The sequence below is a fragment of the Megascapheus bottae genome, chromosome 15 (genome assembly GCF_031878675.1).
Source record: "Megascapheus bottae isolate mThoBot1 chromosome 15, mThoBot2.hap1, whole genome shotgun sequence".
Taxonomy (NCBI): Eukaryota; Metazoa; Chordata; class Mammalia; order Rodentia; family Geomyidae; genus Megascapheus; species Megascapheus bottae.
In genome coordinates, this window is record NC_143523.1 from 58,729,975 (window position 1) to 58,851,870 (window position 121,896).

General features: G+C 45.2%; 3 protein-coding genes and 1 non-coding gene across 8 annotated transcripts; 1 reads left to right on the forward strand and 3 right to left on the reverse strand.

Annotated features, from left to right (window-relative positions):
- Nucleotides 1-5,295: 5,295 nt before the first annotated feature.
- LOC150054455 (olfactory receptor 13A1-like) lies at nucleotides 5,296-10,101 on the reverse strand. 3 transcript variants are annotated; one of them, XM_090347033.1, is made up of 2 exons: nucleotides 10,088-10,101; nucleotides 5,296-6,217 (listed from the first exon to the last, which is right to left on the reverse strand). In XM_090347033.1, the coding sequence occupies exons 1-2, from the start codon at nucleotides 10,099-10,101 to the stop codon at nucleotides 5,296-5,298; spliced, it is 936 nt and encodes a 311-aa protein (XP_090203159.1). The 3 variants fall into 3 exon arrangements, with proteins under 3 accessions (XP_090203159.1, XP_090203161.1, XP_090203162.1); XM_090347035.1 differs by lacking the exon at nucleotides 10,088-10,101 and adding an exon at nucleotides 6,343-6,356; XM_090347036.1 differs by lacking the exon at nucleotides 10,088-10,101 and having other exon boundaries at nucleotides 5,296-6,222.
- Nucleotides 10,102-22,783: 12,682 nt separating this feature from the next.
- On the forward strand, nucleotides 22,784-56,319 carry Alox5 (arachidonate 5-lipoxygenase). Of its 2 annotated transcripts, XM_090347037.1 has the most exons (14): nucleotides 22,784-23,022; nucleotides 33,511-33,709; nucleotides 36,644-36,725; nucleotides 38,608-38,730; nucleotides 45,462-45,568; nucleotides 46,286-46,458; nucleotides 48,680-48,826; nucleotides 52,962-53,165; nucleotides 53,619-53,705; nucleotides 54,359-54,537; nucleotides 54,811-54,932; nucleotides 55,061-55,161; nucleotides 55,410-55,580; nucleotides 55,756-56,319. In XM_090347037.1, the coding sequence occupies exons 1-14, from the start codon at nucleotides 22,873-22,875 to the stop codon at nucleotides 55,933-55,935; spliced, it is 2,025 nt and encodes a 674-aa protein (XP_090203163.1). In that variant the 5' UTR covers nucleotides 22,784-22,872; the 3' UTR covers nucleotides 55,936-56,319. The 2 variants fall into 2 exon arrangements, with proteins under 2 accessions (XP_090203163.1, XP_090203164.1); XM_090347038.1 differs by lacking the exon at nucleotides 53,619-53,705.
- Nucleotides 56,320-63,703: 7,384 nt separating this feature from the next.
- Marchf8 (membrane associated ring-CH-type finger 8) lies at nucleotides 63,704-117,056 on the reverse strand. Of its 2 annotated transcripts, none has more exons than XM_090346795.1 (7): nucleotides 116,908-117,056; nucleotides 113,243-113,422; nucleotides 81,240-81,290; nucleotides 69,481-69,563; nucleotides 66,813-66,993; nucleotides 64,699-64,846; nucleotides 63,704-64,123 (listed from the first exon to the last, which is right to left on the reverse strand). In XM_090346795.1, the coding sequence occupies exons 2-7, from the start codon at nucleotides 113,342-113,344 to the stop codon at nucleotides 63,822-63,824; spliced, it is 867 nt and encodes a 288-aa protein (XP_090202921.1). In that variant the 5' UTR covers nucleotides 113,345-113,422; nucleotides 116,908-117,056; the 3' UTR covers nucleotides 63,704-63,821. The 2 variants fall into 2 exon arrangements, with proteins under 2 accessions (XP_090202921.1, XP_090202922.1); XM_090346796.1 differs by lacking the exon at nucleotides 116,908-117,056 and adding an exon at nucleotides 68,442-69,287 and having other exon boundaries at nucleotides 113,243-113,394.
- LOC150054458 (U6atac minor spliceosomal RNA) lies at nucleotides 76,882-77,004 on the reverse strand. The gene has a single exon (XR_016537956.1). It is a non-coding gene; the product is annotated as a U6atac minor spliceosomal RNA (small nuclear RNA).
- Nucleotides 117,057-121,896: the final 4,840 nt, after the last annotated feature.

A 121,896-nucleotide genomic window follows, 5' to 3' on the forward strand; every position in this document is an offset into this window, starting at 1 on the left:
CGAAGACATAGTAACAAGAGCCATATAAGGTCTGACTATTGTTCTCAATGTACTATGTTTTTTTTCTCATTTTTTTGTTGTCCCTCAGTTATCTCATATTGTTACTGTATCTTATCTTGTTATCTGATATATTGTATATATATTTATTTGTTTATTTGAAACAGGATTGGGAAGAGGTGAAAACAAAATGAAGAGAGGAATAAGGGAGGGAAATGAGGACAAAAACATGAGAAGGGGTAGCAATGATTGTTAAGTAATTCACCTTCTATCGGGTGAATATAATACACCCATTTTATTAATTACATTAATTTTTGTATTTAGGTATTGCTTATTTGAAATTGGATTTGAAATTACATTAAAATTTTTTTAAAAAAATCTTTGCTGTGATTTCCAGAGCCATCGGATAAGGTCTATCAAGATTCAGGACTACAAACAGATGTCATGACAATGACTATGAAACCCCTTTTAAACCTCAGCCCATCATTTGCTCTGCTGAGAGGAACAAAGACCTTTCTACACTGAGGCTTCTTAGGCATTGGCATGAATTCTCATCAAGCTCACAGGATAACTACCTGAGACATGAATGGAAAGAACAACATTGCAGATAGCAATGACCAAGCTTAAAATCATGGTACAGGCACACAACACAGAATACACTCCCCATACCCAGAGGCTAGCCACGGGGTTTTCAGACAAGGTTCTTTTCACTCTTATCAAACTTCCAGAGATCCGCTTGCATGACAGAAAGAGTGCATGGTGGGTGCTTCCCATCACTTTAGGAAAACAGCAATAGATGCCATCAAAATCCCTGACATTAGAAGGTTCTGATTTCATTTTGAGAGACCTGCAGGTGCGGGTGACATTGTCTAAAAAGAAATGTTCTCATTACCTGAGCTGTGTACATCAACCTTAGCAATAACATTAAATAATGAGGTTAGAAATTTTCCAGTTCTCATCACTGAGTTTTTACCAAAAAGATGGAGATTTCACATGGAATCCAATTTTACATTAGTTCAATTTCTTTTTCACATTCACAAATGGAATATTATTCCTGCTTAAAGATACTTAATTAGTGGCCGGGAGTTTGGCCTAGTGGTAGAGTGCTTGCCTAGCATTCATGAAGAGCAGGGTTTGACTCTTTGGTAACACAAACATAGAAAAAAGCCAGAAGTGGTGCTGAGGCTCAAGTGGAAGAGCTCAAGCATTGAGAAAACCCAACAACAGTGCTCAGGCCCTGAGCTCAAGCCCAGGACAGGCAAAAAAAAAAAGATAATTAATAATAAGGACCTTGAGCACTTAATTGTTTCATTGCTTTAATTAATACTTGCTTTTTGTTAAAGATTTTAACACATTTCACAGACTCCATATTCTTAATTTAATGCCTTTCCATTGTATATATTTCTTCTTCCTACTATAAAGGCATCTCAAGAATAGGAAGCTAAATAACAGGACATGTATAATGTTCACCTTTCAAGCTGAAACATATTGTGATAATGACTTTGTGCAACCTTTTTATTGAAAGATCACAATTAATTTATGACTTACCTTAACAAATAGTACATATGTGAGAACATTACAGTGTAGTCAGCTTTGGGATTCCATATTTCTCTGCTGTGTCGTTTCTGTTTCCTTTCTGAGTTATACTTCGTGTCCAAGAACAGCCAAGAAATTAAATATCAACAAAAATATTATGGTTATTTTTATGCTTGGAAGATGATACAAAACAGCTCTAAGCTCATTTATATACACTATTTGTTCTGGTTTTCTTTTACTTAACCTGCAGCAACAACCTAGAAGAAGAATTCTAATGTTACTGGCTCTATATTAACAAAATATAGAAGTTTTTTGACATAAATCTAGTAGATAGAGTTGTGAGCAGATTTTTCTCATTTCATGTATCACTTATTGAAATGTGTCATCCTCAGAATCTTCATATTAATCTTGCAAAAAAAATTTCTCCTGGGATGGGAGTTGTGCCTAGCAAGAGTTCTTACCTACCATGCACAAACACCATGGTTCGATTCCTTGGTACCAAAAACATAGAAAAAAGCCTGAAGTGGTGCTGAGGCTCAAGTGGTAGATCTCTTGCCTTGAGAAAGACCACAGACACTGCTCAGGCCCTGAGCCCAAGCCCAGAACTGGCACAAAAAAAATATCCCTTTGTGGGGATATCATAAGTACATATGGTTTGCTCTCTCTGTCAACCAAAGTTGAGATTGAAGATACCAGGAGAATGGAAAGAGAATTTGTGACACTAGACAACTGGAGATTTTGTCCCCTATATAAGTCAATGCCAAGAGGCTTTTTACTCCTCTTTAGACAAAGTTGTCCTTCTCTGTGGGAGACTCTTGGGAGTATTTCACAGCAACCCCTGTAAGTGGACCCTGAAGGAGCAATTAAATTACACCCTTCTCCAGGGGACTTGTCTATACTTGGTGATGGCCCCAAGGCCATTTCAGGCTGAAGTCCAAACAGATGACATGGGGTGTGAGCCCCTGGAGTAGTGGAAGACACATCCTTGGTGTACTAAAATGTTTATGTGAAACTTCTACACACAACATAGGACTAAAAGGTGAAAAGCTTAGATGCTTTCCTTAAACAAGAAAGGATGTACATTTCTTCATGCTTGCTCAATGTTGTGTTCTAGTTCTTAGAAGAAGAAGGTGAGAGAAAGGAGAAGATGCATGGCAATGATAGGCATCACATCTTGGCTACTGGCAGGTCATAGTGCCCTACACTGAAGAGATGCCAAATCTCTAGCACAAAAGGTATTGATGTGATTAGCAATTTTGGAAGATGTAGGATTGCAGATCAGTACTGTTCTTTTTATAAATACCAACCACAAGCATGCTCAGAATTAGACCAAGAGATTGATTTCATTCTAGTAAATCCAGGATCAAACTCCACAAGCCATTTAACAATATCTCTATAGTGAGAATTATAGTATACCAAAGGAACTAAGATCCTAATGGTGAAAAATCTTGGTGCTGTTTTTTAAGCTTGAGCAAAATACTTCAAAACCCTCTGTATATCTAGGATAATTACACATTTTTTCTGCCAAAGGAGCTTGAAAATGTGGACTTTCTATCACTACTACTTCATGCTAGCAATCGTTTGACATTGTTATTGTTAAAATCTTATTCGAGTATAACAGCATAATTTTCCTTTCAAATATTTTTAAGCTTTTTTATTCATTGCTATTGTAAAGGTAATATACACAGGGGATACAGGAGAGTACCACCTCTACTCTGAACACTAGCAATCTCTTTCACAGACTAGATTTTGTCATTTCAGACTTATATGTCCTTTATATTTACTACATACAGAACAAAAGGAAACAAAAGGCACAGTACTATGGTCAATCTGGCTTCACCACAAAGCCACTGGTAGAAAGCCCTCAGCACTTCTCCTGTTCCCTCTCTGAGCCACAACAAACACCACTTATACTGCTCAGAGACGTGGTTTCATCAGTCTACATCCAAAAGACAAAATTTCATTATGAATGTTAACAATTCCTATAAAACATTATTCAGTGCTTCTACTTTTCTTGCCCAGTTCGGGGGCTTGACCTCAAACCCTGGACACTATCCTGTGACACCTTTTGCTGTGCCCCTTGAGCCACATTGCCACTTCCAGCTTTTTCTCAATGTATGGTACCGAGAAATTGAACCCAGGGCTTTCTGCAGGTTAGCCAAGCACTCCCACCAATAGGCTATGCTCCCAGACCTCACTGACTCTACTTTTATTGCCAGTCTTGGGGCTTAAACTCGGGGCCTGAATACGGTGCTTGTTCTGTCTCAAGGTCAGAGCTCTACCACTTGAGCTACAGCACCACTTCCAGCTTTTTCTATCAAACCCAGGTCTTTGTGCATGCCAGGCAAGCACTCTGCCAGTAGACAAAACTGCTGGCCCACTGCCTCTAACTGAAGGTGTGAATTTCTAAACATCTAGACATGCAGGAATAAAAAACAGGATTCAATTGTCCACTCTCTACACTCTACACACAGTAGTGCTGAAGAGCACTGTAACAATGGCTCTGTTTGAAAATGTCTTCTAAGCAGGAGCCTCTGTGGAGCCCACAGGCTTTCATCTCTCCCAAGCCCTCTCCAGTATCACACTGGTACAGGTCCACAGTCACTTGCCGATGTGACACTCTTTCTTCTAAAGTCCTTTTCAGAAGATGGACTTCCTATGACTTTTAACACACAGGATACAGTATGTTAATCATTTACTGACTACTTTTTATCATAAAATTGCAAGGTTTTTACCACCAGGTCCATATAAAAAATACACAGTGCATAGCATAGCAGAGCTAAACAAAATATACATGAAATAAGTTGAAATTTTCACATACACAGTAGCATACCATCGCAACAGTCCCTTTTCTGACATCTTCCTCAACACAGTGAACAAGCACAGATAGTACACTGCTCACACACGTGGATTAGTACCTCCATTTCCCACAGTCTGCAATCTACTTCCAGAGTTACTGTGCTACCCTAGGACTGACCACTTCATGTTCTGACCTTGCTGGCATTGCCCATGCCATTGCTGAATAAAATTCCACACACAGCAGGGATTATGCTCTGAGGAATCATTAGACAATGACCATTTGGGCCCTGTGCTATATTCTCCTCCATTCCTTCTTCCTGCCTTTCAACCTGTGGAAAACTACACACACATAGAATGCTTATAGGGAGTTGACCAAATTCATCTGTAAAAGTCAATTACAAATTTTGATGAATTTCAGCACCATCTACCCAAAATGTGTTAATTTTATTTGTTTTGCTACCTACTGGCAGCCTCTATAACAGCTGGACACAAGGTGTTGAAACTTTTGGTTTTTATTTATCCATTATATATACACTGCATACACAACAAAACAAAATACACAAGACCAATCCCCATGAAAAATGGAGATTCCCAGGAAAAGACATTCTGGAAAGACATATTAGTTCATTGTTTAAAATAATTTATCATCACATAGTGGGAATACAAAACAATTTCCATTCTACAAAGAAGTGCATGAGTAAGGGGCCAGGAGTTTGGCCTACTGGTAGCGTGCCTGCTGAGCATGCAGGAAGACCCAGGTTTGATTTCTTGGTACCACATACTTAGAAAAATGCCAGAAATGGTGCTGAAGTGCTAGAGTTCTAGCCTTGAGAAAAATCCAAAGACAGTCCTCAGGCCCTGAGCTCAAGCCCAGGGCTGGCAAAAAAAAAAAAGATGTGTATGAGTAAAATTCATGCTGATCATTGTCTCCACTTCCACCATTCTCACCCATGCCAAGAACGGTTAATTTCTGAAACACAGGAAAACCTTCCTGAGGGCAGCTTTGACTTCCTTGTTCCTCAGAGTGTAGATGAGGGGGTTGAGGGTGGGGCTCACCATGGAGTACAGCACGCCAGCCACCTTGCTCTTCTCTGCACTGTAGCTGGACACAGGACTGATGTAGGCATAGAACACAGCCGTGTAATACATGCACACCACGATGAGGTGGGAGGAGCAGGTGGAGAAGGCTTTCTGCTTCCCCGCTGATGTCCTCATCTTCAGGATGCTGGAGATGATGAAGCCATAGGACACAATGGTCATCAGGAAGTCAAACCCTCCATAAAAAGCATCAGCCAGGGTGGTCATGACATTGTTCACATAGGTGGAGCTGCAGGAGAGGTGGAGCAGAGGAGGGATCTCACAGAAGAAATGGGCAATGACATTGGGCCCACAGAAGGTCAATCGCACCATCAGAGCAGTGTGGATGGCTGAGTTGAAGGCACAGAGAGTCCACACTCCAGCAGCAAGCACACTGCAGAATGCTTTGCTCATCATGGTGTTGTAATGCAGGGGATGGCAGATGGCCACATAGCGGTCATAGGCCATGACAGTGAGCAGCAGCAGCTCTGAAGATAAAGCCCATGTGAGAAAGTAGAGCTGGGCCATGCAGCCTCCAAAGGAGATGGAGCTCTTTTGTGAAAGGAGACCCTCCAGGGCCTTGGGCATGACAGATGAGGTGCACATGATGTCCATGGAGGCCAAATTGAAGAGGAAGAAATACATGGGAGTGTGGAGGCCAGGGTTGAAGCTGATGGCCGTGATGATGAGGACATTGCCTGTGAGGGCCACACAGTAGAGGGACAGAAAACAGCAGAACAGAAGCATCTGGTATCCGGGGTGCTCTGAGAAGCCCTGCAGAATGAACTCTGTGACTGTGGTCTGGTTGCTCATGGTTGTGGGGCTGAGAGGACTTCAAGAACTACTAGGAGAATCTCAACCAGAGGCTGTATGTTACTTCAGGGCTAAAATGAAAGATGGAAATGGCCTAAGAAAGACTGTCATGCTTTATACATACATAACAACATGGCATCAATGATACTATACACTTATATTCAACTTGATTCAGACAAGCACATGGAATAGATATCCGTGGTTTATGTCTGTAATCCTAGTTACTCAAGAGGCTGAGATATGAGGACTTAAATACAAAGCTAGTCCCTGCAGACATGTCTAGGATACTGTATCTTCTATAATGCCTTTAGCAACATGCCTGCCTGGAGATGTGACTCATTGGTAGAGTGCCACCTGTGAGTGAAAGAGTCACTGAGAACAAGGTCTACATTCAATATCTACTACTACCATTAAGCAGAGAGGGGGCAGTGGATAAGGGACATAGAGAGAAAGAGACAGAAGAGCCACATGAACGTGACACAAGCAAAAATAATACTAAGCAGTATAACCAAGGTGCCAGTTTAACTCATAAAGTATCATTCAGCAGACAAAAATAGAAGTTAAAGATACCGTCCAATCTTTACTCTCCATGATGTTACGACATGAAAAACATAAGATGTTGACTAGAATTTGCAGGGATATATAGAAGTAGGACCTATAAAAGTATGTTTGCCACTTGAGAAAACAATTTCTTTTTTAGAAACTTGTGCTAGAGAAATCATTTTATCAACTTCAAAGGGTCAGAGCACCATTAGTTAGAACTAAAAATTCAAAGAAACCTATACCTTAAAGGTAAATTTTTATGATACGTTAATGTAAAAGCACTTGAAATGTTTTTCAGACTTTTTTGTCAATCATTGGGTTCGAAAGCGGGACCTGGTTCTCGTTGATCTTTTTTCCCACAAGTGCGCCACTTAGAACCACAGCTACAGGTCCAGCTTTTTGGTGGATAATTGGAGAACTAGTCTCTAGACTTTCTTGCCTGGGCTGGCTTTAAACAAGAATCCTGGAATCTCAGATTCCCCAGTAGGCTGGATTCTAGGTGTGATCCCCCAATGCTCAGATTCCTGATCATTTTTAAAATAGAATGAAAAACTTAAATTAAAAAACTCACAACAGAACTTCATTTATACTTAAAGTTAAAGCAGAATGATAGATATATCTGCAAAAAAATAGACTGGCAATGGAGATGAACACAAGGACGGAGATAAAGACTGGTTTTCATTCCCTTTTGAGGTGTTGCTGAGCTTTCTCTCAAATGACCTTTCTGGAATACAGATGTACTACATAAGGCTCCTTCAAACAAACCCTCAAACACTCCCCAGAGATGAGCTGATAGAAGAAATTCGCTCTATTGCTCCTCCTGGAGCCACCTCCTCTCCTGCCTCTTTCATCCCATCACCTCAACTCTCCACATGAGAGTTCCAGCCTCACTGACCTCTCCCAGATATCTCCTCTATGGATGCCTCCTGGGCTTTCCTGGCAATGTTCTTTCCAGTCCCCAGGTAAGAGTGCCCTTCTCATGACCCAGATGACTCAGCTGCCCCTTCCCTTTAGGAGAGCTCCCTCCATTATGTCCCTCAGGTTCTGTTCAGATTTCTGTCCTAGCCCCTGTCACTCATCACTACCTGCTCAGGTGAAATCTACCTGACTCCAGGCTGATCTGTATGCTTCCTTAATCTCTGCACAGCCTTTTTGGCAAGAACCCAAAGAGGTTTGTTGAAATGATGCTGAAAAACAGTCCAGAATGGTGTCTTCAATGGTTTTTTTTTTATTGTCAAGGCACTGAACATCATATTACTGAAGGAAAAACCATTGTGAAACCTATCCCCTTTGCTTTTCCTTCATTCCAATAAAACTGAGGAGAAAAACTCCACTCTTGGTCAAACATCAAGAAATGAACTGACCAGTCAAAATTAAAGGCTTCCACAAGAACAAGCATCCATTCAGGTCATATAAGTGGGTACAGCTCTTCTTTCATAAAAGAGCACCATGTTGCCAGGACTCAGAGCAAAGGGGCTGTGAGTGTGTAATGCTTTCACACAGATGAAGGAGCCCACTTCCATTTGTCTTCCCAGAAGAAAGGGATCTGACAGCTCAGTCACTTTGGTGAACAAGTACACATCATATGCTTTGGCTCATAACATTTTTCCTAAAGACAAAAAGGCTAAACAATTGGATCTGTTCACTGCTGAATTTGGGATCTGGGGAAATAACAGCACCCTTATTTGTTCCTTAACAACCAACTCCAGAGTTAATCTCCAGGACAGACTGAAAAGCCAGGCTGGAAAGCTGACTCCGGCTGGAAAGGAACAGAAGTGGTTTTACCCCACTGACACCAAGTGAAAGGTTTCTGTGCTTGCCCTGGGAAATGCCACCAGAACTGTCCATTTCCCAGCAGGATCATGACAACGAAAGGCACACTGCAGCAGCCAGGCCTGCAGAAGACAAACCCCTCCTCTTCCACTCACAGAGGCGTTTCAGCACTTATGTGCAATCAGGAATAAATGACCTCAGATAAAAACACCCTTGCTGTGATTTCCAGCCAAGGTGGACAGGGTCCTTATCCCAGCAAGAGTAAGAATTATAAGCAGATTTCATGACAATGACCCTGAATTCTCAGTAACACCCCAGCCAGTTATTTGTTCTTCTGTGTGGAATAAAGACCTTTTTCTCCTTCAGGTTTCTTGGGCATTGGTTTCAATTCACGTCAGGCTCACAGGATTTCTGTGGTCCATTTCCAAAAATAGTGCATGGTGGATGTCTTCCATCACTTTAGAAAGACAGCAATAGGTGCCATCAATATCCCTGACGTTAGACTTTCTGGTTTTAGACACATATAGTATTTGTGACAAAGCTATAGTCCTGTCCCAAGGCTCTGAGATACCAATTACTTTCATAAGTAAAGTTGCAGAAAAAAATAGGTACCAAACAAAAAACTGCCATGTTTGTTTTCATAGTCACCAAAATGCGGTATGATCCAAAACCCTCAGCCCATTTGGAGCCACCAATTACTCTGTTATTTCATTTACTCACCAAACAGTTACAATACCTAGGGAAAAATACTAATATTACCAGCCCCACATAAACTAAGCAAAACCCAACAGTTCTTTTGGAGCTATATGTAGTAGACGGAGTTATGAGCAGGCTTTTCTCACTTCATATATCACCTAATGGAATGGACACTCCTCAGAACACTCATAATTACCTCATTTTTTTCCTCTTTGTAGAGCCATCATATTTTGTGTGTGATCTTGTTTTCTTTGTCAACCACAGTGGAGGCTGGAATCTGCAGGACAATCAGCATACAGCCTGTGACAGCATCCATCTGGATAGCTGAAGCTTGTTTTCTCCCTGTTTAAGCCAATGCTGTGAAAAAGTCTTGACTCAGGATTAGCCAGTTGTCCCTGTCTGTGGGAGGCCCTTGGGAGGGATTTCACAGCCGATGCTGCTTTAAGTGGAACCTGAAGGAACAATTAAATTAAATTAAGTCCCTCTTGTCAGAAACTTGGCCATCATTGCTGATAGCCTCCGAGGCCAGTTCAGGCCGAAGTCCAAACAGGTGACACAGAGTGCAAGCCTCAGGCACGGTGGAAGACACACCCTTAGTGTACTAAAGTGTTTGTATGAAACTTCTATACCTAATATGGGGTGAAAAGGCTTTTCCCGTAAACTGAGGAACAAGACAGGATGTTCATTTCTTCATGCTTGCTCAAAGTTGTGCTTTAGTTCTTAGAGCAAGAAGGTGAGAGGAAGAATATACATGGAACTGGGAGAAGTTACATCCTCCCTATTTGCAGAAGATACCATATTACCCTAAAAAGTCTCTAAAAGTTCAACCAGAAAAGTTTTAGATCTGATGAGCAGTTTTAACAACATAACCGGGTTCTTAATCAGAACTCAATTGTCAGTAGCTTTTCATATAAAAATCCCAAAACTTCTGAGAATGAAATCAAGAAAATGGTCCCGCTCATAAGAGCCTCAAAATAAATCTGAGTAAACCCAAGCAGTTAAAAGATCTTTAGAAAATAAAAACAAATAAAACACTGAAGAAAGAAATTGAGAAAGGCATTAAAGATGGAAAGGCAACTCTCTGTCACACACCAGCAGAATTAATACGAGAATGGGCATAGTACTGAAAGCAGTGGACAGATTCATTGCAACCCTCATTAAAGATCCAATAACATCACGTATAGAAATAGAAAAATAAATCCTAAAATTCCTATGGAAGCAAAAGCAACCCTGAAGAGCCAAAGCAATCCTAAACAAAATGAAAAGGAGTAATGTTGAGGAGCTATCACAATACCTGACTTCAGTTATACTATAGGGCCGTAGAAACAAAACCATCATAGTCCCATCCAATGCTTTTAGCTCATGACTGCAATCCTGGATACTCAGGAGGCTAAGAACTGAAGATCATAGTTCAAAGATAACTTGAGCAGGAAAGCTCCTGAGACACTCATCTCCAATTAACCACCAGAAATTAAGAAGTAGAGCTTTTGCTCAAGTGAGCAAATACAATATAGAATAAACATAAAGTGGAATATTGTTTAGTAATGAGTATTAAAGTACTAATACATGTTACAACAGAAAAGAACCATGGGAACATTGGACTAACTGAAAGAGGCTGGCGATAAAGATCACTGAGTATGTTTATTATGTGGGTCCAATTATATGAAATGCTCAGATTAGACAAATCTGGGAAATAAAAGGGACATTTGTGGGGGTTGAGGGCTTGATACTAGGGCTTGAATTCCAAGCCAGGGTGCTATCTCTTAGATTTTTCTCTCAATGCTGGTACTCTACCACATGAGCCACAGCTCTTCTACTAGCTTTTTGCTGATTGATGGGAAATAAGTGTCTTATTCTTGTCCCCAGCTGGCTTTAAACTGTAATTTCGGATGTGAGCCACTAGAACTTGAAAATGAAAAAAAAATTACTCATATTCTTAAAACTGTCACTACACATTAAACATATGGACTATATACTAATTACACCACAATAAAGGTGAAAGAAAGAAATCAATTTCATAAAACAGGGTTCTCCAGAAGAACAAAAGCAATAGAATAAAGTTATAAAAGGGGATTCAATAGACTGGCTTTAGACCAGGCTGCCCAACAATAGCCATGTGCACTTTAGAAAGCCAGAAAACCCCAGATCTCCTCAATGCAAGAAGCTTAAGGACAAGGGATGATGCCGCCCCAACCCCCGGGTGCAAGTCCAAAAGCTCCCTGGAGAGCATCTGGTGTGCATGCAAGCTCAAGAAACTGAGGTCTGGGCTGGGAGTTTGGGCTAGTGGTAGAGTGCTTGCCTAACATGCACGAAGACCCAGGTTCAATTCCTCGGTACCACATACATAGAAAAAAAAAGCCAGAAGTGGTGCTGAGGTTCAAGTGGTAGAGCCCTAGCCTTGACAGTGCTCTAGCCAATGACAGTGCTCAGCCAAGGACAGTGCTCAGCCAAGGACAGTGCTCAGGCCCTGAGCTCAAGCCCAGGACTGGCAAAAAAATAAAAAGTAAAAGAAACTGAGGTCTGTGATCATGGAAACGGAGAGAGATCCACTCTCTCGGGAAACATAGAGCCTGCAGTGCTGAAGAGTTTTCTCCATTTTTCTTTTTTCTTTTTTGTTTTGTGCTGGTTCTGGAGCTTGAACACCAGGACTGGTCACTGTCCTCATGCTTATTTTTTGCTCAAGACTAGTGCTCTACTGCTTCAGCCACATCTCCATTTCTGGCTTTTTTTTTTTGGTACTTGGGATTGAACCCAGGACATTGCACTTGCTAGGCAAGCACTTTGCCACTGCACACACAAACACACCACACACACACACACACACACACACACACACACACACACACACTAATTTCTGGCTTTTTGGTGATTAATTGACATTAACAGTGTCATTAAAAAGAAGTTAAATTTCCTTCCCAGGCAAGCTTCCAAACACACAACCATAAACCTCAGGTGTCATCTTTCTGAGTAGGTAGGATTACAGGCATGAAATATTAACACCCAGCCTACTTTTCAACTTGTAAAGCATATGACCCTTAGCTTATTGCATGCTGCCATCTCTCTTCAGGGAAACCTTGACCCAGCCTGCATCAGTTGTGAACCCACCTGTCAAATGTAGTTTCTTTATGCACCTATCCCAGAAGATCACAGGGATAGGTCTGCCCTGGAGAATAGCCCCTCACCACCACCACCACCACCCCTTCCTCTTCACCTGCCTGGAACCAGTCATCACCTGTCTGTTTAATCAGCTGATTGTGAGTCAGCAGCAAAGGATCCCAGGCTCTGAGGTCTCTTCTTCATCCACAGAGGTCTTTCTGAACCACCCTGGTCACCCCTCCCTCGGACAGTGAGAGGGCTCTGACATCATTTCCCCATCTGCTGCTTTTCCCTATATAATCCGGCTCAACAGGAGTCCCCAATCTCTCTCTTCCTCTTTTTCTCTTTCCTCTTCCCCTCTGTCTCTGCATGACTCCATCTTGTGCAGGCCTGCAGTGTGTTCACCTCCAATAAAGTCTTTTCTGCCTGAACCATGTCGTGGGTTTCCTTTCCTTTGCAGCAACCATTATACACCCAACCTAGACACATACAACAAAGGGGTTTATTGGCAGCCAGGGATGACAATGCCACCTCCTTACCAGGAGAGGGAGAAATAGCACCTCTCCTTATTTAGGGTCATTTTTATTTATTTTTTTAATTATTATTATTTTTTATTTTTTATTGTAATTAATAGAAGGGTTACATGATATTTGCCAGATAGAAGGTGCATTAATTCACATACATTGATACCCTTTCACATGTCTTGGTCCCCATTTCCCTCCCCCCCACCCTCCCCACCCGTCTTGGTTTTCCCGCCTTCCCTATCAAATTTCAAATAACCAAATACAAATAAATCCAATATATCAGATAACAAAATGAGATACTGTAACAATATGAGATACCCAAGGGACAGCAAAGGAGATGAGAGATAACATAGTACATTAAGGACAACAATCATTCGTTATATGGCTTTTGTTTCAATATCCTGGAGGGCCTTTCAATTAGCTTCATACTATATGGCCTTATGTATCAAGATTTTGCTCTATTGCAGATCTCTGCTAGTAGAGCCCAAGGTTTCTACTGATTATGACAAATGAGGGAAACCATTGAGCCTAAGTTTTAGGGTCATTTTTATACAGTCACTGGGCTTGAGGTGGGTTGCACTTTTCATGTGCAGCTGAACACTAAAGATATCGCATAGATCGAGTAGAGATCAAGAGTGTGGACTGATCTGCAAAAATTTGCAGGAGCCCTGGAGAGAGGCCTCTTTCCTTTGTGAAGGGCAGGGTATAGTTGAGGTCTGGGTGGAAGGTGTTCTACTGATGCAGCTGGAGGCTAGAGATACATGCTAAGGGCCTAAGATGGACACTGTAAGCCTCAAACAGAAGAAGACATACTAACATTCCCCTCTTTGTTGTTTAATAGGTTACAGGCACTGGGCCAGGAGTATAAGCAGAAGTACAGCTACTTCCTGCTGTAAAGGTATGAAGTAGTCAGAGGTCCCTGATTTGTCATTCAACTGGGTATCACTTCAGGACCATTTGGTTAGCAGTTTGATTGGTGTAGGTCCTCATCTTTCACATAAGAATGTCTAGCAGAGGCTGGGAGTTTAGACTAGTGGTAGAGTGCTTGCCTAGTATGCACTAAGACCCAGGTTCAATTCCTCAGTACCACATACATAGAAAAAGCCAGAAGTGATGCTGTGGCTCAAGTGGCAGAGTGCTAGCCTTGAGGAAAAAGCCCAAGGACAGTGCTCAGGCCCTGAGTTCAAGCCCAGGACTGGCAAAAAAAAGAGAGTGGAGAGAGACTCCATCTGTGGGGGGTGATGAAAAGCTGATGTGTTTCCTCCCTTCATGGTAATGTTGAAACCAATAAAGGCTGTTGATACCACACACACACACACACACACACGGAAAGTGAGAAAAATTCCCTGTGGAACAGGGAATTGAAAACAACAACAAAAATGGCTTCCTGTGGGCCGGGAGTTTGGCCTAGTGGTAAGAGTGCCTGCCTAGCATGTATGAAGACCCCGGATAGATTCCTCGGTACCACATACATAGAAAAAGCCAGAAATAGTGCAGTGGCTTAGGGTAGAATACTAGCCTTGAGGAAAGCCCAAGGACAGTGATCAGACCCTGAGCTCAAGCCCAGTACTGGCAAAAAAAATGGCTTCCTCTGGATATGAAAGTATTTGAAAAGTAAAAATTGTCTTGTAAACTTTAAGTATATAACAGATGGTGTGTATGAATATGTTTTCAAAGATAGAGCTTAGGAGTAAAGGTAGTATGTAATTAAGTAGCCCATGATTTAAGGTCAACATTAGTACACTGATGTAAAATCAGCATTTCATTTTTTATGTCCATCTATACTAAATTTGTGGTCATTTTACACCTGCACTTTCAAATTTAATCAGAGCCAGGAGATCAAGAGAACTAGTTAATAAGCTTGGCCATCTAATGCCCATACCTGTCTACCATCAAACTGGACAGGAATTGACTGACATTCTTGCCTTTGTTATCTGTTCTTTATATTTAACGTAAGTCTTGAACTCAGGAAAGTTGGCCTTGGCAGTTTCTTGGGTCTCTTATACAAACTCTATAATCCAGACATCTACCAAGGACTCCTGTTGGGCACTAAAAACTAAAATCCAGCCCTAGTCTCTGGCTGTTTATTCTCAACCAGTCCACCGTGCTCTCCTCCACCCACTTACCAGAAACCTGAGACACCTCTTCCTGCCCCCAGTGCAGTTGCATGGGAATTCCTCTTTCCCTGTAATAGGCCACAGCTGTGCTTGTGCTCCAAATCAAACATTTCTGGCTTGTGCCTAGGGTGTGCTTTCCTGTATCATTCATATCAACTGGTCCTGCCAACTTGTCAGTCTTTTGTTTGATCTCACCTTCATGAAGTTTCTCTTTAACAGGAAAATAAGTCTCTTTAACCTGGAAATATGTTAAATCAACCTATTACTAAAGGCAACCAGAGGCTTCATTTACAATGCCATGCCATGCCCTGCCCTGCCCTGCCCTGCTTAGCACAGAACTGAACCCTAAAGACTCCAACCCCAGTGACCCATTGATGTCCCCATGTCAGAAGGAAGTAGCCAGAAAAAACCATGATACCTGTTGGCTCTAGTTCCTTTAAATATTTCGGCTACCTCCTCCTCAGGCTCCTGTGATCCTGAGAAAAAGCTGGAAAGTCTTACTTTCCCCTCCAGTATATGGGGAGTCAGTTATCATGCTCTTGTCTCTAGGATGGAGAAGGCAATCTCAGGTCTTTGATAGCCCCTTCTAGGGGTCAATCTCTCCTGGCTTATGCCTCTTTGGGGTCCACTAGAAGTAAATTTTTCCCTATTACTAATTGTGCTTCACCCACTCAGGTGTCTGCTAAACATTCTTTTTTTATTCTTTTTTTTTCCCTCATCTTTCCCATAAGAATGTCTAGCAGAGGCGGGTAGTTTTGCCTAGTGGTAGAGTGCTTGCCTAGCATGCAGGAAGACCCAGGTTCAATTCCTCGGTACCACATACACGGAAAAAGCCAGAAGTGGTGCTGTGGCTCACATAGTAGGGCTCTAGCCTTTAGAAAGCCCAAGGACAGTGCTCAGACTCTGAGTCTGAGCCCCAGGACTGGCCAAAAAAAAAAAGCAGGGTGGAGTTCAGGTCTGGATGGAGGGCATTCCATTGATGCTCCTAGGAGCTGGAAATATAGGCTAGAGCCTAGGATGTATACTGTAAAGTCCCAAATGGAAGACGACTAACACTGAGTTGTCCGTATGTTCTACAGATACCTACATGTCTTCCTTAAGAAACTTAAGGAAGCATTATTAAGTTAACCTAAGCCATGGGGAGGGGCACTGAAATCTATCTCCCACTGCTCCCCTGGACTTCTTCCTCTGGCCCTTACTCCTCAGGGTGGCTTTTTACCCTATTTGTGTTGACCTTAACACAAGCAGGGCACCTGGAAGTTATTGCTTCAACTATCTGTTCTGATTTGGGTACAAAGTAGTGTTTGCTTAGAAGGCTCAGTCTTATTTGATCTCTGGTGAGTTGCTTGGTATACCTGGTCACTCAAGGTTTTGTCCAGAGGTTTGGGAAAAAAATATATATATATACACACACACACACACTGTCTGGCAAAATCTACCACCCTTCAGAGTTTTGTTCTCTGCCCAATGTCTTGACTAGATGTTGTTTTGCCTCTAAGTATGCTGGCTTAGATGGCAGGCTGGGGTCTGGAACCGTTAATAAAATGTTTAAGGGCCACTCGTTTTAAGGCAGCTTCTTTGGCAGTGACAGCAGCTGAACAATTTTCTTTTACTACTACAGAATCCCTTTTGTGATGCTTTGGACAATGTACCAGGGCCACAACTTTTTTGCGGGTTCTGGGCCTTGAACTCAGGGCCTGAGCATAGTCCTTGGGCTTTCTCAAGGCTAAAGCTCTACTACTTGAGCCATAGCACTATTTCTGGCTTTTTCTATGTATGTGGTACCAAGGAGTCGAACCTAGGTCTTCGTGCATGCTAGGCAAGCACTCTACCATTAGGCCAAACTCCTGGCCATGGGGCTACAACTTTTGATTACCAGATAGGCAAAGATTTCTTAGACGGACAAAGAAGACCTGGGCCTGTAACCATCTCTAATAAATGAGGTCTCCCACTCAAGGGCGTCTGTACTTGTTATCACTGTTTCCCTGTGCCTATTTCTTTTTAATCTACATCACCTCATTTTTTCAAAAAATGACTTTGGTCCTTCATTCTTAAGGGAAGTTGATCAGTGAAGGCCTATCTTCTGTAACTGTTTCAAGCTGAGTAGGTTCTCTGAACCTCCCTAGCCAGAGACCTGAAGACGTCCTATTCTACCAAGGGGTGACATAGAAAATTTAGTTGTCAGGGTCAAATGTCATTAGGTATATATATTCTTTTACTCCAAACTGGAAAGGAAGCCATATGAGAGCCATTTTTATATAGCAGGCCAGTGCAGCCTGTTTCGAATGCCCCTTTGCAGAAGCATTTTCCTGTCTGACTGGGAAACCTGATCTTTAGTGAGCCTCACAATGCATGATAGTTAACCAATGAACATTTCCAGATAGCTTTTAATAAGGACTCAAATCTCAGATTCATGCCCTATTGGGAAGCTGTCATTAGCTAGAGAATTTTCTTTTTTAAAATATCTGCATAGGTATACAATACCAAGAAAGTATATTTAGAATCTGTAGAGATAGTTATTAAGACCTCTTTACATGACTGCTTGAGGTCTTATTAGGCACAAATGGTCAGATGTCCAGAACTGTTTTGATTTACTAACAATCCAGTTTTACCCTCTTTTCCTGACCAAATGAATTCATATGGATTGTTCCAGCCAAAAATTTTACTGCCAATTAGGATCTTAAGCAGATATAGGGGGCTGGAATTTTTGTTAATTTTTAGCTATCCCCCTTTGGGCAGCCCTAGCATTTTACTACCCATTATAACAAGTGATTGATAGATAAGGGTATAAGTTCCAGCCTAGTTACAAAGTAATCAGGTATGGACATTAGACAGGCATGCTTATGAATTATTTTCTGATGATTTCCTGATTCTGATTACTGTGGTAGGGACAGGAAAAAGTGACTCCATTCAGGATCTGACACTGTCCCTTCTGAACTGAGCGATTTTTTCCAACTGCCTCTGGATGATCACTCATCTTCTTATTGCTAGTACAAGGGTGTCTTCTTGCTGGGATAATGTCCCAGTTGACAGTTTTGCTCATTGCTGGGATAAGGTGCCCCAGTTGCTTGAATCACATGTTGAATGTGGGTGACTGATCGGTCAAATGAGAGTCTTTACCAATAGCCCCTTTTATTTGCAATTGAAGCAACAAGGAGATCAATAGAAATAGTTTTGGGGGGTTTGTTTGTTTTGCCAGTCCTGGGGCTTGAACTCAGGGCCTGGGCACTGTCCTCCCTGCCATTAAAGGCTATAAAAGCCAGGTCTAGAAATTCATTCTGAGGGGGCCCTTTTTCCAAGTGTTGTAACTTTCTCCTTATGTTGGGCACGCCCTGGCTCATGAGGTGAACATTAAGGAGAAGGGCACCCTTTGTGGACTCAATGTTAACATTGGTCTACTGAGCAATGGCTTCTGAGAGCCAGTTAGGGAAGCGGGTGAGGTTTTCTTGGGGCCTTGAGTAATCATCTCAAGCTGTTCATAGTTGATTCTCAAGTGCATGTTTTGATGCATGCCCTCTGCCAACAGGCAGGTAACCATGAACTCAGGGCATTCAGAGACACTGGCATCATTCTGATAATTCCATTGGGGGTCAATTGTGGGGACAGCCTCTTTTGTGGGGGAGAAGGAGGCATTCTGTTCATTTAGCCTGTCAGCATATGCTCTGGCAGACTTAAAAATGCACTCTTAGCCTGGCGCCAATGGCTCATGCCTGTAATCCTAGCTACTTAGAAGGCTGAGATCTGAGGATCACAGTTCAAAGCCAGCCCAGGATGAAAGTCTGTGAGACTCAGAAGACCAGAGTGGTACTCAAGGGGTAGAGTGCTAGCACTGAGCTGAAGAATTCAGGGACCATGCCCAGGCCCAGAGTTCAAGCCCCACAACCAACCAAAAAAAAGCACTCTTTCTCCTCTGGCATTAGGGTGGAGTTAAGAATTTATTATCTTGGGGCCAGGTGTATGGCCTAGTGGTAGAGCACTTACCTAGCATGCATGAAGCCCTGGGTTGGATTCTTTGGTACCACATACACAGAAAAATTCAGAAGTGGTACTATGGCTCAAGTGGCCACTATCTAAAGGATAGTGAGGCCAGATTCCAAGCCCAAGGGTCTTAGGTTAGACTACAGGCAAGCCAATGGGATGACTCTGGGAACAGACAATTTAGCCCATTTGGGAAATTTTGGTAGGGCGACAGGGCCTGACCTGCTACTTTTAGGCATCCATAAAGCTTTGGGAAGGCTAATGAATAATACCAATAATTAGGAGAGGGCATCCCCAAAGTCTTAATTAAAGGGTATCAGGTGGGTCAGCAAAGCGTGAGACTCCTGGAGTCTCTGTTGACCCCACAGACAGGAAGGGTGGGAGAGACTCCTTGGAGTCCTCGGACCCATGTCAGGGCACCTCTACTGCAGACCGGGATGGTCATCTTGTCCTGAAGATTTCTGAGTAGTGGAGTTTTGTCAGACAGCCGAGGGCCCCTTGCCTGGAGATCTAGAATCTGGGGGACAAAGTGAGAGAGGATAGGGGGATATTTAAGGCTTTCTCTGGGTTTACACAGGAGGCCAATATTGCCTCAAGCCACATGGGGTGGCTGTCCACGAGGCATGCACCACTTACTTAGGCAAAGGCCACAAGGTGGTCTCAGGTGTCTGTTTAGCCCAAAGTAAGCTCAGAGAGCTCTGCAATGGCAATCAAGAGAGGCTTCAGAAAGAGAGGGAAGGTAGCAGGAAGGCTCAATGAGTAGCAGCCAGGAAGATGGGTGGTCCCTCAGTGGAGGGGACCCAGTTACTGTTGGTGCTTCTCCTCCCTTCAGGAGAAGAGGAACGGTGAAGGGTACAGTCCTTTTCGCAGGATTGGAGGTTGTGCAAGGGGCTGGATTTTGGGATGGCCTTATGTATGACTTAACAAGGAAGCAGAAAGTTTAAAAAAATGGGCTATGGTTTCGTTGAGGGTAAGGGTGGTATCCTTGGCCAGGCACAGAGTGGAATGCTCCACTTGGGGTGTGGGGACTATTGTCTCCTGGAGGACAAGGTCGGAATGATCTTTCTGCAAACAAGCAGGTGACCATGCAGCTGGTGCATTGCCTGACCCTGGGAAATAAGGCAGGACTCTGTCCTTCAGTGGCAGAAGGGCGTGGTCAACATCTGCTGTATTTGCCACCAGATGGCGCCTGGGCTCCACAAAATAGGGCATCTTCCTGTGACTCCAAGTATCCCATTCACTAGATCTAATGCACAAAGCATGACATATCACTTACACACCCACTGCCTCTGACAGAATGTGTCATTCTTTAAAAACAAGGAGCAAAGCTTTCCAGGTATGGCCCATGTCTATAATCCTAACTATTCAGGAAGCTGAAATCTTAGGATTGTGTCAAATTCAGTCCATGCAACTTTTATCTCCAATTAAATACCAAAAGGCAGTAAGTAGAGCTGGGGCTCAAGTGGTAGAAGGCCAGCCTGAAGCAAAAAAAAAGCTCAGGAACAGGGCCAGGAGTTAGGCCTAGTGGTAGAGTGCTTGCCTAGCATTCACGAAGACCCAGGTTTAATTCCTCTGTACCACATACATAGAAAAAAGCTGGAAGTGTTGCTGAGGCTCAAGTGGTAGAGCTCTGCCCTTGAGAAACACCAAGGACACAGCTCAGGCCCTGAGCTCAAGCCCAGGACTGGCAAAAAAAAAAAACCCTCAGGAACAGCAACTAGGCCCCAAGTTCAAGCCCCAGGACTGGCATGCATACACACAGAACATTACACTCATAAACTGGTTTGTTGTACAACTATTTAAAGATAATAATCACTGGACACCAGTGGCTCGAGCCTGTAGTCTTAGCTACTCAGGAGGCTGAGATCTGAGGATTGCAGTTCAAAGCCAGCCCGGGTGGTAAGACTCTTATCTCCAATAAACAACTCAAAGAAAAAAAAAAGGAAAGAAAGAAAGAAAGATGCTAGCAGTGGAGCATGGTTTAAGTGGTAAAGCACTAAACTTAAGAAAGGACTGGCCAAAAAAAACTAAAAATAGAAGACAGCCAGGTGCTGGTGGCTCACTCCTGCAATCCTAACTACTCAGGAGACTGATATCTGACAATCATGGCTCGAAGCCAGCCCAGGTAAAAAAAAAAGTCCATGAAAATGCTTAAACTAGTTCTGTGGCTCAAGTGGTAGAATGCTAGCCTCGAGCACAAAGAGGCTCAGGGACAACGCCCAGGCCCTGCCTGAGTTCAAGAAAAAGAAGGGCTCTAAATTCCAGACGACTCCTAACCATTTGTCCATTCCCGTGCACCTTCAAACAAGACTAGCCCCTTTCCTCTGCCCCCTTGAGGGGTCCCCAGACGAGATGCTGCCCCAACTCTTTTTCCACTGACCATAGTTCAGAAGGGGAAGCTGTCTTGCCTCCACCAGCAGCTGCCCCCAGAGAGAAGCTCAACCCAGCCACTGAAGGAGCCAAGATTGAAGTCTGTTCCAAATTCACCCTAAGCATCAGCATCAGCTCAGAGTGGCCTCCTCCAGGAAGCCTTCCAGCCTGTGGAGGCAGGTTCCTTCTCACCCTCCCCTCGCTCTGGGGACCCCCAGAGTGTCCCTGTTCCAAGTTACTCTGTAGGAGCAAATCTGGTGGAGAAGCCCTCCACTTACCCTGGGAACTTGGTGAGGGCAGGGACTACACAGTCTTCTAGAGGTCCTCAGAGCCCAGCCACTGTCCTGCTTTGCAGGATCCTGCACTGAGGGAAGCTGAAGCAGGCAGAGAGGGATGAAGGTGATGAATAAGATTGTCTAGGGCCAGGAGGGTGACCTAGTGGTAGAGTGCTTGTCTAGCATGCGTGAAGACCTGAGTTCGATTCCACATACACAGAAAAAGTCGAAAGTGGAGCTGTGGCTCAAGTGGTAGTGCCTTGAGAAAAAGCCCAAGAACAGTGCCCAGGCCCTGAGTTCAAGCCCCAGGACTGGAAAAAAAAATACCTAATGAGGGCAGGAATTAAGGGCATGAGAGCTAGGTTTCCAAGCCGGAGATGCTAGGACACCTACGCTGTCGTGGAGACTGGAATAGCACGACCCTGGCCACGACAAAAGCTTGGTTCAAACCTCGCAGACTGAAGCTGGGGATCTGGGACCTGGATCTAGGGCCACCACTCAAGAGCGGAGCCAAGGGGTGGGTGGTGAGTGTGCATGGTTTTTTAAGGGCTGGAGCCTGGAGAGGGGGCCATGGGTGGAGCCATGAGTGCGAGTAGTTGTGAAGTGGTGCCAGGGTGGAACTGTGAGTGGGCAGGGCTAGGGGGCCATGCCAGAGGTGTAGCCCTAAGAAGGAGGGCCCTAGTGGAGCCATGGGTGGGCGGGGCTGGGAGGGGCCAAGGGGTGGAGCCATGGGTGAGCAGGGTTAGGAGAGGACAGGGGTGGAGCCGTGGGAGGGGGTGGAGCCGTGGGAGGGGGTGGAGCCGTGGATGGGAGGTGGAGCGTGGGGTGGTGGAGCCATGGGGAGGTCGGGGTGGGCTGAGGTTGGGGTTTAGGGCAGGACCTGGGTGGAACTGTAAGTGATAGGGGGTGGTGCAAGAGGTGGAGCCGAGAGAGGGCGGGGCCTGGTGGAGCCGTAGGTGGGCGGGGCCAGGAGGGGTGGGAGGAGCCATGGGCGGGGCTAGGGCTAGGGCTGGGGGGCCGGGGTGGAGCCTGAGTGGAGCTGTGAGTGGACAGGGCGAGGGGCTCAGAGGGGCTGGGGCAGGGCCACAAGTGGGGGAGGGTCAAGGTTGGGGTTCAGGGCGGGGCCGCGGGCGGGGCCAGCGCGGCGCGGCCCTCCTGGAGGGAATCCGCGTCTGGGGTTGGAGGGGGCGCTCGCCCGCTCGGCTCGCTGGCAGCAGCCCGTGGACTCCCGGACTCCCCGCACCGGTGCGCGGGTCCCGGGCGCCCGCTGGGGCCACCATGCCCTCCTACACCGTGACTGTGGCCACCGGCACCCAGTGGTTCGCGGGCACCGACGACTACATCTACCTCAGCCTGGTGGGCTCTGCCGGCTGCAGCGAGAAGCACCTGCTGGACAAGGCCTTCTACAACGACTTCGAGCGCGGCGCGGTGAGGACGCGCGGCGGGGCGGGCGCGGGGTCGCCCGGGGCCGGCGGGGCGGCGGGGGCCGGCGCGGAGGACCCGGCGGGGCGGCGGGGGCCGGCGCGGAGGACCCGGCGGGGCGGCGGGGGCCGGTTCCGACGCCCCCAGGACCGGGGCTGTGGGTACCAGAGGCGCCGTCGGGGTCAGCGGGCCGGCTGGGCGTCGCGCCTCCTCCACGCGAGGAAAAGGGTCCAGGTTTCCTGTCCATTCCACAGAGGTCCCCACGGCCCCCAGAGGCCCCTTCTGTGGCAGTGCCATGGGCGCTTGCCCTGCGCCCTGCCCCGGCAGCCCCAGCCCAGGCCGCCCCTCCGCCGCCGCGGTTGGGGCGGGGGAAGGAGGGCGGAGCGGAGTTGGTCGCCCGGGAGAGCCAGGCCCCTGCCAGCCTGACCGCCCCACCGGTCATCTTCGGTGCCGTCCGCGCGTCTCGGGGAGCCCAGGCCCACTCCTGAGGGACCCCGCTCGGCACGCGGGCGGATCCCCGCGGAATCGGAGCGGAAGAACTGAAGAACCCACGCACAGAGGCCTTAGGAAAGTCGGTCCCAGGGGTCAGAGCTGGTGGACCTGGCCCCGGGGACTCCGGGGTTATCGGGCACTGGCTGAGGCAGTCCCGGGAGCCTCACTTAGAAGCTAGGGGAGTGGGGCTGGAAGCGTGGCTCCGTAGGTAGAGCGCTGGCCAATGAGCCACAGTGTCAGGTTCTGAGTCTGAGTCCTGGTCCCAGACCTGAGGAGAGGAGGGGAGAGGAGGGGAGGGAGCTGGTGAGTGCAAGAATGGATGGACTCGTGAAGAGGCTGCTAGCCTTAGACTGGCCGCTGGCCGGCTTTCTCTAAACCTGCTTCACAGTGCCTTTCTTACAACCTGGGGCCTCGAAAGTGTGGTTGATGCCGGCTGCTCATGCCTGTAATTCTAGCTAGCTATTTAGGAACCCGAGATCTGAGGTCTGAAGTCTGCCTGGGTAGGAAAGTCTGTGAGGCTCTTATCCCACTTGATCACAGAAAACAAAAGCTGGAAGTGGCACTGTGGCTCCAGTGATAGAGGGCTAACCTTGAACATAAGGGGCCTAGGGAGGGAAAAAAAGGGGAGGGGTGTAAGTATGGCTGGTAATAGGCCTAGACAAACTGCAAGTGCTCAGAGAATATCTGTTCTGCCGCCACCACCACCTGTAATTCCTGAACTAAACTGAAAAACACTATATCAAGCTGCCTTCCCACCATCATTTAGTTTATTATTAGGCCAACCCATATAAAGTCACTCAAAATTGGCTATTTGTGGTCAACACAACTGGAAAGTTTGTATCAACATAAAGTTCACAAATTCATCCTAGAGTGTTCAGAGCCTTAAGAGAGGAAATAATAGTCAAGTCCCTTTCTGGACTCCCAATCTGAGTAGATTTGATTGCTACCCTGCAGCCTCAGGACCTTGCTGTAATCTGACCTGAAATTTAGCTAATCTAAGCAGACTCTTAATCTGACTGGACTTCCTCTAAGAAGAGTTAGGTGTTGGGTTTTTATAAGGCTGACTTCTATTGCTTTGTTTCCCCAGTCAGAGAACTGGTCCTGAGCTCCCTTCCCAGTTCAATGGATGTGGCATGCTTTGGGATGTTTGTAGCCAGTGCTGTTTCTAGGCCCTTTCATTTATTTTCAGTGTGCCTTGGATTCCCCTGGTAGCTCATGGAGGAGGACAGATGACAGACTGCTTCCTCTTTATGAGGCAGCTGCAGTGGAGCTCACTCTTTTCCACACACAACAAGGATCTGGAAGCATGCACCACAAGTATGCTCAGAACTGTGGCACTGGGCACCCAGGGTGGTTATTCCCAGGAGTTGTCACCACATGGAGTCACTGGATGAAAAATAAAAGATCTAGTGGTGCTGTGGCTCAAGGGCTAGTGTGATAGCCTTGAGCTGAAGAGCTCAGGAACAACACCCAAGCCCAGAGTTCAAGTCCCACAGCTGACCCCCCCCCCAAAAAGAAGGAAAAATGAAAGATCTATTGTGTTTCTTACTTCCCTTTCTGTTCTATCTTCTCACCTGAGCACTCATTCAAATAACATTGCCAGTAAATATCTCTTCACGAATCCCAGAGGCAAATTTCAGGAGAGATTTGCAAGCACATTTCCATTGAGTTGAGAGAGCCGTGGGTAAAGAGAGGTTGCTGGACCACACCGGAATCAGCTGGGTGCAAAAGGTCCTTTGGAAAATAATCAGCTTTTGAGAAAGTTCCTGTTGATGCAGTTACTTCACACTGTCTTGCACAGCCCTCAGTTACTTCCTCCTCCTGTAGCCAGAGTCTCTTTAAAGACAAGCTGAAGTAGAGCTCTGGCTCAAGTGATAGAGGGCCAGCCTTGAGCTAAAAAACTAAGGGACCACCTAAGTCCTGAATCCAAGCCTCAACACACACACACACACACACACACACACACACACACACACACACACAATCAAGCACCCCTGCCTAACACCTATAATCCAAGCTACCCAGGAGGCTGAAATCTGAGGCTTGTGGTTCAAAGCCAATTTGGGCAGGAAAGTCCATGAGGCTTTTATCTCCAATAAACCAGCAAAAGCCAGACAAGTGGCAGAACATGAGACTTGAGGGAAAAACTCAAGTGAGGGCACAAGGCCCTTAATTCAAGATCCAGTAATAGCACAAAAAATGAAAAATAAATCAAGCTCCCTTTTTGAGTTAAGGTAGAGAAGAGAAACCTTAGAGGAAGTACTTGCATGGCAGATAAGTACCGTTAGAATACTGAAAAGTGTTACCATCAGAACAAAAACTAATAAGAATAACTACAATAAAGACTATTTCCACACAATGGTTTCCAGGTAATAGACGGTCAATATCTTCTCCCCCAATTGAGTAATAGACAAGACTATTTTTTTTCTGCACTAGTATTGGGCCTTGAACTTAAGGCCTGGATGCTGTCCTTAGTTTTTCACTCAAAGCTAGCACTCTGCCACTTGAGTCACAGCCTTAGTCCCAGTCTTCTGGAGGTAATTGGAAATGAGATGAGAGTCTCAAGGATCCTCCATAGTAGCATATATTATATATTCATAAATAATATATTAAGATGTATGTATTATATAAAGAATATATTAGAATAATATATCCTGTCTTAATAATACTGATTATACTAATCTATCGTGTATCTCTTTTTATCCTCAGTATCTCTTAAGAGCCAGCCCTCCTTCAGAACACCATCTGTCTCCTGCATTCTGCCTCTTTCATCTTCCTCATCTTCCTCTGTTCCTTGTTTCTTCGAGGGCCCTGTGTGTCATTTCTACAACTGTCCCTTCTTTCTGCTCCCATGTCTCCTTTTCTCTCTGTCCTCCAGCCTCCCCCTACTTCTCCATCTTTGGTTCCCCAATCCCCTACCTCCTATGCCATACTTGATCTCCTGTTTCAGATCTTCCTCACTACTGTCTCTCCTCAACTCTCTGCCCCAATCTATCTTTTGTCTGCCTCACACTCTTTTTATGTTCCAGAGCCTCCTTCTCCTTCTACTCAGCATCTCATCAGCTCCCATTCCCAAGATGTGCCCGCACTGGGCTTCCTCCTCCATCTTGCAGAAATCCTTCTCCCATCCCACCCAGTGACAGTGGAGTTGGGGGCTGGGACTCATGAATGCCTGGTCTTATTTAAATGCTGATAGAGTCAGATGCTGATGGCTCACACCTGTAATCCTAGCTACTCAGGAGACTGAGATCTCAGGATCCTGGTTCAAAGTCAACCTAAGTAGGAAAGTCCCTGAGCCTCTTATCTCCAATTCAGCACCAAAAAAGCTGATAGTAGAGTTGCAGCTCAAGTGGTAGCACTAGTCTTGAGCAAATCAGCTCAGGGACAGCACCCAGAACCTGAGTTTAAGCCCCAGGACCAGAACAATTAGAGAGGGGGTAGGGAAAGTTATTATATTGGAGCTGATACATCTTATCAGTATAAATCTCATAGTATTTTTACTATACATTTCCTGTTTAGATACACTTACATACATAAATATTCCTCATTGTGTGACAGTTGGCACTGTATTCAGTGCAGTGATGTGCTGTTTGGGTTTGTGACCTAGGAACAATTGTGCCATATAGCTGGTATATGCAGAAGGCTACAGTGTATCAGCTTATGTGACCTCACACTGTGATGCTTACACAATGACACTCTTGCCTCACAATACATTTCTGAGAACATATCTTGTCAATCATATGGCATGCATAACTCTAGTGAAAAACTTTCAAACCGTATATTCAATACAGAGTTGAAAACAGCCAACATAAGTAGCCAACCGGCCTCTCCTAACTTCCATCTAGCATCTTGATCTGCACATGGGCCTCTTCTGTCCCAGGATCTTTGTCTCCAGTCTTTCTTTCTTGTGTATGAAGTCCTGCCTTGGGGTTTTGTTTTGTGTGACAGTACTGGGGCTTGAACTCAGGGTCCTGTCCCTTAGCTTTTTCACTCAAAGCTAGTGTTCTACCACTTGAGTTACACCTCCATGTGTGGCTTTTGCTAGTTTATTGAAGATAAGAGTCTCACACTTTCCTGCGTAGGCTGGCTTTAAACCAGGATCCTGAGATCTCCATCTTCTGAGTATCTAGGATTACAGGTGTAAGCTGCCAGCACCTGGCTGTCTTGGGCTAATGCTCTCTACATCTGACATGCAGCCTACCCCATTCCTTCCACTAAGTCTGACCATCATCCTCACACTGCTTCAACTGCCATTTATTCATCTTAGGAAACCTTCCTGTGCCCTCCCATCCTTTACACTCCAGTGAGGCCCCCTGGCTCAACATGGTTTGAAGATTCCTCAAAAAAATAAACATAGCCAGGTGCTGGTAGCTCACACCTGTAATACTGGCTACTGGTGGTTCAAAGCCTGCCTGAGCAGGAAATTCTGTGGGACTCTTGTCATCTCCTTTTGCCACCAAAAAAGTCAGAAGTAGAGCTGTAGCCTAAGTGGTAGAGTGCTGGACTTGAGTGAAAAAGCTCAGGGGCAGTGCCCAGACCCTGAGTTCAAACTCCAGGATAGACACACACACACACACACACACACACACACACACACACACACACACAAAATTAAACATAGAACTCCCCTGCAATACCACTCTTTGGCATCTATCAAGATCATTACATGTCAGGATATGGTAAAATCACTGCCACACTTATCCACAGCAGCCAAGTCATGGAAACAGCCCAGATGCCCTACAGTGGATGAGTGGCTAAAGAAAATGAGATACCTATACACAATGGAATTTTACTCATGCATTAGGAAGAATAGCATGTCATTTGCAGGGAAATGAGCTAGAAAAAATCATATTGAGTGAAGTAAGCCAGGCTAGAGGAGACAAAGGGCTCGTGTTTCCTCTCATGTATGGAAGCTAGATCTAAAATACAATGGTTCATGAGAGCATATACAGGGCTGTATGTGTATACACACAAGCAAACTGATTAAAGGGGCCATAACTAGGAGATGAGTCCATAGGTGTCTCTTGACAAATCCACTCTTTATCAAAATGAATACCAAGTAGACTCACGTTTGGAGGGAAGGGGGAGGGGAAATGGATGGAGGAAGGGTGGGTAAATATAGTAGTTATTGCCAAGGTACATTATGTAACTTGGAGGTAGGGACAGGAAGGGGATGGGGGAGAATGAAGGAAGAGGTGTCACTGACCAAGAAGCATTGTACTCACAACCTGACTTATGGAACCACAACTTCATAGAACTACATAATAATGATATTATTAATAATAATAATAACCACAAGGAACAGTAGGAGAAATCATGGTGGGCTATTGCATAAGTGTGGCTCTGAGCCTGGGGCCATGGCTGTTCACTGACAGCACAGCTGCTGGATTTCCACACCTTACCTCTAGAACGGGTTGATCACCCCGTGGCCATTCATATGTGAGGGATGAACGAGCGCCTGATGTGGGTCACTTCCTGTGTCTACATGTAGAATTACTGCATCATACGAGAACCCAATGTCGTGGACACAGACAATAAATCCAACCTTGTCCCAACACACCTGACCCTCACCAGGAGGGAGGAACTCTGCAGGATCCTCCTATCTGGGCCTCTTGAGTAGCTGGGCTTACAATCATACACAACCACACCCAGCCTCTCAAGACTTGTTGATTAAAAACATCCCCAGTCAAGAGATAATAAAAGGCAAGAAAAGCCAGATGCTGGTGGCTCAGGCTTGTCAACCTAGCGATTCAGGAGGATGAGATCAGAGGACTGTGGTTCAAAGCCAGCTAGGGCAGAAAAGCCTAGGAGACTCCCTGGTGCTTAATTTTGCCGTTTGACACATGTTACCCTCCCTGGTATCTTCCTCCTGGGAAACTTTTCTCTGTCCTCCTGGCTCTTCCAGTAGCTGCCTCAGATGCTAGAGCCAGGGCCATGACTTCCTGACTTTGTACCTATGACTTCCTGAGTTGGGTCATGGTTGAGACCCTCACCCTTGTTCTTCTAGCTTGAAGTTGGACCAGCAAACCCCTTGGCATGACCAGGGACAAACCAGCCTGCAGGCCTGACCCACCCCTGCTGTAGAAGACCCGCTCCGATGGTAAAAAACTGTCTAGTGATCTCATCTCAGGTGCTACCGGGGAACCCTTTGCCCTGGGCCTACAAGCATGGGTGGAGATGAGCTGCTAGCCGGTCCCATTTTCCTCTAACTGTACCCCAGTGTGCTGAATGGTCACCCTCCATTAGAGAAGCTGCTAGTCTCTTCCTCATGGCCAGGAGTTGCTGGGTTTTCCTTCCCATTTAAGGTGGCTGCCACAGATTCTCCTGGTACCTGTTAGTCTAGCCTGGGCACTCTTTCTCCCCCTCACTCAGCGTTCCTGACATCAATCCGACCAGTCCCTCAGAGCCACGGGAAAGCCACTTCCCCTGGAGCCCTGACCACACACTCACTTCCCTCTGGTCTGCTTGTTCTGCCTGTTCTAGTACCCACAGAGTGCCCCTTCTCCATGTATCCTCATACCCCTCCCGGTCTCAAGGGAAGTCCCGCCAGGCTGTGAGCCCAGGATCCGAGCACACCGGTTTCAGCATTTTCCTCCCACCTGTCCAGTGACTATGGAGCTGAAATTTAAAGTCCTACACAGGTCATCTGACACTCCAGCTTCGTGCCCTTGCTCCCCTCCCTCAATGGCGTTAGGAATCTTCATCTCAGCCACAGGTGGGATGAGGCCTCTACAGACCCCTTCCCTTCCATGAGTTGGGCCTGCCATGGAGTCCATCTCTGCAGGCTCCAGTCCTGGGCCATCCTGTCTGACTCTGTTCCTTGGCCAGCCCTGTGGACACTGGGCCTCTTATCAGAGCCTGCCTGGACTGCTGAGTGCCACCATGGAGAGCTCTCGTTTCTCCCATCCCCTGCCGAGAAGCACCCTTCCTCTCCTCTTCCCCCTCCTCCTGATTATCCTCTCTCCCCAGTTCTGTGCCCTGGGGCCTGCTGGTTTCTCCCCACAAGACAGCATCCTACATTTCAGATGGAACCTGCCTCAGGTACTGCAGGCTCTGGGGTTAGTTCTGTCTATGAAATCTGGCCAGTGGCTCCAGCTCTCCTGCAGGACATGCTGAGGGGCAGGCCCCTCCCTGCAGAAGGACCCCAGTATGCCATTGGCTTGGCTTCTCTGTACTCTGAAACTGTTCCTAGCTAAGGGCCCAGACCCTGGAACATTGGGAGGAAACTTCCTGTTTCTGACCACAGCGTCTGGCCTCAGCCTCCTCACCATTTGCAAACTGCTCACTGTGCCCGGAGCCAAGAGCTGAAGTCACCCAGCCTCCCATGTCCCCTGAGAAAGCCCTCCTGTCCTCCACAGCATCTTCGGGTTTGGAGCTAAGGATGGAAATACAGACAGATGGGATCACACATAGGAAGGTGTCTTTCCCCTCATGCCAAGAGCACCGAGTTCTTTTGCACAGGAAAAGAAATCTGACTTTGAAAGCACCTCAGAATCCAGCCACCAGTGCTAACCCATCTCCCCAAGAGGCTGGGATCGTGGTTCCAAGCCAGCCGGGGCAGGAAAGCCCAACTAAGCACCAAAAAGCTGGAAATGGAACTATGTCTCTACTGGTAGAGTATCAGCCTTGAGTGAGAATGCTAAGGGACAGTATCCAGGACCTGAGTTCAAGTCTCAGTACTGGGGCCTGAAAAAGAAACTGCTGTAGAGGACATCAAGTCCACGCTTCCCAAGCCTGCCGGCCATCTGGACATCTAAGCAGTGACAGACCTCACCTTCTTTCTCATCTGTCGCTGACTGAAGTGCAGGGGGCTGCTGCCATGTCTACCTATGTCCTCAAAGCAGGGCTCCCAGCAGCACAGGCCCAGGCCTCCCGGGCCCTGTGCGGCCTACCTCTGTTGTAGAAGACTGCTGGCCTGAGTGCTCTCTGTATTGCTGTTGTTATGACCAACACCTGTCCCATGAAAACTTGAACTGAGCGGCCTCCCTCGTCCCCCCACCTCCCATTCTTACTCCCCTTCTGACCCTTAGGAGATGGAGTGGCTGTAGCCCAGTGGCTTGGAATGTCATCCCACTTCTGCCAGATAATGGCTGCATTGGGCTTTACTGGGCCTCTATATCATAGTCTCCCTGACTCACCTCCCGAGTCTTCTATGGGAGCCATAGTCATTGTGAGCAAGTCTGCTTGAGGTATAAAAGACAGCCCCCACTTGAGGTCTTCCAGTCCAGGGGACAACTGAATATGACCTTCTCGAAGTCTGAGCCTGGCAGATACCAGCCAGAACCTAGGTACCTCCTCTCCCTGGAGCCACATGCAGTCTTAGAACAGTCCCCAGATCACTGGAGTCCATTTGCTGATGGCAGAGCCCAGCACAGAGCTGTCAAGGGCAGGCTTGGAGTGCATATTAACAAGAACTTTTTTTCGATCTTTTTTATTGTAATTAATAGAAGGGTTACGTTATATCCACCAGATAGAAGGTGCATTGCTTTAAACATTGATACTCCTCATGTTTTGGTCCCCACTTCCCTCCCCCTACTCCCTCCCCTCTTCTTGTTTCCCCTCTTCCCTATCCTATTTCAAATAAACAAACATATATACAAATATACCAGATAATAAGGTAAGATAATGTAACAGTGTGAGACTAACCAAGGGACAACAAAAGAGATGAGAAATAACATAGTACAGTAAGAACAACAATCACCCACTATGAGGGGCTCATTAAAGATTGTAGCTAAAGGTAAGGAATCACCTGAGGTGTCTGTCAACATCTCAAATGGGTGAATGAAGGAATGTGATGAATATGTTTATAGTGGAAAATACTATTCAGCCATAAAGAGAATGAAGTTCAAATGCAGCGGTGGTTCATTGAAGATGAACAACACAACTTGTGGGTGGGGATGGGAGGAAAAAACTGGGAGAGAGCGAGGGAGGGCGTGACATTATCAAAAAGAAATATACTCTTTACCTGGCTTATAGAACTGTAACCCCTCTGTATATCACCTTTATAATTATATATATATAATATATACATATATATATTACAAGAATGAAATTCTAGGCAGGCTTTTGTGGCTCATGCCTATAGTCTTAGCTTTTCAGAAGGCTGAGATTTAAGGAGTGTGATTCAAAGTAAGCCAGACAGAAAAGTCTGTATAGCTTGTCTCCAATGAACCCCAAAAAACCTGGTAGTAGAAGGTGACTGAAGTGGTAGCGTGCTATCTTTGAGCAAAAAAGCCAAATGAAAGCATGAAGCCTTGAGTTCAAGCTCCAGAACCAGCACACCACTAATGACTTAATTAAATTCTGTCATTTGTAACCATGTGAATGAAGCTGAAGGACATTATGTGAACTAAGGCAAAGAAAGGCAAAACTGGGCCGGGAGTTTGGCCTAGTGGTGGAGTGCTTGCCTAGCATGCACGAAGACCCAGGTTCGATTCCTTGGTACCACATACATAGAAAAAAGCCAGAAGTGGTGCTGAAGCTCACGTGGTAGAGCTCTAGCCTTGAGAAAGTCCAAGGACAGTGCTCAGGCCCTGAGCTCAAGCCCAGGACTGGCAAAAAAAATTTAAAAATTTTAAAAATGTAAGGTATTTTTGGAGAAGTAAATTATGGGAAAAGTAAAACTACCACTTTCTATTTTCATCCAGTTCTATGTAACTCAACTGACATAAACATAGTAGCTGGAGAAAATAATGGTTTTAGTGTCACTACTGGGGCTTGAACTCAGAGCCTGGAGCTCTGTCATTGTACTTCCTTGCTCAAGGCTGGCGCTTTACCACTCGCACCACAGCTCCACTTCTAGCTTTTTGGTGTTTAGTTGGAGAGAAGAGTCTCGTGGAGCTGGCTTGGAACCTCAGACTTCAGCCTCTGGGAGCTGGGATTGCAGGGGTGCACCATGGCCTGACGTGGCCTGGCTTTGGTGCTTCAAGTGGCGTGTGTCACCCCTCCAGAGGCCGGACTCAGGGCCCTGGCAGGCCTCATTCTCCTGTCCTCCCCGTCCAGGTCGATTCCTATGAAGTGACTGTGGATGAAGAACTGGGTGAGATCCATCTGGTCAAAATCGAGAAGCGCAAGTACTGGATCCATGACGACTGGTACCTAAAGTACATCACCCTGAAAACACCGCACGGGGACTACATCGAGTTCCCCTGCTACCGCTGGATCACAGGCGAAGGGGAGATTGTCCTGAGGGATGGCCGTGGTGAGACTCAGCCTCCCCCACCCCCATCCCACTGCTCCCCCCACCCAGGGCTCCTCCCTGCCCAGAGCCTTATTCCTGGGAGTGAGGACTGACCCCTCCCTGCACGGTCTTATGGTGGGATTATGGCCTCTTTGTCAGGAAGCAACTTGGGCTCCCTGACACACCACGGACCAGGCATGGAGATGACGCCCTGGCTTTGCAGACTCAGGCGGACCTGCTGCAAGAGAACAGTAGGGTTTGAGGGTTCTGAGAGCTTCCTGCCTCCAAGGAAGGGGAGGCTGGATGAGCTGCACCCACAGTGCCAGCTCCAGGAGGTCCCAGGGAAGCCCAGACAGGGTTTCACTATGTGTCTCACGATGACTCTGCCTCCCAAGTGAGGTCCCGATCTGGCGTTTCTTTCTTTGGAACATGCCACTGGCTCCATATAGAAAACCAAAATGAGAAATAGATGTCAATGGTCAGCTAAGACCAACTTTACCTTAACGGCTGCCCCTTATACACCAGCCAGCCTATTCCTGTGCATTGGACATGCCTTGACAGACTTCCTCCTTACTTCCAGTCATGGCTCCTTGGGTTTGTTCCAGTCTCCACATGGAACAAGAAACTTGCCAAGTCAAGCAGATCTTAGAGGAGGAGGGGGGGGGCAGCAGAAGCTTCTACTCAAGACAGACTTGAGCACTTTTACTGTCACGCAAGGAAGGGAGGGAGGGAGGGAGGAAGGAAAGGAGGGAGGAAGGGAAGGAAGGGAGGGAGGAAGGGAGGGAGGGAGGGAGGGAGGGAGGGAGGGAGGGAGGGAAGATAAAAAGGAGGGGAGGAAGAAAGGAAAGAAGGAAAGGAAGGGAAGAAGGGAGAGAGGGAAGAAGGGAGAGAGGGAAGAATGAGAGAAGAGAGAGACTGGGAAGGAAAGAGAAAAAGAAATATTCTAAGTGTATTTCTGGACTAGATGTTTGACTCTAGGACTATTTTGTCCCCCTTTACCACCCTCCCCACCAAGTTTCATAGCAGGACAAAACCCATAAAAGTTATTTTGTGCTATAGTCAGAATCTGGAAGGTTGGAGACAGGGTTCTTTTCTTGAAAATGCCTTCTTTGAATCTCCCTCCTGTCCACCCTAGCCAAACCCTGGGTTTCAAAGTTGTTTTTCTGTTTTTGTTTGTGTTTTTGAGTGCTCATCCCAGGGTTTGAACTCAGAGCCTGGGCACTATCCCTGAGCTTTTTTACCCAAGGTTAGCACTTTTTTTCCACTTTTCTCATGTTTTATTTCTCAGTTAGATTTCTTTTTTTCCTATATTTTTATTGTAATTAATAGAAGGGTTACATGATATTTGCCAGATAGAAGGTGCATTAATTCACATACATTGGTAGCCTTTCACATTATCACATGAGCCACAGCTTCATTTCTGACTCTTTTTAGGGGAGGGGGTGAGTACTTAATTGAAGATCAAGTCTCATGGACTTTCCTGCCCTCGCTGGCTCCAAATGCTCTCAGCCTCCTGGGTAGCTAGGATTGCAGGTGTGAGCTGCCATACCAGGGTAGTCACACTTCATCTGCTGCATCTGGTTCATTCATCACCTGGGACCCCTTAAATCTAATGTTACATTTCCCCGTGTGTGAACATAAAAGTCAGGGGACTGTCACTAGGGTTCCAGTGCTCCAGAATGTCTTAGTAGAGAAGAAGTTTCTTTAGGAGCTCCCAGCAGCCCTTGGGAGCCAGCTCCTGGACCCTTGCAGGCAGCCAAGGCTCTGCCTCCTTGCCATTTCCTTCAGTAATTACATGGAGTCTCACCCTCCCAAAGCCAAGAGAACAGCCATTCTCCTTGTGAAACTTAACATGTCTGATTCCACATGTTCCAGCTTATACCAGTGAACTTAAAGAAATGGAATTCCTCAGAGCTTGGGTGCCTAAGAGGTGGGCTAGATCCTCAGTGTGGAATAGAAAAGAGGAACATTGCTGGACACCGTGGCACATACTTGTAAGGAGGCTGAGATCGGGGGATCATGGTTCGAAGCCTAGTAGAACACGAAAGTCATGAGATACTTAATCTTCAGTGAACCACCAGAAAACTGAAAGTGGCACTGTCGCTCAAGTGGTAGATTGCTAGCCCTAAGCGAAAGAGTTCAGGACTGTGCCCAGGCCCAGAGTTCAAGCCCCAGGACCATCACAGCAATAGTCTTCTGTTTCACACTGAACCAGACACGTTAAGTTTTACACCCTTTAGGTGTATGGTCCTGACCAGATTCAAAAACAAAGCTACTCAGCCTCCCAGCCTCCAGTTCCCTTCCATTAATGGGAGATACCTGTAAAAGGACTGGGTATGATCGCCCCATTTGTTAGGAAATGGAAAGACTTAGAAAAAATCATATTAAGTGAAGTAAGCCAGACTCAAAGGAACATAGGCTCAACGGTTTCCCTCATTTGTCATAATCAGTAGAAACCTTGGGCTCTCCTAGCAGAGATCTGCAATAGAGCAAAACCTAGATACATAAGGCCATACAGTATGACACTAAATGAAAGGACCTCTAGGATATAGAAACAAAAGCCATATAATGAGTGATTGTTGTCCTTAATATACTATGTTATCTCTCATCTCTTTTGCTGTCCCTTGGTTGTCTCATATTGTTACAGTACCTCACTTTGTTATCTGATATATTTTATATGTGCTTAATTGGTTATTTGAAATTGGATAGGGAAGGGGGGAAAACAAGATGAAGGGTGGGGGTGAGGGGGAGGGAAATGGGGACCAAGACATGAGAAAGGGTATCAATGTGTGTGAATTAATGCACCTTCTATCTGGCGAATATAATGTAACCCTTCTATTAATTACAATAAAAGTATATGAAAAAAAGGACTGGTATGGCCAGATGTCTAGGACGACAATGGACGTGGCTCCTGTTCATCCTTGGGCTCCTCTCAAGCTTGTCCCTCTTCCACAGCAAAGCTGGCACGAGATGACCAAATCCACATTCTCAAGCAGCACAGACGTAAAGAATTAGAAATGCGGCAGAAACAGTACCGGTGAGTTGTGACTTCCCCTCAGACGCAAGGTACAAGATCTACACTGTCCACTGACCAAGGTGTGGTCCTGCTAGCACATAACCAAGCCACCAGCTCCGGGCAGTAGGTGCACAATTCTCTAGCTTCATCTGCTTCAGGCAGGGTGGGCGAAGAAGTTATGGGAAAACATGGGACAGACTTGGCAGGAATGGTGTTAAGACATCTTGACTGACCAATCTCCTGCTGCTATTGAGTGGATTGCCCTCATTTTTTTCTGTCATCTTGTAAAATTTAGAGCTGCCAGGAGCTGGAGGATCATGCCTGTAGACCTAGCTATTCAGGACACTGAGATCTGAAGATCAAGGTAAAGCCAGACCAGGCAGGAAAGTCCCTGAGACTCTTTGACTTCCATGCAACCACCCAAGAGCCAGAATTAGAGCTGTGGCTCAAATAGAAGAGTGCCAACCTTGAGTGGAAGAGCTAAAGGAACAGTGCCCAGGCCCTGAGTTCACACTCCTGTACCAGTACACACACACACACACACACACACACACACACACACACACACACACAAAGAGCCTGGACTACAAAATACAGATTTTGACTTTGAAGCAAATGCAAACCCCTTCTTCCTCCTTCCCAGCAAATGAACAAGGGTTTCATTTTGTTCTGCTTTTGTTCCATTTTTGTTTGCAGTTCACATTTTTTGAATAAGTAAACAAAAAGTAGCCCTTGCATGCAAGCACGATCGCTGCCACTTGCTCTGAGACACAAGGCTTGAAACATGTCACTTAACTGGCCTACCTTTGGGAGGAATTATTTTGATTAAATAATTCTTAAAGACATTCCAGGCCAGTATGTGAGAGAAGACAGTCTCTGGGTGGTGTGTGCCTGAGGCTCCTCCGGCCCTCCTTATCTATGACTCTGTTTTAAAGACATAAGAACTGTCCTTTAGCCACTGTGCTCAGACCATGCACACATCCAGGGATGAGTCCCAGTCAAGCAGGGCAGACAGTTGGGCATGTCCCGGCCTCCTGTGATGGACAAGGCAGGTTTCCACTATGAGCAACATGGCTGCTCTGGGGCTCCTCTCACGAGTGGAGTCTCCCTTTAGTGCAGGACACACCCTTTGCTGTGAGCACTCTCAACACCCGTCCCCCACTCCTGCCACATCAAAATTGAAGACCCCAGGACTTAAGTGGGGTTCCAGTGAAACCCGGTTTCTACATTCCAGGCCCCAAAGTCCTGGAGTCCCTAGTTAGATCTAGCCACTTGCCCCCATATACCAAATAAAGAGCCAGGGTGAAGGATAGGAAGGGAGATTTCTCACATGACAGCCGTGGGAAGACAGCACTTTCACACATCTTCAGCCATCTTCAGGGGTGCAGACATTGGCTCCTGGTTAGAGAGGTTTGGGGATCAAACAATCCTAGGTCCCAAGTGCGTGCAGCCTGGGGCCACGAGCTCAGTCTGCATCCACGGAGGAGTTCTGGCGAAGTCATCACTCCATGACCGGAATAGATCAGGAGCAAGGTGGTCTCCCGAGTTCGGGGCTGTCTCCTTGGAGAACAGAGGAAGGGGCGGCTCTGCGTGTTTGAGAAGCAGTTCGCCTTCCACACCACAGGCTTATCTGGATCTTCGCTTTCCTCCTGGAGATGAGGTGATTGCCCAGAGACTACAGCAGAGCTTGGCTCAGGTCAAAGGCACAGGTACAGAGTTGCTTGGAAACATCTAGTTCACACATCAGACCCAGCAACAGCATCTTTTAAGTCACCTCCTATTCCAGCACCTCATCGGACACAGGGTTGATTTAGGGAGAACCGCAACACCTCCGTGCTATTGTCAGGCAATATTGTTGGCCAAAGGGATGCGATTAACCCGATGTCCTTCTTTCACACACTAGCTGGCAGGAGTGGAACCCTGGCTTTCCCCTGAGTATCGACGCCAGATGCCACAAGGACTTACCCCGAGACATCCAGTTTGATAGTGAGAAAGGCGTGGACTTTGTTCTCAACTACTCCAAGGCGTAAGTTTCCAGAACTTGCAATGCTAGGTGGGTGGTCCAGTGGAAGGCTGGGTGTGAGGCCTGATTGCCTGGTAGAAATGTGAATCTCTCAGCCCTGTCCCAGGGGCTGGGAGAAGATCCTTGAATCTGCATATTAGCACCTCAGAGAACTGTAGTCTCTAGAAAATCATCTGGTGGTCCTGAAGCCACTGAGCCTGGAATGCCTGACCCTAGAATCCTCTCAGTGTCTCCTGACCTGCGCCCTTAGATGACAGCCTCTGAGGGAGGACCTGGCCTTGACTGGCACACCTGACAGGCAGACAGGCAGCCATCCTAGCTGAGTGGTCTGTGTGTCTCAAGCTGGTCTCAAACTCATAATCCTCTTGTCTCAGCCTCCCAAATGACCCAGCACAGTCATCTAATTTAAACTTCCTAGCATTCTATTATTAACTATCTCTAGGTGAGAAAATGGAGGATCCAGTGGGTTGACAGTCAAAGAAGTTTCCCCAAATCACTTAGGCAGAAACCAGCAAAATTAGGATTTGAATCCATGTCTATTTGGATCAAGAGCTGAGGAATTTTCTTTCTGCTGCAACTGGGATCAAATCCTAAGAGGACAATGAACCCAGGCGTCAAAATTGGTGACACTGTAACAGCAGCTGGCTCCCTGGAGGCTTCTGGCAGTGCAGGGTTCTCTTTCCCTGGGGCTGGCATCTGAGCAAGGCCCTGTGCTTTAGCAGGGTAGACCTTACCTGAACGAGGGTGCAGCAAGCAGGACAGAGGCCCTTGTGAATGGGGAGTTTGTGGAGAGAATTGCAAGGCTGGAGAGGCAGCTAGGAATGAAGGTGTGAGGGACAGAGCAGCGTGGCATCGGGTGACAAATGGTGGGTGGTGCGTGGTGGATGCATGATAGATACGTGATGGGTGTGTCAGCACAGAGCAGCGAAGGGCTTTCCCCTGCTTCCACACTAAGCCACAGGTCCTGGAGATGCACACACAAATCACATTCCAGAGTGTCTCACAAAATGAGATTCTTATCTTATTTCAATGAACATTATGGGAAAAATGAACTATGTAACAGGAAGGGGATACAGGGGAAAGCAAAAGAAAAAGGTGACCTTGACCAAAAAGGATTGTATTTATAACCCGACTTATGGAATTATAACTTCTTTGTACACTTAGTTAATAGCAACAATAATAATAATTGAGGTTGGTGGCATGGCTTAATTGGTAGAGTGCTAGCCAGTTAGAGAAGGCATCAGGTACCAAGTTCAAGTCCCCACTCTGACCAAAACTGAAAAGAAAAGGAATAATAATAATAATGAAAATGAAAAGAGGAGAGAGAGGAAAGGAGGGGGAAAAAAGAGTCACCTGACCAGACAAGAAGTTAGAGTGATGGGAAAGAGGGAAGTAGCCAGGCTTGGTCAACTACTTCATGGGAAAGATTAAAAGAGGAAATAAAGCATTTTTAAAGGAAAAATTAAAAGTCTCACAAGGTGAAACTTTTAACAAGGATTTTATTTTTAACATAACAGGTTAAAGGAGGGAGAAGGAGAAATAGTTCCTGCTCCCCCCTGCAGGAAATGGGAGTAAGGACTCAAAATGGCTGGGCCCTGGTAGCTCAAGCTTGTAATCCTAGCTACCCAAGAAGCTGAGAGCTGAGGATCACAATATGAAGCCAGCCTAGATTGGAACGTCCTTGGGACTGTTATGTCCAATAAATTACCCCCAAAAGCTAGAAGTGGAGCTGTGACTCAAGTGGTAGAGTGGTGGCCTTGAGCAAAAAAAGCTCAGGGACAGTGACCAGGTCCTGAGTTCAAGCCTTAAGACTGGCACACAAAAAAAAAAAACCACCTCCAAATCTCAATATCATCCTCTGAAAATGAGTGAGACCACAGCTCCAAATCAATGTTGTGACTGAAATCAGAGCACCTAGACCAGTCTCCTGAACAGAGAAGAGCTCCCCAGACAACATTCATTCTGTGTGAGTTGTGGGGGGTGGGGAAGACACCTAAAGCTTGAATTCAGGATCGGGGCACTGTCCCTGAGCTTGTTTTGCTCAAGACTAGCATTCTACCGCCTTGAGCCCCAGTGCTATTTCCATCTTATTAGTACTGGTAGGTAACTGGAGGTAAGAGCCTTAAGGACTTTCCTGCCTAGACTGACTTCAAACCGTGATCCTCACATCTCAGCCTCCTGAGAAACTAAGGTGACGGACATGAACCCCCAGTGCCCGGATCTTCAGGCTTCTTTGATAACAGCTGAGCACTGAGCTCTGGTCCCTCATCACCCACCAGCTACCCCTCAGACAGCAGCATGCTCTTCCTGAACATCTCTTCCCTGTCTGGGAGGTTTGGTCCAGCCACATGGCCAGCCAGACATATGCACTCTAGGCCTGACAGTAGGACAGGATGCTGCGGCAGGCAGGGCACAGTTGGTGAAGCTGTGTCACAGCCAGGCTTGCTTGCAGAGCCCAGCGGGTTGTGAAAGCTGCTGTGGTTTTGAGGAGGGGCAGCGCATTCAGTGTCTGCACATCCTATGTGGCGTGGGACCCAGTGGCAGGTCTGGTGAGGATGATAAGGGATGGCCCCTTCAGAGGAAGTTGAGAAAGGGCTTCCTTCTGGGTAGAGCAGGACCTGGCAGAATGGGGCGGGGTCCTGAGAGAGAATCAGGTGTGGGGTCTCACCACTCCCTCCTGCAGATTCCTGAAAGATGCATAGGCCACATGTGGCATACCCCGCTCCCAGAGAGCACAGAGACCAGGGAATCTCACTCATAACACAGCTGGCTTCCTCAAGCCACCTTCACCTGGCTGACTTCCAAAGTCTGAGTTTTTGTATCCAGTGGGATATAAGGAGAGTTCGAGACAGGCAGTGATGGGGTCAGAGCCATGGGGCAGGAGCCTTGCCTGGTAGCCTGAGTGGGTCCGATAAAAGCCTGGGGGGAGAAGAAAGATGGAGCGGAGAAGATGTGAGGCTTGATTCTGAATTTGAGGCACAGGGAAAGAGGCTGAGGAGAGAGCTCAAGGTAGTCTTGGTGTTATAGATCACACCTGAAGGGGGAAAAATGGTGTCTATCAAAAGGGAAATCTGGGATGGTTACGGGTGGTTTGCCTCTGTCATCCTAACTGTGCGGGAAGCTGAGCTTGGAAGGACTGTGGTTCCTGGCCATCCCAGGTAAAAGGAAAAGGAAAGTGTCCATGAGACTCCAACTCAACAGAAGAGGCTGAGAGTGATGGCACATGCCTGTCATCTCAGCCTAAAAAGGAAGATCCAGATCCAGACGAAGACCCTGCCTTCACAATCAGGAAAATGGGCTAAAGAAAGGCTCACCAGTACAGTCCCTATATATTGGAAAGCCTAGCCTGGGTTCAAGCCCACATACCACCACCAAAAAAAGTAATAAGGAACTTTGGTAAAGAGAACAGAGAAAGCAGTCCAGTTTGGGGCACTCTGAAATAGCCCCATGCCTGCAGTCCCAGATTTTTTGGGAGGTTGAGATGTGAGAATCAGAGTTCAAAGCCAGCCTAGGCAGGAAAGTTAATGAGATTCTGAGATCCAATCAAACACTAAAAGCTGGAAGTGCAGCTGTGGCTCAAGGGGTAGAACGCCAGCCTTGAGCAGAAGAGCTGAAAGATGGTGTCCAGGCTCCAGTATTGACCAAAAGAAAAGAATGAGGGCTGGGAATTTGGTCTAACAGTAGAGTGCTTGCCTAACATGCACAAAGACATGGGTTCAATTCCTTGGTACCCAGGCCCTGAGTTCAAGCCCCCAGACTGGCAAAAAAATCCACTGAACAAGTTCCATCCTGCCCAGATGGCCCCTGAAGATTGAGAATCCACACACCAAAGGATAAGCACTGCCTCCCCCCCGCCTCACCCCATGATTATTTCAGAATGCTGACACGTGTGGCTGGGGTCACCAGGCAGCCTCTGCACTGTTCCGCTGGCTCTGGACTTTGTGGTTTCCAAGCTATTTCTGACAACTTGATGAGCCATCTGCCTTGGAGAAGCTGCTAGAAGGAAAGGAACAGGCATTACAGAGGAAGCTTAGCCCTACCTCATAGCTGACAGCTGGTGTCCAGCCAGGCCAGCTGCTTCTTGCGGGAGAAAGCTGTAGTCTGGTGGTCCAGGCCTCCTGCTCTGTGACTTGACAGAACCAAGGTGGTCCGTCCCAGCTGTAGCTTCCCCTATGCGCAAACACATCTTGGAGCCAGCCATTGGCTCACAGCTGCCATCCTAGCTACTCAGGAGGCTGAGATCTAAGCATCTCAGTTCAAACCCAGAGAGATCAGGAAAATGAATGGAACTCTTACTTCTAATGAACAGCAAAAAGCCAGAAGTGGGGTTGTTGTTCAAGTGGTTAGAGCACCATCCCTGAATTCAAACCCTAGTACTGACCAAGCGTGCGCATGCATGCACACACACACACATACACACACACACACACACACACACACACACACACACACACACACACACACACCTTGAGGTGCTAAATATTCTAGCTCTAAGTGCACAGGAACATTTTCCCTTTAGATGACATATAAATGTTTTCCTCCCAGTCTCTCTGCCTCTTGGATCCATGGCTTCCTCATAGCTACCACAACCCACCCTATTTCCAGGCTCTTATATTTTGAGCTCAGAGACCCTCTGGGGAGAGGGCGACTCACCCAGCTCCCCACATCGGCCCACCCAGGCCAGCTAGTGGCACCATGTGGTGCTGGCCCATCCTTGACCCTGCAGGATCACAGGGTGACTCTATCTCCAGAAATGAGACCTTTTCCGCAGCCAGATGGACAGCACACGCCACACGGAGATTTCTCTTCCAGGTCCATGGGTTCGCCGCTCAGGGCACTCCTCCCATGACAGTGTAGACAAATCCCCAAACTAAGGACTATAGCCTCATGGTTTTGTACTTACTGTGTGTGACCACCTGCATGGTGGACTGGACTCCAGCATGGCAAAACCCCTTGGCAGGTCTGTGGCCTTTTGGCCCCAAAACTCTCTCCTTGGCCTCCGGAGGGACCCAGCGAGGTCAGTACAAAGACAGGGAACATTTATTCAACTACAAAAGCCTCAAAGGGCCCTCAGGTCTCTCCTGAGCCTGGCGGAATCAGGAGACACCCGCAAAGCCCCTTCTTGTCCAGGCGCCCCCTGCCCTTGGTGGCTCTGCCCCCCACCTGTGACCACAGGATCACATCCTAAGACTGCTGTCCCATCAGCCACATTGACTTTCAGGACACTTGTCTGTGGGCCTCAGGTTCTACTGTGCCAGAGGGTCTGGGAAGGCCCCTGGACACCCACTCTGGCCTCTGACCCCACACCCCATGTCTGCAGCTCAGTCCAACCTGGCTGCTACCCAAGGGTGAGTCTAAGCAGAGCACTGGGCCCCACGGGTTCAAGGCTGCTTCCCAGGTGGGCCTTGGCTCTGCCTATCACCCTTGGTCCCCTGCATCCGGGCACTTCCGTCCTGTGAGGTCTCTCTGAGCATTGGACACACGTGAGCATTGCAGACACACGTAAGTGAGGCAGCAGGCAGATATTCTCACTGAGGACCAGAGGCAGCATGATGGGGTAGAGATGCCATGACAGCCTGGTCTGAGGAAGGAGGGGTCCCCTGAGAAAGGCCATCCACCCAAAGATGGACGGGGTTTGGACTAGGGGGAAAGCCCTCCACAGCCACCAGGGGTCGCTGTAACAAACCATCACAAACATGTGGCTTGAACAGGAATTCATTCCTCACCACTCTGGAGACTGGAGCCTGAGGGCAAGGTGCCTGCAAATTTGGGGTTCTATAGAGGCCTATTTTCCTGGCTTGAGGACAGCCACCTTCTTTCTATGTCCTCACATGGCCTGGACAAGGGAGCCAGAGTGCCAACAAGCTCACTGGTTTCTTCCTCACCTCACCCTCTGAACAGCTCCACCCAGGAATGGAGCTTCCCATTTGAGGCAGGGAGGGGCAGGGCACATTTGGGGCCACAGCAGAGAAAGAAAGGTGCAGAGCAGAGACCACCAGGCACACACAGGCCTTGAGTCAGGGCAGAAAAAGGACCAAACAGGAGGGAGGCCTTTAGTCTGACAGGCCTGAAGTCTGGGGCAGATCTCCCGGGCAGGGAGAGGGAAGTTGGATCATTTGTCCTTAGGTCTGTCAGCTGGGCATGCCAGAGAGAAGCAGAGGCAAGATAGGTTGGGACAAAAAGTAAGTAGAATCTCCTGGGTCTCTGTCTTGCACTCGTGGGTTAGGTAAGAAGCCAGAAAAGGTTTTCTTGCCCACCCCACACACCGCCTCCTCCTCCAGGAAGCCCCCGGAAGGATTACTCACTCACTAGCATCTCACTTCTGTTAATCTGCAAGCTCCCACTTCAGGCTTCTATTTTTCTAAGTTACGTAATAATGCTTTTGAAGTTTTGTGCTCCTCAGCATCAAGCACAGGATGAGGTTAGGCAGAAAGTAAATGCAAGCTCATCTCAACTGAATCAATCTTCCGCTCCCAAATCTGGGCCTCTGGTTCTGCCACAGGAGGGGCAGCCCCATCCCAGCAGGCTCCCTCAGGAACAGGCACTACTTGGGGACATCACATTCATGCTAAGAGCAATTTGGTGAATATGTGGGTGAATGAACAAATGAACTCATGAGGGTGGCACTGTCGCTGCACTGTCTTGGTTCAAGGCCAACTGACTCAAGAGCAGCATGGGGTGACCTGACACCCCTGTGGGGGGGGGAGCATTGATGACCTGTGTCCCGTCTGCAGAATGGAGAACCTGTTTATCAACCGCTTCATGCACATGTTCCAGTCTTCTTGGCACGATTTCGCTGACTTCGAGAAAATCTTCGTTAAGATCTCCAACACAATCTCTGGTGAGTATTTTGAGAACTCTTGGCACGCCATTTTTTTTCTCCCAGATGTGCTGAGGAATTGGCAGGGCTGCTTCACCTTGCTATGGCCTGGCGCAGGAGATCTAGGTAGCTCTAACTTCTTGTTGCCTGGACCTCACTGGCCAAGCCTCCCTGCCTCCATGCCACTCAGACTGGTATCTCTGTGCACACACCAGTGATCTTGCATGGTCATTTTCATGCCCTGTGGATTTTCCTCGATGGATACTCAAGCTCAAGCACCAACAACCTCATCATTAGTCTCAAAACTTCTAGAACCTTTTCTTCACGGAAATCAGTATAATCATGGTGCTTCTGAACACAGCAAAGGAAGGAATCATTGGTTTTATTTAAGCATTTGCTTTAAAAACAATGTTGGGCTGGACACCAGTGGCTCCCACCTAATCCTAGCTACTCAGGAGGCTGAGATCTGAGGATCACAGTTCAAAGCCTTGGGGCTTCCCTCCTTCCAGTCCCTACATCTCCCTCCTTGCTGGGCTAACAGATCTGGAGTCGTGGGGTGGGGGGGGGCACTAAGGGTCAGCTCAGGGATGACAATGTGATGCCAATGCCTGACCAGGGCCCCTGACCCAGCAGGAGGACAAGGCAGGTGATTGGGAGTATAGTGGGGCCTCAGAAAAGGGGACCCACAGGGTCAGAGGCCCAGCACCCTCACTCAGGGCTCTGCTTCTCTGCTCCCAGAGCGGGTCATGAACCACTGGCAGGAAGACCTCATGTTCGGCTACCAGTTCCTGAATGGCTGCAACCCTGTGCTGATCAAGCGCTGCACCAAGCTCCCCGAGAAGCTCCCCGTGACTACAGAGATGGTGGAGTGCAGCCTAGAGCGGCAGCTCAGCCTGGAACAGGAGGTCCAGGTAGGGGCTCCCGGCTGGGGATGTGCTGGGGCCAGACCAGGCTCGTGCTCTCTCCCCTGGCTGATGGATGGCTTTGAGATTGACTTCCGCTAGGTTGAGAAAATGGAAGAAGCAGGCTTTATATGAGAAGAAAACCAGGACAGCAAACAGAAAATATTATTTTCTCTACCTTCCATGCTTAGTTCACCACTGAAGGGCTAGCTCCGCCCCCTGCTTTCCCCTGCCAAATCCTGGAGGTGCCATGTAGCCCCGCCCAGGCCCCCGGACCTTGGATGGTGATGATGGCACGCAGTGGTGACTACCATAGATCTCATTGTTGGTCATTGGAAAGTTGCTTTAGTAGCTGAGAATCACACAGCTGCCAGGCCCTGGTGGCTCATGCCTGTAATCCTAGCTACTCAAAAGGTGGAGACCTGAGGATTGTAGTCCAAAGCCAATCCTCCTGAGTCTTCCCTCTAACCCCACAGGCCATAAAGTCCAGTTGACTCATATCCAACCAACCACCGAAAAAGCCAGAAGTAGAGCGGTGGCCCTAGTGGTAGAACATCAGTCTTGAAAGAGAAAGCTAAGGACAACATTCATGCCCTGACTTCAAGGTTCAGCAACATCCAGGGGAGGAAGGGAAGGGGAGAGAGGGAAGAGGAAAGGAGGGGGAAGGATGCAGGCACACAGCAGTGGACGAACACAGACCTTAGGTGGGACAGACAGCAGAAGCACAGAAGGTGAAAGCTGAGAAGGACGAGATCCCTCATTTTCCAGAAGGATGAAAGGGGGGCTTGGCATAAGAAGCCTCCCGTTCCCCGGCCAAGGCACCTGGAACTCATGGCTGGTCACTAATCACATTGACCAGACCGGGGCAGAGGTTTCACAACTCCAGCCGCAGCCATTCCTTCAGGCCCTGAAATCACTGCTGGTCCCGCCTACCCTAGAGGTCCCGGAGCAGCCCATCCCGCAGCTGCACCACCCTGCAGCCAGCGGACCCCTCGAGGCCCAGGCACTCAGGTGCATCCCCGAGGCCCACAGAAGAGGAGGTGCCAGGCTTGGGTGGCAGTATTCCCCATTGCAGTCCCCTCACCCCACAGTCCTCCACCACACTGAGCTTCCCCCCAGAGCCCCCAAGCCTCCAGCCTCTGAACGACAGCTCACAGTCCCTCTCTCCCCATCTCTCCCCCCTCACCAGAGCAAAACCCACCTGTTCACCCCACCTGCTTCCCTTCCCCCTTTCCTCTCAGGCAGGACCTTGACTTGGCCCTGACAGTGACTCTCACAGTGGCTAACACTTTGGGGTATTTGATGTCTCTCATTTATTTTGGCTTTGGGAGGGGGAGTGGTACTGGGGTTTTGAGCTCAGAGCCCCACACCTGCCAGGCTGGTGCTCTACCACTTAAGCCATGCCTCCAGCCCAAGCAGGATGAGGTCTTTCTTCCTATCTAGACAGGCACCCACACTGTGATCCGCCTATTTTGGTTTCCCTTCCCTGCTGGGATGCCAGGCCTCTGCTTCCACATCCAGTTTTCCTCTGTGGACATGGGCACTCACGGGCTTTCCCGTCTGGATTGGCCTCAAATCACAGGTCTCCCAACCTCAGTTTCTCAAGTAGCTAGGATTCCAGGTGTGAGCCTCTGGTGCCTGACTTCCAAAATCTGCTTTCTTATTACATACACACGACCAGTGGATTTTCATTATCTCTCATGAGTCAAGCAGCTTTCAGGTACCTGAAAATGTGGAATTAGTGGCTGCCAGTGGAAAGTCACCTGTGAAAGCTCCCCGTGTGAACCTTTAAGTTAGAGGACAATGAATATGAACTACAATGAGTACATAGTTCATACTCATTTTCCGGGTATGTGTATGCATGTGCCAGTTCCCATACCATTCTGAGGCTTGAACTCAGGGCCTAGGTGTTGTCCCTTAGATTTTTCACTCAACGCTAGTGTTCTACCACTTAAGCCAACCTCTACTTCTGACTTTTTGGTGGTGAAATGGAGATAAGAGTCTGACATACTTTCCTGCCCTGGCTTCATATCTTAGCCTTCTGAGTGGCTAGGATTGCAGGCATGAGCCACAAACACCCAGGCTTTGAATTCTACATTCTTACCTCATCTCAGCTGTAGGGGAGGGACAGAGGCTCCCGAAGCCATTACTTCCCACCAACCCCCTCCCACCACAGGCCTTGACTTGGGTTCATCTATTGAAAGTAACTGGAGCTGCCTCTCTCTCGCAGGAAGGGAATATTTTTATAGTGGACTACGAGCTGCTGGATGGCATTGATGCCAACAAGACAGACCCATGCACACACCAGTTCCTGGCAGCACCCATCTGCCTGCTCTACAGAAACCTGGCCAACAAGATTGTCCCAATTGCTATCCAGGTAAGCCCCACTCCAGCCCCTTAGATTGCAAGACACTGTCTCAAGAGCAAAATTCAGCTGGATGCTGGTGGCTTACGCCTGAGATCCTAGCTCTTCAGCTGAGATATGAGGATCATGGTTCAAAGCCAGCCCAGGCAAGGAAGTCTATGAGACCCTTATTTCCAATTAACCACCAAAAAAGCCAGAAATGGGCTGTGGCTCAAGTGGTGGAGCATTAGCCTCAAGCAAAATTCAAACTCAGAACTATCAAGGAATGTGGCTCAAGTGCTTAGTACTTAGAGGCCCTGGGTTTAATCCCTGGGATTGCATTATTAAAATAATACTACGAAAGAGGATGAAGCAATGCAATCATGACTACCACCTAGTAGAGTTTAGTGGAGATTCTTCAGTAGCAAAGAAACTACCAGAGCTGGCTTTGTAGCTCACACCTGTAACCCTACCCAAGGCTCACAGTTCAAGGTCAGCCCAAGCCAAAAAAATTCAAGAGATTGTGTCTCAACAACAAGGAAAAAAGTAGGTGTGGTAATTGACACCTTAATTCCAGCTCCCTAAAAGGTGTACATCAGAAGTGTGCTTACAGACCAGCCTTGGCAAAAACTTAATGGGACCCAATCTCAATAAACAAGTCTAAGGCCAGCCTTTAGACATAGGTAAACAAACCTATCTGAAAATTTATTAAAGTAAAAAGGGCTTAGGGTATGGCTTAAGAGTAGAGCTCTTGCCTAGTGAGTGAGAAACCTAAGTTCAAAAGCCCAGCATCACACTCCCTTCCCACACCTCAAATTTGCATAATAGTGTGGTAGTCTGGAGGAGTGGACACCTATAATCCCAGCTACTCAGGAGGGGTTATCAAAAGAGTCTCTGTTTGAGGCCAGCAAAGTTAGTACAAGATTGTATACCCTGAGCTACATTCTAGCCCCTGAGGTTAGGCATGGGCAGACCATTTAGGGAGTCAAGATGGGAAATGTAAAAAAGAATATAGCACTTTGAAAGCAAAAGAAGGAAGGAAGGAAGGAAGGAAGGAAGGAAGGAAGGAAGGAAGGAAGGAAGGAGAAGGGAAGGGAAGGGAAGGGAAGGGAAGGGAAGGGAAGGGAAGGGAAGGGAAGGAATCCCTTGGGAAAGGTGGTGTATTGGCTATGTGGTATGTTTAATTGAGAGATAAGATGGACCACACGCAAAGTCACTGGCAGAAACCGGGCCCAAGATGTCACTGCAATCTAGGATTCCCTGCTTGCTGACAAGGAAAAGGCAACACACCTGGGTGAATGGTACAAGCAAGCTCTATGCAGAAGAAGAAATATGGACAGATAATCAAGCTGCACGTGGAAAAATCTTCCACTTCACTAGCTGTCATAGAAATGCCAGTTAAACCATGACACCAAGGGCATTGGCTGAAATAAGAAAGTAGTAAACATTGCTGCCAAGCTCTATAAGCAGCCCCTAGTTGGGGTCACAAGATTGAAACCCCAAACTGCTGTCAGAACAGACCACTCAGCCTGTACATAAATAGAGACATGGAGGCCAGGTGGTGGTGACTCATGCCAGTAAACCTGCCTACTCAGGAGGCTAAGTTCTGAGGACTGTGGTCCAAAGCCAGCTGGGGAAAGTCTGTTAGGCTTTTATTTGTAATTAACCAGCAAATATCTGTATGTAGAAGTATGGCTCAAAGCACTAGCCCTGGGTGGAAAAGCCAAGGAAGAGAATTCTGGCCTCAATTTCAAGCAGTACTGGCACCTGAATAAAGAAAAAAGACAAGGTGAAGGGAAGAGAAAGGACATTTATTACAAACAGCACTTCAGCCCATCTTTAGCCGTTGTTTAGGGTGCAAACACAAGAGCTGGGGGCGGATATGCCTAATAACCACACAGTCCCAAGAGGCTCAAACACTAGAAGTTGCCATGTCTGGCACTTCTGCTGAGTGCATGTCTGTCCTGTGTCACCTGTGCCACCTGTTTGTTCTGAGCTTTTGTTTATTCTCTTTCTTTTTAAAAACATTTTTCTGTCTTTCTCTCCTTCCTTTCTTTTCATTCTTTTTTTCTTGTGAAACTGGGACTGGAACTCAGTACCTGGCATTTTGCTCATTGGCTATTGCTCTACCAGTGGAGCCACGCCTCCAATCCCTGGTGGTTCTTTCTTTGGGGAAGTTTGACCTGCTGTTGCAATATGGTAAGAAGAAGGTCTTGCCATCTGAGGGGCAGTTTCCTCTACCCCTCTTTGGAAGAAGTGATCCATGATAAATCTTGTCCTTCTGGAGCCCAGGGTGCCTGCAGTGACTGGAGGAGAGGATGGCTTAGATCAAAGAACACAGAGGCACAGGGGCTAGGTGCCTAGCTTTGATCCTGCTTTTTATTAACTCACAGGCCCAACTAAGTAGTCAGTGCTTTTCAGCCAGAGTAGTTGAAGTATCTCAAATCCTGGGCCAGTGTCTGGGCAGGTCTCACCTGTTGAGGCTCTGGAGTCTAGAATGAATGGTGACAGGGGTGGGGGGCCATGAAAAAGGCAGGGAGGATTCTGATCAACCTAGCTATGCTGAGAAGGCAGAAATCAAGCATTTCGGGCCATCTTCATGGCAATCACCTTTAAATAGAGAAGAACTGGAGTGGGAAGAAAGTTAAAATCAGCCTTGGTTCCTCACTGTATGTCACCCTTACAATAAAATTCAAAAAAACAAAGAAATAAAATAATAATCAGCCTTGGTCCAAGCATAGTCTAACCAATCATTCCTTCAGTTCTGGTCTTATAAAGTGCCCCCTCCCCACACACAAATTAATTATTGCTGGAAGAGACATCTGGGCTGTCATGAGATGATGGAGTGATCTCGTTGTGGGGGAGGGGAGGCCTGTCTGTGAGGCTCTGCAAGAATCCAGGAAGACTACAGGTGTAAAACATTAACTAGACATTTTGAGGTATTTGGGGGGCTAGGCCATTGGAAACGTTTACAGACATCTGTCCATTACTTCTTTGTCTGGACTTTCAGCTCAGTCAGGCACTTCATCAATGACTAACACCCTCATTGAGACGTAAGCAGGAGTATTAACCCAAAGGGTTGTTTGTTTTGTGCTAATACTGGAACTTGAACTCGAAGCCTGAGAACTGTCACTTAGCTTTTTGCTCAAAGCGGTGCTCTACCACTTAAGCCATGGCTTTTGGGTGGTTAGTTGGAGATAAAGAGCTTCGTGGACATTCCTGTTCAGGCTGGCCTTGACCCCTGATCCTCAGATCTCAGCTTCCTGAGTCACTAGTCATGAGCCTCCAGCATATTTAAAATGTGACTTCCTAAACTTTAAATTCCCTGTGTGGTTTGTATTATGTATTTCTGTTGGACAGTGGTGTTTTGCAGGGAGAAACAATGAAGGAAACCATTTTCCAAATGACACAGGGGACACAGCTAAGTCTGCTCCTGAGGCTGCTCCAGCCACCCAGGTGCTGTCCCCAAGCCCACCCCACCCCCTTTGGCTGCAGCTGCTGCTGGCATGCTGCTCTTTGCTCCAGAAGTCTCTGTGGTGCCAGTCCTTGATGGATGGTGTGGTACTAGTGTAATAAGGGACAACTTAGCATTCAAGAAGAGAACCCCACCACACTACTTGTCCCCTTATGCCAGTGAAGAGTGGAACAGGAGAGGGGAGGGAGAGCTGGTTGCTGCTCCAAGGGTCTTCCAGGCTGCATCCGCAGCCCCTTGCACAGGAGGAGCTAATGGGGGGGGAGGAGCACTGGGCAGGCAGAAGAGGAGGAAGACCAGGGGGAGGAGGAGGCTGGAGGGGAAGGGTGTGAGGGGAGGAGTCAAAAGCGGAGGGGAGGAGGGTGAGAGAGCAGGGTCAGGTCTACCTCCACTGGCCTCTCCTCCTGACCCATCTGTGGGCAGTTGCTGCAGGGAATACCAAGCCAGTGAGGGACAGCTGTCCACACACGAGGGGCCAGTGTCTCCGGTTAGGCTGAGCTCCTCCAGGGCTGTGCAGGCTGTGAGTGGACAGGGAACAGAAACCCCAGGAACCCGGGGCCCCAGCTGCCCTCCCAGCTCTTCTGGTGACCTGGAAGCCACACGTGGAGATGTTTGGATTCTTCCGGGAGGCCAGATTCTCAGCCACAGCCTTGAGCCAAACACCACAAGGAAATATTTTTTGCTTCAACAATGCAGCTCAACCAAACCCCAGGCGAGGAGAACCCCATTTTTCTCCCTTCTGATGCAAAATACGACTGGCTTTTGGCCAAAATCTGGGTGCGTTCCAGTGACTTCCACATCCACCAGACGGTCACGCACCTCCTGCGCACACATCTGACCTCAGAGGTGTTTGGGATCGCCATGTACCGCCAGCTGCCCGCTGTGCACCCCATTTTCAAGGTAACAGCCAGCAGGGATGCGGACAGACGTCTGAGAGGGGAGGCGAGACTGTGGCTGGGAGTGAGCAACAGACAGACCCCAGGAAAGGTTCCCTGGTGAGGCAGCACCGCCCCCCCCTCCCCGCAAAGTAATGTAGTGTTGGGGAGCCTGATGGTGCTACAGGACCTGGGTCCAGGGCAGGATCTGGGCCAGAGCCTGGCTGGCCGGCAGAGGAAATGCTGCCAGCACTGACTATTGCAGTGCCCCGGGCAGCACTTGGGTTTCCTCATCTGTAAGACAGGAGAAAACTGTACCCTAGCCTTCTAGGGGAAAAAGTGTTGAGTTCAGAGAGCTTAAGTATGACAGGCACCTAGTTAAGCACTAGATGGAAGGCACCGATTCAATCCCCAGCACCTGGGCTGGGTGAGGTGCCCGCGAGGCCCCTGGTCTCTGCCGTCCTTCTCCCCTGCCCAGCTCCTGGTGGCACATGTGAGGTTCACCATCGCCATCAACACCAAGGCCCGGGAGCAGCTCATCTGCGAGTACGGCCTCTTTGACAAGGTGGGCGAGCTCCCCTCCCTCCTGAGGGGCCTCAGGCCGGGCCTCGGGCAGTGGCCTGAGAAGTGGGCGGCTCTGGCCCTGTCCACTGGCCAATGCAAGCTCCCCAGTGCCCGGGGGGACCACCAAGTCTCCCTCCTTGCACATGTCCTCCTTCAGCCTCGCAGCTGCAGCCTCTGCCTTCTCTCCCCACCGCCGCCCACAGCTGCACACACTAGAGCCCAGCTTGCCCTCCTCAGGCATCCTGCTGGGACCTGCGCAGTGGCCGAGCACAGCGCCCGCTGCCTCTCCCGTCTCTCTGCTCCTGACCCACGTTTGTTCTGCATTCCAGTCCTGGGGCTTGAACTCGCAGCTTAGATGCTGTCCTTGAGCTTTCTGCTCACGTCTGTAGGGCTCTACTACTTTGGAGCTACAGCCCCGCTTGTTCACTGGAGAGAAGTCTCACTCCCTGGCCTGGGTTGGCTTTGAACTGGTATCCTCAGATCTCAACCTCCTAAGTAACCAGGATTGTAATCCCGCCGACCCATTCCTCCCCAGTGGGGCTCGTGTTTGTCATCTCCGGCGTTGGGGCCCTTCTGGGTGCAGGCACCCCGCTTTCCCCGGGGTGACGCGGGGAGCCGGCCTCGATCGGGAGCTCTCCCCCCCCTCCCGCGCAGGCCAACGCCACCGGGGGCGGCGGGCACGTGCAGCTGGTGCAGCGGTCCATGCAGGACCTGACCTACGCCTCCCTGTGCTTCCCGGAGGCCATCAAGGCCCGGGGCATGGAGAACGCGGACGACATCCCCTACTACTTCTACCGCGACGACGGCATGCTGGTGTGGGAGGCCATTCTGGCGTGAGTGAGGGAGGAGGAGCCCCGCGGGGGCGGGGGGAGGGGCGGGGAGGAGGAGCCCCGCGGGGGCGGGGGAGGGGCGGGGAGGAGGAGCCCCGCGGGGGCGGGGGAGGGGCGGGGAGGAGGAGCCTCGTGGGGGCGGGGGAGGGGCGGGGAGGAGGAGCCCCGCGGGGGCGGGGGTGGGGGGTCCCTGGCGGCCAGTGTCGGGGAGCGGGAGAAGCCCCCGAGCTGAGGGAGGCCGGGCACACACCCGCCCCCGCTGGGCTTCCGGGCCAGGTTCACGGCCGAGGTGGTGGGCATCTACTACGAGACTGACCAGGTGGTGGAGGAGGATCAGGAGCTGCAGGACTTCGTGAGGGACGTCTACGTGTACGGCATGCGGGGCCGGAAGGCCTCAGGTAGGGGGCGCGCCCTCCGGAGCGCCGGAGCCGTCTGGAAACTGGGGGGGGAGGAGGAGGGAGGGCGCGGACGGGGGCGGCCGGCCGGGCGGGCCCAGCTCGGGCCTCACGCCCGGACTCCGCCCTAGGCTTCCCCAAGTCCATCAAGAGCCGGGAGAAGCTGTCCGAGTACCTGACCGTGGTCATCTTCACGGCCTCCGCCCAGCACGCGGCGGTCAACTTCGGCCAGGTGGGCCGGGCGGGCCGGGCAGTCTCCCAGGCGCCGGTCCCTCGGGCGGCCTGTAGGCCGGGGATCCCCAGTCCAGAGCGGGCAGGACCTCGAGGACAGCAGGACCCCGTCTGTGGGGAGGAGAGGGGCGGGGACCCCGAGGAGGCGGAGTGTGGGAGAGAGCTGGGCGGGGCCAGGCCGGGTAGGGCAGGAGCGGGGGTGGTGGGCTGGTGGCTGCAGGCGCCTACCCGGGGGCGCTGTTCCCACAGTACGACTGGTGCTCCTGGATCCCCAATGCTCCCCCCACCATGCGGGCCCCGCCGCCCACCGCGAAGGGCGTGGTGACCATCGAGCAGATCGTGGACACGCTGCCCGACCGCGGCCGCTCCTGCTGGCATCTGGGCGCGGTGTGGGCGCTGAGTCAGTTTCAGGAAAATGAGGTGAGACCAGGCGGGTGCGGTCACACGGCCACCCACGTCTAACCCCTCCCTCACTCCCGGGTCTTATGGCTGGGCTCTGTCTGGACGCCTGCAGCCAGGGTGGAGGCGGGCTGGCCGGGATGGGGAGGGTCGGCCATCGCACGCTGACCTGCCTGCCTGCGGGCCTGGCCCTCAGCTGTTCCTGGGCATGTACCCCGAGGAGCATTTCATCGAGAAGCCGGTAAAGGAGGCCATGGCCCGATTCCGCAAGAGCCTGGAGGCCATCGTCAGCGTGATTGCCGAGCGCAACAAGAACAAAAAGCTGCCTTACTACTACTTATCTCCCGACCGCATCCCCAACAGTGTGGCCATCTGAGCCTCGTCTCCCCGTCTCCCCGACAAGGCAAACTGTCCTGCCAGCTTCCAGCCTGCCTGGCGGACCCCTCTGCCTCCAAAGCTGCAAACCCCCGCGGCCTGGCATCACAGCAGAGGCCTCTTTCAGAGGAGTCACAGCAAGGAGGCTCCGGCCTCCGTCGTCAGTGACTGAAGCGTGCAGACACTGCCGTCCCTGCCCCCGCACCGCAGGATGGGTTAAACCGTGGCCCCTCCTCCCCAGCTTGGCACTTCCAGCCCGCACAGCAGCTGGGCGGGATGGCCAGGTCTGCTGGTAGGCCTGTGGAGCGCTGCTGTGCTAATCACCCCTGTTTCTATTTCTTGCATGCAGTCGGACCAAATCCATTCTTGTGAGTTAACTTTTGGTTGTCACAAAAATAAAGTACATTAAAAAAAAAAGGAAGTTCATGCTCCAGTTTCCACCAAAATCAAAAGCCAACACTGAGGTGATTCCATCTGAGACAAAGTCTCCCTGCCCAAGCCTGATGGAAAGCCCCTCTGACTGCTGCTCTGGAACATATCCCAAATGCCAACACTTTGGCTGATCTAGCTGGACAGCAAGAGCTTGCTTCTCCCTGGGGCATTGTCATGCGGTCTATAGTTATCTTTCATGTGAACTCCCCTGAGGAGGGAGCCCTTGAGAAGCAATAGAATCCACCTCATATTTCCCTGTGCCCTGGCGCTGTCATGAACTACAACACTCAGTCACTTGCTCATTTTTCCTCTGGCAGGACATCTAGCTGACAAACTTCAGATACTGTGCTAGGAGGTCCTATGGCTGGAACTCAAGGCCTGGGTATTGTCCCTGAGCTTTTTTTGCTCAAAGCTACAGCTCTACCACATGAGCCACAGCTCCACTTGTTGCTTTTTGGTGTTTAAATGAGAGAAGAGTCTTACAAACTTTCCTGTCCAGGCTGGCTTTGAAATACAATTTCATATCTCAGCCTCCTGAGTAGCTAAAGTTACAGCATAAGCCACCAAGGTCCAGACTTGCAATATGACTTTTAAAAAAATGCATTCTCCACTTGAAACATACGGCCACTTCTAGCCTTTTCTGTTTATGTGAATTGAACCCAGGGCTTGATGCATATTAGGCAAGCACTCTATCACTAGGCCACATTCTTGAATGCTGCCTTTTGCCATGGGAAGGCGACTGTGGAATCCTGTGAGAAATAGGAAAATGGAGCTCCCAAACAAACTACATCTCTCCACTGGGAAAAGAGGGTGAAATCCATTTTAATTGGAGTTTCTGATGAAATTGAATGTATGCTTGTAACCTTGCAAATAATAGACAAGGTGTTCTCAAGCTATTAGGAAAAAATGCATTTCCCTGGGTTCCTACCTTGCTGTGCCTCCCTGACTTTCTAGCATTGAATATCCATTTGGTTTGGGTCATTTCTATGAAATCAGACTGTTGGGAGGAGGCAGAGGTCAACTCTTTAGGTGAACAGGGGGCAATGCAGCTGAGCCTCTGGGGGCTTCTAGAGTTCTGGGTCATACACCCTTCCATCACTGTGACCCTCTAAACAGGGAGTGACAGACTCCAGCAGAGGCTCCATGAGCTGGAGAGTGGTCAAGTCTTGGGGGAACCAAATTTTGGATGCCAAGAACACTGATGGGGAACACTGCCATGGAAAAGGAGTGCTGGCAGTTTAACAGTGGCATGGGAACCAGTGATGCCTCTGGCCCTCAGTATCTCCATCTCAAAAACTATGAATATCTTTCTTTCTATCTCTAATTCTATCCCTACTATGTAGATAGGCGAAAGGTTCAGGGAGTGAGGGTGAAGCATGGACCCTGGGGATTTTCTGTCTGTAGATCTTGCATGTTGAATGTGAACTTGGCCTTTGGACCAACCTAGGACAAATAAAAACACATGCCAAGAAAAAAAATGCATTCTCTTTGCCCAGGCCCAAGTAGCAATGCCCTAGTGTGGGCACAGTGATCCCCACTGTCCACACACACATACACAATCCACAACTCTGTAACTCCAACTTCAGAATCATGCTAGCAGGAGCAGGCCACAGTGGCTCACACCTGTGATCCTAGCTTTGGGGTGTCAGGGGAGTGGTGGTTTGAGGCCAGCTCAGGCAAAACAAATTTCACAAGACTCCATCTCAACCAATAAGATGACAAGTTAGGCCCATGCGTGCACTCCTGTCATCCCAGCTACATAGGAAGCACACAGAGGAGGATCATGGTCCAGTCTGGCCCAGAACATAAATAGACCCTATTTGAAAAATAATGAAACTAAAAAGGGCTGGGGATATGGTCCATATGGGAGAGCAAGTGTGAAGCTATGAGTTCAAACCCCAGTACCTCCAAAACAAAATGTCAATAAGATCTCCAGGCTAGGAGTTCAATGTCTGGGCATCCAGCAGAGCCATGATGGGCTGGGAGGAGGAGCCCATCTTCTTGGAGCCATGAGTCCCTGAGAAAACGTGACTGTCACAGTGGCTCCTAGACACTGAGGCACAGAGCCCCTTACAGCTAGCTGTAAGACCCACCCCATCTCTCAGAACTGCCTATACGTGTGACCTTCAGGACAGATGATGTGAACAGGCAGTCAAGGTACATGAACGTGGTGCTCAGCCCTTGGAAAGCCTACATACAGCACTCGGTTGCAAAAGACGTGATGGAGGGTGCAGGTGGTGGCACAGGGAGGTGGGCCAGGTCTGACACTGGAATAAGAGGGAGAGGGGATGGCCGCATCACGCCTGAGTGTGTATCATCCCAGCCCATGGGGAATCCTCAACCAAGTCAGAAGTCACCTATCTTGCCAAACTGGGGCTGAGGACCACAGGGGTCCACACGTGTGGAAGCTAACGTGGCCAGTGACATTCTCTAGCTGGTCTTCTTTGTCCCTGTAGGCGAATGAATAATACAGCTTGGGGTAAGCCATGGAGACCATCCATCCTCACCAGCCTCATAGCAGTGAAGACACTTTCAGCACCAGTGTGAGCTCTTCCTCCCGGTGTTTGCCTGCACCGTGTTCACCTGGCAGTGCGGAAGTGGGCCAGGACTCCAGGTCAGTGGCTCGAGGCTGCCACACAGGTCACATCAGCCACGAGCTCATATAGCAGCTTCTCATGTCCATGCCCAAGAAAGCCAAAACACTTCTGCGTTGGCTCACTGGTGTGGAGGTGACAGTCCATTCCAATCCAACACTGTGGCCTGCTGCTCTGGGCCTCTGGCGTGGGCAGCACATCATGGCAGAGCCAGGTAGCGGAAATGAGAGGAAGACCAAAGTCCCAGTGTGCACTTTGGGTTATGTCTGCAATGACCTAATGACCTTCCATAAGTCTTCAACTTCCAATAGAGCCTCCATGGAAGATAATTGTCATATTAAACCTTTCAAGTTTGAAATTTTTTTCTATACAGTGCTACCCAGTAACCATTCTTGGCTTTATGGGTTATAGAATATGTCCTAACTCTTGCCTAACTTGGTCACTGTAACAGGAAAATTATCCAGAGATATTCTTACTAAATGGATGCCAGTAACCATTCTTGGCTTTATGGGTTATAGAATATGTCCTAACTCTTGCCTAACTTGGTCACTGTAACAGGAAAATTATCCAGAGATATTCTTACTAAATGGATGCTGTGTTTTAGTTATAAAAAAAGGAAGCATTCCAGGCGTTTGTGACTCATGTCTGTAATCCCAGCTACTCAGGAGACTGAGATGTAAAGATCATGGTTTAAAACTCTGCCCACCCAGGCCAAAAGTGAGATTATCTTCAATTAACCAGAAGTGGAAGTGCATGACACAAGTGGTAGAGTATCAGCCTTAGCAAAAAAAAAAAAAAAAAGCCAAGCAAGAATGCAAGGCCCTGAATTCAAGCCCCAGGACCGGTACCAAAAACAAACCAAGGAGCTGTTATATTTTGTTGTTTTGTTTTGGTGCTAATTCTCAGCACTGTCCCTAAGCTTTTTGTTCAGGCACTCTACTACTTGAGCTGTGGTCTCACGTCTGGCTTTTTTGTTTTGGGCAGTTAATTGGAGTAAGAGTCTTTCCTGTCTGGGCTGGCTTCAAACCATGTTCCTCAGAGCTCAGCATCCTGAGTAGCTAGGATTACAGGTGCAAGCCACCAGTGCCTGGCTTTAGGAAGGTGGAGTGGTGTGCTGTCCGGTAGGGCAGAGCCTGTCAGCAAGGAAGCACCCTCACTGTGCCTGGCTCCAGAGCAGTGTCTGAAGCCTTCCTATACTAAGACCAGCCCCACCTGGGGTGTCTTCAAACTCTACCCTCAAATGCCTGCAGGTGTGGCTTTCTCATTCTCTTCCATTGTTCCCAAGTGGGAGCACAGGGCCAAAAGCATCCCCGCTGACTTTCTTCAACAGGTTCTGAGGCTTTCTGGGCATCATCTGCCACTCCGTGGAGACCCTTATCACTTAGGCCCCAAGGACAGGCAGCCTGACACAGACCAACTCTCTCTGCTCACCAGGACAGCCTCACCTCTCCCTTGTCTCCAGCCGCCTCAGCCCTGGAGTCTGAGGGACTGTGTGTGTGGACATCCATCATCTGAGAACCAGTGGCACTGCCATCCCTCCTGGAACCCTCGCCCAAGCAGAAAACAGTCTGGAGAGCTGTAGCTAGAACCCTAACAGGCTTCCCTGGTTTCTCCTACTCAGCTGGGCTGCGGTCAGTAAACATCAGCCAACTGCCCCCCACTCCGTAAATGTGAGGTTGGCCTCCTCGGGGCACCAGTCTGTCCATCCTCTGGCTCTCTGGACTGTCCAAGTCCTGAGTCTGCAGACTGAGGAAAACACAGAGAATGAGCAATTCTTTTCTGAGCAACAGGAACCTAGAAAGAGGGTCCCCGGCCTCCAGGCACAGGAAAGCACTCTTAGCAAAGCTCCATTGTAAAGAAAGACTTTATTGCTGCAATTAGACACCCCTTGTATAGCACAACTCCCCCATACAGAGAATTATTCAAGTGGTAATACTGAGAAAGTGAGCATACACAAAAGGATACAAAACTAGACATTTAGATTACTAGAAAGTTTCTAAGAAATATTTGAAATATGAAGTGTCTTTTAGGAACTACACCACACATGCCAGTGTAAATTTGGTTTTTATTAACAATCAACTTTCTATAAACATTGCCACCTAAATGTGCACCCATCAACTGCACCACTTTACTTCCAAAACAAAAGAAAAATGCTTTTACATTCCCTATGTTTCTGTCCTTCCTTGGGCTAGGCTTGGAAACTGCAGATCTCAAATTGGATCCAGAGGGGGCAAAACTGAACCTGCATCCAGCCACACCCTTGGAGACAAGCTCTTCACCCTGAAGCCCAGGCCTGCCGCCCCTGAGGACCTCCCAATGCCCCAGACACGTGTGGTCAGGGAGAGACCCCACAGGCTTGGCAAGGAAGACTACAGTACTGATGAGAGCACTGAAGGAGGCACAGAGTTTTGGAGTAGGCAGAGAACTTTTACATTTCCAGAAAATTCTTTCTTAAGGTAAAGTTGGACATATACCCCAAATGACTTCTGGCAGCTAAAGTCAGAAGCCTATCAGTGGAACTATGACTCATGGGGTAAAGGCCAAGCTGGAGAGAAGACAGGCAGTGACGCCCTGAGATGGCGCCCTTCTTCCCCTTTGCCTAGTTTACAAATACCAGCCCTCCTGGCCCTGAGGCCTCATCCCAGGACTGTTTGTTCAGCTCCATGCCAATCTCCTACCAAAGACAGGCACAAACAGAGGCAAAAACTGGACAGATAGCCCCACAAAAGCAGAGGCAAGTGGACAATGGGAGCTTGTGCAGATCCAGAGTCCCCACTAGAGGGCAGCACAACACCACCTGTTTCACTGAGTCACTGATGGCCATAGGCAGGGCTCTGCTGGATTAGAGGTGCTGGACGAGAGGACAGAGATGGGGAAGAGGAGAAAGGGGGAAGAGGAGAAAGAGGGTGGGAGGGGAGAGGGCAGGCAAGGGTGGTAGTATGCAATGCCAGGAGCGGAAGGGAGGGCATGGTGGGATGGACCATTTGCAGAGTTGTCAAAGAAAAAAGGGGTCAGGACCTCCTGAAAAGGAGGAAGTGGGATTTGCAGCACAGCTGGTTGGTAGGGTTCTAAGGGTGCCTTTGCCATAAGATGGATGCTGCCTGCTCACTTCAAGACAGCAGACAAGAGTTACCCGTAAGTGTACTTTCCTCCCTAGGAAGCATTCGTGCTTTTCAAGTTCAGCACGAGGGCCCCTGGGGGACTCACACTGATCCTGGCCTCCACGTAAACGCATCTACTGCTGGAAGGGTGGCAGTGACGGTGGACAGGACTGCGGACCTGGCTGGGGCAGCTCTTGCAGGGTGCACGCAGGGATGCCTGAGTGGGCAGTCTGGTGAGCCCAGGCTCAGGAGGAAAATGGGTAATTGCACTTGGGGCAGAGGGACAGGCTGGGTGAGACCTGGGACAGGGAACACAGGCTGACAGCAGAGTCGGCTCCCCACACACCCTGAGTCCAGAAAGTCAGATCCAGAAGCAGCAGGACAGGACCTGTTCTCTCAAATTCCCCCAGCTCAGAGGCCTTCCGCCACCTCCTGCCTCTCACATCAACCACAGGGCTTCTCTACGTAACTGCAGAGAAACCATCTCATGAGGCATCGCCTGCCTCACCCAGGAGTCCCCAGGCTCCGGTCACTGGTGTTACCTGGCAGGTTACCTGGCAGGCCCGCCGCCACCTCTGGAGCGGACTATATGCCACACTGACACTGACCTTCAAGAGCGGAATTTTCAGCTGGCTTTAAAAAGGAGCCAAGGCCATTTGATGGTGGAGAGTTTGGTTTGTCTGTAGTAAGAATGGTGCAGGCGATAACCCTGATGACAGAATGGACCAGGTGTGGGGCTAGGCCCTTCCTGTCCTGTGGTTAAGGCGACAATGGGTTGGTGTGGGTACAGAGTGACAGAGAGGCCCACTAGTGGTCTCTAGCTCATGCCAGGGCCGACCAAACCAGCCTGCCTGCCTCCTGGCCTGGCAGTGACTCTGGAGAGCTCCCTGCAGGAGGCAGCATGGGAATGTGCAGCCATGGCACCCGCTCTTCTCACACACCGCTGACCCCAGTGTAGACAGCTACCTGTCAGGAAACATGTCCTAAACATATCTCTTCCTTCCACCTCTCTCTCAAAATGCTTCTTCTTCAGTGTTGACAAAACAAATGTATGGCAAGCCAAACCAAGCCCCAAGCCATAGGGAGCCTCCATCGCTCCCATCCCCTGGTCTGCCCTGCTGACCAGCCACAAGTCTGTGTTCTGGGCACTGAGAGCATACCTTGCTACTCGAAGTACATAAGGCAAAAAGGGTTTTAGATCTACTTCGATGTAAAAGAGACAAGAAAGGTAACAAAGGAAGATTTCTGAGTCTGAAGGTCTTTTAAGTGTCAACCCCACTAGACATGGGTATCACAAAATAAAGATTCTTTTTTGTAAAGTGCTGTTTGCTCTGTGAACCATGTGCCATTGGGCTGTGAGGCCTCATCTGCTCAAGTGCCAATAGAGGGGGGCAGGTGCTTGTCTTGGGGGCTCTTCCCCTGACTCTCCTCGCCCAGCCCCTCACATTCCCAGTCCCAGGCCCTGAGCACAGATGGCTGGCTTTGCGCCCTGCTAATCTTCTTGGCACACCCTCCGGAGGGTGGGCCGGGACTCAGCCACCGTCCTGTCCACAGAGCAGCAGGCAGAGGTGGGGCCCAGTGCTCTCTGTTCCACAAGACTTTCAGGAGACTCGCCAAGGAGGGTGAGAAAGAGAGAGGCCACTGTAAGCAAGTCACCACCCAGTCTATGCTATTGAAAGACTCAAGAAAGGTACACAGCTGGCAGTAAACACATTCCTTCAGCTCTCTGTGGATGTCCAGGGGAATGGCATCCTCTGCCATCAGACGTGAATGATTTCTGCTCCAGTGTCTTCAGGCTCTGTGCAAGAAGAGTTTGTGTCGGAATGACAGATTCCACGTCCATCTTTATTTTCAAAGTTGGGCTCTGTTAGTGCAGGTTTTTCAAAAATATTCTTTTTGCTTGTTTCTGGACAGTTCTGAACATAGATCACTCTGTTATAAGCCTTGAGTCTCTTCCACAGCTGCAGGTACACCTTGCACTGCACATACATAAAGAGAAGTCCTCCTGTGAAGCCAATGGCCACAACCACCAACTTAGTCCAGAAGGGCCACTCTAGGATTCCTGGAAGGAAGAAACTCCAGTCAGCCTGTCAGAAGACCTTAGTTAAGTAAAATCTAAAGCAAACAAAATACAGCTCTGAACTTCTACAACTAGCAGCCTCCACTCATCAACTCCTCTCCCCAAAAGCAGGATGGGAAAGTGTTCATAACTTTGTTTCTTGCTTTCTCAAGGGGGTATCTACACAGTCCCATGTACAATCCCCCCCTCTTTTTTGCCAGTCCTGGGGCTTGAACTCAGGGCCTGAGCACTGTCCTTGGGCTTTCTCAACTCAGAGCTCTACCACTTGAGCCACAGCACCACTTCTGGCCTTTTCTACGTATGTGGTACCAAGAAATCGAACTGGGTCTTGGTACGTGTTAGGCACTCTACCATTTGGCGTAACTCCTGGCCCCTAATTTCATCTCTTATAAAGGCTTAACAATGGCAACCACAGTCCAAGAAACAGACAAAAGTATCCTCGGTGCCTCCTGCTTGATTCCAACCTCCACTCCCCCCATCACCCCTCAAGAAAACCAGATGTGTGTGGCCCAACTAGGCAATAAACCGAGGCCCACAATGCTGTGCGCAGCACTCACCTGTTACCTGGCCCTGCTTGATCTCCTCTGCGGTGCGGTCAATCAGCACATACAAAGACCAGACCACGCAGGTAATGGCGATGACATGGAAGGTCACGGAGCACATGATCTTCCTGCGCTCGCTGGCTGTCATCTGCAACTTCTCCCACTGGAAAGATGACACGCAGCGCATGAGGCTTAGGCTCAGAGCAAAGCACCTCTGTGGGAGAGCTGTGCTGCTGGCCACTCTTAAGCCCTCTTTCCCTCCTTATCAGCACCAGAGGACTTTCCCCAATATCAAGACAACTTGGCTTTAGCAAACTTGATATGCAACGAAAGCTGCAGGTCCTGAACCCCCGTCAGCAACTCATTCCCCAAGGAGGCAGCGAACAGCCTGACAAAGGGGCCGGCCTGTAAGTCCTGAGAGGAGTAAGCTGGCCCAGACTCAGCTGCTACATTTCAGGTCTTCCCGACATGCCAACCAACAGGGACAGACAGACAAAAAGTCTGATAATGCCACAATACGCTGCAATGGGTCACACTGAAGGTGACAGCTCCCACTTTGGTCCTCTGACAGCACAGGCTTGCAACCAATGCCCAGAGTTGCTGGTACATGCACTCTCCCCAGTGGCAGCTCCTCCAGGAGCTCACTTATCTGTCCAAACAGCCAAGTTTCTTTCTCATTTACTGCTTTCCAAATCAGAAGGAAACAATACAAGTACAGAGCGAACAAGGAGTAAGCACTCTATTTCTTGCCTTTATCCCGATGGTCCCATGTAGGCTACTCTGAAAGCAGAGCCTCATGGTGCCCCTCCCTATCCAAGAGCCTCACACTCACTCAAGCAATTACCATCGAGTGATCTAGCCAATCTGAGACAAGTAGTTTTTCAAACAGTCTGCAGCTGACTTCTTTTGACATCTGTCTGCTTTCTGCTGGGCTTTTATAATTAGAAAAATCCCCGGGCTTTCCACCTAAAACACAATATCATGCAATTTCTAACACCCTGACCCCTGCGCCATTTCCAGATATCCACAGCTCAATCCCTCCACGTGGCCTGAAACACTCACCCTTGCCTTCTTGGTAGATATTTTCTAAAATGTGGCTCCTCCAAACTCCCTTCCCAATTGTCCTTCAGGAACTGTTCCCCAAATCAAACCATCTGCAACATCCCACCCTCCCCACGCGACGCCTGCCTATAAGGAGTTCTTCCCCTCAGCATACCTGATAAGCTCTACACACAGGTAACTAGCATTAAATTGGCATCTTCATATAAAGTTATCTGACTATGTGAATCCACTGGCAATTTATATATTAACATTTTGAAACAGAAAGAACCAAAGACATTCTGTACTGAGCACACAGACATATCAAACTGGCAATATCCAAGGAGGAAGCTAGTGCCAGGAACAGAGCTACTTTCAGGAGGGAGCAGTTGGCAGGTACAGTGGCACGCAACAGTAATTCCAGCATCCCAGAACGTGGAGACAGGAGCACTGTTAATTTGAGGCTAGCTTGGGCAAAGTATGTATGACTATCTGAAAAACAAACTGAAGAGCACAAGGACTGAAGGTATGACTCTAGTGGCAGCAAGTGTGAGAGCTTGGTCAATCCCCAGCAATACAAGTGCACACACACACACATGCATACACGCACATGTACACACACACACACACACACACACACACACACACACACAATGACCTGAGGCCTGATGGCTCCATGTTGCTACCCTCCAGCAAATACTTATTACAGGTGTGTACAGACACAAAGACTGTGATAGAGAAGAGTGAGGGGAAGACAGCGACCTCTTAACACACAGTCTTAACTGGAGAGGGTAGACATGTGCAGTGAGGAAGCAGGGAGCTAACTGATGACCAGAATGTCAAAGGACAGGCGTGGTCAGGGGCAGCTGACAGACACAGAGAAGCCCACAGTCTCAGCATGCAGAAGGGAGAAGTGTGAGAACAGTAGAATGCCTTCCTGAGGTGGGGCTGGAGCTCAGGTATCAGTACAGACACAGACCTACAACATGAATGTAAGTGCCAGCACCCCACTTGCTGAACCACTGGGTGCAGGCAAGCCCCCGGTGGCAGCAAGGCCTGACGGCTGGGCCTTGGGGTGGCCATTCACGTACTTTCCTCAGAGGCTTCAGCTTGGTTTCCATGATGAACTCGTACTTGCAGAGCTCGCAGCAGCGTGTGTCGGAGCTCTTGATCCACTGCTGCAGGCAGGCCTGGTGCACAAAGTGGAGGCTGCCGGTGCAGCGGCACGGAGTGATCAGAGGACTCTCGTCATCCCCTTCGCAGTGGCAGATCCTGTGGTACAAGGAAAAGCAGTCACAGTGAGAAGGGCTTCAGATGGGGAAGGAAATCTCTGGTGGACGGAAAATCCCCCCCACACACACCCAAAGAAACACCAAGAAATGAACACCACAGAGGGACAGGCACAGAAACACAGAAACACAAAGGCCAACAACTACTACCAACCAAAAGTTCCAGCTTACCGCACCAGCAGGGAAAGCCAGGATGGCACTTGGCAATAGAGAGGAAAAATAACACAAGAAATGACAACGCCGTCATTTTCAGGTAAGACTTGAGACCCTCATTGAAAGATGAATTTAAGGAAACAAAACATATCAGAACAAAGGATAATTTTCTACATGAAACAAAAACATAAACATTTCTATGCAAAAGCACAACTCCCCTCTGAAAGCACCACAGTGAGCCACAAGGGAGGAAAGCGGGAGGAAATTGAAAGCAGCACTGTTAAGCATGCACTGTTAAATACCTCAAGGAACTTACAGGGCTTTGGGGACAGGAGTCTTTCCCAGGAGCCAGAGGCCAGGTAGAGACACCAGGTAGACTCACCTCAGAAGAGCTGAGTCCTTGAAAGATCTTGAGCTGTTTGTGTTAGGGTCAGGTTTTTGTTTTTTGTTTTGTTTTAAATTTAATCACAAGAACTGAGACCGGAGGAGAAATGGGAACACTAACGGGAAGTCAACCCCAAGAGAGCTCGGATGCCATACAAGGTAAGTAAGGCAGAATGAGGCTTGGGTGGAGAGGCCATACCTTAATTAAGAGCTAAGAGAAAAACTGGATGAAGTGAGTTAAAAACAAAAAGTGAGAGGGTGGCCTGGTAGAGTACTTGCCTAGCATGCCCAAAGCCCTGGGTTTAATTCCTTAGTACTATAGACACAGAAAAGTTTGGAAGTGCTGCTAAGGCTCAAATGGTAGAGAACTAGCTTTGACAAAGCCCTAGGACTAGGAGAAAGAAAAAGAGGAGAGAGAGGGAGAGGGGAGAGAGGGAAGGAGAGAGACAAGGAGGGAAGGAGGGAGGGAGGGAGAGAGGGAGGGAGGGAGGGGGAGAAAAGGAGAAAAGGAGAGGAGAAAGGGAGAAAGGGAGAGAGGGAGAGAGGGAGAGAGGGAGAGAGGGAGAGAGGGAGAGAGGGACTAGAAGACTCAGGGAATGTTTAAAATCAAGACCACCAAGCCGGAGAGCTGGAGATACTATTTTCTTTCATTTTCTTTATGCAAAGTCTACTTATTTTAGTTGCAGTCAGCTTGGCCTTTAATATGTGTAGCTTCTTCGTCTTTTAACATTAGGTTTTCAAATGGCATCAATACTCCAATCTCCTGAAACAATTACTCCACAAGTGGCTACAACTGGCTCATGACTTCATTTTTCTGAAACTTCACATATTAAAGCAAGGTAAGACTACAGGGGTGCGAGCAGAAACAGCTGGAACGGTTCCTGGCAAACCAACCTGCAGGCATCCCCTGAGGTGGACACAGGCGAGATAGGGGGGCATTTCTCTGAGAGTGGAGAGGGGCAGTCCAGGTCACTGTCTTTTTCCACAGAGCACAGGGGTGCCCACAGGCCCCTGCTCTTCAGGGTGCTGGAAGTGCTATCCTCAAAGACGTCATCATCTCCCATTTCATCAGAGCAGAAGCCCGGGCTCCCCGCTAGCATGCTGGAGGATTTGGTGGCGTGCAGGTGACTGGTGTGGCTCTCCAGCTCCTGGAACCTGTGCAGGCTGTTGGCACTCGAGCTGTGGGAGAGCAAGAGCAGGTACCGGAGTAGCCGCTGGCTTCGAGATCTAGACTCGCCGTCTGTTTTCTCTTCTAAGAGTGGGGCGTGCAGGCCGCCCTTGCTGGCTTCCACCTCTATGGTGGCTGATTGGTTGGCAGAAAGGGAAGAGACCCGAGAATGTATGGGGTGGCCCAGAGGCAGGTGGGCCAGAGCTCGTTTCTCTTTAGCATGAAGCCCATTCTTTCTGAGACCTGGGTGTCGAGGGGGGGCCAGTTTTCCTTCAGAACATGTCTTCTCCACGTAGTCAAATCTTTCCAAAGCATCCTGGGTCTTCTCACCCACATCGTTTAGTGACTTTGAGAATTTCAGTGTTCTTCTGGCCTTGGAATTCTTCATAGGCTTCAAGGCCTGGACCCATTCTGAACCAAAGGAGTTTCTCTTTGGCACCTGTAATGTGTCTTTACAGACAACTGTCACAGGAAGCCCTGGTGTCAGAGACCTCTGGCAGAGAGGCGCTTTCAAGACAACAGCAGACTGCACAGGACTGTGGTGACAACAGTCAGAAAACACTGCACCGGAACTGCATGCACAACAGCGGGATAAAGCACAGAGGGAAACAAGTTTAGAAGAGAGCAGACATCAAAGAAGTGAGACTCTGGTAACTGGATGGGAAATGGCACATAAACATGGGCCAACAATGGAGAGCAGAACCTACAGACACGGGTGGGCATTGTGGGATGACCGAGCCATGGCGGCCTCTGAAGCAGTGTTACCTGCAGATGTCCTGGTTGGATGGTGTGACAGAAGTGCGAGAGAAGGTGGACACCAGAGCTGACGCAGATGGAGGACTCCCAGCCTGCAATGACACCTTGCATCAGTGTTGAGGAAATTGATTTCCTGGGAATGGCAGTGGGGGAAAAAGCTAAGCGTGCCCACTGCTCCCCATGGCTCTGCACAGACCAGGCAAGCCTGCAAGCCTAGGCAAACAGCTCTAACAGCATGCTGGAGAATGTGTAGACACAAGACAGCAGAGACCACAGCACATCACGTCCAAGTTCCCGCTGGTTTGGTGGCTGATTACTTCCCAAACATGTGAACTTAGCTAGTAAATATTAATTTAAGAAACTAAGTACAAAGCCAGATAATGGTGGCTCATGTCTGTGATCCTAGCTAGTCAGCAGGCTGCGATCTGAGGATCCTGATTCCAAGTCAGAAAAGTCTACAAGACTCTTATCTCCAATGAACCATGGAAGAAACCAAAAGTGGAGTTGTGACTCCAGTGATGGAGCATTAGTTTTGAGCACAAAAGCTAAGGGACAGGCCCCACGTACAAACCCCAGGACTAGCATGTATGCATGCATGCATGCATGCAAAAAAAAGGCAAGTGTTACACAAATGTAAAGGATGGCACAGGATGGCTCTTCCTCTACACACTCACCCATTCCTCTGCCTGGCTGCCTTTGAGAGTTCTCCTTCTTCTCCAAATCATACAGGTACCTAGGCGCTGGTCTTCAGAACCTCACTACCTTACCCCATCTCTCCACACAAAGACAGATAAGACTACCAGATCTGAGGCCGCACAGCCACAGCGCATCTCAGGACTGTCCCAAAAAATTCAACCCTAGAACTGTGAAGTAAGGAAATCAAGTGAACTGATGGAACAGAGTCCCTGAGGGTACTGCTAGAATTTGAAAAGTACCACAGTGAGAAAAGAAATAAAGGGGGGGGGGAGGAAGGAGGAAGGAAGAAGGGAGACCTAGAGAGGAGCTGGGAGGGCCATGCCTCCCATGCTATCCCACTTGAGGTTTGGGCTATGTTTTGTTTCGCAAGACATTTCAGAGGCTTCACATCCATCCAGACTTTGCTTACAATAGAGGAAGATTCTAAGTGTGTATCCAGATGATTTTATTGTTGTGCGTTATACAAACCAAGATGGCATGGGTCATTCACTCCATATAAGCTCCATGAAATCAAACATGGAATCATAGAGTGTGGTAGCATATACTTGTAATCACAATTACCTGGGAAAGCAGAGGTAGGAGATTCTCCTGTTCAAGGCCAGCCTCGGCCGAAGTGCAAGGTACATTCGAAACTAAAGTACAGCAAGAAGGCTGGAGGCAAAGCTCAAATGGAAGAATACCTGCCTAGCAGGTGCAAGGCCATGAATTCAAACCCTAGTAGCCCAAGTACCACAAGGAAAATAATAGATGGAATAAGTCCAAGAGGTCTGCTGCTGACATTTTTGTTTTGTTTTCGTAGACAGGGTCTTGCTGTGTAGCCCAGGCTGGCCTCAAATCTACTGTCCTCTAACCCATACCTCCCAAATAAGCATGAGTGTATTCTAACACAATGATAAACCTGTAGTATATAGTGCATGGTATACAGTATACATACATATGTGTACATAAAGCAGTGACATCATTTTAAGTACACACTTCTATGTAAATGGCAGCATTGTAGGCTCACAATAGCATGACTACAAACAGGTTAAAAAATGCTGCACCACGACAATAAGACAGCTACACTGTCATGAGGGAATAGGAATTTTTTAAATTCCTTTATAATCTTCAGGGACTGTTGCTGCAGTGTCATTGGGTAAAATATGAGTATGCTACACATGTCTATGAATACAGACACAAGCCAGAGTGAGCATCAGCTCTATTCCTCCCAAGGGCTCAAGAAACAACGCTATGACTTGGACTAGGCTCATAGTGTTGCTTCCCTCCATTCTGTGGGCAGGGAGCTCCAGCCTGGCTCACAATTCCCCAGCTGAGGATGAGCCTTCACTCTTTCTAAGTGCATCTCCAAGTTCCACTCTCATCTTGGCACTGTACCAATGCAACTTGTAACATTTGACAGCCACAAGTATGGCACTGCCACTGTGTAGAAACTCATGCCATTGCTCATGCAACACAGGCGCCAGCCTGGAGAGAGCCAAGGACTGAGGTGCCAGTTGGACCCCTGCTCCTGTTCCATTCAGAAGCCTGATTGTGAACTTTCCTGCCTGAACTGACTTTGAACCAGGATCCTTATATCTTACCCTCCTCAGTAGCCAGGATTATAGGTGTGAGCTGCTGGTGCCCAGCTGGCCATATTTTGTTAGGCACTAATGAACAAAATTCTTAACCATCTGAGGTTTCATTTACATAAGGGCATGAAAATAACATTCCTTAAATAAACCTGTGTCTCAGGATTTTTCCTAAAGGAAAATGTCAGCAGTCTTAGGACTTATGTAGATAGAGTGCTGTTACCCCTAACCCAGGTCTTGTAGGCCCAACTGCATGGACCAGATCTTCTAGCACCCTCCCCGCACAGGACAGCATCCCTCCCACACCTTGGGTTTCTCTAGCTCCAAGCTACCAAAGCTTTACTGTCAGTCACCAACAAGAGGCAGACTGAGGTAAACGGTTAAAGAACCCCAGTGCCCCCACTCTGGTTGTTCTCTGATGCTTAATGCCAAAACCATTGTGAGATGGAAAGCCTCACAAGGGTTGGAAATGTGGCTCCCCGGTGCATAGTTTTCTAGCTTACACAAAACCCTGGGCACATTCCCCAGCACTGTATGAACTTCTTGCAATGGCTCTTTTCAGCCTCTACAGAGGCAAAGCCAAAGAAGTATCATGAAGGCCACAGGCTGGGTACAATCTGTAGGAGAGAAATGAAGCCATCACTGCCTCACCCCAGGCAGACTGGAAGGGAGCGATGAGCAGCCTCCAGCGGTATTCACAGTTGTCACTCCTTTCTAAGCAGTCACCTCTTCTTCTTCTGTGTGCAGCTGGTGACATTGGAGGAAGGCCCCTCCCCACTGGGACAGAAGATAATGGCATTACCACACACCTCCCTGCTGTCTCTAAAACACACATTTTCCTACTAGAAGGGTAGGGTCTTGTATGAAGAATGCTGCTCAAACAGGGTCAGCATCTTGGGAGGTGACAGGCCTCAGGTAGGAAGCTGAAGTCTGGAGAAAACGCTGCACACTTCCCTTGTGGCCTTCAAGTAATCCAGGTCGCAAGTCTCTGATAAGGTGGCATTAGTATTTGGCTGGGGTAAAGGCCATGAGGGGGAAGGGGCAGAACAAAGCTTTGTGATGAGGAGCCCACCCGGCCACACCTGCAGGACCTGGTGTGCTTTTGCAGGTGGGTCCTGTCCTTGCTGCAGCACAGGACCCCCCACAGGGTGATGTTGAGATTAGGTGTGCAATCAGCACACAGGAAAGCTGGAGCATGCTGCCTCTGTGGCTTTCTACTGGTTTCCAAAAGACATTTCCTAGTTGTAAAAAGGAAAATGTGAAGCAAGTGAACAACAACAACAACAAAACTCATGGAAGTTCCCTGTCCCTAAGATGCTGCAATCCATTATCCCAGCACAAACATCTAGGTATTGCCCAAGCCTAAATCTCAGCTGCCTATTTCTGAAGAATGACAGATAATTTTAGACAATTTGTTTGGCTGTAGGTGAGTCGCTTACTAGTTGTCATTCCCATCAGATCCATTGTTTTGAGTGATTTTTTAACAAGGAAACAAACACAGTGGCTCACACCTATAATTCCAAGTACTTGGGAAGAAATTAAAGAGGAACACAGTTTGAGGGTAGCCTGGGAATTAAGTTTAGTGAGAACCCCATTTCAACAAAAAAACTGAGTGTTGTGTGGTGGTCATATATGTAGAAGCTCGTAATGTGAGACTGATTCAAGCAAAAAGTGAGACCCTATGTGAAAAATAACCAAAACAACTAAAAGCAAAAGGGGCTGGGGGTGTACTTCAAATGACAGAATGCCTGCCTTGCAAGTTCAAAGAGTTCAAATCTCAATATGGGGGAGGAAAGAGGAAGTTCATATAAATCCTTGACAGTATTGGTATCCTATTCTGTTCTGTCTCCTTTCAGGATAACATGCCACCACTTCAGTGGCTCAAAACCCAGTCTTCAGGACATTTACTTCTCAGGTAGAGCAGGAACATACCACTTCTACTACAGGACACTCTCCAGGCCTTCTTGTCAGTCTCGTAATTCCCTTGCCTCTTCTTCTCTACTGCAACCCCTTGTTGGGCCTTTTCTGTGCCAGCAAAGAGCCTTGAAAACCCTGGGGTATCAGGCCCCTAGTGAAGGTGAATTTATCCATGTGATTTTCATCAGCAGGTACAGATCCACAGAAATGGGCTGCTGGGCCAGCTTGTTTTAAAGTCACATATCTAAATGGAAATGACAAGGATAGGACGTTTGCATCTCCTACTGATAACTTAATTTTTTAAAAATGGGAATGGATGGATGTTCAAACATGGGAAGATGGTAAATCTCTCACACAAGATGACTTGATAGGGAGAAAAATGATGCTACCAGCTCAGCTATGTAGTGTGGGGACAGATGTGACCATAAACTGGTGTAAGCTCAGCTGTGGGCAACAGTATTCAGAATTACAAAGGCATGCTCATTCTGTGCTAGTTCTGCAGGAATTCCAGTTTGTACAGCTCTGCTTATGATGGCAAAATACCAGAACCAACCTGACTCCTATCTACTTAACAGCTGGACTGAGGAGATACTGTCCTATCTGCAGGACCCAATACCAGGCAGAAAGGTTGGAAAGGGAAAATGTTCTCTGTGCCTCCATAACATACCCACAAAGAAAGCACTGCTCCTTTCTGTGCAAGAGACCAGACACCTGCTGGAAAGGACCCCACTTCATGGAGACCCTTTGGCAGTGCCATGCCACTCCATGAGGATAATTTCTAAGCAAATTTTCACATCAAAACACTGAAGAAATAAAGTAAGGGCTGGGAATATGGCTCAAGAACATGAGGCCCTCAATTCAAGTCTCCATAACACAAAAGTACTACAACTAATGAATTCTTCATCAAATCAGGGATAAGAGATGAATAAATTGATTTAGTGGCTAATGCTCTAAACTTTAAAAACCATAACAGGATGGAGAGAAGAAGCAATCAGAGCACATGTGGCTTAAAAAGGATTAAGCCTTTCAGAGAGAATTTTGTCTTTCAGTTGTATGCACGAGTCAACAGTGTTTCAATGCAAAAACCCATGCCTTAGGATGGATCACCATCAAAATAAAACTGAAAGCCACTGGCTACACGACTGAATTTCTACAATGAAAACACAAAACATCAAACTAAGCCAAGGAGCTCACATTCTACCCATTAGTACATAATTCAGATGTGTTCTGTTGCTGTGGCTCAAGAGTGCTGGTAGCTGGGCCATATTGTTCAAGGTCACCCCCCCCCCTCCTGTTTCCTGCAGGCCCATGCTTGTATAGGTGGTTGAGAGAAGGCAGCTTCAGAGCCAAGGACTTCCCAGGGAGGCTACCACTGGGGGCCTTAAGTAAATACCATCACATGTGGTACCTTTCCTTCCCTCAGGCCCACTGTGTTGTAATCCTGTCACTTCCCTTCTGCTACCAGCCACAGCAACTGCTCTACTTTTAAGGATGTGTGGGATCCCCTGGAGCCATGCATATAGTCAAAAGTCTTATCTCTATTTCAAGGCCAGTTGTGCTGGCACAATTGGGGAGCAGTAGAGATCAGGGCATGCACAGGTTCCAGGACAGTTTGGGGGACCGTTCTAAAAGTCCTGTTCACTAGATCACCTTTTTCTTTGTGCTTCTGGGGCTGGGAGTTTGGCCTAGTGGTAGAGTGCTTGCCTAGCATGCATGAAGACCTGACCTGGGTTTAATTCCTTGGTACCACATACATATAAAAGCAGAAGCAATGATGTGGCTCAAGTGGCAGAGTACTAGCCTTGAGGACAGTGCTCAGGCCCTGAGCTTCTTCAGGAAGTTGCTAAAGGTTATGGTGCTCACACTTCAAACTAAGACAGTGATTTGCTCCTAACCACCACTTTAGCAAATCAGCTTTCTATAAGAGACAAAGTCTCATTTGCTGTTCAGATACTGATATACAGACTGAGATTACTTCAGTAAACTTTCTGTGTATTAGCACAGAAATTACTGTGTCAAAAACCAAAGTTTTATGATAAGACTCTTGTTTCTATAAATATGTTCCAGTTGTATGCATCTTCAAACAGGAGCTACAATGAAAGGAGAAGAGGACATTCTCTGGCTGCTCTGGTGAATCTATGTGGACTCTTCTGGAAGGGCCGTGCCAAGAACCAGCCTTCACAAAGGCAATTAATTAACCCTCCCATTACGCATATACAATTTAGGATTCAAGAAGGAGAATGGACAATAACAACCACTGAATGCCAAAAACATTTCCATTATAAATGACTCTTATATAACACTGCCCAGGAAGTAGTACTATCACAGAATTATTTTCTTTCCTGGTCTTTTGGAAAGCATAGTGAAGGGGGTCGATTAGTACAGCTAGAGTAAAGGCTGTGGCTGAGTAACTTTCTGAAGGCTTGCTTTCCCAAGGTGTCTGTGCTACAGTTGGAAGAAATCTTTTTTTTTTTTTTTGTGGGTCATGGGGCTTGAACTTTGCCTGGGCAGAGAGTTCTTCAGCCCTAAGTTCTTCAGCTCAAGACTACCACCCTACCCCTGGGCACTGTCCCTGCGCTCTTCAGCTCAAGGCTACCACCCTACCCTTGAGCCAAGCCCCACTTCCCATTTTTCTTTAGGTTGACTTTGAGCCTTGATCCTCAGATCTCAGCCTCCTGAGTAGCTAGGATTACAGGCGCGAGCCACCGTTCCCCAGTTTCAGCTGGAATCTTGTAAAACGAATTGGTTTTGCCACGAGCAAAATGGCTACACAGTCCCAGAAACGACAGGTGTAACCACAGAAAGGACTAAACCACAGGAAGCCATAGAACAGCAGGGTGAAAGCACTGTGTTTGAGTTAGTTATCACTCAAAAAGATGGTTTACTATTGTAATTTGCTTTAAATATTTAACATTTCAAATATCATCAAAGTATATTTTCATTGCTGAGACTTCTTTGAAGAAATCAGAGTTGATGGCAAAAGCAATGGATTTTTTTTTTAACATTCCTCTTTCTGGTACCATTCTTTATTTTATTTTATTGTTGGGCTAATGCATAGAGGAGTTAAAGTTTCATTCGTCAGGTAGTAGGTACATTACTCACACATTGATACCCCTCTCATGTTTTTGTCTCTATCTCCCTTTCCCACCCCCTCCCAATCATCTTGTTTTCCCCCCTTCCTTTTCCTATTTCAAATAAAGAAATAAACATATATACAATAACCAGGTAACAAAAACAGTGGTTAGATGCTGCAAAGTAGGTGGCAATGCCTAAACCTTATGTGTGTTGTCAGGCCCAAGGGCCTCTTCCATCCTTGTCAATGGGAGTGCTAACCTCTCCTTTCATACAACACACAAAAAAGCAATGAATTTTAACTCCAAAGTCCTCACTGTGCTCTGGGACAATGCACTGAGCTCACCCGGAACAGTTTAATCATTTAAGAACAGGAGCCAGTCAGGACAGGGGCCAGGATTAAATACACACCAGGGCAGGATGCAGGCTTCACTGCAAGGTTTGCATGCTGCCACTGTCAGAGTTCCACCCCATGCATTTCAGGGTCCATTTCTACTACATAATGCTTCCTTCCCACCCCCAACCTCCTTCCACCCACAAGCTTTGGCCCAGGCTGCCTGTCTGGCTAGACTTGACTCAAGGGACATGAAACTTCAAGGGTTAAACTAAGGCCCAAGGGACAAGCTCAAGATAGGAATACGGAACTTCATGTTAGGGCTCCTCCTTCCCAGCCAAATGAGACAGAAGGTGAGAAATGAGAAAAGTCATCTTTTGTAATCCCTTACACACACACATACATACACACACACACACACACACACACAAATTTAAGCCACACAGTTTCATTTTTGTTTGTTTTTGTGGTGTTTGTGCTGACTCTACAACTAAGCCATGCCACAACTTGTAAAGATGGTTTAGAGATCTACATGACCTCCTCGTTGGCATCACTTGTCTGTCCTCTGCTCTGCCACTTGCTAGCCCTGGCCTCCACTCTTCCTGCTCCTCCAGGGACAGTCCTACAGCCATTTGCATGTACCTAGCTCCTCCTCACAAAGAAACACTCTTCCCCCTCACCTTGTACCCTGCTTATTTCTTCCAAGACACCTAAGCAAGGTTGAGGATTAATACATCACATTTGAAACTGCTCCAGTCTGGCCTGGCATACAATAGGTGTTCAATGTATACTTGCTAAATGAACCAAACTGCTACATTCAGGGGAGACTACTTCTAAAACGTCTCAGGCCCCTTACCAGCTTGAACACAGGGCAGACTCCCACAGTACTCACAGGAACTACCTTTATCAATACTTACTGCATTAGGATGCTTTAAAATACAAGAATGTATTCCTTTAGTATTCTGTGAGATGTCATCGCCTGATTCCCAGCCCTGGAATCCTTGTACTCCCATGAGAGAATGAGGATGGAAAGGCAGAAAACGCTTTAGTTTTCTTAGTATTCTTATTCAATGTTTCAAAGCTGCCTGCTCCCCTATATTCTAGGAGCCTCTGGACCAAACTTGGAAAATGCTGGCCTAATGCTTTAGCTGAAAACTAGGAAGAAGAAATTATGTTCAGACATCTTAGAAAAGGAGAGGCAAGGGCTGGGAGTTTGGCCTAGTGGTTAAAGTGCTTGCCTAGCATGCACAAAGACCCGGGTTCGATTCCTTGGTACCACATACATACAAAAAAAAAAGCTGGAAGTGGTGCTGAGGCTCAAGTGCTAGAGCTCTAGCCTTGAGAAAGTCCAATGACAGTGCTCAGGCCCTGAGCCAAAGCCCAGGACTGGCAAAAAAAAAAAAGAAAAAGAAAAGGAGAGGCAAGCACACCCCCTCTGGGTGCCCTAACTGCTCAAATATGGGTGGTGACACCTGTGACTAAGAATGAGCAAGCTGAAGCCCAAAACTTGTCCAATTCATTCCCTTGGTTCTCACTGCATACAAGTAAGTCTGTCTCTGGGATAGTTGTTTTCTTCACAATACATTAAGAAATCACATTTTGCCTACTGTGCAACATAAGGATCTGACTAATCAAATCTCTGATCTACTCTGGATTAAGTACCAGTGAAGCAAACCTGGCCTCAACACTCATGTCCTTGAAACAAAATGGGCCACCTTGCCTCCCTTCTGGGGTTGTACTTCAACCAACTGCGGGACCTGCCAACCAACCAGACATTCGGTTGTTTCTGCTGTTATTGTTATTGCTGTCTGACAGCAATAATAACTAGAAAACAGTCAAGGTACTTCACTTCTTTGGGATGTACTTCCAGAAATACTTATAAAATAGTCATTAAATATGTCTAGTCTAACTTGTACCCAAGAATATGATTGATAGAGGATATATACTGCCCATGATATATTAACATAAGTATGTTGAACTCAAAAAACAGCCTACAGCACAATGCTTGACTTTGCCAGCCTCAAAAGCTAGAGAACCCCAAGTAGGCATCCAGGGTCCTGTCTTCTCACTGGGGCAACTGCTGCCCAATCTTTGCTCTATAAACTGTCACCTGGAGCAGGTTTAAGTCCCAGAGTAGAAAGGGAAGGCTTCTCTTAGAATAACAACCCTTCCTGTCCCATCTGTGTACTGACCCACACACCTCATTCCTCCTAAGTGGGCATCAGCAGAGGCTCCTCAAAGATGGGCTCCTATGGCTAGGATCCCAATTCCTAGGATCCGTGGCAATGCTAGTGGGACAGAGTGAGCTTGGCCCCTCCCAGAGGAAATCCCTAGAGCAACCTTACTTCTCGGCAGACTCTGATACCTCCTGGACACACCCCACAGCTGATGTGCTTCTGGAAAATGCTAAGGGAACCACACTGCAAGGTGAGATGCTGTGTGAGAGCAGATCCTTCCCCACCCAAGTTCTCCTTTTCTTTGCTGGAAGTAACTGAGGGCCAGCCAGGGAGGCGTTAACCCTCCTCTGCATTCTTTGGTCAGTCCTTTTATTCCTGGCAGACACTACAGTCAAGGCGTGTGGAGGCCAGCTCGCACCATGAGAGCACAGAAAGAAAGTGACATGGAAAGGAAAAAGAGCCAGGGCCTGGTGACATCTGTGAGCAACTTGATCACGGATCTCCTACTTTCAAATACCTCATCACCCAAGTTACATGTCAGCTGGCTCTGTGTAACTCAGTCAAATGCATTTCTAAGATAGATTCTCTGGTCACTGAGATAGATTTCTTCTACCTGGAAAAAAAAAATGGAGCTTCCCCTGGAAGTCAATTTCTTCAACTAGAAGTGGCCTCATTAGAGACATGTAACAGCTACCATCATCATGTGATCTTAAAGTTTATTACAGAAATGCATCAGAAGTTGGTATCTTTATTGGGAGGGGGGAGTGGGAAACAGGGACAAAAACATGAGAAGAGGTTTCAATGTGCCTACCTGATGAATATAACTGTAATCCCTCTATACATTACCCTGACAATAATTTTTTTTTAAAGCAGTAACAGGGGCCAGGAGTTTGGCCTAGTGATAGAGTGCTTGCCTAGCATGCACGAAGACCCGGGTTTGATTCCTTGGTACCACATACATAGAAAAAAGCCGGAAGTGGTGCTAAGGCTCAAGTTGTAGAGCTCTAGCCTTGAGGACAGTGCTCAGGCCCTTAGTTCAAGCCCCACAACTGGCAAAAAAAAAAAAAGATAATAGTGGGCTACGAATGTGGCCTAGTGGTAAAGTGTTTGCCTACCATGCACAAAGCCCTGGGTTCAATCCCTTGGTACCACATAAACAGAAAAAGCTGAAAGTGGTACTGTGGCTCAAGTGGTAGGAAGCTAGTCTTAAGAAAGCTCAAAGAGGGCCGGGAGTTTGGCCTAGTGGTAGAGTGCTTGCCTAGCATGCACAAAGACCCGGGTTCGATTCCTTGGTACCACATACATAGAAAAAAACCAGAAGTGGTGCTGAGGCTCAAGTGGTAGAGCTCTAGACTTGAGGACAGTGCTCAGGCCCTGAGCTTAAGCCCAGGACTGGCAAGAAAAAAAAAAAAAGAAAGCTCAAAGACAGTGCTCCAAGGGCTGAGAGTTTGGCTTAATGGTAGAGTGCTTGCCTAGCATGCACTCTGCCCCAGGTTCAATTCCTCATAGAAAAAAGCCAGAAGTGGTGCCGTGTCTCAAGTGGTAGAGCTCTATCCTTGAGAAAGCCCAGGGACAGTATTCAGGCTCTGAGTTCAAACCCCACAACTGGCAAAACAAAAAACAGCAACAACAAAAAACCCTGACAGTGTCCCAGCCTCAGAGGCAACCCCCAAGACTGCCAAGGAAAAAAAAAGAAATAATAATAGTATCACAAGGTCAATGGTTCATAACTGTAATCTTAGTTACTCAAGAGGTTGAAATCCAGAGGACTGAGGTTTGAATCCAGACTAGATAAAACAAAATTTGTAAGATTCCATTTCCAAAATAACCGGCAAAAAGCTAGTCTGCAAATATAGCTCAAATGATAAGAGTGCCAACCAGCCAACCAAGCAAGCTGAGCAAGTTCCAGATCCTGAGTTCAATTCCCCTCACCCCTCCCACCCCACACAAAAAAGGTAGATGCAAAGTGTAGACACATAGTAACTTATTTTGGAGGCACTCTACCTTAGAAATGTTGCTTGAATGACTCATGGAATGTGCCAAAGTTTTCTCATTCTGAAAGAAGGACAAACAGGTGATAAATATCAAGCTTTGACTAAAAGGTACAAAGAGCATCATAACAATCACGCTACTACGTGCTAGTTGCAGACTGTCAGGTGTTAAATACTGGAAAATTAGGCAAAAATGAAAACAAGAAAACACTAGTCATTGCCCTAAAGGAATTGACCAGGAAAGAATATGGAACTAACTATAGAAACAAGTCAGTGGTTGTTGTCTTAAAACACATTCAAGTGCAAGTATAGAGGTGAGAAACTGCATGTTTCATTGTATGTGATATAGCCAAAAAGCAGGACAGCAGCCCTCACCTGGAAAAAAAGCTGGGCCATCTAACTGTCTTAAGTTTGAGGCAGTAAACATGGTCACAGAATATCTCATATCCTCTCCTTCATGCCTGTTCCCCTTCTCAGAGCAGTATAATCTGCGAGTTATACTAGCATCCCTCCCTCTCACACACTAAGAGTTGGTGGCTGACACTACCAATGCTTTTTTTTTCTTTTTGTTGTTGTGGGTCATGCAACTTGAACTCAGGCCTGAGCTCTTCAGCTCAAGGCTACCACCCTACCCTTGAGCCAAGATCCACTTCCCATGTTTTGTTTGTTTTTTGTATTTTTTATTATTTATTAACATTGATTTTTACATCATATTTCAAATAACAAGTTTAACAAACAAGTGTTCAAGAAGGGAATCTCTATATACAATCACTGGGACTTAGTTTTTAGAACTTAATCAAAATTAGGCTAAGGGTTTGTATGACATAAAAACATTAATTTATAAAATAAAACATTATGTCTATAGAGTCATAGCTTTTTATGTCTATATGGTTATGTTTATATTTCCATTGCCATGTCCATAGCATTGGGTATGCAAATATTGAGTCCTCGCTCTTTTACTCTTTGGATCTAATAGCCACATATTAAGGATACCATGCGCCTTTTGTTCCTTAGGTCTTGACTTGTCTCACTCAACATGATTCGCTCTAGATTCATCCACTTCTGTGTGAATGCCATTATTTTATCTTGTCTGTTGGCTATGTAGAATTCCATTGTATGTATGTACATATATATATATATATATATATCACATTTTCTGTATCCATTCATCTGCAGTAGGGCATCTGGATTGTTTCCATCGCCTGGCTATTGTGAATAGTGCAGAGATGAACATAGCTGAGCAGGTGTCCTTATCATATCTTGGGTTATGATGTTCAGGGTAGATGCCCAGAAGTGGTATGGCAGGATCGTAGGGAAGGTCTATTTTCAGTTCTTTAAGAAACCTCCACGCTGCTTTCCAGAGTGGCTGAACTGTTTACAATCCCACCAGCAGTGTAGTAGGGTTCCTTTTTCTCCACAACCTCGTCAGCAACTGTCATTGTCTGAGTTCAAAATCTTGGCCATTCATGTTGGGGTAAGGTGGTATCTTAGGGTTGTTTTTATTTGCATTTCCTTTATGACCATAGATGAACATTTTCTCTTATGCTTTTCTGCCATTTTAACCTATTCTTTTGATAAGTTCCCTTGCCCATTTAGTGATTGATTTGTTGGGTTTGGGGGTGGGGTGGGATTAGTTTCTTGAGTTCCCTGTAAATACTGGATATTAAGTATTTGTCTGATATATTATTGGTAAATCTTTTCCCAGTTGTTTGGCTGTCTCTCTACTTTTGCAACTATGTTTTTAACTGTACAGAAACTTTTTATTTTTAGGTAGTCCCATTTATCGAGTCTCTCTCCAATCTGTTGTGACCCTGGGATTCTGTTCAGGAATCTTTTGCCTGTGCCTGTGAGTTCCAGTGTCTCTCCTACTTTATCATGTAGCAGTTTCACAGTTTCCGGTCTGACATTGAGGTCTTTGATCCACTTTGAGTTAATGCTTGTGCATGGTGAAAGGCTAGGGTCAATTTTTAGTTTTCTGCATGTGGCTGCCCAGTTTTGCCAGCACCAATAATTGAATAGACTGTGTTTGTTCCACTGTATATCTTTGGTTCCTTTGTCAAATACAAGTTGACTGTAGGTATGTGGTTCTATTTCTGGGTCTTCTATTCTGTTCCACTGATCTTCTGGTCTGTTTTTGTGCCAATACCAAGCAGTTTTTGTTATTATGGCTCTATAGTAGAGTTTGAAGTCTGGTATTGTAATACCACCAGCACTGCTCTTTTTGCTTAGAATTGTTTTGGCTATTCTAGGTCTTTTCTTGTTCCATATGAATCTTTGGATTATATCTTCTATTTCAGTAAAGAATGTCTTTGGGATTGTGATGGGGATTGCAATGAATTTGTATATCAATTTTGGCAGTATAGCCATTTTTACTATGTTGGTTCTCCCTAGCCATGAGCATGGGATGTCTTTCCATTTCCTAGTGTCCTCTTTAACTTCTTTCGTTAGGCTTTTATAGTTTTCATTGAATAATTCCTTTACATCTTTGGTTAAGTATATTACTAAGTATTTTATTCTTTTGGGGGCTATTGCAAATGGGATCATTTTCTTGATTTGGCCTTCTAAGTATTATCGGTGTACAAGAAGGCTACTGACTTCTGAAGGTTAATTTTGTCTCCTGCCACTTTGCTAAAGTCGTTTATTAATTCTAGAAGTTTGGGAGTGGAGGTTGTTGGGTCACTCAAGTAGAGGATCATGTCATCTGTGAATAGGGATAGTTTAATTTCTTCTTTCCCTATGTCCCTTTGATGTCCTTTTCTTGCCTTAGTGCTCTGGCTAAGGGTTCTAGCACTATAGTGAAGAGGAGTGGAGAGAGTGGGCATCCCTGTCTAGTTCCTGATTTTAAGGTAAATGGTTCCAGTCTTTCACTGTTTAGTGTAATACTGGTTTTTCATATATGGCTTTAATTATTTTAAGGTATATACCTCTTATTCCTATTTTTTCTAGTGCTTTCAACATGAATGGATGTTGTATTTTGTCAAATGCCTTCTCCGCGTCCAGAGAAATTATCATGTGATTCTTGTCCTTAGCTCTATTGATGTGATGTATTACATTGACTGATTCGCGAATGTTAAACCAGCCTTGCATATGTGGGATGATGAAGCCTACTTGATTGTAGTGTATGATTTCTTTTGTTTCTGGATTCTGTTGGCTAATATTTTATTGAGGAGTTTTGCGTCTGTGTTCATTAGATATGTCTGTAGTTCTTTTTTGTTGTTGTTGGGTCTTTCCCTGGTTTGGGAATAAGTATAATATTAGCTTCATAAAATGAGTTTGCTATTGCTCCTACTGTTTCTATTTCTCGGAAGAGTTTCAAGAGTATAGGTGTTATTTCATCTTTAAACGTCTTGTAGAATTCCGCAGTGAATCCATCTGGACATAGGCTCTTTTTGGTTGGCATTTCCCAGATTGCTTCCACAATTTCATTGTAAGAGATTGGGTTGTTCAATTTATTTACCTCTTCGTTGTCACGTACACAGAGATGCCTTAAGAGCGAATGCCTGGCCAAAGCCCTTTAATGGCAGCTGAGCCAGAATCAGGCCTCAGAAATGAAGGTCAGGCCCCAACAATATCAGTCCTCTTGTATCTGCTTAAGTTTTCTTTATGAACTATTATATGATCTATTTTGGAGTGTGTTCCATGTGCTGCTGAGAAAAATGTACAAAGTTTCGCCGTTGGGTGGAAGACTCTGTATATCTGAGAAGCCCAGCAGGGCTATGATGTCGTTTAAGTCGATGGTGTCTTTGCTTAACTTTTGTTGATCTGTCGTTTGTTGAGAGTGGTGTATTGATGTCTCCCACTATGATTGTGTTTGAGTCTATCTTGTTCTGTAATTCTAAGAGAGTTTGACAAATTTGGGTGCTCCCGTGTTGGGGGAGTAAATGTTTATACCTGTAATATTGTGGGTATGGATTGTACTCTTTACTAATATGTAATGGCTGTCTCTATCTTTATGTACTGATTTTACTGAGAAGTTAATTTTGCCGGAGATTAAGACTGTTACTCCTGCTTTTTTGCATGGTGCATTGGAGTGGAAGATTCGTTTTCATCCTTTCACTTGGAATTTGCTTCTGTCTTTGGCAGTGAGGTGGGTCTCTTGGCGGCAACATATGAACAGGTGGTGTTTCTTGATCCAGTCTGCTGCTCTGTGTCTTTTGATTGGATTGTTCAACCCGTTCACATTTAGGGAAATTATGGAGAAGTGGTCAGTGTCCATTGTCATTATTTATTTTTACTTCTAAGTTTCTTTCTCTCTCTTTTCCCCCGTTTTGTGTTTAGTGAATTATAAATATTTGCTTCTTGATGGGGGTTCTTGATGTTCTAGAATTTGTTCTTAATATTTTTTGTAACGCTGGTTTAGTGTGCACGTATTCATAAAGCTTCTCTTTGAAGTGAAATATTCTTGTTTCTCCCTCAAATGTAAATGCTAGTTTTGCTGGATATATCAGTCTGGGTTGGCAGTTGTTGGTCTTCAGGACTTGAATGATGTTTTTCCAAGCTTTTCTTGCATTTAGGGTTTGCGTGGAGAGATCTGCTGTAATTCGAATTTTCTTCCCATTGTAGTATAGCTCTTTCTTTGTTTTTGCAGCATTTAAGATCAATTCCTTGGTATTTGGGTCTAGTGTCTTTACTAGATGAGTTCCTTCTAGGATCTTGCCTGTTTGGAGTTCTGAAACCTTCAATAATGTGAGTATTTTCCCTTTTGAGGTTGGGGAAGTTCTCTGCTATGATTTTGGTGAATAAGGGTTGCATTCCTATGTCCTGGAAGTCGGCGTCCTAATCAATCCCTATTATACGAAGATTAGATTTCTTGGCTGCATCTGCCAGGTCCTGGAGTTCTCTCTGATGGATTCTGACTGTTCTTTCCAGACTGATGATTCTCTGTTCCAGCTCTTGTGTTTTATCTTCCGTTCCTGATGTTCTATTCTCCATCTCAATCAATCTGCTGCTTAATGCCTCCATTTTTGCTTCAATTGTGGACACTGAGCTGATCATGTCTGCTGAGAGGGTATTGAACTTTTCTTTTGAATTCAAAGAGTTCCTTGGAAATTTCTTGCTTTTGTTTTTGGAATTCCACCTTAATTTCATTGGTCATGTCCAAAACCATCTCCTTGATTAGAATCATATTTCGTGTCATTTCTTGGGATGATGAGATCTCTCTCGTCCCTTTGCTCTTGTTTCCTTTTGGACTTTGTGTGGGACTCTGATTATTTATGTATGTCGTAATTCGCCTTTGCACTCTCCTAGGCATTGAGAACTGTTGTTGTAGGTTCACTCTGTGGTTGGTAGGTGGCGGTCTTTACTTGGATTGGGACTGGTGGTTCTGGGAATCTGTGTATACCTGTGGTTCTCGGATAAATTGATTCCACTGCTGACTAGGTCAGAGTTTGCAGTTTTCTGCAGGTGTTCAGCCTGTTCCCAGAGGCTGTATGCTGCTGCACCACTAGCTCTCAGCCCAACCAGTGGCCTCACAGAGGGCCACGGGATGGAGCTGCGCGCTTCAGTCTCAGCGTGCTGGGTGGATGGTTGATTTTCCTTCGCTGTTTCCAGGGGCGGGTCCCCGGCCAAGGGTCTGGGGTTTGGGAGTTTCTGGGAGCTCTCAGCTAGACCAGTTCAACTAGTTTCTGCTCTGTTCCCGAGGGCGGAGCCGCGCTTTCTGACTCTCAGAAGGCAAGCTTGGCTACTAGTCTGCCCTTCAGTTCCCAGCTGTGTTTCCACCGCTTTGGCTGAGAGTCTGTCTGTGACTATGCTGGGCCCCTTGGTGCTGTCTTGCTGGAAATTCCCAGCAGGAGGGTGCCTGGCTCAAGATTTGGGTGGGACAGATGCTGGCTCCTAGACTCCCGCACACCTCACCCACTGTTGGAAGGCAGGGTCTCAGTGCCCCCCAGTCTCCAGATCCAGTGGCCTGGGAGAGGAACCTGTTGGGCGGGCGGGAGCAGGGACACCTCTGCCCGCTTTGGTGGGGTGCTGGGTCTTAGCGCCGGCCCGCCTGTCAGTCTCCAGTCAATGGCCTGGGAAGGTAGGCTGTTGGGGGAAGGGATAGGATTCTAAATTCCTTGTCCCCCTGCACTTGCCAGTCTTTCTTGGGTGGGGTGGAAGGGTCTGAGTTAAGTTCTATAGCTCGCCACCAGCTCTGCTTTCCCGATGGGTTTGGGGAACCCACTGGGCTACCCACTGGTCTACCTGCTGGGCTACTCACTCCTTTGCATTCAGCTGTGAGCTGCTCTGAGGTGTTGGAGAATCATTTACTCCCCTCTGATCTCAGCCACCGCCTGTGCTCTGCGTCTGGGTTCTGTTGCTTGCCAACCTGGTCTGCGCTGGTTCCTGAGTTTGGATTCTGCCACTTGCTGGCCCGGTCTATGCTGATTTCTGTGGTGGTAGGGGCTTCCTGGCCCAGCGCCCTAGGCCACAGCTTTTGCGGCTTGGAGCCAGGGGCGAGGGGCGAGGGGAAGGGGTTCTCGCATTTCAAATTCTTTGAGAAAGTTGAATGTAAGCTTTATCTGGATTTATTTTCCGGTTTGAGCTCTTTTCCGCTGCTTCTTGAATTTGTTGTTGTGGATTTCTTAAGGTAGTTGGCTCATGGGATTCCCTGATTCTCTTTTTGTGGGAGAGAGCTAAGCTAGGTCCCTATTGTCTCGGCGCCATCTTCTGACTCCTGTTTAAGAGGTTAATTGGAGATAAGAGTCGCTGGTCCTTTTGTGCCCAAGCTGGCTTTGAACTTTGATCCTCAGATCTTTGCCTCCTGAGTAGCAAGGGTTACAGGTATGAGCCATGGCACCTGGCTTGACACCAACTCTTGTTACCAAATTCCCCCTCCTTAATGTCTTTCAATCCCAAATTTTGTTTCAATTTTATTATCAATCCTTTAGAATCTCATCATTTCTCACCTGGAATTTTAAAATATCTTCCTACCTCATCTTTCTGCCTTGAAGCTGACTTCCCTGATCTATCTATCTATCTATCTATCTATCTATCTATCTATCTCTCTCTCTCTCTCTCTCTCTCTCTCTCTCTCTCTCTCTCTCTCTCTCTCTCTCTCGCGCGCGCGCGCGCGCGCGCATACACACACACACATTCATATGTTGAAGTCTTAACTTCCAATACTTCAGCATGTGAATGGGAGCATATTTAGAGGTGGGGTCTACTGAGAATTAAGTAACAATGAGAATATCAGGGAGAACCTTGTATTTATTTATTTTTTGCCAGTCCTGGGAGCTTGAACTCAGGGCCTGGGTAATGTCCCTGAGATTTCTCAAGGCTAATGCTCTACTACTTGAGCCACAGCACCACTTTCAGCTTTTTCTGTGTATATGGTACTGAGGAATCAAACCAAGGGCTTCATGCATGCTAGGTGAGCACTTTACCACTAGGCCATGCACCTGGTCCCCAAATCTGGCTTTTCAAAATAAGAAAACTACTGAATCCATTCATTTTTGCGGGGGGGGGGGTGTAGTAGTGCTAGGGCTTGGACTAAGACCTTTATACATGCTAGGCAAGTGCTCTCCCACTGAGCCTTTTTTTTTAATATTAGTTATTTTGAGATGGGAGTCTCATTTTTTGGCTGGGTCAGTGCCTAGGCCCCAAGTTCAAGTCCCAGGACCAGCCAAAGAAAAAAAAAGAGGCCAGGACTTGGGCCTAGTGGTACAGTGCTTGACTTGCATGCACAAAGACCCAGGTTCGATTCCTGGGTACCATATACACAGAAAAAGCCAGAAGCGGTACTGTGGCTCAAGTAGTAGAGCTCTAGCCTTGAGGAACGCCCAAGGACTGTGCTCAGGCCCTGGGTTCAAGCCCCAGGACTGGCGAAAAGACAAACAACAACAACAACAAAAGGAATCCAGGAGTCTCAACAAACTTCTTGCCCAGACTGGCTTTGTTCCTCAGTCCTCCAGGTCTCAGCCTCCTGACTAGCTAGGAGGATAGGTATACACCACTGGCACTTGGATGACAGCTGCTCTTCACTCTATGAGCTTAAATTTGATGTAAAACTTTATCCTATTTTCCTTGTTAGAACAATGAATATTTTACACTGCTAGAAAAAAAAAAACAGGTACTGTTGGCTCACACCTATAATCCTAGCTACTCAGGAAGCTGAGATCTGAGGATCATAGTTTGAAGCTACCCAGGGCAGAAAAGTCCTTGTAAGACTCTTATCTCAAATGAACTACTCAAAAAAGCCACAAGCAACACTGTGGTTCAAGAGCATACAGAGGCTCAGGTATAGTGGGGCCTGGAGTTGAAGCCCCAGGATCAGCAAAAAGAAAAAGAACAAGGAGCTGGTAGTCCAGGCCTGTAAATCTTAGCTAGGAGTTGAAGTCTGAGAAATCAAGGTAAGAAAGTCCATGAGACTCTTTATCTCCAATTAATCAGCAAAAAACTTTAATCAAATCAGTTATTTCCTCCACACTAACTTACTACACAACTGCTGCACACATAGTAACTATGTCAGTTAAAATATGGGCAAGAATAACACACAGAGTAGGGGAAAGCTGAAGAATGACATTTAAAAAAATGCACATACCTAAATTATAGCAGGGTAAGATACATGCATCAGTATATCTTATAATATCAAATATTTTTCAGAAGAATCAAAGTTTGCCAAATAGTCAACTCAAGAAGTAGTACTGGGGTACACTGAAGAAAAGAATTGTAGTTCAAACCAAAACTAAGCATCAATGTTCAAAACATACAAAAATCTTGGCAGATTATTTTCACTAGATACTACACATTCTTTCCTGCAAAATGAAAGCACCATCTCTGACCTGGAGAAGGACGCCTCCATGCACCTTCCTTCCTCCAGGAGGAGCCAGGCAGTGCCTGTGCTCACCTAACTTCCTCTTGTGGCTACACCTCTTTAATGGGCTTGTTGAACCTGGTTTAGTGGGCTGCTTTAATGACACAGGAATATGGACTGCTGCTCCCTTTTTTATTCTATTCTTTTTTAGATCAATGCTCCTCAAATTCTGAATTTTTCAGGGATCTTGCTAAAATGCATGTTGTGATTTTGGGGTTCCAGGTGCCTGGAATGCCTGTGTTGAGTCATGGTGCTGGTATACAGAACATACTATGAGGTGCACACCTCACTGAATACCTCTTTCCAAATCCTCCCCAATCCTGTCCTGCCCAAGCTGGACACTGGTGACACACACCTGTCATCCCAGAACCTACTAGGGAAGCTTATACAAGCTTCTTCTCTAAGCTTATGAATGTGTATATATATATATATATTTTTTCCATTGTTACTTTATTCACAGGCTGCCACATAACTTCATTCACAGGCTGCCAGCTGTAACTCTAGAAAGGTGGAGAAAAGGATATGAAGAAACCTAGCTTGACAACAGTTACATCATTAGGAAAGGAGCTATATTTTAATGTCTATTTGAAAGAATTATAGATATTGTGTATACTCACAAAGGCACAAGAAATATAGACCTGCAATATGGACCCAGGAGAGGTACTGGTGAACATCCAGCACTGTTACACTGATCATCAGTGGTCTATCTTGTACTCACATTACTATTTTATTTTATTCCAGTCCCTGGGGCTTGAATTCAGGCCCTGCGCACTGTCCTTGGGCTTTCTCAAGGGTAGAGCTCCACAATCGGAGCCACAGCACCACTTCCGACTTTTTCTGTGTATGTGCTACTAAGGAACCAAACCTGGGTCTTCATGCGTGCTAGGTGAGCACTCTACCAACTAGGACAAACTCCTGGCCTCAGATTACTTTATTCGTTGGTGGTGGCACTGGGGTTTTGAACTCAGGGCATCATTCTTGCTCATGACACATCATTGAGCCAGGTCTACAGCACTGCTTCTGGCCCAGGTGTGCACCTGAGACCTGTTAGAATCCACCTACTTTAGGCTTCCCTAATAGGTGCTGAAATGACAGATATGTACTGGTATGTCCAGCCTGCCTTTATTGAGCTGAAGTTTTGAGGATTTTCTGCCTAAGCACAATCCTACAGAACTTGGCTCCTAAAGAGGTAGGATTCCAAGCATGAACAAGTGCGCGGTTGTTATTTGTAACATTGTACTTGGGCCATGCTTTTATGACATTGTACTTTAGAAATTACTGACCACTTTTAATGATGCAAATCTCTTAAATGTCAATTTATTTCATTATGTAATAATAACTCATATACAATATAAGCAAAAATGTCTTAGTATTGAAAAGTACTCAAGCACACTTTGATGAATATAATTTTGTTAAAAGCCTTGAATTTTATCATCAGCAACCAAAATGGTTACTTGCTTTTCTTTAAGTATTTGGGAAAAAGTCTACCCACAATTAACTATACTTTGACTGCTACTTGTTATTTCAAGCAAAAATTATATTCTGTCAAAAATGAAGTCTCTCGTTCAACTATTCAATCACATAAGAGCTTTCCTTTGAGATATTCCCTAAGCAGCAGAAATGCCTTACACTAGATAGACAATCAAGTACACAATCCACAATGAACAGAATAGTCCCTGAAACTGACACGTATGTATAGGTTAGCAAAAAAAAAAGACATCAAAATGTTGTTATAACCATATTCCAAAATGATCAACAAATTAAAGATAATGAAATAAAGGGCATAAAACCACAGACAGTAAAATAAAAACCTCAATGAAGCTAGATGCCAGTGGCTTACACCTATAATCTTGGCTACTCAGCAGGCCAAAAGCAGAGCTGTGGTTTGGAACCAGCCCAGGGGAGACAAAGCCATGAGACTCTAATCTTCACTTAACTAAAAAAAAAAAAAGCCAAAAGTGGAGGTATGACTCAAGTGGTAGAGCACCAGCCATGAATGAAAAAGCAGAGGAAAACTGACAGACTCAGAGTTCAAGAATGGCACAAAAAAAGGGAAAAAAAACCCTGTAACCCATGATGAGTGAATAAGTAACAACATTACAGAGATATGCTCACGAATACCATAGGCAAAGAACTCTAAAAAGTGCAATGGCAGGGAAAAGAAATTAAGAAGGGGCATTGGAAGACCAGAGGACAGGAGAAAAAAAACTGGGACATGTACAAATAAAAGATTAAAACAAGGTATACATAGTTACTAATATATCAAAAACCTTCCTACAGAAGAAAATCTGTAAAGGACAATGAGAAATTGGCACTCAGTTCCTCCACACCCCTCCTCCATCCTTAAGCTGAACAAAGGCTCTACTAGAAGATACAGCCAAGAGAAAACAGCTTTCTCCTCACAGCTTCCAATGGAAGAGCCCAGTATTCCCAGTTAGGGGCCGACCTCCAGCCTTTCCTTGCTCATCTTCCTAACTCCAAGCAAAGGCATCTGAGAAATCTAGGGCTCTCTTCCTCTGCTCCGTACTTACTAGGCAAGAAGAAACTCTATTACCCTGACAATAAAATAAAATTAAGTTAAATTTTTTTAAAAAAGAAGAAACTCTATCCCAGCATTGTAGAATGAGAATAAGTAGTTCCAATGTGCTGACAGGTCATAGCTCCCTCACCCAGTGGCAAGACCACTGAAACATGCACCCCCATGCTGCTCCAAAATGCGGGAGCCACTATATTTTATGGTGGCACTCCAACTAATACAGTGGTCCTGATTTAGCCAAGGTAGAGAAGTAGGCTAAAAGAAAAGAGTTTCATGGGGTCTCCGTGAAGGAAGTGATATGATCCATTATTTAAAAAATAACACATGGAAGTTGAAACCTAAAGGTGCCATCAAGAGCAGTGGAGCTTTATTCTGCTTTAGCAGCCTCTGAGGATCAGAAGTCATGGATCCGCTCTTGGTGAGGTATAAACCTCTCTGAACAAGCCAAGGCACAAGTGCCATCACATGCACTTTACTCCAGTTCAAGGACTGGACCTGAAAGGGCGGTGGGTTTTGCTTCTGGGAACACCACACCACAGAGCTACCTGGTGTCTCCAAGGAGCTCATCAAGAAAGGTTAGAACATACGTACATCCATGCCAGGAGAAGGCTAAAGGAGCTATGCAGCACCCTGGCTGCGATGAGGAAAAATGATGTAAGGAAGACAGAGTCCCTTCCCACCTAATAAAACTGTTAAAGAAAAACTTTCTAAAAGGAGGGTTTTCTGTTTGTTTGTGTTTGTGTTTTCTATTTGGTCCTGGTGCTTGAATTCAGGACCTGGGCATGGTCCCTTAGCTGTCATCTCACCTATAGGGGACAGCTTGAACTTTGCATAGCTCTGTTCCAGCATGCACCTGGGCAGGAAGCAAGATCCTATCTCTAAAATGGGCTGGAGTGGTAGAATGCCTGCCTAACAAGTGTGAGGCCTTATGTTCCAAGTCTAGTACTATCCAGAAAAAAGAGAAGAACTTCTTAAAACTTAAAAGGCAATAAAATCAATAAAGGCACCGGGCACAGGTGGCTCACAACTGTAATCCTAGCTACTCAGGAGGCTGAGATCCGAGGATCATAGTTCAAAGCCAGAATAGGCAAGAAAGTTAATTAACCAGCAGAAAACCAGAAGTGATGCATTGTAGCTCCAAGTGGTAAAGCACTAATCTTGACTGAAAGAGCTCAGGGACAGGTCCTGAATTCAAATCCCACAACTGACAAAAAATTACAATAAAAAATAAGCTCTTAGTGAAAAGAGAAAAACAATAAAGGAGGAGCACAGTAATAAAGTAACAAACAGTGTCTAAGGCACAGAAAACAAAGTTAACACGGAAGACAAACCCAGCCACAAAGATAATAGCTAGTACTCAATACAAATGGACTGGCAGTGCAACTAAAGGATAAGTTGTTGTAGATTAACACAGAATTGTATTTCTAAGCACAGGAGACCCAGTTTAGATTCAATTAAAGTACTTTTGTTTTTGTCTTGCCAGTCCTGGGGTTTGGACTCAGGGCTTGAGCACTGTCCTTGGGCTTTCTCAAGCCTAGCACTCTTACCAGTTGAGCCACAGCACCACTTTCGGCTTTTTCTATGTATGTGTACTGAGGAATCAAACCTGGGTCTTTGTGCATGCTAGGCAAGCACTCTACCATTAGGCCAAACTCCTGGACCTACGAATATAATATATATCATACTATATTATATATAATAAAAGCAATAATTGTAAAAATGCCAGGCACTGGTGGCTTGCCCCTGTAATTCTAGATATTAAGGAGGCTTAGTCTTGGAAAATCATGGTCAAATGCCAGTCAAGGAAGAAAAGTCGGTGATATTCCATCTCCAATTAACCTGTAAAACACTGGACTGGAGGTGTGGCTCAAACGGTAGCATGCTACCCATGAACAATCCAGCCAGCTCTGTGAGCGCGCCAGGCCTGAGTTCAAATCTCAGTATCAGCAAAACAGAAAAGGTTTATTATTACATGGAAGGGTTTATTATCCAGTGGTAGATTCATCATAGAGGCTTAACAATTGTAAACAAATATTCACCTGATCTGAGGAAGCAAAAACTGACAGAACTACATGAATACAGGTAACATCCAGACTTCAGAATTCCACCTACAGCAAGGATCAGACCAACTATGTAGATCAACACGAGAAAAGGCATCTACAGAACACTTTTCAGGTACTCAGAGAACACTATGTGGACAGAAATCAATGTAGAATGCAAAACAAACTTTAATAAGCTGAAAAGAATTAAAATAATTCAAGGTATGCTTTATAAAAAAATTTAAAGCAGAGTTAAATCTTAGAGTCATGTTATTATTGTATTAACAACAGAGCCAGGCAGCACTGGTGGCTCATGCCTATGATCCCAGATAGTCAAGAGGCTAGGACCTGAGGATCACACTTTGAAGCCAGCCTGAGCAGGAAAGTATATGAGACCCTTATGTCCACTTAACTTCTAAAAACCTGGAACTGGGGCTGTGACTCAGGATATGCATGGCTGCATGTGCATGCACATCCGCATGCACACACGCATGCACATACACACACGCGCACGCGCATGCGCACACACACATGCACGCACACACACACACACACACACACACACACACACACACACACACACACATACACACATACCAGAAATAAATTGGCAAAGTAACCCACTTGTAGAAAATACAATATTCAATAAGTAAGTTAAAGAATTCAGAATAAAAACTAGAAAATACACTTGAGATACAAAAATGGCATTTGACTACTTTAACTATTTCATATAAGAGCTACAATATGTATTTGTCTTTTCATGACTGGGCTATTTCATTTGGCATAGGAGCCTCATGGTTCATCCATATGACAATTTTTTCCTTTTGAAGACTAGTATTACACTATTCAGATGCCACATTTTATCTATCCATTCATCCTTTGATGGGTCCTTTCATGGCTTCCATTCTTTGACTACTGTAAATGATGTTGTTAGGAACTTGAGGTCCACCTTCCAAATACATCCAGAAGTGGAATTCTGAATCATATGCTAATAATTCCATGCTTATTTTGGTACTGGCCATACTGTTTTCTATAGTGGCTGGACTGTACCATCTTTGATTCCTATAACTGTACACATAATTCTTATTTATTTATATCCTTACCAGTACTTTTGGAATACATTATAGATATCCTGGCAGGGGATCTCATCATGGTTTGGATTTTTATTTCACCAGGGATTAGTAATATTGAGAATCTTTCATATGTTTCTTGATCATTTGCGTATCTTCTTTGGAAAGAAATCTCTATTCAAGCCTTTTGCTTACTTGAGCAAAATCAACTGAATCATTATTCTGTTTAACTATATAACTTGGAGTTAAGTCTTGCACCATGTATGTTGGTATGTCTTTAAAATAACATAATTGTGGGCAGGGAGTACAGCCTAATGATAGTGTTGCCTAGTGATAGAGTATGTGCCTAGCATGCACAAAGAAAGCCCTCAGTACCATATACACAAAAAAGCCAGAAGCTGCGCTGTAGCTCAAGTGGCAGAGCCTTGAGCAAAATGTATCCAAGAACAGTGCCCAGACCCTGAGTTCAAGCCCCAGGACTAGCAAATAAATAAACAAACAAAAACATGATTGCAAGTGCTGCTTTTACAATGATACTGAAATTGGGGGCGGGGGGTATCCATTAGATCAGATATGGCTTAAGGAACTAAGGCTAACTTCACAGAGCTGTGCTTATAAAGCCTTCTTTAAAAAAAAAAACTGGCTGACAAGGTTCCTAGTCTTACAGTTAAGGAAACCACTTTTAAGAAGGCCCAAGAATCTTAACCATATTTTATAGATCTTAAGAAATGAAATATTGAAAGTGAGGAGTGTGGCCTAGCATGCATGAAGCCCTGGGTTTGATTCCTCAGTACCATATACACAGGAAAAAGCCAGAAATGGTGCTGTGGTTCAAGTGGCAGAACGCTAGCCAAAAAGCATCCAAGGACAGTACCTAGGCCCTGAGTTCAAGCCTCAGGACTGGCAACAACAACAAAGGAAATAAAGGAAAGAAGGAAGGAAGGAGGGAGGGGAGGAGGGAGGGAGGGAGGGAGGGAGGGAGGAAGGAAGGAAGGAAGAAAGGAAGGAAGGAAGAAAGGAAGGAAGGAAGAAAGGAAGGGAGGGAGGAAGAGTTTACAGGTGCTACATGAGAGATCTAGTAACAAGTTAATAGCTTGACTTCCTAGCCTTAGCAACCACAAGTAAGAGGCTTTAAAAAGTCCGTCTTGAGATTACTTCAGAAAACTTGCAGCAAAGCAAACTTCTGGACTACTCTTACTATGCCTTTGTAAATGATGAGGCCAAACAGAATAAGCTGTGATCAAGAGTAAGTTTTCTTTCATTTAGCGTCATGCTATATGGCTTTATGTATCTAGGTTTTGCTCTACTGCAAATCTCTGCTAGGAGAGCCCAAGGTTTCTACTGATTAGGACAAATGAGGGAAACCATTGAGCCTATGTTCCTTTGAGACTGGCTTACTTCACTTAATATGATTTTTTCTAAGTCTTTCCATTTTCTAACAAATGGGGTGATGCCATTCTTTCTGACAGCAGCATAGAATTCCATTGTATACAAATACCACATCTCACTTTGTTATCTGATATATTGGATATATTTGTATTTGGTTATTTGAAATTGGATAGGGAAGGGGGAAAACAAGATGAGGAGTGGGGGGGGGAGAAATGGGGACCAAGACATGAGAAAGGGTATCAATGTATGTGAATTAATACACCTTCTATCTGGCAAATATAATGTAACCCTTCTATTAATTACAATAAAAATATATGAAAAAAAGAGTAAGTTTTCTATGAGATTGTTTTTTATCATGAGAGAAGCGTACGGGGAAGACTGTTTCATTGGGAAATTTTTTGCAACTTCTCAACTTCAGGACCTGATACAAAAATGATGTCCTATCAGAATGACTGTAGTTGATTTCATATATACGGAAAAAAGTTTTACCTTCATTTGTAACTGATCTCCCAACATTCTCTTAACTCCACTGAAATTGGGTATTGATTTAAATTTTTCATATGTACTAGCAGAACATCTGCCTGATGGTCTCATATTATGTGAGCAAAAATTCTTAGGATATGCTTGTGAAAATGCTTTCACCTGTTGCTAAAATTTTAAATTTTTTTCTATGAGCTTATATATAAACATAAAATTACATTGCAACTATTTTAAAGCAGACAATCTACACATACATACCATTACCTAGTTCCAGAACATTTCTATAATCCTAAGAAGAATCCCAAAGCCCATCTCTTCAGCCCCAGGTAGTCACTAATGTGCTCTATGGATTTGTCTGTTTGGGACATTTTATATAATAGAGTCATACAATATATAGACTTTTGTAACTAGATGCCTTCATTTAGCATAATGTTTTCAAAGTTCATCAACATCTTAATAATTCATGTTTATGGCTGAATATTCTAACATGGATTTGGTACATTTTGCTTATCTATTCGTCTGCTGGTGGGTATTTGGGTTCTGGCTATGAACAGCACTGCTTGTGAACACTCAGATATATGTTTTTGCATCAACATCAGCTTTCAATTCTCTGAGGAATGCACCATGGATGCACTATATAAGTCATAAGGTAGACTGTTCTAATTGGCTGTTGAGGAATCACCAACCTATTTTTTAACAGCCACCATTATATTTTACTTAGATTCTTTCAGAATGAAAACACCCAGAACAAGATAGACTCAAACACAATCATAGTGGGAGACTTCAATATTCAACGCTCACCAAATGACAGGTCAACTCAACAAAAGATAAGCAAAGACACCACCGGCTTAAATGACACCATTGCCCAGCTAGGCTTAACAGATATACACAGAGTCTTCCACCCAACAGCAAAACTTTATACATTTTTCTCAGCAGCACACAGAGCATACTCCAAAATAGATCATATAATAGTTCACACAGAAAACTTAAGCAGACACAAGAGGACTGATAACCCAAGCACTCTATCTGATCACAGTGGAATCAGACTAGTTCTGAATAACATAGTAAAAGGTAAAAAACATTCAAATACTTGGAAGCTGAACAACACACTTCTGAATATCTCCTGGGTTACAGAACAAATCAAAGGGGAAATTCAAAACTTTCTTGAAGGTAATAACAATCAAGATATATCACAAAGGAACTTATGGGACACAGCAAAGGCAGTTCTAAGAGGCAAATTTATTGTACTAGGAGTCCATATTAAAAAGACAGAAGAAGAGCATGTAAATAACCTAAAGAAGAAATTGAAGCACCTAGAGGAGCAAGAAAAAGTTAATTCTAAAACAACTAGAAGGACAGAAATAACAAAAATAAAATCAGAAATATCAGAGATTGAAATAAGATCTACTATACATAAAATTATCCAAAAGTTGGTTCTTTGAAAGAGTCAACAAAATTGACAGACCCCTGGCAAGATTAATCAAAAAAAGGAGAGGGGAGACTCAAATAAACATTATTAGATACCCTACGGGAGCAATCACAACCATTCAAGAAATTCAGTCCATTAAGAATAAATACAACCAGGCCCTATATTCAAAGAAACAGGAAAAATCTAGTAGAAATGGATGATTTCTTAAATAAATATAGGCTACCCACACTGAACAATGAAGAGGTAAGCAAATTGAACAAAACAATTTCATACAATGAAAGAACGGAAGCAATCAGGGAAATGCCAAGCAAAAAGAGCCCAGGCCCAGACAGTTTCACTGTGGAATTCTACAAGACTTTTAAAGATGAAGAAATACTCTTGAAACTCTTCCGAGAAATAGAAGCAGAAGGAGCCATACCAAACTCATTTTATGAAGCTAATATAACACTCATCCTCAAACCAGGGAAAGACCCAACAAAAAAAAGAGAACTATAGACGTATCTCTCTAATGAACATAGATGCAAAACTCAATAAAATACTAGCCAACAGAATCCAGAAACAAATTTAAAAATTATACACTACAATCAAGTAGGTTTCATCATCCCACAGATGCAAGGCTGGTTTAACAATCGCAAATCAATTAATGTAATACATCATACCAACAGAGCTAAGGATAAGAATCATATGATAATTTCTCTGGATGTGGAGAAGGCATTTGACAAAATACAACATCTATTCATGTTGAAAACACTAGAAAAAATAGGAATAAGAGGTATATACCTTAAAATAATTAAAGCCACATATAATAAACCTACAACCAGCATTATACTAAATGGAGAAAGACTGGAACCATTTACCTTAAAATCAGGAACTACACAGGGATGCCCACTCTCTCTACTTCTCTTCAATGTAGTGCTGGAACCCTTAGCCAGAGCAATAAGGCAGGAGAAAGACATAATTTTATAAGGGATCCACATAGGGAAAGAAGAAACTAAACTATCCCTATTCACAGATGACATGATCTTCTACCTGAGTGACCCAATAAGCTCCACTCCCAAACTCCTAGAATTAATGAACCATTTTAGCAAAGTGGCAGGATACAAAATTAACTTGCAAAAGTCAGTAGCCTTCTTGTACACCAACAATACACAAACAGAAGGCCAAATCAAGAAAATGATCCTATTTGCAATAGTCCCCAAAAGGATAAAATACTTAGGAATTAACTTAACCAAAGATGTAAAGGAATTATTTAATGAAAACTATAAAAGCCTAATGAAAGAAATTAAAGAGGATACCAGGAAATGGAAAGACATCCTATGCTCACAGTTGGGGAGAACCAATATAGTTAAAATGGGCACATTGCCAAAATTGATATACAAATTCAATGTAATCCCCATCAAAATCCCAAAGACATTCTTTACTGAAATAGAAGGTATAATCCAAAGGTTCATATGGAATAAGAAAAGACCTAGAATAGCCAAAACATGCTAGGCAAAAAGAGCAACGCAGGTGGTATTACAATACCAGACTTCAAACTCTATTATAGAGCCATAATAACAAAAACTGCTTGGTATTGGCACAAAAATAGACCAGAAGATCAATGGAACAGAATAGAAGATCCAGAAATAAAACCACATACCTTGTCAACTTGTATTTGACAAAGGAGCCAAAGATATACAGTGCAACAAACACAACCTATTCAATAATTGGTGCTGGCAAAAATGGGCAGCCACATGCAGAAAACTAAAAATTGACCCTAGCCTTTCACCATGCACAAGGATTAACTCAAAATGGATCAAAGACCTCAATATCAGACTGGAAACCTTGAAACTGCTACACAATAGAGTTGGAGAGACACTGGAACTCATAGGCACAGGCAAAAATTTCCTGAACAGAATCCTAGGGTCACAACAGATTGGAGAGAGACTTGATAAATGGGGACTACATAAAAATAAAAAATTTCTGCACAGATAAAAGCATAGCTACTAAAGTAGAAAGACAGTCAACCAACTGGGAAAAGATATTTACCAATAACACATCAGACAAATGCTTAATACCCAGTATCTATAGGGAACTCAAGAAACTGATCCTCCCTCCAAACCCAACAAACCAATCACTAAATGGGCAAAGGAACTAAAGAGAGTCTTATCAAAAGAATAGGTTAAAAATGGCAGAAAAGCGTAAGAGAAAATGCTCATCATCCATGGTCATAAAGGAAATGCAAATAAAAACAACGCTAAGATATCACCTTATCTCAATTAGAATGCCCAAGATTTTGAACTCAATGAGAGATGCTGGTGGGGTTGTGGAGAAAAAGGAACTCTACTGTACTGTTGGTGGGATTGTAAGCAAGTTCAGACACTTTGGAAAGTATAGTGTGGAGGTTTCTTAAAGAACTGAAAACAGACCTTCCCTATGATCCCACCATACCACTCCTGGGCATCTATCCTGAACATCATAACCCAGGATATGATAAGGACACCTGCTCAGCTATGTTCATCTCTGCACTATTCACAATAGCCAGGCTATGGAAACAATCCAGATGCCCTACTGCAGATAAATGAATACAAATAAATGTATATATATATATATATATATATATATATATACACAATGGAATTCTACATAGCCAACAGACAAGATAAAATAATGGCATCTGCAGGGAAGTGGATGAGTCTAGAGTGAATCATGTTGTGTGAGACAACACCAAAGGAACAAAAGGTGCATGGTATCCTTAATATGTGGCTATTAGATCCAAAGAGTAAAAGAGCGAGGACTCAATATTTGCATACCCAATCCTATGGACATGGTATTGGAAATATAAACACAACTACATAGATATAAAATTTTATGACTCTACAAACATAATGTTTTATTACATAGATTAATATGTATCTATGATATACAAACCCTCAGCCTAATTTTAATTATGTTCTAAAATCTAAGTGCCAGTGATTGCATACAGAGATTCCCTTCTTGAATACTTGTTAAACATGTCATTTGAAATATGATGTAAAAATCAATGTTAATACATTCTTTAATAAAATATATATATTAAAACCATCGTCCTCATCACAAAAGTCAGATATGCTCACAAGTCTATAACTGAAGATTTTTTTAAAAAGATATTATAAAAAGTTAAAATGAAAACAAAACAAAAAAAAAACATACCCAGACTCAGAGAAATTCATGACTTCCTAAGATCCCTCAACTCAGCAATAACCAGAGGTTCGGAAGTAAAGAGTAGGACTGGTGTTCAAACACAGTTGTCAAAAGTCAAACCCGCACTGCCCTGTCTCAGCTCTAAGGGAACCAATCCTGTCTGTAACCACTGATTCTGGGAGGCCAGACAGATTACTACTTACTTAAATATCAACTTGAGGAATGGGAAGGGAGAAGATGGAATGGGAAAGCGTACTATAGTTCCTCAAATTTTTGTTTTTGTTTTGTGCCAGTCCTGGAACTTGAACTCAAGGCCAGGGTACTTGAGCTTATTTATTCAAGATTAGCCCTCTACCACTTGAGCCACAGCTCCATTTCTGGATTTTTTTTTAATGGTTAGTTGGAGTTAAGTGTCTCATGGACTTTCCTTCCTGGATTGGCTTTGAACCACGATCCTCAGATCTCAGCCTTCTGAGTATTTAGGATTACAAACCTGTGCCTGGCCCAGTCTCTCAAACTGTAAAACAAATTCTAACATGGGGAAGGCAGACACAAAAATTATTCAATTTACAGATGAGGATTAATGCTTTAATTTCAAATTTTGCAATTTTATTATTATGAAAACTTATTAACATCTCAGAAACTGAGTTAAAAAATGTCATTGTATTTACTCAGCAGACATTTATATGTTGAAGCCCTAAATGTCATGTGACTCTGTATCTACCTGTATCTAGAGATACAGCTTTAAGAAGCTACTTACATTAAGTAAGGTCATAGTCCAATATGTTCAATAGGACTAGAGTTCTCAAATGAAGAAAAACAGACAGCAAGAATACACACAGAGCAAAAGTCATTTAGGACTCAAGGGAAACAACCATGTGTGAGGCAGAAAGAGAGTTCTTAACAAACAACCCTGTGGGACTTAATCTTCAACTTTCCACTACCCAGAATTTTAAGATAATAAATTTGTGTTGTTAAAGACCACAAAGCCTATGGTGTTTGTTATGGCAATTCACTAGACATTAGCAAAGAGAACATAATTTACATCTCAAAAAATAGGAAGAAAATCCAAGTAGTCTTAAGAAATAAATATAGTACAATAATATCACTTTGCAAGAAGTTTAAACTTGAAATAAAGTTTAGGACACACTCAGTGACTATGATTTTTAAATTTTTGCAAATTTAATGTCTGGAAAAACGATCACATCACAAAAAGGGGGAAATCTACAAAACGCAATTTCAATTAATGGGCTATGGTAATGAATTTAAGGCAATATGTGTAAGTAATCATCTTAAGCAAAGCAATACAATCTAAATTTGTAATATAGCTGTCTGCTTCAGTTCTTGTTTTATCTTCGACAATAAGCATGACAGTATCTGAGACCACCAACACAAGATCCTAACGCTGTTCTGGGCTATGCATCAAGTCTGGAGTTTAGCTTTCTCCTTTGAAAGTTTAGCTTTCTCCTTTGGGCTTATAAAGAGAGAGGGGATGAACAGAGATGATATCTTTAGTTCCTCTGTGGCTGTCAGTGTGATGTGTCTAATGGGGAACACTTAGTGTCACTAAGTGCCATACCTACTGCAGTTTAACACTCCCTCAATTATAAATAAATAGATACACAGAGGTCTCTCACAAAGACCTTCCTAATACATATGAAAGAATATACAATCTTTTACAAATGTACTTTCCAATAAGCATTTTTGTTTTTTGAATATTAAAATGTTTTACTAAAAACAAAAAGTATAGTCACTGCTAAGTGTTAATTATATAGTAAAATAAACAGATGTGTTCTTTAAAAATAATGTATCAAATATACACAAAAACTTGAAAGTTAAATAATCTACACCAATACCAATTACAATTCATGTGCTAACAATGTTTTAATAGAAGCTGTAATATGCTTTCCTACAGTGTTACATGCACAAGCAGCCTTTGTCTAAAGGCTGTTAAAGATCTTCAACCCAGAATGTACTATTTATTAACTACTATAAGCCAATGTACTGTTCTAGGGCCGGAGAATAGTAAGGAACAAATGCAGCACTGGTGCTCACTAGACACTATGCTGAAAATGAATATACAACTTGTGGGTGGGAAGGGGAAGAAATCAACTGGGAGAAAGCAAGAGAAGGGGTAACAGTGTCCAAAAAGAAATGTATTCATTCCCTGATTACCTCCTCTGTATATCATCTTTATAATAACAATAAAATTTTTAATTGAGTGTGAAAAAGATTGCTATTCTTAAAGCTTAAAAAATCAAGTATAATGGAGCTGGACATAGTAGCTCATGCCTAGAATGTCAGAACTTCGGCATTTTACAAGCTGAGGCAGGAGGTTCATGAGTTCAAGGCCAACTTAAGTTATACAGTGAGTTTGAGGACAGCTGGAATAGAAGCAAAACTGTCACACATACTCACACACACACAATTTAAAAAGTAAAAATATAACCTAATCTCTTAATTGGATTAAAGTTCAGAAGGTGTGCGTTCAAGTAATGTTTATTAAGACTTACAAATGCAAATTATATTTACTGATGAAAATAGTATACCCAGGGAAAGCAAGGTGGTATACTCTTTTCATCTCAGCACTCAGGAGGCAGAAGCAAAAGGATCATGGTTTGAAGTCTATCTGGATTAACAGTTGGCAAGACTCTTATTAAGAAAAAACACTAGAAACAAAGGAACTGGGGGGCATGACTCACAGAGTAGAGTATCTGCAAGCACAAGGTCTCAGGTTCTATCCCCAGTACCACATAGGAAGAGAAAATAGTACTTACAATTTGGCCCAGATTATTTAGTGCTTTGGTTCACTAATCCTGTCCCCTTCGGCTCGAGAGCCTTGCATAATTCTCTCCCTCAAAGTTAATAGACACAAAAATCAGAAATAGTGACTGGCAACGGTACAATAGCCCTGCCCAGTGAATCATGGCCTGGCACATGCCTCATGCATGGTAAATAATAACAAACAGAACAAAGGCCCTTTGTTCTGCGGTCTATACATTTCTAGCCTAGAGAAGCTAACCCAGCTTCCTAGAAGGAGCACTCCAGCTGCCAGCTGAAAGCACTGAGAAGGCTCCTGGAAACAATACTTAGTCTAGAAAACAGTAACAGAGCGTGTAGCTGTGCTCATTAAAATTGCAACCTAAGTAATATTTTTCAAGCTTTTCCAAAGCCTTAAGTCCATGATTTAAAATTAAGTGGGTAATACTAATCAGTGAAAAATTTATTTTATATCAAAAGGAGGGCGGTGTCATTAAAAAATGCTACATTACATTTAAATATCTATTGGCTTAACCTTGCTGTTCACAATTTCAAGAAACAGTTTTGTCAGACACAATATACATCTTTGACAAGGTACCCTCTAAGCTCATCTGGCTGGGTGCCTTGTGACACCTCAGGTCTGTTCATGCATTCCAGAAGGCCTGCCTACATCCCCAAATCACGAGACATCTGGGCGCTGCTGACTCAGCACTTCTCCTACCTGAAGCTTCATTTTCTATCAGGGATGTAGGAGGGTGTCTTCAGGGCAGCTCCCTACCGCAGCATGATGCCTGTGCTTCACCCTGGGGGTCAGAATATGCTAGTACAGCAGCTGCTGGCTAGCAGTCAGAGAAAGCACATGCCATGCCCCCAGACACCAGAGCACTGGCCAAAGCCTTCAGCACAGCACGCCAGTGATCAAACTGGACTAACTACTTCCTCCAGCTGATTTCCAAGGTCTGAGTGCATGAATAATTCATGACAAGTCCATTCCATCAACCAGTGCTGCTTTTGCTTTATGATTCCCTACAAAAATATACAATAGAAAGATTCTAAGCATGCTCGTGGGTGTGCAAGGAATGAAAGTTCAGTCAATGAAGCAAATGTTTCTAGATCTGTTTGCTTTTCTGGCATATTAACCTATCACCCAGAATTACTTGAGACACTTTTTTAAAAAAAATGTAGAAGTGGTAAATTATTAACTACAAATGTCTGAAAGAACAAGGATAACTTTTTTCTTCCATAAACCTGTCCCACATAGGGCATCTAGCTGCAGGAAAAACAGCAGGGCTTGCCTGTGTGATCACTAAGCTAATATTTACATCTAGGAGAAAAAGTCTGCTCTTGAAAACCAAGGAAAATCATCCCAGGCTGGGGGAGGGGAGCTCTGGGTATCAATGCCAGGAAACTGCTACAAAGGGAAATTTTCCTGGTCTTAGGCTATAAATAAACCTTTTATCTCAATGGCTGTCTTCTAGAAAGCGGATGAACACTCTCCTATCTCCATTTCTCCCAATCTGTCAATGCTTACACATTTCCAAATGAAAAACATTTGAAGCAGTCAATTCCCTTGCAACTGAAAACACAATTCCTGGCCAGGTGCCACAGGTGGCTCATGCCAGTAATCCTAAACTGCTCAGGAAATTGAGATCCAAAGATCACAGTTCCAAGCCAGCCAGGGCAGGAGAGCCCATAACTCTTACCTAAAATTAACCATCAAAAAGCCAGAAGTAGAGTTGTAGTAGAGCGCTAGGCTTGAGGAAAAAAAAAAAGTTCAGGCTCAGCACCCAGACCCTGAGTTCAAGCCCCAGAATTGGCATTATTACTAGTACTAGTGCACGTACGCACACACACACATGGACTTACAAAATAAACTTAAACCCAAGGTGAGAAGTCTCAGAATCTTTAAGTAGTTGTACAAAGGTGTTTCAATTCAACTCATCACTTTATGAGTACATCTTTATCAATGTCACCCCTTCCATTATTCTCCCCATCTCTCCCAACCCCACCCATCTCAAGTTACCTGGGTACATTTTCACCTATGTACATCAAATATTATCATTGTATTTATTCACCCTTCTTTTCTCCTGCTCTCAAACCCCCACAAAAATGTTTCATCTTACTGGCATTCATATTTTTTTTGACAGTCCTTGGGCTTTATCAAGGTTCGAGCTTTGCCATTAAGCAACACCATTTCCAGCTTTTTCTATGTATGTGGTACCAAGGAATTGAACCCAGGTCTTTGTGCATGCTAGGCAAGCACTCTACCACTAGGCTAAACTCCCGCCCCCTCCTTTTTTGCCAGTCTTGGGGACTGAACTCAGGGCCTGAGCACTGTTGGGGATGGGAAAATGCTAGCCTTGAGGAAAGCCCAAGGACAGTGCTCATATTTTTTAACTTTAAGTTATGTTCAACTGAGTGGTTCCACTGGAACCTTGCCCTGTTGATACTTTAGTCAATTTGTGTATATAGCACACAACTCTGTATTTGTTTTCATATATATTTATAATTTAGGTTAATTTTTTCAGGCCCATCCATTTCCCTAATATGCCCATAATATTCTTCATGGTAGATGAGTAAAATTCTACACAGTGGGGTTTTGATCCTGGAAGCAAAGAGTAGGAATGATAAATAAAAGAAAGCTAAAGACTACTTTTCTACATGATTTCACATCTCAGGGAGCCAAAAAACACAAAACAACTTCTTCTGAAAGTAGTGGCTTGGCCAGGCATTATGGTTCACCCCTACAATGCTAACAAGGCTGACACAGGAGGGGTCACGAATTTAAGATTAGCCTGATCTACATAGTAAGACCCTGTCCGAAAGTACTGGGCCAGGGCTAGGAATGTAACTTGGTAGTAGAGTGCTTGCCTAGCATGTATGAAGCCCTGGGTTCAAGTCCTCAGTACCACATAAACAGAAAAAGCTAGAAGTGGTATTGTGGCTCAAATGGTAGAGTGCTAGCCTTGAGCAAAAGAAACTCAGGGACAGTGTCTACCCTGAGGTTCAAGCCTAGGACTGAAAGGGGAAAGAGAGAGACAGAGAGAGATAGAGAGGACAGAGACAGAAAGCAGGGAGTCAGCACCACAGGGAACAACCCTCACAGGGCCACAAAAAACAAGGTCCTAAAGATACAGAGAAGGTTTAAGCAACAAACTAGGAATTAGCCAAATGGCACTTGAAAGTATGCTGTATTTTGACTTATACTAGGTACTCATTATTTAACAGGGATCATTTTTCTGGTAAAGAAAAGAAAACAATGACCAAGAGGCAAAAGTGTGATGGATATGCTTCAAGATACTGTTGTTGGGCCGGGAGTTTGGCCTCGTGGTAGAGTGCTTGCCTACCATGCACGAAGATCTGGGTTCAATTCCTCAGTACCACACACATAGGAAAAAACTACAATTGGTGCTGAGGCTCAAGTGGTAGAGCTCTAGCCCTGAGAAAGTCCAAGGAGAGTGCTCAGGCCCTGAGCTCAAGCCCAGGACTGGCAATAAATAAATAAATAAATGATACTTTTGTCACTTGAATAGCAGTGAGGCCAACTTTCCAGAGCTGGGTCCAGATGAGTTCAGTATTAGCTGTTCCCATTTACGTATCCTAGGAACAAATATAAATGTGTTTAGATGACCATCCTTCTGATATTTCATGGTAAAATCCCTGTTAGCATCTGAAGCAAGAAACCATCATGAAATAGTATTGCTTAAATATGAAAGAAAAATATCATTTTCACTTTTCATATAGCTTTCTATTTATTTGTAAGCTAACTACTGAATTACTTTTTTGTTATCTCCTTTCAGAAACACCACACTAATTATTCATTCTTTCAGAGTCTCCTTATAAAGGGGTAGAGGGTAGAAAACATTTCCTAGACAATCTTACAGAGTTCCAGACATGACTAGGTCCTACTAATTCAATGCACTATGTTCAAAATTCAGATGCGGAAAAGAGACAAATGGCTAAAGTCAGAGCACACATTCTGGTTGTCCAGATCATGGCAAGAATGATAAGGTTCCAGCACCAACAGCTCTTCCTAATTTAGCATTTTTAGGAATAGCAGTGGAAGATTTTTTTTTAATCTAAAGAGGGATGAGAATGTGGCTTGGCTAGCATGCATGAAGCCCTAGGTTTGATTCCTAAGTACCACAAGAACAGAAAAGGATGGAAGCAGCACTGTGGCTCAAGTGATAAGAGTGCTAAAGAGTGCTAGCCATGAGCAAAAAAAGCTCAGGGACAATGAGTTCAAGCCCCAGGACTGCCAAAAAAATAATCTTAGTAAACCAAGTGAAATGTTTTTCATTAGATGTAGCAATAACACTTTTCTGAATTGTCACATCCTGACCTCAGCAGAGCAATCTTGCAGCACAGGGAGGCAATTATTTCTATGAACTCAGAGAAGGCCAATGACTGCAAACATCTGCTTCCCTGTGTTAAAGTCCTTTCCTAAACTAAATGGAAATGATGCATTGCTTACAGTGGATCCTACAACCCTATCTACTAATCTATTAAGAGGGTAAAATTTGTATTACCCCCAAATGGAAAATACAACTTATGTAACTACAATCCCTCTGCATATCACCTTTACAATAAAATTTAAATTAAAAAATGGAAAATAACTTACAAAGCCTATCAAATAAAATATGTATTTACAAACACTGAGTTGGTAGCCAAATAAATGTCTTTTAGACTTTCAATACATACAAAGTAAAGCAGAGAGTGTTGGTGCATACTTGTGATCTGAGTACTCAAGACAGAAGGCAAAGCACCTCAAGTTTGAAGCTAGCTTAAGTAACAAAGAGTGACTCTGTCTCAAAGACTTACAAAATGAAGGCTTGGAGGTTTAGCCTCAGTGATAGAGCTTAGCATGTGCAAAGCCCTGGGTTCAGCCCCCCGTACTGGGGGAGGGAGGGGAAAGAAGCATCACAAATATAAATGCAAGGCTGGGCATACTTAGAAGGTGGAGGTAGGAGATTATGATTTTGAGACGAGCCAGGAGAAAGTTAATTTGAAATCCTATTTGAGAAGTCAAAAGCAAAATGGCGAGGGACTTAGCTGAAGTGGCCAAGGCCTGGCTATCATTGTAAAAGCCATGATTTTAATCCTAACTACTACTACAAAAAGTGGTGAAAAAATAATTAATAACCCTATTTAGGTGTACAGAAGAATGTTTTGAGGAAAGTTGTTACTATTGTGCAAGAAAGTTAAAATTAAAGTGGCCAGGCGCAGTGGCTCATGCCTGTAACCCTAGCTACTCAGGAGGCTGAGATCTGAGGATCCAAGTTCAAAGTCAGCTTGGCACCAAAGTCCATAAGACTCTGATCTCCAATTAACCACCATAAAACTGGAAGTGGCGCTGTGGCTCAAGAGGCGGAGCAGTAAGTCTTGAGCTAAAGAGCTCAGGGACAGTGCCCAGGCCCAGGGTTCAAGCCCCAAGACCAACCAAAACCAAAAGCAAAACAATTGGTGTCGTAATGAAACCCAAGTTGTTTTGTTTTTTTTTTTTAAGAAATCTAAATTTCTTCTGAAAGGATGCCAACATAACCATCAAATCAGGTTTTAGAATACCAACCTGCCTGAGAAGCAATGAATTAATATCTATAAAATACTAAAATTATTCTTCAAAAATCATTTACTCTAATTTTATTTATTTATTTATTTTTATCAATCATGGGGCTTGAACCCTGGGTACAGTAAGATTGAAGAAGAGTTTCTTCTGTAGAATTTCTCTCTCTCTCTCTCTCTCTCTCTCTCTCTCTCTCTCTCTCTCTCTCTCTCCCCCTCCCTCCCTCCCTCTCTCTCTCTTTCCCTTTCTCCGCTTCCTTTTTCAAGTACAGGAGAAACTACCATAACATCAGCAAAAGGAGAATGGTCTCCACTTAACCTCATGAGTTTACCTATCAAATCTATCATGTGACCAATTAGTTTTAAAAAGTTCTTCATAATAGCAAGCATGAGTCCCTGAGTTCAAACCCCAGTATCACCAAAAAATAAATCATTTGTGCTGAGTTCAAACCCCAGTGCCATAAAAAAAATTTTTTTTAATTTACAAAATAACTACAGTTATTCAAATTCAAATGAGATTTAGGACTTGGCTCCAGTTGTAAAAGGTCTGGTAGGCAAGGCCTCAATCTAATCAACAGCCAAATAAAGTTCATTAAATTTTGATTTAGTAAGATTCTTTACAGTCTGAGACAGAGATTAACTATAAAATAGGAACAATGGGGCCAGGAATGTGGCCTAGTGGTAGAGTGCTTGCCTAGCATGCACAAAGCCCTGGGTTCAATCCCTCAGTACCACATGCACAAAAAAAACTGGAAGTGGGGCTGTGGCTCAAGTGGTAAGAGTGCTAGCCTTGAGAAAGCTCAAGGACAGTGGCTAGTCCCTGAGTTCAAGCCTTGGCAATCAATCAATCAATGAGTAATGAAAGAACTTTCCTTGTTTTAAAGCACCCATGTGAGTGGTGCCAGGGCTCAAAGTGGTAGAGTGCTAGCACTGAGCAAAAGAGCCTGGGGACAATGGTCAGGCCTCACATTCAAGCCCCACAACTCTCTCACACACTCACTCACACACACACACACACACTGTAATGTCTTTCTTACTTGCTTTTGTGTGTGAGTGTGTGGGTGTGTGTGCATGCGCATGCTAGTCCTAGGTCTTCAACACAGGGCTTGGGCATTGTTCTTGAGTTTCTTTTGCTCAAAGCTAGCACTCTACCACTTGAGCCACAGCTCCACTTCCAGATTTCTGGTAATTTATTGGAGGTAAGAGTCTCTGGAGTTTTCTTCTGGGCTGGCTTTTTATGGTGATCCTCAGATGTTAGCCTCCAGAGTAGCTAGGATTACTACAGGCCATGATCGTAAAAGACGTTGTAGAATAGAGGATAAAAAGCAAAAAATTACTGGATTCCTTCCTGTCCCTCCCCTCATATGTACTCATCAAAGTCAACAGATTAAATAACTGAACTATTTCTTCAAATGCCATTTATCCCACATCCTACACAAGTCACCACCATTTAGTCCTTCAGCTAGAAATCTGAAGGACCGACTTGAATGTCAAACCCAATCTCCATCTGATTTTGTAAACAGCATTTGTATTTACATGTATTTATGTTGTCTCTGAGTACTTTCACCTATAGTTGCAGAGGAACAAAGTATGAACAGCAGTCATGTACCAGGTGATGTTTCATTCAAGGGTGGGTGTGCAAGATCATACCATCTAGTCATCATACCATTTAGTCATCTTACTTGTGTGAGTGCACTCTATGATGTTTTCACAATAACAAAATCATTTAACAGTATTATTGCTCAAAATGTACCTTTATGGTTAAGCAACACCATACTGTATTCATTATTTGACCCTTTACAGAAAGTTTTAGAAGCAATTAATCCTCTAAGTTTTCCTACCACTTACTGAATTCATTCATTCTCAAACAGTGAAAGTTTAAGAACAAAATTCTGATAATTCGCTTTGTGCAAACATAAATCCAAACCCCTTATGGTAACCTACTAATAACTTTTCTAACTTCCTATCTTGACATCACTCAACTGAACCCTTATACTCAAGTTATTCCATTTTAATCTCTTCCCAAGTCCTCCAGCTCTAACCTTTAACCTTTGGTTATCCAGCATGTAGAATGTTCTCAACCAGGGTCACTTTACATGTCCCCTTTTCTAACTAACTCCAGGTCACTGCCACACCTCCCTACACAAATACGATTTTCAGCTGAGATTAGCCCTGAAAGTCCTTAATTACCGACCTTATTTAAGCTAGTACATATTTAACTTTCAAGCAATATGGAGTTAACTATAGTAATAACTACCCTTTGTACCAAGTACAAAATTCTTAAACTTTTTTTTTTTTTTGCTAGTCCTGGGCTTGAGCTCAGGGTCTGAGCACTGTCCTTGGACTTTCTCAAGGCTAGAGCTCTACCACTTGAGCCTCAGCACCATTTCCGGCTTTTTTCTATGTATGTGGTACCGAGGAATCGAACCCGGGTCTTCGAGCATGCTAGGCAAGCACTCTACCACTAGGCCACACTCCCGGCCCCCAAATTCTTAAACTTTTAATCAAGTGAATGTATACTTTATATCACATTCTGAGAATCCAAAGAACTTTGTCTTAGTAACTTACAAGAAACAACCTTGAAGAGCTAACCAATGAAGAAAAGTAAATTAATTATTACCACTTATTAGCAGAGTAAATTTATACCCAATCTAAAACCCCAGAAGCCTACCAAAAACCAGATTCTTCCTACTTGTGTGCTTATGAGTATATTAACAGTAAAACCCTGATCTTAATTCAGAGCTCAAGTATTATTCTAGTTTTGTAATGAAACTACAAACATGTTCTCTCATTACCTGCTCTCCTCTGTCCTTTTCTTTGGTCTTGCTTCTGTGGACTCTAGTGGAAGTGGTATCCTGGAGAGGAATGGGAGAGACCTGGTGCAGTGGCATGCTCATCCCAGCCTCCAATCTGGTCTCCCTCTTTACCGAAGGGAGTCTCCACTGGAAGAGTCATTTTGGGCCATGGACTTCGAGCTGAGAGAAGTAAAAAGAAACACAATGGAGTTAAAACACTAATACCTAAAATACAAATTCTACCTGAGATTAGAATTAGCACTTTACATTTATACTGACATTCAAATTAGTTTTAATAACAAGTACTTGGTCTTTAAAAATGATAAAAAAGAGCTAGGAAGCCAGTGGCTCGCCCCTGTAATCCTACCTACTCCAGGTAGGAGATATAAGTATCTGAGGATCACAGTTTAAAGCAGGCCTGAGCAGGAAACTCTGTGACTCTTATCTCCAATTACCCAGCAAAAGAACGAAAGTGGCTCTGTGGCTCAAGTAGTACAGTGCTAACCTTGAACAAAAAAGCTTAAAGACAACACTTAAGACCTGAGTCCAAGCCTCAGACAAGCACACACACAGGATCTCCTTCCCCCTCTCCCCCAACCACATACACAAAGATTTCCGAAGGAAAATTCTAACCTTCTTTTTCATGTAATAAAATAAAAGCACCCAAAGAAGGCTTATGAATCAAGTGTATGGATATCAGGGATTAACCTCTTATCATTTAAGTTTAAAACATAGCAGTATATCCATTTTATTATATATACATGCATATAGAGAGAGAGAGACTTGGATTTCTCAAGGCTAGAGTTCTACCACTTGAGCCTCAGCGCCACTTCTGGCTTTTTTCTATGTATGTGGTTAGCAAGGAATCAAACCCAGTTCTTCGTGCATGCTAGGCCAAACTCCCGGCCCCAATATTTTTGAAATTAAATATATTTTCATGATTTGGCATTCTATTTTTTTTGTGCTGTGAATCCTGATATACAATAGGTCCTGGATACCTGCAGATACAAGGTTCCAAAGAGATCTTTGTGGAGGAAAAGCCCAAAATGCTTAGGGTGCTCAGAGCTCAGCACTATATCAGCACTGTACTGCAGATACTGGATTCATCTTTCCCATAGTGCCCAACCTTCCATAAAGCATAGGCCACTTTCAAACCTAACATTCTCACTTTACCACTTCAATTAATTAGCACATTCACTTACATTCACTTTGCTTTGGGGTACTATTTGGTTGTTAAGAAGCTTTCCTCAATGCTAGCACTCTACCACTTGAGTCACAGCACCATTTCCAGCTTTTTCTGTGTATGTGGTACTGAGGAATTGAACCCATGGCTTCATGTATGCTAGGAAAACATTCTACTACTAGGCCATGCTCTCGACCAAGAAGCAGATTTTTATAAAATTAAAGGCAAGAAATACATAGCAAACCACACAACTAAATTAGCTGATGTCAGTAACAAGGACAGAGCTTCACATCAACTGAGCTATAAAATGCACATGTGGGTGGGAATTTTAAACATTTTTGTCTTTTGTCAGTTGTGGGGCTTGAACTGGGGGCCTGAGAGCTGTCCCTGGGCTTATCTGTGCTGAAGACTAGTGCTCTACCACTTGAGCCACAGCACCACTTTCGGTTTTTCTATGCATGTGGTACTGAGAAATAGAATCCGGATCTTTTGTACATGCTAGACAAGCACTCTACCACTAGGCCCAACTCCCAGCTCTTGTTTTTTTTAAATTTGACATTTATTTAGTTATTTATATCACGCTTGGCAAAACTACATGTAAGAAACCTGTGAATAAGACAGTAATGATTTTTTTAATGGCTGCCCTTGGGAAAAGAATTGTGGGGCAAAGATAGCTTCAGCTATGTTAAGAAAACCCTGAAACAAACCAAAGCAAGCCTCTACTCTACCTCTCCAGGTAGAGCTTGTGGTTTAGTAGGTGCTAGGTATTGCAGGTTATATTCCCAGCACCAGGTGTGGAGGGGATAAGGGACAGGCCACCACTGCCATAAAACTGAGTTTAAGAACTGTTCACACCCACTGTGTCTTTGACCTTCCAAAAGTTGAAATTCTCTAGATCAGTTGTTTGCAAACATTTCTGATAAAGGTTTAGGCTAGGCATTATAGACCAAACCTGTTAAAGCTATTAAGCTCAGATTTAGTGATGCAGGCACAGACAGTATGTAGATAAACAGAAGTGGTACTGTGGAGACACGGGGTAGAGAGAGAGGGAGAATAGGAATATACTGGAAAGAGAGAGTTGGTTTAAATTACACTGTACCACTGTACAGAATTATCACAATGACTTCCTCTGGTATGGCTAGTATATGCTAATTCACAAATAAAATGAAAGTTTTATTTAAAAAAACAACTCTTTCCTCTGGTTAAAAGTGATTGTTGCTATGGTTTGGATATGCTTTGCTCCTTCAAGGTTAATATGCTCAAAGCTTGGTCCCTGTCCTAACAGTGCTTCGGTGGTGGTGCCCATAAGAGATGTAGACTAGATCTTTAAGATTAGTGTTGGTCTTACTGGATTAGTGAGGCCTCAGGATTTATTTTAAGAGCATGCTTTTTCTCTCAGTATTAGAAACATCTCTCTTCTTCTCCTGCCTCTTTCTTGGGCTCCACTCATGTGACGCCATCTCCTCACCACCCCTTCCCTGTTACAAGGCAGCAAGAAGCCCTCACTAGAAGCCAACAGAACCACCACACTCATGAATCATCACAACTGCGGACTATTTACACCTCTCTCCAGTCTCAGTGTTTGTCACTTACAAAAACAGGTTCTAGCTACATTTAGTCCATGGCCTATAGTTCTACAAGTCTTAGGTTGGACAAACCCTTTGGGAAGGGTTTCCCAGACAAGCTTAGAAAAGGGGAGAAGGTCATCATGAACATTCCAGAAAACCAGAAAAAAATGACTGCCTTTACTAGAGAGAACAGTGCCTGTGTCCGCTGTCTTCAATGATTCCACGGACCCCTACCCTATTCTGGTTTTCTCTTAAACCCTTCCAAGTCTCTGGTAATTGCATTATGTGTTCACTTATTCCCTTCACCACCATTGAGATTTATCAAACCCTCCATATACAATAAACTATCCATAAGGTTCAAAGTAACAGTAGCCAAGCTACTGCTTAAATTTTAGGAGGATAGAATCCTTAAACCAAAACGTGAAACTGTAATTTGGGGATCTTACCACATATTACAGGTGAGGTCATAGGCAGGGAGGGGTAAGCAACAAGGCCTGACAACCCTAAGGCCACATTTGAAATTTGTTCTACCTCCCCTCCAAACTTACCCTGGAACAAAGGGGTTTGTGAGATTGGCCCAAACTCTGATAGTGCCACTAACCCACCAGAGTAGCAGGACTCACACAATGAATTCCTTCACACAGCTCAAAACAATAAGCAACAGAAAAGAACAAGAAACTGAAAGAGACCAACATATACAAATGAGGTAAAAGAAAATTACTTCAGAAGTCTAGACTTGGTCAGTGATAACCAAAAACAAAACAAAACAAACAAAAAAGGGCAGATGATGTTACAGTCTTCACATTAAACATAACTATTTCAGGCCATGATGTACACAGCATAGTTGGAATACTGTGTTCCACACATGGTCTGAATGGGAACATTCTAGCACACTATACAAAAGGGGAACTTACTTATTGCTGAGCCTCCTTATACTGTCTAGAAGATCACAAGAGCCAGTAGTAAGCAGTTTTTTCATCACTAATCACTGAAGTCCTCTGTCACAGATGACAAATTCCATGTGGCTCTTGAAATACTTAGCAAGACTGATAGTACCCAGAGCCACACCACCACCCATGCAAATACTGCCTGCAGTGCTTCTGATACAATCATCATTATTACATCACTAGTGCATGCACATCACAAGCCTAGGAAGGACTTTTCATGTGAGAGGAATACAAACCAAAAGGGTTTTTTAATTTTTCATTTTGATTGGACTCCCTCCTTACAGTCACTTAAGCTACTCTTTTGATATGCATTCCACCTCCAGAAAGTAAGACTGTAAGTTTGCTAGAGGCAATCCCTCTCCTAACACAGATATATTTTGGATAAATGTAAATTTACAAACCACAAAGCAGACGACAGCACGTATGGCAGCAAAAGATGGGTTTAGCTCAAACTATGTTTTGCATAATTTCCAATATATATTTTATTATCAAATCATTTCATCATCAAGAACAGTTAAACCTCTGCACATAAGCTGCACATAAGAACTTCAATGCTACTACACTAACTTGCAAAATGCATTTCATCATTCATCATTAAGAGCAATTAAACCTCTATCCAATAATCTGTACATAAGAACTTCAATGCCACTACACAAACTTGCAAAACACAACACATCTATAAAATATAATACATCTAAAGAATTGGACTGACAAAGACAGTTGAATCTACAAATAGAAATCCCATGTCAAAAGACTTCATATTTGGGGCCAGGAGTTTGGCCTAGTAGTAGAGTGCTTGCCTATCGTGCGTGAAGCCATGGGTTCGATTCCTTGGTACCACATACACAGTAAAAGCTGGAAGTGGTGCTGTGGCTCAAGTGGTAAAGTACTAGCCTTGAGAAATCTCAGGGACAGTGCTCAGGCCCTGAGTTTAAACCCTAGGACTGGAGGGGGGAAAAAAGACGACGACAACGACTTCATATTCTCCCAGACTGGGGGTAAAGTTCAATGGTACATCACATACCTAGCTTAGGCAAGGACTTAGAATTGATACTCAGTACCACAAAAAAAGGGGAAAGGGAGAAGCTAAGATGCCAGTTCTCCCTGAATAGACAGACCTAATGAGTTAAAATAATCCCTATCAAAATCTGAGATTTCTTTCCAAAAATTGGTCAGGTTAATCCCAAAATTTATATGGAAATCCAAGGGACTCAAAACTTCCAAAAATCCTTTGAAGAATAAAGAGGACTCACACTTCCCAATTTCAAAGCTTAGTATAAAGCAAAGATAAATCAAGACAGTGGTACTGGACTAAGGATGGTGTTTAAGGAGAATAGAATTTTCAGTTCAGAAATAAACCCATAGTCAGCTGATTTTGTTTTTTTTTTACCAGTCCTGGGGCTTGAACTCAGGGCCCGAGCACTGTCCTTGGTATTTTTTCCTCAAGGCTAGCACTCTGCCACTTGAGCCACAGCACCACTCCTGGATTCTCTAAGTATGTGGTATGAGAAATAGAACTTGGGTCTTTAGGCAAGCACTCTACCACTAGGCCAAAAGTCCCGACCCAATCAGCTGATTTTCAACAAGATCATGAGAGGGAGGAAAATGCAATCAATCTTTTAAACAAATTGTATTGGGCCAATTGGATAATTCAGGTTTACATGAAACTAGGATCCTTCTACATCAGTCTCCAGAAAGCTGAGATTACAGGCACTACCTTAATGGGCAAGTCTTGTCATTTTTCAAATGGTGGTTTTTGAATCATAAACACTTTTTTATTATATGGTGTCTTTATGAGAAGGAGAATTAACACCATGCCTTTTCTTATAGCTATCCAATTGTCCAAAACTCATTTGCATTTTTAAAAAATGTTTATGAGTTTATTTCTGGACTCAAAATTCTATTCCATTAAAACTCTACCATTAGTCCAAGTATAATTGTAGTGATTTACTATTCCTTTGAACCAAGTTTTGAAAGAAAAAATTTTAAGAGGAAAGGGAAAACATACTTGCAAAACAGTGGAAAATTTTCATAAATCATTCATCTAATAAGGAACTTGTACCTAGAATACAAAATAATTCTCATTATACAGTAACACAAAAGACAATTCAAAGAAAAATGGCTAGTCAAAATTATTAGTCATCAGGAAAATGTAAATCAAAATCATAGGGTATCATTTTAATTATGTACTAATTAAAAGCAAGTCCCAAGTGTTGACAAGAATGTGCTGAAAATGATAGCATCCTACACTACAGGTGAGAATGTATGCAGCTGCTTGGGAAAGCAAGCTGATTTTCCAAATGCTCAGGAAATTCACTGCTAAATTATACATACCTGAAAGAATGAAAACATGTGGCTAATACATGAACAATGCCCCTAGATTTGTTCACAAACATTTACACCACAATATCCATTGATAGCTCAAAAGTAGAAACAATATAGATGTACATTAAATGATAAACAGATCATTAAAATACAGAATTATATTCAGCAATAAAAGGAAATAAAGTCTGATATATGTTACAATATGAATGTGCCTTGAAAGATACTATTTTAAATAAAAGAAGCTGGTCACAAAGGACCATAAAGTATATGACAGCATTTGTAGGAAATATCCACAGTAGGTAAATCTAAAGAGACAAAAAAATTGACTATAGACTCTAAAGGCTGAAGTAAGATGAATAAGTGCTTGGGAATTTTTCTGGAAAGTAATGAAAAATGATCCAAAACTAAGGTGATTACTATGTAATTCTTGAGAAAACTAAAAATCACAGAATTATTAAATGTTTAAAATCAGTGGCTTATAATGGATGAAAATTGTATGTCAATAAAGCTATTTTAAACAAAACATGGAATGAGTAAAGAAGACTACGATAAATGCTGCTATTTTTAATCTTCTGCTGTCTGATGCAATTTATCTAGATTACCAAGAGATGCTCCCTGCTACTTTATCTCAAGAGCAATGGCAGGCAGGCAACAGTGACTAGCTACTCAGGAGAATTAAGACCAGAGAATTAAGATTTGAAGCCAGCCAGGGCAGAAAAGCCTGCATGACTCTCTCTCCAATTAACCAGCAAAAACACAAAAAGCTAGATTAGAGGCATAAGTGAAACAGAAAAGTACTAGATGTGAACACAAACAATGAGTAAGAGCTCAAGGCCCTGAGTTTAAACCTTGGTCCCAACACATACACACAGACATGCACATATTCACATCTTGGGACTGTATGAAACTAGGCAAACTGATGAACTTCTCAACTCTTATTTCTTCTCCATAAAAGAGAGAAATAACCTCTGTTCACTTTACAAAGTTACTGTGAAGATCAAATAAGGACTGTGTACATGTGCACAAATGTGACTGCTCCATGTAATACACAGTACATCTTCCAGCAGGCTTTTCCAAACATTTTTCAGTCATTTTCTTGCTGCTTTCTAGAGACCTGTTGGTTTTGTCTTTCCAGGACTATTTTCTGTTTCCTTATGCTTCAGTCTAGTGTAACAAAAGTGGGACCACAAATCCCCTGCACCATTTATTTAAGACCATTAGGCAACTTGACTGTGAGGTGATGCCTGATCATGAGGCCTAACAATCACTGTTCTACGTGCTTTCCAGATGGTCAAGCCCCCCCCCCAACAATGCTTATAGACAAACACAGATGACAAAGAGAAGATAATAATACCAGGCACAGCTCCGTGATAAGCAATGACCCCAGGAAAGGTGGTCCTCTGGGAGCCAAGCTCGTATCCTCTGATTTCTAACTATAGATTCACAGGACAAAGATACACCAAAGAGAGGGGACTCTGGGGGAGAGCTTGATGTGGACACACTTGGCATCACAGGTCTGCAGGAAAAATCAAAGCAAGCCAGCTACCAGTGGCTCATGCCTGTAATTCTAGCTACTCAGGAAACTGAGATATGAGGCCTGCAATTCAAAGCTAGCCCAAGGAGAAAAGCAAAAAAGTCCCTGTGAGACTCTTATCTCCAATTAACCACTCAAAAACAGAAGTGGCGCTGTGGCTCAAGTGTTAGAGCACTAGCCTTGAGCACAAACAGGCTCAGGGACAATGCCTAGGCCCTGGAGTTTAAGCCTTTCGATGTCCAAAAGAAAGAGAGAAAAAAACTGCATGTTACAACATTCTTGTATAATAACCATGAACTATTTAATAATCTGCAAATAAAAACTTTAATGAAAAGCATTTAATGGTTTAAATGTATATCTGAATACCGTACAGGGGGAAAAAATGAGTGGAGCATATGTTTGAATACTATATAAAGATATGCTCTCCTCAAGTTAAAACAGATCTAATGTAAACCTAATAAGAGACTTGATGTGACAAAATGTCTAAAATTATGTTTAAGAATAAATTAATCAGGTTCGGGAGTTTGGCCTAGTGGTAGAGTGCTTGCCTAGCATGATGAAGACCCGGGTTCAATTCCTCGGTCCCACATACATAGAAAAAAGCCAGAAGTGGTGCTGAGGCTCAAGTGGTAGAGCTCTAGCCTTGAGAAAGTCCAAGGACAGTGATCAGGCCCTGAGCTCCAGCCTAGGACTGGCCAAAAAAAAAAAAAAAGAATAAATTAATCATTGGGCCTCATACCTGTACACTAGCCTCGTATACAAAAGCTCAGGGACAACTTCCTGAATTCAAGCCTAGTGACTGACAAAAAAAGGAAGTTTGTAAAGCTTACACCTTTAATCCCAGCTACTCAGGGCCTGAGATCTGAGATGATCACAGTTTGAAATCAGGATTCTTGATCTATAATAAAGCACCAAAGTGTTCAAGTGGTAAAGCACTAGCATTGCACAGGAAAGCTCAGGACCAACACCAAGGTGTGTATGTGTGTGCACATACACACACACACACACATTCATTCAAAGTGTTAGGAAGAAGCTGGGCACCAGTGGCTAATGCTTGTAATCCTAGGTACTCAGGAGGCTGAGATCTGAGGATCACA

Excerpts from the sequence above, each read along its gene's own strand:
- Alox5 (XM_090347037.1), top strand. The coding sequence starts at position 22,873 with ATGCCCTCCTACACCGTGACTGTGGCCACCGGCACCCAGTGGTTCGCG. Across the intron at positions 53,706-54,358 it reads AGTACGGCCTCTTTGACAAG|GCCAACGCCACCGGGGGCGG; the intron begins GTGGGCGAGCTC and ends CCTCCCGCGCAG. Across the intron at positions 54,933-55,060 it reads GCGGGGCCGGAAGGCCTCAG|GCTTCCCCAAGTCCATCAAG; the intron begins GTAGGGGGCGCG and ends ACTCCGCCCTAG.
- Marchf8 (XM_090346796.1), bottom strand. The coding sequence starts at position 113,344 with ATGAGCATGCCACTGCACCAGGTCTCTCCCATTCCTCTCCAGGATACC. Across the intron at positions 81,291-113,242 it reads AAAAGGACAGAGGAGAGCAG|AATGAGAAAACTTTGGCACA; the intron begins GTAATGAGAGAA and ends TCCTTCTTTCAG. Across the intron at positions 64,124-64,698 it reads CAAGCAGGGCCAGGTAACAG|GAATCCTAGAGTGGCCCTTC; the intron begins GTGAGTGCTGCG and ends TCTTCCTTCCAG.